This window comes from Panthera pardus, unplaced genomic scaffold, assembly GCF_024362965.1.
Source record: "Panthera pardus isolate Hobbes unplaced genomic scaffold, ASM2436296v1 HiC_scaffold_5, whole genome shotgun sequence".
Taxonomy (NCBI): domain Eukaryota; kingdom Metazoa; phylum Chordata; class Mammalia; order Carnivora; family Felidae; genus Panthera; species Panthera pardus.
In genome coordinates, this window is record NW_026526980.1 from 13008712 (window position 1) to 13124856 (window position 116145).

Below are 116145 nucleotides of genomic sequence, written 5' to 3' on the forward strand. Positions count from 1 at the left end.
GGACCTCTTAATGTTAAACTGGAGTTGAGCAGAAATATAACCTAGGTTCTCTCAAATCATTCTTGGGCTCCAGACAAGGAACTGGACCTCTGAACAAATAAACGGGTTACTAATAACTGTAACCAGGGAAAGACAAAGCTATGAGTGATGAAAGTTCCTTCCACATGGCATCCCTCCACTCCTGCATCAGATTCTTAATGATCAGGTGTCACCTGAAATCCTGTTAGACAGTTGTAGGCGTGAAGCCAGTTAGCTACAGACCAAAGAGACATAAGTTCGTCTATGCCTTGTAAATGTCTAAAGCACCACCAGCCCTTCTGAAATTTCAATGTGCGATTCTTGTAAAATGCAGATTCTGATTCAGTATGTAGATTCTGCATTTCTAACTCTAAATGGTGTTAATGTTGTTTTCCCCCAACCGTGCTACGATAGCACAGTACGAGACTGTAAGTTCCTGAAGGACAGGGGACCACGTCTCAATCTTTAGCATAGCCATGAAAGGTGACTTCATGAGTCATGAGTTAATACTCATTGAAGAGGGGTGAACTCTCTTCCCCTGGATAGTCACGGGACTCCTAGTATGCAGGTTTCAGCTCAGAAGTACCCCCAACACACAGCCCTGCTATTCAAAACATTTTAATTTTTCGCATACGAAAAGTGTAGTTAAATTTTTGTTTTCTACGTAGCCTCGGCCTAGAATATAAATTTCATGAAAGCAGAGACCTTAATTGTGAGGACTGCCTCGGTTTCAGGACTCAGCCCATTTGTATCCCCCGCCTGTTCTGGGAGTTAGAGCAGCAAGTTCATTGGACAAGACCTCTATTCTCAGAAAGCTAATGATCTAATGAGGACTTTACCAAGCAAGAGACAGTCACGTCCGGACTCGAAGCCCGTCTCTGCAAAAAAGCAAATAGATAACGGAAATCTCTCCGAAAGCGCCGGCCGAAAGAGAGCAGAAAAGCGCGGGAGCGCAAGAGCAAGGGTAAATCCAGAGGCCGCGGGTGGGATCCCGGGAAAGCGGGCTCTCTCATTGGACAATCCGGATCGGGAGAATCCAAAGTGCGGGGGGGGTTGTGATGGGATGTCGTAGACGTAGAGCAGGATTACAGAGTGGATATCCGGGCCAGGACTAGAACCCAAAAAGTGGTAACATAAGTAATCTTCTGATTATTTACTTACAAAATTATGCGTCTGCCTATCCTGCGTCTTAGAGTAATTGGACTGGCCCAACCTCCTCGGGGGAGCAGTAGAGTGCTGTCCGCATAGAGAGTCCTCTTACGTAGAAAGCGTGGGAAAAGAGTGTCGCGGGGGAAGCTGGGAAACTCCGTCGTCGGCCACCATCTTGCTTTCCTTTAACCGGCTGTGACCGTGGATTAGAGCAATCTTGAGCCATGAAGCTGCTAAGCAGAGCCGGGTCTTTTTCGGTGAGCACAGCCGGTGGGCTTGGGGAAAGGTTGGGGAGCAGTTTGTCAGCATGTCAGGTGATACGGGCCGGTGGTGCTTGGTTTGGAGTTTCGGGGCCTTGGGCTTCCGTCTGCCCTTCAGCCGAATTCTGCGGGCCAAGTGGGCTGCAAGCTGAGTGGGTCGCGCATTGGAGGCCCAGCTCGTGCTACGAGCAGAAGAGACCTAACGCCGGAAAACCTGAAAAGGAGAGGGAAAGAGCTTGAGAGTGGAGGTGAAGTGACTCCGTGGAGAGACCTCTGAAGGTCACTGCTGCACTTGGCGTGCGGGAGGAGACAGCGAGTCCTGGGGGGAAAGGAGGCCGGCGAGTACCTAGCCCTCCACCCTTACCCTGTCAGCCCCGGCCCCTGCTTCTTAGTGTATCACGGAGCATCAGTTTCCCCAACGGTTAAGTTTAGCTTATGAGTAAAATGTTAAGGAAGAAATAAGCAAATTGCCGTACAGTGCTTATCACTGTGCCTGAAACTTATTACGGTGCCCCAGCAGTATAACGTTTCTTGATGTTAGAGAATTCTAGGAGGGGCTCAGGGTCAGCCCTCGGGAGCCGCTTAAGACTTCTCATTCAACCCAGACAAAACAGAGCCGTCACTTGGGGAAGACTCCTCAAATGTCAGCGTGCTATCACTGTGGAGTGGAGGTTATCATCAGGGGAAGTGAGGAACACTTTTAAAAATCTCAGGTGGGCGGGGCCCCTGGGTGGCTCAGTCGGTTAAGCACCGAGTTTGGCTCAGGTCATGGTCTCGGTCGGTCCGTGAGTTGGAGCCCGGCGTAGGGCTCTGTGCGGACAGCTCAGAGCCTGGAGCCTGCTTCAGATTCTGTGTCTCTCCATCTCTCGGTCCCTGCCCTGCTCATGCTCTGTGTCTCTCTGTCTCTCAATAATAAATAAACGTTATAAAAAAAAAAAAACTGAGGCGGGCAAGGTTTGCTGCCAGGGAATACTTGGTAGTTTCTGCATACATTTTTGGTTATAATACCCTTTGGGGGAACGTACCTGGCATCTAGAGGCCAGAAGTGCTGCTAAATTCCTACAGTGCGCAAACACATTCCCCCACAACAAAAAATTAGCCCAAGATGCAGGTAGAATCTGGTTACTAGATAACCTAGTAACCTGCTAGAGAGTGGTGAAGAAGAACAGGGAATGGAGTTTCCCTGTGCCTAATGTTTAAATAGATATACTGTGGATATATAAAGGGCTGCCATTTAGACTACAATATCACCTAAATTACCCTTCCTGGCACACCTAGACAAACCAGTAATTAACAACTCTGAGAGCAGCCTAGTTAAACTAGCAAAACACCCCAAAATCTCCTCCATTCCATCCATCCCCACTTTCCAGTAGATGAAAGTACTCAAAGGTAACAGAACTGGAGAGGACTAATGTAAACAAATTGCAGTAAACTTGAAAACAATTAATGTTCCCAATTATATCACTTACTTTACAGAAGAATAAGTTTATACATATTTGGTTATTAATGTAATCTAGTAATTGCATGACAATTACGAGGATAATTCTTTGCAACTGATTTGAGTGGGACCAATTAAGGACGGTACATAATCATCAAAGCTGTTTCTTGAGGTAAAAGCACCTAAATCTCCCTTAACAGTGGAACTATAGATTATTCATACTTGAACAGCTATGAAAATCGAAAACCAAAATCACAAGTAGAATTAAACGTACCACACCCAGCAAACGAAATTGATAGTAAAACAAAGCTCATTGTAATTTATAATTAAAAAGTACTAATAACAAGTGAAAACTAGGAATCAACTTAGTACAGCACTGATGTTGAATATGTAACAGCCCTTCAGGATATCATAGAGGAGGGGCATTGCAGCCTCTGATGGGAGTCCTCAGGAAACTCCAGCAGTATGTGCATTTGGTTTTGGGATAACATCTCTGCTGATAACCTCAGGAACCTAAAGATGAATATTATAGCAGTGTATATCATTTGACAAAAAAAACAAAGTTATGCATTTTGGATCCATTATCCAGCATTTAAGAGGACCCTTTTACCTTTCCAGTGGCTGCATATAATAAACTGACAATCTGCTGTAGCTGAAGCTATTGTTAATTGCAGGATGGTCAAAATTTATATTAGGCGAAGAAATAAAACTCTTGGTTGTGTGGTCCTACAGTAGCACGCAAGACAGTGAAGATACTGTGGAAAATATCGGGGGCTTGGAGGAATTTTCCTTGGTATACTCTCTTTTTTAAAGGTTACTAAAATGATCATGGAGATGAAGTCACTTCCCTTGGGAAGTAGGCTAAAATGAGATTCTCTGAGCAGATAAGGAAAACAGTAATGCTGACATCAATAAAAGGGTATGGATGTGGCAGTCCCACACCTTTTCAAAAAAAATTCCAAAGCATTAGAGCCAGGAAGAACCACCTGAAGCTTTAATAGGATGTTTATAAGAAAAAAGATGGCTAAAAGGGAAAAGAAAATACAGTAGTTCTTTACATTTTAAAAAATGAGCATTGGGGTGCCTGGGTAGCTCATTCAGTTAAGCATCCAACTTCGGCTCCAGTCATCTCACAGCTAGTGGGTTCGAGCCCCGCATCAGGCTCTGTGCTGACAGTGCAGAGCCTGGAGCCTGCTTTGGATTCTGTGTCTCCCTCTATCTCTGCCCCTCCCCTGCTTATGCTCTGTTGCTCTCAAAAATAAATAAATGTGAAAAAAATTATTAAAAAAAAATGAGCACATAGGATTAGGTATTCCTTCAGGCTCTACACAAATAGAGATTTAAGAGACAGTAATACTAAGTTAATCAGCCAAATCCTCCCATGAAGTTATTTTATCACTGGACACCTGTTCCTTGGGCACACCAGAATATAGGACATTGTTCTTGAAAGAAATCTGGGTAACCTGTCTTTTTTTGTGTTTAGAGGTTTTATTCCCTGAAAGTTGCTCCCAAAGTGAAGACCACAGCTGCCCCTGCAGGAGTGCCTCCACTTCCTCAGGACCTTGAGGTTAGTCCCACTGAGTTGCTCACTGAAACCCATACATGCCTTACTGTCTTTGGTAATATGAAAACATTGATCACATCTTACTTTATTTTAAATACAGTTTACCAAGTTACCAAATGGCTTAGTGATTGCTTCTCTGGAAAACTATGCTCCTGCATCACGAATTGGTTTGTTCATTAAAGCAGGCAGTAGATATGAGGACTCCAACAACTTGGGAACCTCTCATTTGCTTCGTCTTGCATCCAGTTTGGTAAGCGTCTTTACTGCCTCACTTTGTTCAGAAATGCTATAGTATCATGGTCTTACAGAAAAGAAGTATAGTGGTAGCACCTGGGTGGCTCAGTTAATTAAGCATCCAACCCTTGATCTCAGCTCAGGTCTTCATCTCAGTTGTGAGTTCAAGCCCCACGTTGGGCTCTGTGCTAGGTGTGAAGCCTACTTAAAAAAATACATAAGTAAAACAAACAGAAAAGAAAAGAAACACTATAGTGTACTTTTGGCAAATTTTAAAAGGATCTGCTATTTAGGTAAAGTTCTTTTTGAGTCTAATGACAACCAGACATTAGATTGTGATACAGTGTGATGTTTGGCAGTAAAAAATTACTAAATACGGTTGTTGTTTCTTTTTCCAGACTACAAAAGGAGCTTCATCTTTCAAGATAACCCGTGGAATTGAAGCAGTTGGTGGTAAATTAAGGTATGTTAAAAATAAGTAATAAGAGGGGCGCCTGGTGGCTTGGTCAGTTAAGCGTCCGACTTCGGCTCAGGTCATGATCTCACGTTCCATGAGTTTGAGCCCCGCGTCAGGCTTTATGCTGACAGCTCAGAGCCTGGAGCCTGTTTCAGATTCTGTGTCTCCCTCTCTCTCTGCCCCTCCCCTGTTCATGCTCTGTCCGTCTCTGTCTCAAAAATAAATAAACGTTAAAAAATTTTTTTTAAATAAGTAATAAGAAACGATGAGAACACCAGAAAATACTCAACTGTAAGAGAACTTTTCTATCTTATCAAGGTGATTAAGGATTTGTGAAGACACAAGAAGAAGGCTAATCAATTTGACAACATCAAAATGTAAAACATCTTTATGACTTAAAGTAAAAATTCAAGTAACTGGCAGTAAATATTTGCAACATAAACACGGAAATTATTATTTGGAAAAATAAAGAACTACAAATTAGGAGAGGACAAGCAAAATAGGAAATGGATGGACAAAGGATAGGAACAGTCTATTCCCAGAGTAGGAACCCAGAAACACTGATCTTTACTTATAATCGACAGTGTCATGCCGTTACCTGTCAGATTTATAAAAGGTCTTGGCAGTGTTAAGAGGGAGAATCTCTTCTACAGTTAGTGGAATAAACTGATACAAGTACTTAGGAAAGAATCAACAAATATCTAGTAATACTGAAAATGAGCATATCTTACAGTCCAAGTTTTTAATCCACATGCACAAAGACTGGAAACAATCTAAATGCCATCTTCAGGGAAATGGATAAATAAAGTATAGTCTAGTGATATGATGGGACTAGTATACAGCAGTTAAGGAATGAACTAGATTATTCTAGTTAAATGTTTTGTGGAGAAACAACAGATATTTTTAAGGTATCATTTTAAAAACAATACATAGTGCTTACCATTGTGTTTGTCTCTAGAGTGGGAAAGAGGGAGTGAAAGCCAGAGAAGGGTACAAAGAGATCTTCAACTTTAATTGCCATTTTTTTTTAGTTAGGGTAAAATATACATAATTTACTGCTTTAAGTGTACAGGTCTTTGGCATGTAGTGGCTTTAGGAAACCATCACTACTATACATCTCCAGGTTGTTTTTTTTTGTTCCCCAACTGAAACGCTCTAGCTATTAAACACTAACTCTCCTTCTGTCTTTGGCCACCCCTTATAGTGACCATTCTATGTTGTATGGTTTAGAGTTCTCTAGGTTCCTCCTAAAAGCAGAATCATGATATTTGTTCTTTCTGATTTCTGATTTCACGTAGTTTAATGTCTTCAAGGTGCATCCATGTGTAACATGTCAAGATTTCCTTCCTTTAAAGACTTTTTAAAATATTTCAAGCTTTAGTTGACGAATATGTGTGCTTTTACACTTCAGAATAAGTTTTCCAAAGGAATTTGTTGATTTAACAAAGATATAAGGAAGCCTTATTCTTCTGATTTAGATAATTCATTGTAATTTATTTCTGATTCAGTGTGACTTCAACCAGGGAAAACATGGCCTACACTGTGGAATGTCTGCGAGATGATGTGTAAGTATCTGCATGTGCTGAGGACATCTGCTTTTAAAGAAATCCTAAGCTGCTCAGTTCTTATCCTTTTTAATGTGGCGTTATGACCTCTGGTTTTGGTCACAAACTATAGAACGCTATGCTTACCACAAGGCCTAAAACTTAATATAGAGAGCATTACGTTTATGTAGAATGGACTTTGGTTTTAAATTTTTGACCTGAAACTCTTACCTTGATGTCTTCTATAGTGATATTCTAATGGAGTTCCTGCTCAATGTCACCACAGCCCCAGAATTTCGTCGTTGGGAAGTAGCTGACCTTCAGTCTCAGCTAAGGATTGACAAAGCTGTGGCTTTTCAGAATCCACAGGCTCGTAAGTATATTTTCAGATCACATTCAGTTGCTTCTAAGATACTGGGTTTTTGAGGGAAAAAATTGCTGTTGAAATTTTCTTCTGCTTGAGTTTATAAATAACTTTTCCAAAAATTTGTCTAGTTTCTTAACTGTGTTCTTTTGTTTCTAAACATTTATGTTGTTGATTATTTTTCATCTTTGATGGTATGTAAATTAATCATAGAATCCCTGTTTTAGTATTTAGAACCCAGTGTTTTTTCAGTAGTTTGCTTACACCAGACCGAGCAACAGTTCGCAATTGGTGCTCCTATTATTGTTTAGCCAATTCACCTTTACTAGATGTTTCCAAAGGAAGCAACTTATTTTTTTTTTTTTTAACTTTTTTGGTGTTCGTATTTTGTGTTTATATGATAACTGTCGACAAGTGTGACTAGCAAAACAAATACGTAAACAAGCAGCACTGACTCTTGGAAGTCACACAGCTTCGGCAGGAGCAGAAGCGTGCGGGTGGACCACTCGGGTCTAAGCAGGTGACCGGCTGCAGGGGCTCAGCATGGCATGCGCTTCACTCAGAACGCAAGCCTGTCAGTGTCTGGAACGTATGAGAGCTTGGTTTATGTTAGCTAATACTATGTTGGTGATACTGTTTTACAAAGGAGTATAGTCTTCATTACTCTGGACCTCCACCAAAGAAATAGATGGCCTGTAAGTCATCTTTTCTACAATTTTCTATTTCTTCCCTGCTGTTAGTGAGGTTCCAGCCTTCATCCTTTCTATCTGAACAGTTATTGCTGTCTCCTGGCTGGTGTCTGCCCCCAGGTCTACATCTTCGTCCATCTCCCACATTGCCATCAAGCGATCCTTCATGAAAACCGTTTAAAGGCTTCTCAGTCTCTGTTGCATAAAGTTCAGACTCTTCAACTTAGCATGTGTGATAACTTTCACCATCTGACCCCTGCCTACCTCCATCGCTTTTTGTTGTATCTTCTTCCCCTCCCAACTGCATTTCCCCTTTGAATCTGTTATCCTACTGGATGCTTTTGTCTGTTTTCTCTGCCTGAAATGCCACTCCCTAATCATTCTCCTGGGAAACACCTACTCCTTATGTAAGACTCATCCTGGATTTTACTTCTGGTGCTCCTTCCTGATTCCCACTGCCCTTCCCTTGTGCCCCTGCTGCTTTTTTCACATCCTGCTGACATCAGCTTCATCATGCTTTCACAGTTTTTCCTCTCAACATTTTGAGGGCAGGCATTGTGTCTTACTCATGTCTCTATTTCCAGCACCTAACACAGTGCCTGGCATAGAGAAATTGCCCAAATAATGAGCAAATGAAAGGGACATACCTCGAAGACACTGACTGAAGCAGGAAAGCAAGAACAGTGCCAGTCACCAGTGAGGAGTGCAGTTTGACCTCCGAGAGCTAGTAAGATGACTTAACACTGGCACTTTCATACCTCTTTTTAACCTGACAACTCCTCATTACTTAGAGAGCCTTGGAGTAAAATTCAGGTAAATGACTTATCCAAGATCACATGGCATGTTGGTAGCAGAGCTATAACTCAATTCAGACTTGCTGAAACCCAGACCATTCATTATAGTTTCCAGACGATACCAGGTAGATGAGAGAAGTGATCAGGTGGACCCCGTGATGTAGAAGCTGCTTTCACATAATTTCTTGCTTTTCTCAGCACATTCAACTGGCAGAATTTTAAAATTCAAGCCTTAATCTTAACACTTGAATGCCATAAGGTGACCAAAATTGTAGTCTCATTGCTTTCCAGGTTCTGAAAATGTTGACTTTATTTGAATTGTATTTCCACAAGTGCTTCTTTACTTATTTTACAGGTGTCATTGAAAATTTGCATGCTGCAGCTTACCGAAATGCCTTGGCTAATTCCCTGTATTGCCCTGATTATAGGATTGGAAAAGTGACACCAGATGAGGTACTGATAAAACACATTACCTTTTACAGTGTGCTTCTTTTCACTACCATTTCAGGTTTGTTAATTTTTCTTTTCATCTTCAAATTTAAAAAATTCACCTCCTGGCTTTTTTTTTTTCCATCAGCTTGGCTTTTTAACTAAAATTCTATCTGAACAATTTTTACAGCTTTTAACTTAAAGTTTTGAATCACAAAAGGAATATATGAATTTCAGAAAAATCCAGAACAAGTAAAAAAGAAAACATTTCACATACCTAAGGTCACTGAATGTTAACTGCCTAGATATATTTTCCTCTAGACCTTTCTCTGTTTATATGTGTCTTTTTAAAGCAGTATTTAAATGTTAAATTTAGTAATCTTGTGACCAAAAGTCTTCTTTAACTCCTCTGAATAGGCAGATAGGAATGAACCCGTATCACTTCCCATCCCTCGTTAGCCTGCTTACTAGCTCATTCGCCTCCTCCAGCACACTGACCTCACTTTGCTGGCAGTACAGACTTGCCACATGTCACAGCCGTATGTATAACCTAAAACTTCACTTCTAAAATGTGAAACTGAAACCTTGAGTATCAAACCTGCAAGTGTAGATATGCATATATAATCTTAATTTCCTACTCCTTCCATCCCCCCCCAAATTTTTTTTATCAAAAGATATTAAGAGAAAAATTTGCAAAAGAAAGAGAATTGGGAACTATTAATATTCGCAAAGTATATGTAACTTGGAAATTAAGGTTTTATTCTTTCATTTCTGGTTAGCCACTAGAGCAAACTGAATTGTATATTCTATCCCTTTACTCTTTTATTTCCTGGTTAGAAAACCATCCACTTATCAATCAACAGTTTAATGCCTACCATTCATATGGCACTTTAAAAAAAAATTATAACTGATATGATCCAACTTAAATGCTAAGCATTTTTCATAAGACTGGCCGTCAGTGAGTTTTGAAATTTTTCAGAAGTCAATTTCACCCATGTGAAAATATATTATTAAGATAACTAAAAGAATATATAGAGCAAAACATCTACAAGAATGTCAACTGTAACATTGCTTATAATTGTGAAAAATAAGACACAAGTTAAATACCCAACTTTCTGGGACTGAATAACTCACTTAGTTATCTGTAGAATGGACTTATTCAGTCATCCAAAAATATTGATATGGAAAAATTCCATAGCATATTATCAAGTGAAGAAAAGACAATTTACAAATAGGGATATACCATAGGGTCCCAATTTTAGAAAATAAAGTGTGTGTGTGTGTGTGTGTGTGTGTGTGTCTGTGTGTCTGTCTGTCTGTCTGTCTGTCTGTCTCCTGGGCAAGATGTTAACCATGGTTATCTCAAAATTATTAGCATTTTTAATTGTGTCCTTCAAGGAAATTCTAAAGAAATTGGTGGTAGACTACCTTGAGCAATGGCAGCATTCAGTAGAAAAAAAATATATATATATGACTTTCCAGGGTGATTCCAGAAATTTAAGCACCATTGGCTTTAGGGCATAAATTGTGGTAACTTGATTCAGTCTCATTACCTTAGCCTAGTGATTCTTAACATTATGACCCATTCCCAGGGAACTTTTTTTAGCCAATTTCTTATACCCAGTATTTTTAATATCATAGATACACTCTGTGTTTATATATGTATACATATATATATTTGTATTCTATATATGAAAGGATTAAAATGTTTTTCTTGCCCCCAGGAGCCAATTTTCAGTCCCTTGGGAGCAATAGTGGGCCTTTTGAGAGTATGTTTTAGCCCTACTTTTGTATGTTAGGTCTCAATAATATAAACCAGTGATTCGCACATCTCACTGATCTCAGATCACCTGGGGATTCATTGGATGGACAGATGGTTGGTTGGTTTTAAATCAAGATTCTGATTCCACATTGAATCTAGTATATCAGTTTGTAGAGTGGGCCTAGGAATGGGGTGGGGGTCAGAGACAGTGACAGTGTTTGTTTTTGTTTTTTTTTTAAATTTTTTTTTTTCAACGTTTTTTATTTATTTTTGGGACAGAGAGAGACAGAGCATGAACGGGGGAGGGGCAGAGAGAGAGGGAGACACAGAATCGGAAACAGGCTCCAGGCTCCGAGCCATCAGCCCAGAGCCTGACGCGGGGCTCGAACTCACGGACCGCGAGATCGTGACCTGGCTGAAGTCGGACGCTTAACCGACTGCGCCACCCAGGCGCCCCTGTTTTTGTTTTTTAAGCTCCAGCTAATTTTGTTATCCAGGTTGGAAACCCTGATATAGACTGTAATCTCCTGACAAGGAACCCTTCAAAGATGGGTGTGAAGGATATAGGAGGGATATGGTGATATAACTGTTAGCCCTACGGTAGAATGTTCGTGGTACCTTATTACTGTCTATAAAGAGACAAAAGAAATCTGATGCACATCTGCTAAAATCATCTTATAATAAAAATCATAAACTTAGTCTCATTTTTTTTCAAGTTCAAGCCAGTGTGTGCTCTGATTTTTTCAGGCCTTTTTTAATTCCTTTTTTTCAGTACAGATTTATTGAGATATAATTCATGTACTGTATAGTTCACCTACTTAAAGTGCACAGTTCGGTGGTTTTCATTATGTTCATAGTTCTGTAACCATCATCACGTTAAGTTCTAGTTCTGAATTTCAGCAATAGTTTTAAAAATTAAATCCGTATTAAAAAAAATTAAATCTGTATAATTCACCACTAGGTAGTTCACTACAGCAGCCTTTAAGCCTGAGTTTTTATTTTCTCTTGCGCTGCAGTTTTAATTGTTAGTGTTTTGTATTTCTACCTATATAACCTCATAAATGTTTTTAACTTCCTCAGTTACATAACTATGTGCAGAACCATTTTACAAGTGCGAGAATGGCTTTGATCGGACTTGGTAAGTTGGGAATTGCTTGCAGGTCAGTTTGTTTCCTTAAGAACAGTAACTAATTGGGGCGCCTGGGTGGCTCAGTCGGTTGAGCGTCTGACTTCAGCTCAGGTCATGATCTCGTGGTTCGTGAGTTCCAGCCCTGCATCGGGCTTTGTGCTCATAGCTCGGACCCTGGAGCCTGCTTCAGATTCTGTGTCTCTCTTTCTATTTCTCCCCCACTCGCACTCTGCCTCTCTTTCTCAAAAATAAATAAATATTAAAAAAAAAATTTTTTTAAAAGAACAGTAACTAATTATGTGAGCACATGATTGAATGAAATTTGATAACTCAGTCCTCTGTTTATGTTTACAGTCCTCAAGCACTATGTGATGGGATTTTAATTCTCAGGTTGTTTTGTTTTAGAAAGCAGAATTCAACATTTATGTAAAAAAAATTACAGTATTTGAAAAATCTTTGACAAAGGACAAATGTCTCTGAGCAAAGAGCTTTAAAAGTATTTTTGTTTTGGTTTTTAAAGATGTATAATATAATTGATAATAGGCAAAGGGCACGAACAAACAAGTCATGGGGAAAATGTTTGTATATATGTGTATATGGCCAATTACTGTAAAAAAAATAGCCTCACTAGTAGTTAAAAGCTTCTAACCTGTGACATTGGCAAAAATTAAAAGATTGACACCACCCAGTATTAACCAAGGTATGGAGAAATAGGCACTCTTAAAAATTGTTGGTGGAAGCATAAACTGGTCCATTTTTGGAGGTCTCTTTAAATATATTAAAATTCTAAATGTTGACAGCTTTAGACCCAACAATTTTATTTTTAAGCATTTATCATACAAAAACAGTTGGTCAAGTTTACAAAACAGTTGCACAAGGATATTATTTGCAATATTGGGTTTTTTTGTTCATTTGTTTTATAAATAACACTTTAATAGAGGTATCATTCGCATACCATAAAATCCACCTTTTTAAAGCGTATGATTCCATGGGGTTTATTATATTCAGAGAGTACTATGACTATTAACACTGCATAATTTCAGAACATTGTCATTATCCCCAAGAGAGGCTATATTTATTAGCAGTCACTCCCCTGTTCTACCTCCTCGCCTTTGACAACTGCTAATCTACTTCCTGTCTCTGTAGAATTGACTTGTCTGGACATTTCATATAAATAAAATCTCATAATATGTAGCCTTTTGTAGCTGGCTTTTTTTCAGTTAACATAGTGTTCTCAAAGTCCATCCCTATTGTAATGTACCAATGTTCCATTCCCTCTTCTAGCTAAAAAATATTCTATTATCACTTTTTGTTCATCCATTCATCACTTGGACATTTGAGTTGTTTTCACCTTTTGGCTATTGTAAATATAAATATTCATGTATAAGTTTTTGTTATATGCCTGTTTTTAATTCTTTGGGGTATATTATTAGAAGTAAAATTGCCAAGACATATGGTAAGTGTTTAACCATCTGAGGAACTGCCAGACTGTTTTCTGTGGCAGTTGAACCATTTTAGTGTTTCCACCAACAAGTGCACAAGGGTTCCAATAACTACACTTTCTCACCAACACTTATTATTATCTGTCTTTTTGATTATGACCATCCTTGTGCGTGTAAAGTGGTGTCTCATTGTGGTTTTGGTTTGCATCTCCCTAATGACTAAGCACATTGAACATCTGTTTTTGTGCTTTTGGGCCATTTGTATATCTTCTTTGGGGAAATATATATTCAGGTCCTCTGCCCATTTTTTAGTTGGGCTGTTTGGTTTTTTTATCGTTGAGTTGTAAGAGTCTTTATTCTGGATACTAAATCCTTATCAGATATGTGATTTGCAAACATTCTTCCCCATTCTGTGGGTTCTTTTCACTCTCTTGAAAGTGTTCTTTGATGCACAATGCAATGTTGTTTTTAAAAAGTTTTTTTTTTAATGTTTATTCATTTTTGAGAGAGGGAGAAAGTGAACAGGGGAGGAGCAGAGAGAGAGGGAGACAGAATCAGAAGCAGCCTCCAGGCTCTGAGCTGTCAGCACAGAGCCCAACACGGGGCTCGAACTCACAAGCCAGGAGATCATGACCTGAGCTGAAGTTGGACGCCCAACCGACTGAGCCACACAGGCACCCCTGCAATATTGTTTTAATAGCCAACTATTGGAAACAGTCCATCAAAAAGGAATTGATTAAATAAATGGTGGTACATCCATAAAATGGAATTTTTTATAACCATTAAATGTTTGCTGTAAACCACTCACTTTGTAATCTAAATTACAAAAGACAAGTTAGAAATAATATGAATAGAGTAACACCATTTTAAAAAAAAAGGAAAATGATAATATTCATATATGTGTAGTAAAAAGTTCTAGATGAGTATATAGTAAAGTATAAGTGGCATCTCAGGGAGGGTAGCATTTTGGGAGCGTACTCTTGTTTTCTTTACTGTTTTTTTCTATAAAAACTTGTACAGTCATGTATTTAAAAGAGGTATTTTACAATTGTGTTTTAGAAATGATGGTTCTAGCTTGGTTTTGTTTCTGTTGAAATAGGTGTGAGTCATCCTGTTCTAAAGCAAGTTGCTGAACAGTTTCTCAACATGAGGGGTGGGCTTGGTTTACCTAGTACAAAGGCCAGATATCGTGGAGGTAAGTAAGCATTTTGTTCTGTTAGGACTAATTTATCAGAAGGATGTTCCACATCAGAATAGCATATTGGTGTGGGATAGGCCTGATTAGTTACCACCAAACAGACTCCGTGTGGAAGGAAGGGAATAGATTGGTTGGGTGTTGTGTATTAAACATGTTGTGTATGTGTGCGTGCGCGCTGTGGGGAGAGCAGAATGACATGCTAAGAGCACCAGGCCACAGGAAAGTTTAATTTCAGTGAGTTAATACTGTGTTGTAGAGAATACAGAATAAAACCTGTGGGAAACAAGCCCCTTTCTTCGTCACTCTCCTTACATGGCACCAGGTGAAATCCGAGAGCAGAACGGAGACAGCCTCGTCCATGCTGCCCTTGTAGCAGAAAGTGCTACAACAGGAAGTGCAGAAGCAAATGCATTTAGTGTTCTCCAGTATGTCCTTGGTGCTGGACCACACGTCAAGAGGGGCAGCAATGCTACCAGCTCTCTATACCAGGCCGTTGCCAAGGGAGTTCACCAGCCATTTGATGTGAGTCTGAATAGTCAGTATCTCTCCTTTTGTTTTTAAAGGGTCAGTGTGTATGATGTAGTCCTGTTAATCTGCTCTTCAAATAAAATCTTTGTAAAGTTGAAGAGATAGCCAGGCTTGAGTTTAGTTCCTTAGAGGATCTAACTAAAAACTTACTGTCTTTTCAATTATATTCTAGTGTAGAAAGAAGTAAATGCTTAAAAAGTGAGAGATTCACACTTCAGTTCCCTTTATTTTTTTTTAATGTTTATTTTTTGAGAGAGAGAGAGAGCGCGAGCGCACAGGGGAGGGGCAGAGACAGAGGGAGACACAGAATCCGAAGCAGGCTGCAGGCTCTGAGCAGTCAGCACAGAGCCCAATGGGGGACTCAAACTCACAGACCATGAGTTCATGACCCGAGCTGAATGAAGTCTGATGCTTAACCGACTGAGCCACCCCGGTGCCCCAGTTCTTTGAAGTTTTAGATATTAAACATTTTCCTAGATTCTAATTAGTCTTTCTTCTAGATTTTCTTCTGTCCCCTTGTGTTCTTATGGCTACTTTGTGAATTTCACTGCACTTTCCAACCAAAGGTACAACATATACACTAAGAAACAGTTTATGGACCCACCGCTCCAGATTGAGATTAAGTTAAAATAGAAAAATTATGACATTTAATTTTAACGAAAAGCCATGTTCCTCTCAAACACACCTTTTATAACAGTGAGGAAAGTGCTAAAGCTTTCAAAATAATGATACTTCAAATCAAGAGAATGTAAAATGTCAGCCAACAAACTGTTATGTAATGAGCACCCCTTGTTTGCCCAGTGCAATACCCCACATGACCTTCAACAAAAGCCTTTAAGAGGCAGTAAATGTACTGAATTTTAGGACTAAATATTGGTCGTGATTTTACAACAGTATATGGCACAAGTAGATAATCTTTGGCCATATGACACTTAAGAGTGGAATTAAAATCAGTGGTGTCAACACAAAATGAACCAACCTTTTAGAGTCCAAAAGTAGGAAAGAGTTTTATTGGAGCTCCAAGTTAGGACAGCTGCCCAGGAAACATGCTCTTCACAGGGAAGAAAGTGCTCCAGAGAATGAACAGTTTTTACAGGGTTATATACTTTTTACGTCCTTTGAAAGCTCTGAAGATTGTAGGTTCTCATTCAGGCAGGAATCACAATTTTACTGTAAAGAAACGCAGGAGTCTGAGCACTGATTGTTATCTCCTGGACAACATGGTTTTCCTTTAGGCTACTCATTCACAAAGTAGATATAAAGTGCGTGTGTGGTAGGCCATAAACCACGCTTTCGATTTGAACAAAGTTTATGATATGCAGTCCTGTTGACTCAGAAAGAAATCTAAAATGATTTCCCTGTATATCAGGCCTTCAGAGCGTTTTTCTCTCTTAAGTGATAGTTTTTAAACTTTTTTTTTTAATCCCATATAGTTCCCCAATTGCAATGCCCAACACAAAAATTTTCACTTTTAAAAAATTTTTTGAATGCCCCCTTGACATTGAAAGCCTTGGAATCTTCTGTACCAAGCCTTTGGTGTTCCCTGGAGCACAGTTTGAAAACCATTATCTTAAATTAGTTCTAAATTAAATTATAGCTGCTACTTTTTAAATTTCTTCTACATGTCATCTCTCCTCATTCATGGTCTATTCTGGGTTTTTTTTCTTCATACTTACTCTTCACCATTGAATGTTAATGATGCTTTTGGGTGGCTGGAGTTTAATTCTAATCCAGTGACATAATTTAACAGAAATTCCTACTTCAGCATTTGGCCAGAAATTTGGGGTATGAAGAAGATAGTCTCAAAATTGTAATTAAACTTCAGGTAATTAAAGAGCATTTCTTCTTGTGGTGCCTGAGTGGCTTAGTACTTTGGTGTCCGACTCTTGATTTTGGCTCAGGTCATGATCTCACAGTTTGTGGGTTTGAACCCAGTGTTTGAGCCTGTGCCATTTGTGTGAAGCCTGCTTGGGATTTTCTCTGCCCACCTCTCTGTCTGCCTTTCCCCCACTTGCACCCATGCTCTCTCTCTCTCAAAAATAAACTTTAAATTAAAAAAAAAAATCCTCTCTTCTTATGCTTTATATTGGCCAAGTCAGTGGTTCTCAAATTTTAACATACATAAGAGTCATCTGGAATTATTTTTAAAATGTGGCCTTCCAGATTGCATCTACAGGGATCTGGGTGAGTGAATCTGTTGTAGAAACCTGAAAGTCTTTTTTTTTTTTTTAATATGAAATTTATTGTCAAATTGGCTTCCATATAACACCCAGTGCTCATCCCAACAGATGCCCTCCTCAATGCCCATCACCCACTTTCCCCTCCCTCCTACCCCCCATCAACCCTCAGTTTATTCTCAGTTTTTAAGAGTCTCTTATGGTTTGGCTCCCTCCCTAACTTTTTTTTTCCCCTTCCCCTCCCCCATGGTCTTCTGTTAAGTTTCTCAGGATCCACATAAGAGTGAAACCATATGGTATCTGTCTTTCTCTGTATGACTTATTTCACTTAGCATAACACTGTCCAATTCCATCCACATTGCTACAAAAGGCCATATTTCATTCTTTCTCATTGCCAGGTAGTATTCCATTGTATTTATAAGCCACAACTTCTTTATCCATTCATCAGTTGATGGACATTTAGGCTCTTTCCATAATTTGGCTATTGTTGAAAGTGCTGCTATAAACTTTGGGGTACAAGTGCCCCTATGCATCAGCACTCCTGTATCCCTTGGGTAAATTCCTAGCAGTGCTATTGCTGGGTCATAGGGTAGATCTATTTTTAGGAACCTCCACACTATTTTCCAGAGCGGCTGCACCAGTTTGCATTCCCACCAACAGTGCAAGAGGGTTCCTGTTTCTCCACATCCTCACCAGCATCTATAGTCCCTGATTTGTTCATTTTAGCCACTGACTGCATGAGGTGATATCTCAGTGTTGTTTTGATTTGTATTTCCCTGATGAGGAGCGACGTTGAGCATCTTTTCATGTGCCTGTTGGCCATCTGGAGGTCTTCTTTAGAGAAGTGTCTATTCATGTTTTCTGCCCATTTCTTCACTGGATTATTTGTTTTTCAGGTGTAGAGTTTGGTGAGTTCTTTATAGATTTTGGATCCTAGCCCTTTGTCCAGTGTGTTATTTGCAAATATCTTTTCCCATTCTGTTGGTTGCCTTTTAGTTTTGTTGATTGTTTCCTTTGCTGTGCAGAAGCTTTTTATCTTCATGAGGTCCCAATAGTTCATTTTTCCTTTTAATCCCTTGCCTTTGGAGATGTGTCAAGTAAGAAATTGTTGCGGCTGAGATCAGAGAGGTTTTTTCCTTCTTTCTCCTCTAGGGTTTTGATGGTTTCCTGTCTCATATTCAGGTCCTTCATCCATTTTGAGTTTATTTTTGTGAATGGTGTAAGAAAGTGGTCTGGTTTCATTCTTCTGCATGTGGCTGTCCAATTCTCCCAGCACCATTTGTTAAAGAGACTGTCTTTTTTCCATTGGATATTCTTTCCTGCTTTGTCAAAGATGAGTTGGCCATACTTTTGTGGGTCCAATTCTGGAGTCTCTATTCCATTGGTCTGTGTGTCTGTTTTTGTGCCAATACTGTGCTGATTTGATGATTACAGCTTTATAGTGGAGGCTAAAGTCTGGGATTGTGATGCCTCCAGCTTTGGTCTTCTTCTTCATGATTACTTTGGCTATTCGGGGTCTTTGTGGTTCCATACAAATTTTAGGATTGCTTGTTCTAGCTTCGAGAAGAATGCTGGTGCATTTTTGATTGGGATTGGATTGAATGTTTAGATTGCTTTGGGTAGTATTGACATTTTAACAATATTTATTCTTCCAGTCCATGAGCACGGAATGTTTTTCCATTTCTTTGTATCTTCTTCAGTTTCCTTCCTAAGCTTTCTATATTTTTCAGCATACAGATCTTTTACATCTTTGGTTAGGTTTATTCCTAGGTATTTTATGCTGTTTGGTGCAATTGTGAATGGGATCAGTTTCTTTATTTGTCTTTCTGTTGCTCCATTATTAGTGTACAAGAATGCAACTGATTTCTCTACATTAATTTTGTACCCTGCGACTTTGCTGAATTCATGTGTCAGTTCTAGCAGACTTTTGGTGGAGTCTATCGGGTTTTCCATGTATAATATCATGTCATCTGCAAAAAGTGAAAGAAAGCTTGACTTCTTCATCTTTGCCAATTTTGATGCCTTTGATTTCCTTTTGTCATCTGATTGCTGATGCTAGAACTTCCAACACTATGTTAAACACCATGGTGAGAGTGGACATCCCTGTCGTGTTCCTCATCTCAGGGGGAAAGTTTTTCCCCATTGAGGAAGATATTAGCTGTGGGCTTTTCATAAATGGTTTTTATGATCTTTAAGTGTGTTCCTCCTATCCCAACTTTCTCAAGGGGTTTTATTAAGAACGGATGCTGAATTTTCTCAAATGCTTTTTCTGCATCGATTGACAGGATTGTATGGTTCTTTTCTTTTATTAATGTGATGTATCACATTGATTTGCCAATGTTGAACCAGCCCTGCATCCCAGGAATGAATCCCACGTGATCATGGTGAATAATTCTTTTTATGTGCTGTTGAATTCGATTTGCTAGTAGCTTATTGAGAATTTTTGCATCCATATTCATTAGGGATATTGGCCTATAGTTCTCTTTTTTTGCTGGGTCTCTGTCTGGTTTGGGAATCAAAGTACTGCTGGCTTCATAGAATGAGTCTTTCTATTTTTTGGAACAGCTTGAGAAGGATAGGTATTATCTCTGCTTTAAATGTCTGGTAGAATTCCCCAGGGAAGCCATCTGGTCCAGGACTCTTATTTGTTGGGAGATTTTTGATGATTGATTCAATTTCTTCGCTGGTTGTGGATCTGTTCAAGTTTTCTATTTCTTCCTGTTTGAGTTTTGGAAGTGTATGGGTGCTTAGGAATTTGTCCATTTCTTCCAGGTTGTCCAATTTGTTGGCATATAATTTTTCCTAGTATTCCCTGATAATTGCTTGTATTTCTGAGGGATTGGTTGTAATAATTCCTTTTTCATTCATGATTTTATCTATTTGGGTATTCTCCCTTTTCTTTTTGAGAAGCCTGGTTAGAGGTTTATCAATTTTGTTTATTTTTTCAAAAAACCAACTCTTGGTTTCATTGATCTGCTCTGCAGGTTTTTTTAGATTCTGTATTATCTATTTCTGCTCTGATCTTTATTATTTCTCTTCTTGTGCTGGGTTTGGGGTATCTTTGCTGTTCTGCTTCTATTTCCTTTAGGTGTGCTGTTGGATTTTGTATTTGGGATTTTTCTTGTTTCTTGAGATAGGCCTGGATTGCAATGTATTTTCCTCTCAGGACTGCCTTCGCTGCATCCCAAAGCGTTTGGTGTTGTATTTTCATTTTCATTTGTTTCCATATATTTTTTAATTTCTTCTCCAATTGCCTGGTTGACCATTGGTTCTTTACCAGGGTGTTCTTTAACCTCCATGCTTTTGGAGGTTTTCCAGACTGTTTCCTGTGGTTGACTTCAAGTTTCATAGCATTGTGGTCTGAAAGTGTGCATGGTATGATGTCAAGTCTTTTATACTTATTAAGGGCTGTTTTATGACCCAGTATGTGATCTATCTTGGAGAGTGTTCCATGTGCACTCAAGAAGAAAGTATATTCTGTTGCTTTGGGATGCAGAGTTCTAAATATATCTGTCAAGTTCATCTGATCCAATGTATCATTTAGGGCCCTTGTTTCTTTATTGATCCTGTGTCTAGATGATCTATCCATTGTTGTAAGTGGGGTATTAAAGTCCCCTGCAATTACCACATTCTTATCAATAAGGTTGCTTATGTTTGTGATTAATTGTTTTATATATTTGGGGGCTCCCGTATTCGGTGCATAGACATTTCTAATTGTTAGCTCTTCCTGATGGAAAGACCCAGTAATTATTATATAATGCCCTTCTTCATCTCTTGTTACAGCCTTAAATTTAAAATCTAGTTTGTTTGATATAAGTATCTACTCCAGCTTTCTTTTGACTTCCAGTAGCATGACAGATAATTCTCCATCCCCTCACTTTCAATCTGAAGGTGTCCTCAGGTCTAAAATGAGTCTCTTGTAGACAGCAAATAGATGGGTCTTGTTTTTTTATCCATTCTGATACCCTATGTCTTTTGGTTGGCACATTTAGTACATTTACATTCAGTGTTATTATTGAAAGATCGGGGTTTAGAGTCATTGTGATGTCTGTAGGTTTCATGCTTGTAGTGAGGTCTCTGGTACTTTGTGGTCCTTGCAACATTTCACTCACAGAATCCCCCTTAGGATCTCTTGTAGAGCTGGTTTAGTGATGATGAATTCCGTCAGTTTTTGTTTGTTTGGGAAAACCTTTATCTCTCCTTCTATTCTGAATGAAAGACTTGCTGGATAAAGGATTCTTGGCTGCATTTTTTTTTTTTCTATTCATCACATTGAAGATTTTCTGCCATTCCTTTCTGACCTGCCGAGTTTCAGTAGATAGGTCTGATACTACCCTTACGTGTCTGCCTTTGTAAGTTAGGGCTTTTGTGTCCCTAGCTGCTTTCAGAATTCTCTATTTATCCTTGTATTTTGCCAGTTTCACTATGATATGTCATGCGGAAGATCAATTCAAGTTACGTCTGAAGGGAGTTCTCTGTGCCTCTTGGATTTCAATGTCTGTTTCCTTCCCCAGATCAGGGAAGTTCTCAGCTATGATTTGTTCAAGTACACCTTCAGCCCCTTTCTCTTTTCTTCTTCTGGAATTCCTATGATACAGATAATTGTTCTGTTTAATTGCATCACTTAGTTCTCTAATTCTCCCCTCACACTCCTGGATTTTTTATCTCTTTTTCTCAGCTTCCTCTTTTTCCATAATTTTATCTTCTAATTCACCTATTCTCTCCTTTGCCTCCTCAGTCCGTGCTATGGCCGCCTCTGTTTTATTTTGCACCTCATATATAGCATTTTTTAGTTCCTCATAACTCTTTTTTAGTCCCTTGGTCTCTGTAGGAATAGATTCTCTGCTGTCCTGTATGCTTTTTTTCAAGCGCAGCGATTAATCTTATGACCATTATTCTAAATTCTTGTTCTGTTATATTGCTTAAATCGTTTTTGATCAATTCATTAGCTGTCGCTACTTCCTGGAGTTTCTTTTGAGGAGAATTCTTCTGTTTTGTCATTTTGGGTAGTCCCTGCGGTGGCTCCAAACTGCAGGGCACTTTCCCTGTGCTGTCCGGAGTAACTTGTGTTGGTGGCGGGGCCATAGTCAGACCAGATGTCTGCCCCCATTCCACCCCTGGGGCCACAGTGAGATCAGCGTGTACCTTATCTTCCCCTCTTCCAGGGGCAGGCCTCTCTGTGGAGTGGTGTGGTCCCTGTCTGGGCTGCTTGCACACTGCCAGGCTTCTGGTGCTGCTTTGATGGGATCTGGCCAAGGATGTATTAGGGTGGATCCGCAAGGTGTACAGGGGCGGGAGGGGCAGGCTTAGCTCTGCTGTCTGTGGCCCCCTGCGGGAGGGGCCCTGCAGCACCAGGAGGGAGGCAGGCCCATCAGAGGGATGGATACACAGAAGCACAACGTTGGGCATTTGCGCGGTGCAAGCAAGTTTGGTGACGTGAACTGGTTCCCTTTGGAATTTTGGCTGGGGGATGGGACAGGGAAATGGCGCTTGCCAGAGCCTTTGTTCCCCCACCAAGCTCTGTCCTTCCAGGGCTCAACAACTCTCCCTCCCAGTGTCTTCTCGCCATTCCCGTTCTCTGAGAGCAGAGCTGTTGACTTTTAACGTTCGAAATGTTAAGTCTCGCTGGCTGTCAGAACTCACGGAGTCCGGCCCCTCCGCTTTTGCAAGCCAGACTTCAGGGGCTCTGCCTTGCCCAATGGGCTGCCCCTCCACCGCCCCAGCTCCCTCCCACTAGTCCGTGTAGCACACACCGCCTCTCCACCCTTCCTACCCTCTTCCGTGGGCCACTTGTCTACACTTAGCTCCGGAGAGCCCCTTCTGCTAGTCTTCCGGCGGTTTTCTGGGTTATTTAGGCAGATGTGGGTGGAATCTAAGCAGTCAGCAGGACGCGGTGAGCCCAGTGTCCTCCTATGCTGCCATCTTCCTCTATCCTGAAAGTCTGTATTTTTAATAACAGCTCAGGTGATCCTTACGTAATTTGTCTGCATAAACACTGGGAAACACTATACTAAGCACTCTTGTTCACCTTAAGGAGCTTACCCCTCTGCTCAGAGTGCAGATAGCAATACCCCTGTTATCTAGAGGCTCAACTTGTGGCTACCTTGGACAGCTAAATAACATCCACTAAGCAAACATTTTCCCCCAGTCCTTTGACTTTAGTCTGTAGGAGAAGTGTAGGTGAATTGATGAAAAAGAAGTCACAATAGCAGAAGGAAGAAAGCAAGTTTGTCTAATGCCACAGCCCACAGTCTGTACCCCTCAGCCATACCGCATCTGTAATAATAATGTTCACACATGAATGTTTAACCTTTAATCATCAAAAGAAGGTTAGAAAGTACCCAGCAAAAAGTAAAGAAATAATCCATTTTAGAAAGATTTAAGTGAAAAAAGTTAAAACCATTATAGTTTTGAAAGAAGTAACCTGTATACAAAACACTGCAGTCATTAACAGAACTGGTTACATGAAATATTAATATATTTTGCTTATACTGTGAAGGTCCAAGTTTTTGTCTATTTGGGAAATTTTGCCCTGATTATCTGGTAAAAGGACATACAGTAAAATTTCATTATATTTCAGGTTTCCGCTTTTAATGCCAGTTACTCGGATTCTGGACTCTTTGGGATTTATACCATTTCACAGGCTGCTGCAGCTGGAGATGTAAGTTGCAGACTCACCAACTCTCACAAGTTTTTTTCTCCTCCATTAACATGTTTTTAGTAAAAATAGTGAGTGAGTGAATGCCATGACTTACCAGAGCTCCATATAGTGTAGTACCATTGAAGTGTGTCTGCAGTGGAAGGAACTTAAAAATGTATACTCGTGCTAGCAGGAAAGAGGGAAGAAGTGCCTCTTTCTTGGCTCTGTTTGGACAAATGACATTGAGTTGTCTCTTGGACATATGTATTGAGAACTCAGGTGAGGTCAAGGCCAAGATGTACATTTGGGAGTCCTCAGTATAGAGATTGTATTGAAGTGAGGGTTGTGTGTAAAAGACTGTAGGAAAAGAAAGCTGAAGCTCAAGTTTAGGGAAGTGCCACCAAGTAACTAAGGAAAATGGCCAAGAAAACAGGAAGAAAAAGAAGAGAACCTGGTATTTTTGGAGGCCAGAAAAGAGAGAATGATTAATATAATTTTCATCCACTGTGGGTTAACATCCATTTAGTTACCACAGGGAGCTCTAGTAGTTATAGCAAACTAGGACATCATTTGGCAATATTATCAGTTTTCACCAGACTGTTGGAAGTGAGCTAAAATTTATAGTGTTAGAGAATAAGTGAGAGGCATAGGCAAGTGGAGCTCAGACTTGCAGGGAAGTAAGTTGTAGTTTTGGAAGAGTTTACACACTGAAAGCAAAGAAAGATTGGAGCATATATAGGAGATAGGAAATTATAAATGGATCAGATCTGAAAAAGCAGGAGCAGATGGGATGTAGAGTACAAGTGGACATTTTAGCCTTGGACACAAAGACTGATGTTGGGAGAAGAGGATATCGAGAAGATGCAGAAGTTCATTCCTGATGAGGTAGGAGACGACATCATGTCTTATGAGAACGGAGAGGACGCCTGGGCACTCAGTCACTTAAGCGTCCGACTTTGGCTCAGGTCATGATCTCATGGCTCATGAGTTCGAGCCCCACGTCTCTCAGCACACAGCCCACTTTGTTTTTAAAAAAAAAAAAAAAAAAAAAAAATTTTTTTTTTTTTAATGTTTGTTTATTTTTGAGAGAGCGCGAGAGCGCACACACAGGCAGGAGAGGGGCAGAGAGAGAGGGAGACACAGAATCTGAAGCAGGCTCCAGGCTCTGAGCTGTCAGGACAGAGCCTCATGCAGGGCTGAAACCCATGAACCGTGAGATCATGACCTGAGCTGAAGTTGGCCGCTTAACTGACTGAGCCACCCAGACACCCCACACAGAGCCCACTTTGGATCCTCTGGCCCCTTTTCTGCTCGCTCGCTCTCAAAAATAAACATACATTAAAAAAAAAATTAAAAAGAATAAGGGAGGAGAGTTTAAAGAAAAGAATGAGATTTGGGACAAATGAATGGCTAGATGCATGGAATGGGCCTCAGTGGTCGTGTAGATGCCTCCTTGAGATAGGAGACCACAAATTCATACTGTAGTTACGCATTTCCCTTATTACACATATGTTGCATATTACAGTCACTTCATAATCTTTCTTCAGTAGTATTCCTAATGGAGAAATGGAGGAGGCAGGTAGTAGGGTTGATCCAAGATTGGGAGCCTGCAAAGGAGGCAGGTTAGAAGTCTGGGCAGATGGCAAGAGAGTGGGGCACACTGGCAAGAGTAACTGTGACAGAGAAGTGAAGCAAAAGGACCTCATAGATTGAAAGTGGACAAATCAGGGAACTAAAGATCTTGATAAAGTGAAAGAAAGGGATAGTGTGATTAAAGGCTTAGGCCATGGGACTTGTAACTGGGGATTTCACAGAGCAAATTTAGGTCATGTCCAAATGCTGGGCGTGGCTGTAGAAATGGATAGCTAAAACACAGGGGAAATGAAGGTCCTAGTGTAGGTGATTAGGGATAGGTCAGTAACCCAGAATGGTGCCAAGGTCAGGATGGAGAAAATCATGGGCCAGGTTTATGAACTTACCCAACAAATATTTGCCGAACATGCACTCACATCACTGGAACTTGATTCCTTCTTGACTCCAGCATCCCAGGCATGGACAGGCTTTACAGATCAGCTGTACATGGATTACTACTTTCTTCTTAGTGAATAGTAAGGAATAGCAGTATTAATTGCATGACACTTTTTTAATAAGAGTCTAGGGAAATTTGAAAGGTGTTTATTCTCTACAGGCAATTATAAATCTCTGTGTTTGCTTTTCCTGAACCACACTGGCATCCTCTGCACTCTGCCACTTTTTTAAGAAGCTTGGCTACTTGGCTATACTATAAATTGTACAAACAGCTGCTTTATGGAACACTAGAAGAATGAGGAACACATGGTTACAAGAATTCCAAATAGACACTGTGCTAGTTCCCTGGAACTAACGTTTCATCTTGTGTTTCTGCCTCAGTAGAGGAACATTTGATTGCTCAAGACACTTTGGCACTGATCAAAAATGACCAGCTTTTTCTTGTCTGTCCTAGGTTATCAAGGCTGCCTATAACCAAGTAAAAATGATTGCTCAAGGAAACCTTTCCGATACAGATGTCCTAGCTGCCAAGTAAGTTTCAATATTAAATGTGTGTTTTGTGTTTCAGTTATTTGAAAGTTGTATTTTTTTGAGTTATAACAATATTGTGACATGCACAAAAGAAATGAAAGGTAAAGTATTTAAAAGGAAAGGGAACAACCCACATCTACCACCCAAAGATGTAATTATTAACATTTTGCTTATTTTCTTGCCCATTTTTATACATTTTTAAACATAATTCTTATTATTGTATATATACTTATATAATAGCATGTTTATTGTAGAAATTTTAAAATAAGAAACAAAAACATTGAAAACAATCTCTCATTCTTTACCAGTGATTCCTCCTTTTTTTTTTTTAATTTTTTTTAATGTTTATTTATTATTGAGAGAGAGACAGAGCATGAGCATGGCAGAGGCAGAGAGAGGAGGAGACACAGAATCCGAAGCAGGCTTCAGGCTCTGAGCTGTCAGCACAGAGCCCGACGCAGGGCTCTAGCTCACAAACTGCGAGATCGACTGAGCCAAAGTCGGACGCTTAACCCACTGAGCCACCAAGGCCCCCCCCTCCTTTTCTTAACATTATAATGTTTTCATTCAGATTACTAAAAATGTGTTAGGGGCGCCTGGGTGGCTCAGTCGGTTAAGCGTCCGACTTCAGCTCAGGTCACGATCTTGCGGTCCGTGAGTTCGAGCCCCTCGTCGGGCTCTGGGCTGATGGCTCAGAGCCTGGAGCCTGCTTCCGATTCTGTGTCTCCCTCTCTCTCTGCCCTTCCCCCGTTCATGCTCTGTCTCTCTCTGTCTCAAAAATAAATAAAACCTTAAAAAAAAAATTTAAAAAAAAAAATGTGTTACAAACAGTATTAACTGGAGCATCAAAATATACTTGTTGGACATTTCCTACAGTTGGAAATTATAAACTATAAAAGATATCTTTGGGTTTGAAACATTTTTATTTCATATTACTTTCTTGGTATGGATTCCCAACTGGGTCGAGAGCTAAAAATACTATAACCGAAGTCTGTGTTAAAGTACATGTGTGTTTAAGTATTATTATTTGTATATTTCAAAGTCACAATGTAAAGAGGTCATACCCCTTTATAATCACACTATCAGTATATGAGAGTGCCTATTCTACCATAACCATTAGCAATTTTTTTTTTTTTTTACCTCTTTACTGATTTGATAGACCAGAAAATACAATAGTGCCCCCTTATCCGTGGTTTAGCTTTCCAGTTACCTGCAGTCAGCCACAATCTAGAACCAGATAATCCCCCTCCTGACTTATTGTCAGAAAATCACAAGTAGTTGAACATTATGTCACAATACCTACGGCACTCACCTCACTTCATCCCATCACACAGGCATTTTGTCATCTCACATCATCACAAGAAGAAAGGAGAGTACAGGACAATAAAATATTTTTAAATGAGAGGGACAGACCATATTCACATAACTTTTATTATAGCATATTGTTATAATTGTTCTCTTTTATTAGTAGTTACTGTTAATCCCTCAGTGTGCCTGATTTATAAATTAAGGGGCACCTGAGTGGCTCATTTGGTTAAGTGTATGACTCTTGGTTTTGGCTCAGGTCATGATCTCACAGTTCATGAGTTCGAGCCTCGCATCAGGCTCCACGCTAATAGCACAGAGACTACTTGGGATTGTCTTCTCTCTCTGCCCCTCCTCTACTCGCACTCTCTCAAAATAAACAAACTTTAAAAAAACACCTTCTAAAAAAATAAAAAATATACTTGTGTAAGTATAAGAAAAGCATAGGATGTGTAGGGTTTGGTACTGTGGTTTTAGGCATCCATTGGGGGTCTTGGAAAGTAATGCCCCACGGATAAAGGAGGATCTGATTAAAAGATGGAAATACCTGTCTCCTATTTGGTGATTTTTAAATTCCCATTGAAAGTGCCAGCAACACCCCTCAATATCTTCAGGGAGAGTCTCGAACAAATCAGCTTGTGTTTTCATACAGCAGTTTAAAACATTTATTTGATTCCACCCATTTAGGACAGTTCAAAATGGGACTCGTAAAACTCAAACTGTCTTCATGGTCATTTAATATGACCCACCAAGGAAGTATGACAGGGCAAATTACAACCCAGGAGGGAACAACTTCTCGGTCATTTCTGTTCCCATTAGTAGTAGTATTTCTGTTACACTGAGAACACTAAAAAATTGCATCTCTTGAATAAGTACAGTTTATTAAATATTACAAACATGGAACCAGGGATTGATTGATAGGATGCAATTCTACATGATTGTACTAGAAACAAAACACGATGAGAATAAACTGAAACACTGGATTTACTGAAGAAAAACTGATTTCAAATCTAATTTATTTCAGAAAATGTATTTCCTTAATGCCCCACAGTTTTTATAAGGTACAGCAACATGTAGAAAATGGAATTTCAGTTTTTAATGTCAATGTGTTTGTGTTCTGCCATTTTGATAGAGTTGATATTTTTCTTGTAAGGTTCTTAGTCTTTCTGTAGTGAGAGAGAGAAAGTAAGGCATTGCTGAAGGGACAAACTGATAATCTCTTGGTAAAGTTTATTGTAGCTAATTTTTTTTTTAAGTTTTTATTTAAACTCCAGTTAACATGCAGTATAATGTTAGTTTCAGGAGTATAATTTAGTGATTCAACGGGTGCCCTCCTTAATCCCCATCAACTGTTTCACCCATCCCCCTGCCCACTTCCCCTTCAGTAACCATCAGTTTGTTAATTTATTTTTATTTTTTTTAATGTTTGTTTATTTTTGAGAGACACAGTGTGAGTGGGGGAGAGAGAGAGGGAGACACAGACTCTGAAGCAGGCTCCAGGCTCTGAGCTGTCAGCACAGAGCCCGACATGGAGCTCGAACCCATGAAAACCGTGAGATCATGACCTGAGCTGAATGTTGGACACTTACTTAACCAACTGAGCCATCCAGGCACCCGTTAAAATCTTTATTTAAGCTGACATTGTGGTAAAACTGCTGCATTAAATTGTAATTATGTTTAAATGGTAGTCGTGTACAGAGTGCCAAAGGAGGATAGTTTGAGAGTTAAATTAAGTGTCTTAAGTGAACACCAGTTTCTTTGAGAGAATTATGAATTGGATTTTGTTTTATTTTGTATTGACGCTTTGTGCCCATATTTAAGCTGCAAGGACTGTAGGACCTATAATGACCTTTCCCACCTGCCTTCTCAATTATGCCCTACCCTGAGACAAATCTCAGTGTAGAAATGGTCCTGGGGGGCGGGGGGAAGATAGAGAATCAGCACACAGTATTCTGCTAAGTGAACAGCGTCTCAAGACCCCACATAGATATTCTCCCTTAATAGAAGTGCCTAAAATCATCACCAGAAAAGTATTAGGAGGCAAGAGTTACTTCACTAATCAAAACTTCACATTAAAATTAGTGTTGGGGCACCCGGGTGGCTCAGTCAGTCAAGTGTCTGACTTCAGCAAGTCATGATCTCGTGGTTGGTGAGTTTGAACCCTGCATTGAGCTCTGCACTGACCATGCGGAGTCTGCTTGGGATTCTGTCTCCCTCTCTCTCTGCTCCTCCCCCACTTGCACTCCTTTCTCTCTCAAAATAAACTTTTAAAAAATAAATAAAGTAGTCTTAATAGTCTTAATGAGGGGTGCCTGGCTGACTCACTCGGTGGAGCCTGCGACTCCAGATCTCAGGGTCATGAGTTTCAGCCCTACATTGGGCATGGAGTCTACTTTAAGAAATAAAATAGTCTTAATGAGATACAAGCTCTAGTCTCAAATCAAAAGGCAGTCGTTGGGTTTTCAGTATAATCTTATATTGACAGCTTTCTAAATAGTAATGTAAATAAAAACATAATTGATGAACTAAAGAAATGGAATGCAGCTGTTCAGCACTGTAAGATTTCAAAGCTGTTAATTTGTGTACTTACCAAAACATGTTTGAGTTTGAGTTTAAAATTGTCTCGCTCTTATAAGACTGGCTTCTGCTTAGTTACATATTTTTTACTGGACAGGAACAAGCTGAAAGCTGGCTACCTAATGTCAGTGGAGTCTTCTGAGGAGTTCCTGGATGAAGTCGGGTCCCAGGCTCTGGTTGCTGGTTCATACACACCACCAGCCACAGTCCTTCAGCAGATTGACTCCGTAGCAGACACAGATGTTGTAAATGTAAGCAAATGAAAACTTATGATTTAACATCAAACAATTTGACCTCGACCCAATTTCAGAAGGAATGCATAAGTTCCCTTGGGCTATATATGTCACTGTCCTGCTGTTTGGTGCCTGTCCACCTGGTGTGGAGGTAGGAGGGCTCATTACCATCACGTCTGTAAATGGCTCATCAACTTGGGGTGTATGTGTCTTCCTCATTCAACTAAATTACCAATAGGTTAAACCATTTTAAATTCTTAGAGGTCAAGAAGAGTTGAATTATTGGTAATTTCATGTGATTCAACCTAATAGTTGAGTTCGGTGTTTGTTCTCCTCTCAAGAAATAAAGTGTCGTGCCAATCCCGCACGATCCAGGATCTCAGGATTTTTGTTCATCTTCTCAGCAGGAGACATTCTGCTATTGCTTTTTGGTTTTTTTCCACATATATTATTGTGAGACTGAATTGTTTTAAGGGCCAGAACCGTATCTCATACCTTTTTGTACTCTCTACTATGCCTAACAAATACATGAACTACAGAACAAATCCACAATCAGTGGGTTTTCCCAGTTTTTTCCACATGAAAAATGTCGACTCCTCTTGCATTGTAGAGGTCTCCACCATCTTCTCCCCAACAGCTCCACCTTAATGTAGGGACAATGAGCATAGAAAAAAAAGAAACAGGGTATTTTAAGGTCGTAACTTTGACTTGATTTCACTTCGCCCCGAAGTTTATCATTCCATACCCTTCCAAATGGCTCTCCTTTACTATACTGTTGCTGTGGGAGTCCCAGCCCAGCTGCCTCTTCATGATCTCCCTGTGCCTGAGACAGCATGGGGGACTGCTACTCACGGTAGTACATCTGACCTCATCGGCCAGCCTTTTTGCTTCAAATAGTGGCATAAAGGAAACAGATAAAAGTTTGACTTTTATGTTGACAGTTGGTGTATTTTTATCGACTCAGACTATTTGCCATCGCAATACAGAAACAGTAAAGTACTGCCCTGCCTGAGGCTGACTCTGCCCTATTTTGCAATGTCAGTGAGGTTTTCCCTATCCCCCTTTTTACCAGCTACCCTCATGTCTGGAGCACCACACTTGCTCAGTCACATGTAATGAGGGAACATTCAAAGGGACAGCGGAGCTTTGCTTCCTACATTGTCACAAATTAAAATAACGTACCAGCCCTCTCCTGTAGTTAATCTCACAAGAGGCTAGTACAGAATTGCTGGCTCAGGATGCCCTGTCCATAAACTCTTGAAATAACAAAATAGATAAGTTTATCTACTGCATAATACATTTTCTTATTTCTGTTAATTTTTTCTGTCATTTGTTTGTTTGTTTACTTCAAGGCTGCAAAGAAGTTTGTTTCTGGCCGGAAGTCAATGGCAGCAAGTGGAAATCTGGGGCACACACCTTTCGTTGATGAGTTGTAAATTCTGAAACAGGAAAGAGCTGAACATTTTCTCAGCCCAGAGCAGCAAACACGTGAAAGTCAAAAATCTCTAATAAAACATATATCTTTTTTTTTCCCCCAATAAGGTGAAATGTCTTAAAGCATAAATAAATTGTTCCCAGCTGACTTAAAGTCAATGAAACATTCTGTTGAAATGTTTTTCTCATGTCTTGGCTATCAGTTAATCAAGTACTTATTATATGCTGAGGTCTTTGTTTTAGATGCTGCAAAGGAGAACAGGAATCTAAAAGTATAGAAGCTCAGAAACTAGTAAGATTATTATCGATGACTTAAAAAAATTTTTTTTTTAGTATTTTTTTTTTTCAACGTTTTTTATTTATTTTTGGGACAGAGAGAGACAGAGCATGAACGGGGGAGGGGCAGAGAGAGAGGGAGACACAGAATCGGAAACAGGCTCCAGGCTCCGAGCCATCAGCCCAGAGCCTGACGCGGGGCTCGAACTCACGGACCGCGAGATCGTGACCTGGCTGAAGTCGGATGCTTAACCGACTGCGCCACCCAGGCGCCCCTAGTGTTTATTTTTGAGACAATGCAAGAGACCGAGTGCAAGCAGCGGAGGGGTAGACAGAGGGAGACACAGAATCTGAAGCGGGCTGCAGGCTCTGAGCTGTCAGCCCAGAGCCCGATGCGGGGCTTGAACTCACGAACCATGAGATCATGACCTGAGCTGAAGTCGGACGCCTAACCGGCTGAGCCACTCAGGCACTCCTTTTATCGATGGCTTTTAAAGATAAAGCCAGTTTAAAAATCTGTCCTTTTGGGTCAAAACAATTAAATGGTCTGAGTTTTACCCCCTTTCTTTACTGCCTTTCTTGCAGTATAGTTATTTCTGAAAAATCTAAATTCCCTGTTAGTCATATCTTATATTCCCACTGCATCATTTTATGTCTGATTTATCTTCACTGTGTGACAGAGTTTTGTTTCTCATCTTTTCCCTCTTCCTCATCTGTTCCCATTCTGTTTCTTAGGGCTGAAGGGGGGGAGGGGGGGTGGAACTTTATGTGCACAACTAGCCAGAAAATATATCTCTTACTTATTTTAAGTAGGGCATTTGAAGTTTGCAAAACAAGAGAAGCTAATTGTCTAAGTAAAAATGTGGCACTTACCTTAAAAATTGAAATTCTCTCTATGTTCATACATTCTGGTCCTGGGTTCCTCTGCCGCATTTTGTAAAAGATGAGATGTTCTTCTCAGAAGGGAGTGTGTTAATGATGTTGCTATTTTGGGAATAAGGTGGTGAGGCCTGTCTGACCCCAGGGAAGTCTTTGGATTATCACATTGAAGAATGTCTCTGATGGCATCAGAATGCACTTGTGAAAGAATGGGTAAGTCTGCACATATTCCTCCTGTAAGTATAGCAAACCTGTGCATAGCAATGCACAAAAATTAGATGCTCATGTGATCACCAGTTTGCAGACTGCTGCCTAAGCAACTTTTGATACAGGTTGACCCCTGCCCTTTTCAACTTGGGCAAAGTCTTCTAGCCAAAATGCATCTGAGGTAGAGGAGGCTGTGGATGAGGAAGAGCTTTGGTTGTCTCGCTTCACCATTGTCCAGTATGGAGAAGGGGGCCTCACTTCTCTCTTGGGATCTCTGTGAATCACCACATCAGCATTAATGCCTTTTCCTACACTAATAGTATGGTTCTTCTTTTTGTAGCCATGCCATTCTCTGGAGATAGACATTGGTCTCCTTGCAGAGTGATGCTCACTGGACTTTGAATATTTATAATACTTAAGTTTTTTATCTGAAACTACATCTTCACCGTCATCACTGCTTGCCAAAGGGTCTTTTGCCTGCTCAGTTTTCTTTGTTGTGCTGAAATGAAAAAAAAAAAAAATAGTGAAAGACATGTATTCTTCATGTCTGCATATTCATTGTCCCCTAACAAGATGTCTTGTAACCTGCTTTGGTTCATCAAAGAAAGGATATAATTTAGCTTTAGCACTTTGTGTTATTGAAGTTTTTCTCTCCAAAACTGTCTTTAAATTTGTTTCCACTCCTAAATGTAAATCAGATTCTGCCTTAAGTTTTTTCACATCACTTTCAAAAGTTTGAAAATAACTTGAGTCAGACTACTGACCAGAATATTAGCAGGTTTTAAGGTGTGGGTTAATTTCATTCCAGAATGACAGGTCAACCTGGCCATCTCCTCCACAGAACTCTTCTCATGGGTCACATGGGGTCAGTAATAACAGTGTCTTACCGATTTCCAAGGTATTCAGGAACTAGTGGACCTCTAAGTACACTAGTTATCGGGAAATTTTTGAGCCTTCTTTTTTTCTCCTGAGAACCATCATTTGCCTCTCTTTTGGGTTTACAAATGTGTATTTATACAACACCCTCTACATCCAGATGTGTCTCATTCACTATTCCACTTCTCTGTTGCTGTCCAAAAGCTTTTAAAGATTTTTTTTGTTACCTGCCCCAACTATTGGCTTTCTTGAGAGGTTGTATGGAGGTTTTTAGCAGAGGAAAGCAGCTACTCATATACCCTTGACTGAAGAACCGGTCGTCTTCAACTGAGCATGCAGCTTCAGAAGGGATGCATGTGGAGGGGTGAGGGAGGAAGGGAACACCTGGTGATCAATGGAGTGACAGATGTTGCAGCCAGATCACCCTCACATCCCTGACTATTAGCTTTCTTGGTTGTTGAAACTTGGCCAATGCTTGCCTGCTATCATCTACAGTTCTCTTGAACTTTTCTAACATCTACATACCTGAGCCTGCCATTACTTTCCTGAACAAATGCTGTTACCTCCTCCCCCTCATCCTGGTGCTGTTGCCCAGCAAATCCGTTCTTAGATTTTAACATTCATTTAACAAAGATCTTTGTGATTATAGACCTTTGGTACATCTGTCCTGCTAAAAGGAAATATGAAGTTGTTTTCTTCGCCACCCCCCAATCTTTTAGACTTGGCTTGCATGATCACTAATATTCTTGCAGGTGTGACCGTTGTACTTGCTCCCAAAACTTCGAACAGCTTTTCCGAAAGTTTCTCTCTTATAATAAACAGTTAGTAACTGAGCCACTAGTCTTACTGTGTGATTTTCCTTCATCCTTGATTTAGTGCTGTGCAAGGAGGTTCAGAAGACCTCAGGACTAGAACAGGTTGCCTTCAGACATGCCTAGGACTTCCTGAACAGCACGTGAATGAAAACAAAATCCAGGTTCCTTTTTTTTTTTTTTTCCAGACTGCAAAGAATATCTTTTGTAACTCTGTATTAGGTAACTATAAAGGACAGGTAGTAGGGTCAGATTCTTATTAAACTGAAGTAAGATTATAAAGCCACAAACGAGCAGAAGTCAGAGTTAATCACAAACAGTTTTCTATCACTGGACCTGCCCAGAGCATTATGTGGAATATTTTCCAATGGGCACACAGTACCATTTACTCATGAAAAAGATCATACCAGCTTTGTGTAAGATGCCTTTTCTTTCCCTTTGTGCTCCTTCTCTGTCCTTTCCACATAAATTACTAAAGTGCCTTAGATATAAGCACTTTGTTTCAAATTAAGAAAGGGATTTAGAAAGTGGTTGGTATTGTTCTTAAGTCCTGTGGGCTTTAGTCTCATACTTGAGTTGTGCTATTTCTGTGTTTCCTCCTTATTTTTGAATGGTCGGTCTGTCGTTCTTAGATTTTAAAATTCTGTATCTCAAGCTCTGAACAATTAAAATGTGAACAACATAGTCGTTCTATAAATAAGTAATTAAGAACTCAGCCTTGAGAGCTGCACTCCCCAGTACAGGGCCCACTAGCTAGGTATGGCAGCTAAATTTGAATTGATTAAACTTGAATAAAACTTAAAATTCTTCAGTTGCAAATCCTCACATTTGAGGCTCTTAATAGCCACATGTAGCCCGTGGCTACCACATCAGAACAGATCAAGAACATTTACACCATTGCAGTAAGTTCTTGGATATTGTTGCTCTAGAGACAGATCTAGTCACTCTTAGTCCTGTGACCACTGGCAAGTTTACACACACCTCTCTTGGCCTCAGTTTTCTTATGTAACCATGATAATAAAAAGAATTAACCTGAGGATTAAATGGCATAATACTTGTAAAGCAGTGTCCACCACATAGTAAGCAATGAATAAGTGTTCACTGTTATCATTAATGATTTTTAACTGTCATGATTGGTTTGGTTATTGGGGGAAAAACTTGTCCCTAATTTGTGTCTGATCTAAGGGGACAGCTGGTACCCAGCTCTGGTCCACTGTCACCATGTGAGGACACAAGCCCATCTTCTAATTTTTTAGGAGAAACCAGAGATACAGATAATTTCCATGGAATCTTAGATATGTAAATTTGGCAACTAATGCAAATATTTTTTATTTAAAAATTTTGAAATATACAAAAAAATTAAAAAAAGAAACCTAGTTAAATGAAAAAACTTACAAACACTTTGCTAGCCCTTGGAAAAGCCCCTCCGTATCCTTCCTTCTCTCTACAGTCACTGCTCTTCCGGCTTTTTAAAATGCTGTGGGAGACTAGCAAAGCACATCTGTTGACCATATCAGTCCCTTGGACCAAAAGTTGGAATATCTGAAGTAATGTCTATCCAGTGTGGACCATTTTTTAGTCCTTAGTAAAGTTCCTAGCCAGCTTTCCCTGAGCCCATCCCAATAACCAAAGATACACAGCTGTAACAACTAGTGCTCAGAAATCTGTCAAATTAATAAGGACCACTCTTGCATCAGAGCACTGAACTTGTCACTGAAGGAGAAGGATCTCATGTTCTACATGTCTTCATGTTCTACACAACTTCCTCACATATCTGATCCTCAGAGGAGTCTCTGGTACTCCTGTGTTACAGATAAACAAGCTCTCAGAGATTAAGCGATTTGCCTGAGCTTCAAAGCTGGATTTTAATTTTCATTCACTCTGAATAAATGAGCCCTCAGCCACGTGAAAGTCCTGTGGTAGATTTAGCCTAACAACACAGACTTAGTCCTTGCCTTCAGTTTACGTTCTCCCAGGGCAACATAGTAAACAATAGATTGTACAGATTACTTCATTGAAATTAGGATAAATGCTGTGAAGGAGATACACAGGTTTCTCTGAAAGCATATGACAGATGGACCAGACAGTGTTTTAACACTTCCTAACTTGAAGGCCCCTTGGAAAAATTTTGCACCATGAGCCTTCAACAGTGAGTAATGACAGAGTCCTAGGCATGTTGTACACAGAGAAGGGCAAGTGTAAAGTCCGAGGCAAAGAAACATAAGACAAAGAAGCTGAGAGGCAAAGTGGACTAGAGAGGGAAGAGGACAGCAGTATGTGGTGAGGCTGTGGGATACAGACCCAGCCACATGCAGTAGCATAGACCAGTGTAAGGGTTTGGGCATTTATCCTGAGAACAGGAGGTCTAAAAAGATTTTCAGCAGGGAACACGTCACATTCAGATTTGCACTGTAAAAGGATTGTTCTGTGTAGCAAATGAATAGGGGAAGAGAGTAGACGGTGGCTCTGACTGGGGTGATGATAGTGGCCAGAGAGAGAGATGGACAAATGTGGGAGAGAGTCGGAAGATAAAATGACAAGTTTTGTGATTATATGGGGTGGAAACAAGGGAGATGGAGAAATCTAGCATAGCCTCTAAATTTCTGACTTGTTCAACTAGGCAAATGCTCCCCCAGTAAGATAGGACCACCCCAAGGAGATAAGCAGTTAGCTGGCTCTTGATCTTTAGGCATAACGAGTGTGAGGGGTTTGTGATACATCCAAATGAAGCCACCAAGTGGGAGAGAGAAAGGGTTTAAATATACAAGTTTGAAGATCGTACAATTTGAAAATCAGTCCTGTAGGGAGAGGGACGGAAACCACAGGCATCAGTGAGGGTGCCCAGGAAATTGAGAGAAGAAAGCCAAAGATTGAGCGCTGGGGAACTCCAAGGCTGAAGCCTGGGGAAGACGTTTCAACAGAAAAGGGGGTGGGAGTTGTACAGTGTCGAATGTTGCTCAGGAGCCACACACAGTGACGACTTGAGAAGAGTCTACTGGAATCAACCTGAGGGCTGTGAGTGGCCCTGCAAAGAGGCCTCTTGGACAAGTGAAGACAGCAAAGCCTGGACTGAGATTGGGGGAGAGCGCCTGGGAAATCATCTCCTGGGGAAATGGCCACATCTGATACAGCTCTTCACGCACGTTTGGAGCCAAAGGGATAGGACTGTGGCCGGCGGCAGGGAGAGGGCAGCAGAGTCAAGGTGGGGTTTGTAAAGAGGCAGAGGCCCCAAAAGCCTTACATGTTATTGAGAAGGATCCACAGAAAAGCTGAATGTGCAGGAGACAAATGAGGGCGTGGGATCCACAGCACGTTTGAGGCTGACTCTGGACAAAGGGACACATTGCAGGTAGATTTGGAGGCCGAGCTCCCATTAGATGGTTCTCTCTCTCTCTCTCTCTTTTTTTTTTTTTTTTTTTTTTTTTTTTTAGCTCCAGATTCAAGGCTCTTGCCTCTATCGATCTGCCTCACATTAGGTCCTACAGATTGTACTTCTCCAGGATTTAAAAACCCACTAAATTACTGCAGTGGTTTCACCAAGACCACGTGCTTCACAGGCTCTGGGGAACAGTAGCACAACAAAGTTTTCCTAAAATGAACGACTTACCGTATTACCGGGAATTTGGTCTCAGGGATTAAATCATATATTTCTTGCCATTCTTGGGGTATGTCAATAAAATCTCGGTAAATCTTGATTTGTAGCACTGTTCCTATGGTGATGTGTTGCAAAAGTTTTAAAAATTCTCGAAGAGTATATCCTAACACATTGGCATGGCCAACACTAATCAGAACATCACCTGAAGAAGGAAAGAAATTATCAGTAAAATTAAGATAATGGGTCATTGGGCTCATACCACTTCTGGCTGCACTGTGAGGTATTCCATTTTATGAGTTCAACCAGACTCCAGCCTTTATTTAATAAAAGTGACCAACTAGGTGACATGAGTGTCCTTCGCATAATGAATGCATGCAAGATGTTTCTTAATAGCGGTGTAGAAGATATTATATCATGTTTTTATGGTATTTCTTTAGTCCTTGGTGTGAAAGAGGCTAAAAATCGTTTATAATCTGAACCATCCTTTAGGATTCTAAAAATGTTTGTTTCGAGTAAAATGAATAGTCATTATTATTAAAAAAAAACCACTTACACTAAGTGAGTAAATGACCTACTTGCTATTGTACCTGCCTGGCAATTTCCAGTGCCCTCCACTCTATTAACATAAAGCCCTTCTGGGGCGCCTGGGTGGCTCAGTCGGTTAAGTGTCCAACTTCGGCTCAGGTCATGATCTTGCAGTTCGTGAGTTCAAGCCCCGCGTCAGGCTCTGTGCTGATGGCTCAGAGCCTGGAGCCTGTTTCAGATTCTGTGTCTCCCTCTCTCTCTGACCCTCCCCCGTTCATGCTCTGTCTCTCTCTGTCTCAAAAATAAATAAACTTTAAAAAAAAATTTAACATAAAGCCCTTCATTTTAATTTTCTGCCTCGTGCGGTATTAGTTGAGCAAGTAATTCTGCATGAAACAATGGACATTTAGCATGCTTTAATTAAGCTTAAGATGTGTATATAGAGAGTATGTTGGATAAAGGGATTTGAAAGCTAGACTGCCTACTTCAGGGCATTGCTGGACAGGAAGGGAAGTGTGATGGTCAACCATAGAGCTTCTGATCTCCTGGCAAGTGGGAAGAAAACCACATCTTGACAGCAAGTCCCTGGACCCCCTAAGTGCATATCTTTGTCCACCTCCCTGCCGCCAGCACCTAGGGCATGGACATGTAAACTAGATCCAGCCACTGGGCACTCCCACCTGGGTCACTGAACCTGGGCAGGAGATGCAGCTGGGTGATGGAAGCACCCGGTTTCCAGGGGTAGTTATATATGGCCCCGCGTTCTGTCATCATTTTCCAAGCCTGGTTCTCCAGCCTTTCTGGCAGTTCTGTTAGACTCAATGTTCTAAGTTCAGTGCCTTCACAGGCACTGTTTTCGATTGCTTGCAGTGAAGAATCCTGACTAATGCAAGGATATTCAGCAAGAGAGGAAGGAATACAAAGAAATTACTTCTTAAGGGCTCACATTAGGTAAAATCTTAGTCTTCAGATCTTACTAGAACTAACAGCCTGCCAAATGGTAATGGAGACTTTATCACTAACACTGGATAAAGGGACTCCAATCAAGTCCCAAAGGATGTGTTCATTTCTCTGTGCGTGAGAAGCTAGGGACCTCTCAGTTACCTTCATTCCCAGACAGCAGAAGCCTAACCTCCAAGGAGGAGAGAGGATGCAGTACCTTCTGTGATACTACACCCCACTGTGCTGTAGTTGGGAATTAATGCTGATCTCAAAGGAAGGCTCCAAGGACAAACTTTCATGGTGCTAGATCCTATCAGAAACTTCAGTTTAAAAAGAACTTAAGTTTAAAACTACTGAAGAAAATGAATACTTGGAAGGGTGAAGAAAAACCTGCTTTGGTCTTACAAAGTAGCTGATGATAAAACCAGCCTAGGATCTGCAGCTAACTTCAGAATGAAACAAGCTTCTCCCAGCCACCTGCAGAGTGTGCCATCTGAAACAGCTGTTCATCCTACAGAGGTTAATTACAATGGCAAAACAAAACCAAACACCTCACTGGATGAGTTTACGTGCCTGATGTTAAAAGGAACGTTTATAGCTGAAAGCTATGGCTTGGCATTCTGCTTAATTACGTTGTTGAAGGATGTTTTTTATCAAGAGGGCAGAAAATAAACAGCTTAATTCCCTGACCATCCTGACTGTAAACCAAAGGTGTCATTGTATGAATGTGATTACTCTGACAATAGATATTAACATTGCCCTTCATAAAGAAACATCAATCTGGTATTTATGAATACCAACCCCATTACACTTTTTTTTTTCTGTTTTAATGGGCTGTAGGAACCACATTATTATAAACCTTGTCTCGATTACCTATATTAAATCAACTTTGCAGCAGCCAAGCCACTACTGAAAAATAAATTTTTATTTATTTTTCTCCATCTCTCCCGACAAGGCTCTGAGTTCCACAAGCTCCAGGTGGCTAGAGACCACATCTGTTTGGCTTACCATTATGCCCTCCTGCCTAGCAGGACACCTGCACACAGTAGGCATTCAGGAAACGCTTATTGAATGAATGTGACCAGTATATGACTTGTATTTACCTTCAAAGCTATACTATTTCTTAAGACTCTAGATATCAGTGTATTTAAAGGCATATTGGCCAAAAGGAATTTAAATTCAGCCAGAATAAACAAACACTAAACTAAACTAGCAAATTCAATAGGAAATGAAACCCAATTTGAAACACCAGAAGAGAAAAATGTAAAACACGTGGATAAGAAATAATGGGGCTGGGAGGTAACAGGGTCGAAGAAATAGCAGGTCTGTGGGACTATCACCTCTGAAGATCTCATTCATTGTTAAAAGGACTGAATTCTGGTCTTTGAAACCAAGAACCTGAGGAGAACTGACTGACCCATCATGAAGAGATTTGGGACTCTGGACTCTCTCCGGTACTGAAATCCCACTTCCAGTCAAAAGTGTGGGCTCTCTAGACATGGGTTCAAGTCCCAGCTCTGCCCACCCACTTAGCTCTGTGTATTGACCAAGTTACTACACCTCCAACCCTCTACATTGTGTTATCGACCTTCCAGGAGTTTGTAAAGACTAAATTAGATAATAGATGTGGAAACACCTTGCACAATGCCAGTGACAAACATTTATTATTCATTTACTAATGCACAGACATAATATGTGCCAGCATTAAAGGTAAATCCTGGATTTAAAAGATGAATTCAAGACTGCCTCTGACCTCCAGGAGCCCACTAACCGTGGCCACACCATGAGGTTCTGTTTCCTGTGCATAAAAGCACACTCCTGTCCCACTCCAGCGAGTGTGTGCTCTGGTTATGAATCAGCTTCTGTTGCGTGACCCCAGAGAAACTGAGGAAAAGCTCCTGGGAAACTGTGCTGGACCTGTCTCCCTGGCGCTTTGTTCCCCAGCACCAAGCACTGCCATTTGGAGAGAATGTTTTGGATTATAAGGTGGGGGCAAACTTTCATAATGGCATCATTTATCTATTTACTTCTTTAATCCCCTGCTTCTAACACAAGCTGCGGTTAGAATCACCTGAGGAGCTTTTAAATCATGAACTGCCCTGTCCCCAGCCCCCTATCAATTGAATCAGAACCTCTGGGGAGATGGGGCCTAGGCATCTCAGTTTTAAAAGCTCCCAAGGTGATTCTAGGAAGTAGCATTATAAATCAGTAATTTAATCCACTGGGGCTCCTGTACCACAATCATTTTTTATTTAAAGAAAAAAAGAAAGAAAAGCCACAAGTCAGGAAACTCTCTAAGAACAGCCTAAGAGAAATGATTGCCAGTATTTCCATAGAACTGTCGTTTTCAAAGCACTTTCATAAAATTTATCTCTCCAAATCCTAGCAACCTCTGAGGAAGGTAGCTGTTATTCCAATTTAGACATGAGGTGACTGAGGCCTAGAAGGTTAAATGACTGCCCAAGGTCACAGAACTAGAAAGTGACAGAGCCTGGGCCTGACTGAATTCAGGCCCAGCTAAAACCAGATGATTCTTGTTTCTCACCACCTTACCATCCCATTGTGCCTCCCTGACTACTGAGCACAGCCCTAGAACTGGAGCAGACACTGGAAAACACATCTTGAACTGGATGGAAAATTCATTCTCCCAAAGACAAGAGAAGCAGGGCAGTGTTGATCAAAGGCCTTGGGCTCTGAAGTCTAACAGAGAGGGTTCAAATCCCTGATCCCTGGTGTGACAATGGGCAATTTACTAAATATCTGACTCCTTATCTATAAGGTGGTTTAATGCAGAATCTACCTCAGGATTGTCAGGAGGATGAAATGAGATCATGCTTCTAAACATTAACGATGATTAATACTGCCTACCTAGAAGAAGAAAAGTCCACAGAGAGGCATAAACTCTGGAATGACACCATCCCACTTGCCAGAGCGGGGTGAACCTAGACAAGGAACTCAATCTCTGTGCCTCAGTTTCCTCCCCTGTGAAAGGGGGATGACAATAGTTCCTACCTAGAGACTTACTGTAAGAATTCAGTGAAAAAATAAAACAGCAAGGGTTATTAAAGTGCTAGCAACCTGCTGGCCCACAGAAAGCTCTCAAACAATGTCATCATCATTATTATGGTTACACTAAAACCTATTAACCAGGGTCTCCCCAAGGGCAGATGGGGGCAGGGGGGAACCACAGTCACCTGGCTGGAGTTTTCCATCCGTGGCTGCAGCCCCCGTCCTGATGAGGTGGGTGATCTGGAGGTAGGGCCCATTCTGGATGATGATCAGGCCTAAGCCCAGGTTGCCCACAGTGAGTTTGGTCTGCTGAGTTTTGCTCAAGTTGTGTATGGATGACTTGACATTGAAGCCAACATTTTTGCCTAATATAAAGAGGGGGACATTTTTTAGTCCTTCGCCTGGACAGCAGCATGACAGTATCACTGGGGTTCTAAAGCCAGATCCCTGGGGCAGTTTCTCAACCTATTTATTTCTCAGTTTCCTCATCAGTAAAGTGAGGACAGTACGTGTCTAGCTTGGAGACTTGTTATGAGAATAAATGAGACAGAGGGCTTTGCACAGTGCCTGGCACCTGCTGAGTGCTTAATTAATGTCAGTTATTATGTATTCACTTGACAAATGTTTCTTGATGCAGGCAGTGTGCTAAGAAATAGTTTCTTGCCCTTATGGATCCTCCAGCTTAGTGGAAGAGACAGATACTAATCAGTCACATAAATAGATGTTGAATAACAAACTGTAACACATGCTATGAAGGAAAAATACAGAGAGCTCTGAGGAGGACTGCCAGGAGGCCAAGGTATCCTGCGGGAAAGGCAGTTCAGGCTTCATACAGAAGGCAAAATTTGAATCGAGGTCAAAAAGACCAACAGGAAATCTTGAGACAAAGGAGGGTGGGAGGGAGCAAACTGGATTGAGGCTGTAAGGAAAGAACAGAGATGCACTGGAGCACTCGTGAGGAGCAAAGTCACAGCCGACTGGCGTGGCCTCACAGGCTTACCTCGCTGGAAAAGCTTAGGAGCAGGTTAAGCGGGACCCTGTAACATTTGTAAAACAAACAAATGAACCCGGCTGGCTGCTGTGCGGGGCACAGACTGCGGGATCCAGAGTGGATGTGGGAAATCGAAATGTTACTGGAGTCACCCAAGCATGCCATGGCAATGTCAGTGGAAATGGTAGCGAAAGATCATTTGGGAGGAAAATCCGGGAAAATGGGTGGTGGTGGAAGGGTGCCAAAGTATGTTTTCTCCAGAACTGATTCTCACAAGAAAAGTTTCAAAGACTATGGAGTGATTTAAAACAAGTTACTTTCCTAAGAGGAAGCTTCTCAGAAGACTCATTTTCAGTACACAGGAAGTTTCTGGGGACATTTGTTTTCAGCAGCTCTTCCTGAAGGACAAGTGACAGGCCTTTGCGAAATCCATGTGACTGTGGTGTTTTGGGGGGGCCCAAGAGGCCTGCTGAGGGAGGGGTGCCCCCTGTCCCCCCACCCCCAGGTTCATGACCCTTCCCTGTAAGCAAGTGTCCTTGCTGTCTCCAACCTCACCTTCCCCCAAACCGCAGAGACTCTATAGAAAGTAAAGTAACCCAGTATAAAGAAGGTACCACATTCGGAGATTTTTCAGGATTCTGGGAGCCATTTGGAGCAGGTCAGACCCTCCTTCAGCCTCTAGCTCCTGAGCATACAGAGAAGTGGCATCTCAGGCAAGGTCTGAGTTCCAACCTCAGCTTGCTACTTCATTGTGCTTAGGATAAAATAATCTATACGAGACCCAGTCTCAAAAGACAGCAGGGTTAAGGGAAAGAAGGCAGACTCAAAAGACTCCATACCACACGATTCCACTTTTATGACACTCTCCGTGGAAAGGGCAAAACTATAGAAACAGATCAGGAGTGTCAGGCACTGAAGTGCAGGCTGGTGGCAAAGAGGAGCAAAGTAATTTGGGGATGGGGGAGGGAGCGTGTGTGGGAGGGAAACTTCCACATCTTGATGGTGGTGGTGGTTATATGTGAGTATTCATTGGTCAAAACTCAGAGCTATACACTAAAAATGGGCGGGGGGGGGGGGGGAGGCTCTTACTGTATGTAAATTATAGTTTGGTAAACAAATGATGGCGAGGGGCTAACTCCCAGGCCAAGAGGGTGACGTTCCCATTTTACAGGGGAGGCAAAGTAATGAAGGCTTTGTCTCCAGGGCGTCTCCCTCTCCCCACTCCCCAGTTACCTTTTTTGCTTTTATGGGCGGCCTTCTCCATGGCCCCAGGAGGGCAGACCGCTCAGGAGGGGCCTCCTGGAGCCCAAGCTGGAGTGGGTCCAACTCCCAACTGTTTCGAACCCGCGAGGAGGGGGCGCACAGCGGGCTGGCCGCCAGCGACGGGGGGACCCCGGGCGGCAAGGAGGTTTCCGGCGCTGCCCCTCGGGATGGCCGCCAGGGGGCAGACGTGGGGCACCCGTGGGGGTCACAAGGCCTCAGCGGACTTGGAAAAAGGAGTGAGTGAAAGTTTTGGCGGAGAACAAACTCGTTCAGGGAGCAGCACAGTGTCTGGCTCACAGTGGGTTCATCATCCATTCTTGGAAAACAACCGAAGTGGGGAGGATGGAGGAAGCACAGAGGCGGGTGTGGCAAAGCTGTGAAATTGTGGGGCCCAGGCAGACCCTAACTAGAAGCCCATATAAGATCACACAATCCCCTGCTGCACTCCCAGTAATGATATTTTTAAATATTGCTGCATCAATAATCCCAACTGTTTTGGAACTGCACTGTTTTCATCAATGTTTTGCATGAGAAGAGGGGCCAAGGGTGGCTCGGGGAAAAAAAAAAATGAGTCACGATTAGGAGAGGAATTAATTCTTCTTTTTTCCAAAATAATTCTTTCCTCCCACACACACATTCGCTCATAGGACAAATATTTACTGGAAGCCCGCTCTGTGGTTTGTGCTGATGCTGGGGACACAACAGTCGGCAAGACAAACAAGGGCCCTATCCTTTTGGAGCTTAGATTTAACGAGCAGATCAAGTGGATGATTTAAGAAAACTGTAAATTATCAAAAATATATTCTAGAAGAAACAGAAAGCAATGTGATGAGGTAGGTCCTGTCCTCATTCCCACTCCGATAAAACGGAGAAGCTATGCACCTTACATTCATGCCTTCAATAGTTATCAAGCACTTATTAGATGTCAGACACTGTGCAAAGATTTCCATGGTAAACCCAGTTTACCGGGCTGTTTCTGTGGCTCTACCCAGACAGTAAACCAGGGCAGATTTTCATTCAATAAATCCCACCTTGCAGAGGCTGAGACAAAGGGAAAGAACAGTCATCCATTTTCTTACTCTCAACCTCAAGGAGTCTCCAGCAGGTGGCTTCTTGTGATCGATCACCAGTTTCCTCCTCCAAACAGTCTGGCAAGGTGTCTATGCAGACACCAAATTAATTCTGTCATAAAATACATCCTTTTCCTCTGTTTTCCTATTAGTAGGGGGACAGTGAGAGTTTGTGGAACTAAAGCATGTCAGCATCGGAGGTTCAGGGAGGGGAGCCTATCGGCGCCTGGCACACAGGGTGTCCATCTGCCTTTCCTCCATCCCAGGCTGAAAACTCTCTTCAGGGCAGATGCCAAGATCACACCAATGGGTGGAACTGCAGGATACAAACGGTTGTGGATGCCATCCTGTGCTGCCCAGATCCCCCTTCGGGACTGAAGGATTTATTCCTGCTCCTCCACCCCACCCCTGCTTCTAGCTGAGCTCCCTGCCCAAGATTACACCTTCCCAGGGCAGCTAGCATCCAGTGACTGGTCACTGTGGGGTAAAAATCTGGCTCCCTCAGTCCAGCTCGAGCAACCCTGGAGGGCAATCCCAGCTCCAGAGCTCCTGTGGGGTCTACTGACGTCCTTCTGTGGCTGCACTGCCACCTGACTTCTCCCTTTGCCTAATGCTGCTTCCCCTTCCTCCCCTCATGGGCATGGCTTCCAAGAGCACTCCCCAATAAACTCCTTGCAGCTCAAGAGTGTTTCCTGGAAAGCCCACCCAACCTGCAGCAGCTAGCACCAGGGATGGTCTGCAAGAGTAGATGCCAAGATGGAATTTCGGAGTTGGGTGACCCCGCTGTCCAGGTGATAATGAGGACCCCATCCCCAGTAGAGGAGGTGTATACATCACCTTGGGCACAGGGAAGCACTAAGATTGTTCCATTTTTCACCAGAGAAAATTGAAACAGTTTGTCACCCACATGATCCACCTGAGTATCTCTTAGTGCTCCCTTGCCCTATTTTGACAGTGAACAGACAAAAAAAGCAGCCACAGCCCAAGAAATACATGGCAACAAGTGGCTCAGACTCCTCAGGGATGGAGGTCCGAACCACCCCACCACATAAGCCACCTAGACCACCAGAGGTGCTAGCAAAAGGTGAGAGGAATCTAGGATGGGCAGGAGAGGAGGGAGGTGATGAGCATGTCGCTTATGCCTGGAGATGAGCTGCAGCAACACGGGGAGCTGGGGTTTGTCCTGCTAACCTTCCTCTCATAAGATTCCCATGGGAAAAGATGCCCACCAGGGTCCTGCTTTCAGAACTGAAAAGAAGCAGGTGGATCTTCGTGCAGTGGGTGCACTGTGACAAATGTTGCCCTGTGCTTCCCAGTCCCCAGCTCCTGGGAAGGTTGTAGGTTCATGGATCTCAGCTGTTGGCCCTTTCAAGGAATTGTCTTTGGCTGAAGAGCAGCCATACCCAAGGTCATTCCTGAGGTAGCTCAACTCCAATGACTGGTCCATGTGGGGATATAAAGGCTTGGCCCCTTTTCCCCAACTCTGAGTGGCCACCCCAACTTCAGAGTTGCTCACGGGGTCTGCCAAAGCCTCCAATAACTGAATCACAGCCAAACTGCTCCCTCTGCCTTCCCTCCCCCCAGAGGAGTTGCTCCTTAGTGCACTCCCTAATAAAGACCACACGCTAATCCATAATCTCTGGTTGGAGTCAGCTCCAGTGGAACCCAATCTGTGAGACGAAAGGAGATTTGAGCCCAAGGCACAAACTGTTAACCTCTGGATTTAGCTCTTTGGTCTTATCTAATCCCAGAACCCCCAGGTGCATGTATATGGTGCAGCCACCAAACTCTTGGCCTTCATGGTGAACTTGACCCCCTGGGGAAGCAGTGTGTTCTTTATCCTGTCAGGCCAAAGATACTCCTTAAAGAGAAGAGTGATTATATAGTCCCCTCCACAGCTTTCACCAAGGTCCCATCTGGATTCAGCCTCTGTTGGGCCAAGGCCTACCATCCATCATGATAAAGCACACTGTGTTCACAGCCCCTTAACAGCCGCAGAATGGCTATTTATGACTTTAGGCTGCCAGCATAGATCCCTTCCGGGGGCCTTCTGGGTCCCCAAGGATTTTCTGCCTTAAGGATCCCTGTGGCTCATCTCTCTGAATGAAATAGCCCCAGCTGCTTTGTTTAAGGGAGAGTGAGGAGATGGGGAGCTTCTCCCACTGAAGCAAAATGTCTGACTTTCCCAAGTTCAAGTCAGTAGAAAGGAGGGGACTAGAATATAGTTCTGTATCCTTTTTGCTCCACCACACCACCTCTCATGAACCCTAGGGTTTGCCTCTACTAAAATCTAGACTGGGGGTGGGGGTGGGGGCTCAGTCAGTTAAGCATCTGACTTTGGCTCAGGTCATGATCTCATGGTTTGTGAATTTGAGCCCTGCAATGGGCTCTCTGCTGTCAGCACAGAGCCCACTTCGGATCCTCAGCCTCCCTCTCTCTCTGCCCCTACCACACTCATGTATGCATGTGCTCGCTCTCTCTCTCCCTCCTAAAAACAAAAACATTTAATAAAAAATAAAATAAAATGTAGACTGGGATATAGAGGAGAAGGGAACTGATCTGTCCTGTAGATCTCGGACAGATCCAGGACTCTGCAATACCAGGTATGTTGGAAGTAGAGAATGAGATATGGGACTAAAATCAGGATTAATGGAAAATATGTAATCAGAGTACTTAGTCCCTGCCCACCCCTCCCACCCCCATGCTGGGTGGTAAAGAAGGAATGGGAAGGTGACTTTCTGAAGTGACTTGTGGCCATTAATCTGGTAAAAATTTTCTCAATTTTTTTTTTTTAACTCCAAATTGGTTTTTTTTCTTTAAATTTAAATATAGTTGACATATTAGTTTTGGGTGTACAACATAGCAATTCAACATTCATAGATGTCATGAAATGATCACCACAGTAAGTCTAGTTACCATTATACAGCTTGTTTTTATCCTTTAATCTTAGATCCAGAACCTTTTGTAGAGGGGCAGAGGTAGGAGGGACTGGGAAGTGCTGCCCAGGTAGAAGGGGGAATTTACACTCGTATTTTTTAAACGCAATGATCAAGTGATCACCATACCACTCACAGGCAAACTGTTCCAACAGTTCACCTCAGGATTCTCATCAATGCCTAGTAGTGAACATCAGCGGACATTATTTGAGAATTCAGAACTATAAAGCTGGGAGTTTCTTCTATGCCTGGGCAATAGAAACTCTGGACGAGAAGCCAAGAATATGACTCCATCAAACTTCTCCAGTACTTTAAAAAAAAAAAAAAAAAAAAAAAGTGAAACCCTGCTGCAGTAATGTGATATGCATATCTGAGTCCCTGGAATATATCAATCAGCTTGTGCCTATTTCTGTGGCAGAGGAAAACTAAACGGTGTCATAATATTTAAAAAAAATCCTTCCCCCCAGGAGACCAATGTTTGGACAGGAAAGTCTATAGACTAGCAATTAAATCCCTCCTTACCCAATCTATGTGGTGACACTGATAACTCTGCAAGTTTCTGCAAGGCTGTTGGATTTGGTGGAATTTGAAACTTGCTGAGTTTTGGGAACATGTAGGCATTCCCAAAATAGAGACAGATGTCAACCTTCTACGTCTTTCTTGAGATGACCTATGTGGCATTTAAGGAGAAGATGACTGTCCCATCTCCTGTTTGCTGCGTGGGGGACTATCCAGGAAAGAAAGACCTGGATCCAAAGTTAAGGTTAATGGTGACTTGGTCCAAGAGTCAGTCACAAAAGAAAAAGCAACCTCCACTAGATAGTAAAATTATAGATGGAGAAATCATCTGTATTGCCAACAAACTATGCCAATGTCTTGTTTGTTTCTGTTTATCCATCCAAACTAAGTTTCTCCTCAGGCCTCAACTCAGTATATACTATCACCAAACACCTGGTTACTCAGGCCAAAACCTTAAGAGTCATTCCTGAGGCCTTTCTTTGTTTCAACTCCTCCCCCACGGTCAGTCGTTTTCCTTGCCTATAAAACACCCAAAGCTAGCCATTTTTTCCATCTTCACTATTCGCATCCTAGCTAAAGCTACATTTCTTTCTCTCCTGGAGTACTTTGCCTGTTAACTGGTATCCCTTTCATTCCTGTCCCCCTCCCCCCTCCCCCAACTACACTATCTTTACAGATTAAATAAGACCTTGTCAGTCTCCTGCTGAAAACCTCCTGTGCCTTTCGCTTGCACTTAGAACAAAATCCAGACCCTTTACCATGGCTCCCCAAACCCTACATCTGGTCTCCACCTACCTCTCTGTCTTTTCATACTACCGTCCAGCCAAACAGGCTATTCCACAGTTCCTTGAACAAGCCAACCTCTTCCTTGTCCCTTCCCCTAATCCTCTTTGCACTTGCTTCTCCCTCCGTCTGGAGTAGTCCTGCCCAAATCTTCACACGTTACGCGTTTACGATAGTGGTGGTCTCAGTGAACCTTCCCTGGCCATCCTAAGCATCACCACAGCCCTCCTCCTCCCCCGCCATCAGACCGACCCCCACTTAGTTCATAAAGCAACACCTGAAATGACCCATTTTTAAAGATAAATTTTTAACATGTTTGCCTCTTCCCCACCAGGATGTAAACTTCCGGAGATTAGGAACCTTGCCTCGCAAGTCCAGCCCAGTAACCCCACTAGGTGTCGACAGTTATTTCCTAAATGGGGCAGTCCCGGAGCTGAACGACGCGGAAGGGGCAATGCTAACACAAGGTGACAAGGGCTGTACGGGGCCCCGGGTCACTTGGCAGAGTCTCCCACCCATCAATCCAGTGTCCGTTTTGAAAGGCTAAAGACTGAGGGGCATTTTGTCACCAGTCATTAACAACGATAACATTATTATTGGCAAGAAAGCTCAAAGGCGGCGTGGCCTGCCGGTAGGCGCGGGGCAATGGGCCTGGGCCGGGTGCCAGTCCGGCTCCAGGGCAGCGAGACGTGAGGCCCAATAGAAGCCGGGGCAGCCGACCCGGGACGGTGGGGAGGGTCGGGGGCCGCGGGCCGGGGCTGCGAGGCGGGCGGCACAGCCGGGAGAACAGAGCAGGGACGCGACAGCCCGGGACCCGGTCTGGCCCCGACAGCGCCGAGGCTTCGCTTCCGGGTGAGGGGCGGGCGAGCCGAGCAGTTCCGGGGCGGGCGGCGGTTCCGGCTGTGCGGGCCGCGCCGCGGCTGCTGGTCCCGGGCGCGCGGAGGGCGCGAGTGGCGCGCGGGGGCCGAGGGGGCGCGAGGCGGCGGCGCGGGGACTCCGGGCCCCGGCGGCGGCCCATGGGGCGGGAGGCGTGAGGCCGCGGCCTGCCCGGGGCTCGGGGGGTGGGGGGAGCGGGGCGGGGAGATGGATAAACTGACCATCATCTCAGGATGTCTCTTTCTGGCCGCCGATATCTTCGCCATCGCCAGCATCGCCAACCCGGACTGGATCAACACCGGGGAGTCCGCGGGTGAGCGGCGGGCGCGCGGGGCCGGGCGGAGGATTGGCTGAGGGCTGAGGGAGGGGAGGGGAGACCCGGCCGAGGGGAAGACGGGGCCGGCGGCTGCGAGGAGGGGGGCGGCCTGAGGAGGGAGGGGGCGGAGAGGCGTCTGGGGCGGCGGGGCCGGGCGCCCCGGGGGCCGGAGGGGAGAGGGAATGGAGAGGAGGACGCGCGGGCGCGAGCGGGACCCCGGGGCTGAGGGGAGCGGCGGCCCGGGCTGAGCGAAAAGTGGCCGAAGGGCGAGGAGACCTGGGCTGGGCTGGCGGGTCCCGGACGGAGAAGGGAGGTGGCGGGGAGACGGTCGCCGGACCTGAGGGACCAAGGAGGAACGAGCTTCGTCCTGGATTGGGGGCGGGGGTAGGGGAGTCCGGGTGGGAGACGGGAAGAAACCGCTCTGGAGAAAACTGAGGCGCCTGGGCAGGAATTAGAAACGAGGCGGGGAGCCGGGGCTGGGAGCGAGGTAGCCCGTGGGGGCAGCGCGAGGACCACCAGAGAGCTGCGACGGGAGTCAGGTCCGGCCCCGGTCCCCCGAGGGAGGGAGCTGCGGCCGGGTGCCCGGTGGCCCGACCAGGCAGGGTTAATGTGCCGGAGGAGCTGGCGTGCTGCGTCCGGGTCCCCCTCCCCGAGCCCTCGCCCATCCCCTGCCCGCTCGGCTGTGTTTAAGACGCATGTGGCTTCCGATTTTCCCTTTGAAGTCTGTGTGGTTATAATTTTGCTTTATTTTAGGCCCGGGAGCTATAATAATACTAATAATAAACTTCATTTTATGGAGCATCTTTCATTCCAGCGCATCACAAAAACGCTTTAGAGATCTTAATAGTAGTTACAAAATTAAATAACACATTAGAGTTGCAGGCAGCCCAGCAGCAGCAGCAGCGGTGCCCGCTGGAACACCACCGAGCTGGAGGCAGCAGAGACAAGGTGGTGCCCTCCGGAGAGAAGTAGGCATCTTTCTGAAGGGGATCCCGGGTGCAGGATTTTTCTCAGCTTGGGCCGTCATCGCACATACGTACCTGTACACACTCACACTCACCCAGAGCTGTGAGACCAGCCCTGTAATTAACGTAGCAGCTGTCAGGAGAGCTGACTGGAATGAAGAAATGAGCCTGTTTTCTAACTGCTCGTTCAGTGCAGGTGAAGGGAATATAGGGGGGTTGGGACTGTCAGACTCCCTCCTGAATAATTTGTTATAAAAATGTATCACTGTGCTGTCAAAGTTACTTCTTAAGTATTACTTACGGGTCTGTATTTATCCTGCAGTATATTTAGCTCTTAAAAAAAAAGAAAGCTGTAGCTGGGACATTTGTTGCTCCCTCCTCCCTGCCTCCTCTCCTTCATCTAGATCTAGTAACACAAAATCATGCTGTCAGATTTACGGGTTATTAAAATAACACACTAAAAAATTCTCCTTTTCTTGCCTCTACAGTTCTAGCAGAGCTCTTAATGGTAAAACATGCCTGATGATTGTGATGTGACTGAGCTGTTAGCTAATGCTACTGTGGTAAATTCGCAATATATGAATGTATCAAAGCAGCACGTTCTACTCCTTATGTACAAGATGTTATACATCGATTATATCTCAGTTTTTTTAAACTTGTGAGGTGTGTAAGAAAGGATAGGATGGTTTGGAATTTGATGAAACTACATATGCTGTTTCTGAAAATGTTAGCAGTGTCAGTTTGTACAGTTATATGTGTGACATCCACTTCAGGACCTGTTTTTTTTTTTTTTTTTTTATCCTAATTATATGTGCAGTGACTCCGTTTATGAGGCTTTGGGGCTTTTTATACTTAGGGGCAAAGAGGTTTCACTGTTCTAGCAGAGAAGATGCTTTTTGCAATGTGCTTTTAGGTGAATCCCAATGTAAAAAATAGACTAAATGTCCATGGGAAAGATACACAGTTGGCCCTTGAACAACATGGGTTTGAGCTGCTCTGGTCCACTTATACGTGGACCTTTTTTTTTTTTTTTTTTTTTTTAAATAAATACAGTACTGTAAATATTTTGTCTTATGATTATCTTAACATTTTCTTTTCTCTAGCCTCCTTCATTCTAAGAATACAGTATATAATGCATATAACCTACAAAACATGTGTTGATCAGCTATTTATGCTATTGGCAAGGCTTCCTAGTCGACAGGCTATTAGTAGTTAAGTTTTGGGGGAGTAAAAAATTATGCATGGATTTTCAACTGTGCAGGATGGGAATAACTCCTTCATAACAGTAGACAAAGTCTTCAGCTGTGAGTTGCTGCAGAGATGATGGGAGGGACAGAAGTCCGCTGATCGAAGGAAGTAGAAAATGTTTGAAATAGGTAAATAATTGCAGAGAAAGCATGCCAACCAGTGACATAGTAGGATTGTCTAGCATTGTGGAAGCCTCACTGAGGTCAGTGGTGAAGAACATACAGTGCGGTCAGCCAACTGCCTTGTTGACCTCTGGTAGTGCTTGGCTGCTTTGATACCAGTCAGTGGTGAAAACCAATAGAACGTTTCCTTCGTGATTGGAGTTTGCCAGTGAAATGCAACAAAATCACAGAGGAACAAAGGTGTCTAACTATTAGCCAAAATGTCCCTGTAATGCTGGTTCATGGATTCTCAGCTGGATAAAAAGTAAAAGTTAATAAAGGAAACAGTTGATGGTATATGGTCAGTGGCATCGCGAACCCAACAGAATTGAAGGACTGACTGGGAGTGATTGATACAGCAAAGTGGAAGGGCAGGAAATTGTGGGCATGAGGTTCAGAGTGTCAGTGGGGATGTGTGGCTAAAACAGGTGGGAGAGGTGATCTTTCTCCTAACAGTTTCCCTTGCCATCTCACCCTTCAATTAAAAACTTTGTAGCTTGAAACGAGATAGTAGGAACGGTAGGAAATTTTTTCAAAATCATATCTAACCCCTGTTTATCACCTTAAATATATCAGACGGTAAGCCCCCCAGAACTTAAATGCGATGTTCTTTTGTCTACTCTTGAGCTCTTGCGTTGTGGTAAGATACACTTGAAGTTTGATAGAGAGTTTGTACACTCAATGTACACTTTTATTTGAGCAGACAGATCTACTCGAGATTTTTTTTTTTTAATCTAGACAGAATTCCACCTTCCAAATCAATGAAACATTTACAGGAAGTTCGAATAAGATTGCAGAGGTGACAGGACCAGTTTTATTCTAAGATCTGTACAGAAGTGACAGCCTAGCAGCAAAAGGTTATTGTGTTGATTTCCTCAGTGCATTAAATACAGCATATTTTGACTGTGATGTTTTTACTGCAGTTTTTTAAGTGAACAAAATATATTTTGAAAGTTGAATCCTAGAGCTAAAAGGTTCTGCAGATATAATTTGAAAACCACTGCCGTGAACTAGTACAGAAAGTTTCAGGATTCAAATCCAAGCTTCATCATTTACTAGCTCTTTGATTTGGGGCAAGTTACTTAGCCTCTCTTTACAGTTCTTCCTCTGTAAAATAGGGATATTATTAGCACCTGCCTCATTGGATTATTATGATGATTGATTTAATCCATGTAAAACATTTAGAAAATGCCTAACACAGTAAGTGCTCATTAAAGGTTAGATATTGTTGTATTGCTGTTCTCATTTATAATAACATGTTGATTTTTTGAAATTAAAGCTCAGAACTTGTTACTGTGAGAACTGACACATTTTCTTTATTGGGTGTTCTTGGGTATAAGCCAGTATCAAGAATAAAATGGCCAGGGGCACCTGGGTGGTTCAGTCGGTTAAGTGTCCGACTTCGGTTCACGTCATGATCTCACAGTTGGTGGGTTCAAGCCCGCGTTGCGCTCTGTGCTGACAGCTCAGCACCTGGAGCCTGCTTTGGATTCTGTGTCTCCCTCTGTGTCTCTGCCTGTCTGTCTGCCTCTCTCTCTCTCTCTCAAAAATAAACATTAAAAAAAAATTTTTTTTATAATAAAAATGTTAAAAAAAATTTAAAAAAAAATATGGCCAGGCTTATCACAAGTGAAATTCATCTTCTCTCTTGGCATTTTTGCATTACTCCTGTACTGTTCTTCTTCATTTAGTCTTTCATCACCATATTCTAGTTTCTCTACTCCTCAGTTTCTGCTTGAAGTACCACAGAAGGAAATGAAATAATCCAAAAACAATAAATAACTGAATAGGATAATTTCCTAAAATCTTGACTAATAAACTGTACTCTCATAAGTTTATGGGCCATGCTTCATACTGGCAGAATTGTTAGTTTGTTTTTATTGTATTGATGCAAATACAGAGAAAGTACATTCCTTCTTTTCTCGTCTGTATGTGGTAACATGTCCTGAGCTTGTTCTGATATCCTGTAGGTTCTGCAAAAACTTTTGAAGACCTAATGAAATAGGTATGAAGGAAGTACATGGGGGTGGGGGGGGGCACTTCAGTAAGGACCCTTAGTGTTTTCTGTTAATAAAAAATACTGAATGGCAGTTGAATATCATGAATTGCGTAATTCTGCTGTGCCACGATCAAATTTCTTCTGGTTACTGGAACTCATAGCAGTATCTTTCATTTTATATAGTGCTTTATAGGTTTTGAAGGAACTTAACATCCATGACTTGGTTTGATTTCTTAGGCTTTTTATATTTAGCCAATGTAGAATAGCCATTTCTACATCTTTTCCCACATGTCAATGCTTTGCACATGAGATTTGAGTTTCAGTGTTGATATTCCCTTCAAGAAAACCCTTCATTGAAGTATTACCTATATCTTACTTATGCATACCTTTTTTTACTTAACAAGATTAAAATTCTTTTTTTTTTTTTTAAATGTTATTCTTGAGAGTTAGAGAGCATGAGAAGGAGAGGGGCAGAGAGAGAGAGGGAGACACAAAATCTGAAGCAGGCTCCAGGCTCTGAGCTGTCAGCACAGAGCCCAACACAGGGCTTGAACTCACAAAATGCAAGATCATGACCTGAGCTGAAGTTGGATGTTCAACCGACTGAGCCACCCACGTGCCCCAACAAGATTAAAATTCTTAAGTGGCTGAAGTTCTTGCCAGATTACAGAAGAGGGAGATTTGGGTTTTAGTCTCAAAGTGATGTCCTTTGCTTTGTACAAGTCCCTTAACTTCACTGTCACTGTTTTCTCATCTCTAAAGAGACAAACTTTTTGGGAGGGGTGGGGGGAGTTTTATTATTGAGTTAATTCTAACAAGGTCAACAATTAAGCAAAGCTGCTTCTGATAAATAAAATGATCTCGGTGCTCCTGGGTGGCTCAGCTGGTTAAGCGTCTGATTCTTGATTTCGGCTCAGGTCATGATCTCACAGTTCACGGGTTGAAGCCCCACATAGGTCTCTGCACTGCCAGTGCTGAGCCTGCTTGGGATTCTCTCTCTCCTGTCTCTCTGCCCCTCCCCCTCTCATGTGTATGTTCTCTCTCTCTCTCGCTCTCGCTCTCAAACTAAAAAAGATGATCTAGAAAAAATGATCTAGAAATTCCTTTTTTGAGGCATCATCCTTTACAGCAAAGATTGTAGTGACCGTTTAGGGTTATACCATCCCAAATCATCCTAGATGAATTTTCTTAGTGTTCTTAACGAAGATTTCCAAATGTTTTCCAAAAGTCTCTTCCAGTACATAGAGGAATTCCTCCTTTATGTCTAATCAAAATTTCTTTTTATACAGTTGGTTATCACATTCACTTTGTAGTCTGTCAGAGTGTATTTATTCCTAAGATTTTCATTCTTTTTAAAATTGTTTAGAGTGTGTAAGGAGTCACAATAACCGACACACTCTTTCCTGCTTGTTATTCTGAACTGAGGGAAAGAAAGAATAATTAGGATCCATGATATTATTTTATTGCTGATAAAGAGAATATTGGAGAACATGGCTTTTATCTGTGGGCAAGCAACTTCCTCTTCTTACTGGATCTCACGATTGAACAAACTTAACCATCCAGTCCCAAACAGGACTGAGGCACCTGCCCTATAAGACTTCCAGCATGAAAGAACAGAGGAAATGAGGGCTCCTTATGGGCGACTTGCTCCCAAGGAAAAAAGTTGAACCACATATACCCAATTTTTTCATAACTGCCAGTCAAAGTCATTCCTCTGACCTGGGAAGGAATAAGTGAGGGGACACAGATAAGCTAAGAACATTATTCTAATAGCCTCCCCCCCCCCCCCCACACACACACACCCCATCCCTATCCAAGTGGGGGAGAAAACCACTTGAAACCTAGGAGACGGCTGACATTTTGTGAGGAAGAGATTTCTTTTCGCTCAAGTATAAAAACTGGCAGGTGCTTGGGGAAGTGAAAGACTTTGAAAGAGTATCATTTCCCATTCTGCTACCCACTACCCTCTCCACAGGAAATCCTGGAAACCTCAGATAAGGGACTGTGGTGCTTGACATCTCTCATGTTAGAGTTCAAGATCACAAGTAGATCCTGGCCTACAGATTTGAGTCGTTGGTTTAAAACATTAAAATTATAAGCTGCCCAGGGGCGCCTGGGTGGCGCAGTCGGTTAAGCGTCCGACTTCAGCCAGGTCACGATCTCGCGGTCTGTGAGTTCGAGCCCCGCGTCAGGCTCTGGGCTGATGGCTTGGAGCCTGGAGCCTGTTTCCGATTCTGTGTCTCCCTCTCTCTCTGCCCCTCCCCTGTTCATGCTCTGTCTCTCTCTGTCCCAAAAATAAATAAAAAACGTTGAAAAAAAAAATTTAAGAAAAATTATAAGCTGCCCAAGCAGATATTTATTAAACACCATTTATTAAATAATAAAAAATTATTAAACAATAAGCCCTCTCCCCTGAATGGTAACAATTTAAGTGATTACAGAGGTACTTTCGCATGAAGGAGCTTTGTAACATCAGTTTAAACAAAGCAGTCTGTCTAGAACTTCATTTTGGTAATCACTTTGTCCCTGACATAGTGAAGGACAGAATTTGGTTCTACCTAAGAGGGCAAAAATCTTGAAATTATGTTCTCCTTTAATTTAAAAAGCACTAACAATTTCTTCAATGGTCTTTTGAGTCTTTTGCCAGTACACTGCTTTAAAAAATTTTTTTTATTTAATTTTTTTTTTTGAAAATTTTAGAACATTTTCAGTACCCCAGAGAGAAACTCCCATCCCTTAGCCATGACCCCCCAACATCCTGTTCTTAGTCGAAGGGACCAATCTACTTTCTGTCTCTAAGGATTGGCCTGTTCTGGACATTTCATGTAAGTGGAATCATACAACATGTGGTCTTTTATGACTGGCTTATTTCACTTAGTGTAATGTTTTCAAGGTTCATCCATATTATAGTAAATGTTAGTACTTTAGTAATTAGTCTTTTTATTGCCAGATATATTTATCCATTATCTATTCATCAGTTAAATATTTGGGCCAGTAAATTTCTTTTACTTCAAACAGTAATACTTCTTCAAAATGGTAAAGTGGTACAAACATTTTTTTGGCTTTTTATCTTATTTTTAAAGTTTATTTATTTTGAGAAAGAGAGTTCATGCATGTGAACAAGGGAAGAGCAGAGAGAGACAGAGATTGGGAGGAAGAGAATCACAAGCAGGCTCTGCTCTGTCAGCGCAGAGCCTGACACAGGGCTCGATTTCACAAACTGTGAGATCATGACCTGAACTGAAATCAAGAGTGGAATACTTAAGCACCTGAGCCACCCAGGCATCCCTATTTGGTTTTTTAAAAAGTGACATTATTGGGGCACCTGGGTGGCTCAGTTGGCTGAGCATCTGACTTGGTCTCAGGTCATGATCTCGCAGTTCATGAGTTCAAGCCCTGCATCAGGCTCATTGCTGTCAGCACAGAGCCTGCTTCAGATCTTCTGTCCTCTCCCTGCCCCTCCCCCTGCTTGTGCTCGCTCTGTCTCAAAAATAAATGAACATTTTTAAGAAGCGACATTAAGGGCATCTTAGTGGCTCAGTCAGTTAAGCATCCAACTTCAGCTCAGGTCATGATCTCACAGTTCATGTGTTCAAGCCCCATATGGGGCTCTGTGCTAACAGCTCAGAGCCTGGACCCCTCTTCGGATTCTGTGTCTGTCTGTCTGTCTCTCTCTCTCTCTGTCCCTCCCCCACTTGTGTTCGTCTCTCAAAAATAATAACTATTGAAATTCTTTAAGTGACATTATCAGTATAAATAATACTTAGCAAATAATAACTTTGAGTAAAAATTCTAAGACCAGTCTTTTTTATAGTGTTCACAGGATGTACTTGAAGCTTGAAATCACTTATGTTGCTGTAAATTTTACAGTGTAGGCCAGTTTTCCAATAGAAGATTAAATTTCCTGAACAAAGCATTTATTTCGTTTACAACCTTGGTTCCAGAAGTCCTCTCTTTTTACCATTACCAACGGGGATATAGGCCCTTTGGGATGAAGGATATAGGCCAGTAGGCCTAAAAGTTGTGGAGAAGGGAAGTTTGGGACCAAGAACATGGACAGAAGCCATAAGTAAATGGAGATCACTAAAAGGAAGGAAATTGTGATAAAGAAATTACAGAGTGATGATGCTGTTGCATTTATTAGACTGACCAGACTTCTTAAATTCTGTCATTTGGCTGCTAGAGCCAAGGCTTTCAGAGCTGGCACAGTGTAGTCAGTATAGCAATCCTTCACTGTTCAGCAGAGTCTGACCTGGAGCAGGGATTGTTTAACCCCTTTCTTGACAAATACTAGGTTTATACTGGAGTTGCAACACAATAAACTTAAAATGGTCCTGTGGGATTTAGAGTCAGCCATATCTACATTTGATTCTTGGATTCCCTTTTTATGAGTTTTATGATCTGGGGCATGTAATTTGATTTCTCAGCTATAAAATAGGGACTGTATATTTATTTCAAATGATGGTTATGAGGAAATATAATATGGCATATAAGGAATCAGCACATGGTCTAGTACATAGCAAAATGCTCAAGTATTAATCATAATTATATAAAAAGTCATAACATTTGAATTTTTTAACATTTCTCTTTTTATTACCTATCTTATTTACTTAGAGCTTGCCTTGTTCTAAACAGAAACTTAAGGCAACATGGTGTGTCTGAATTTGAATATAACTGAAACCCAGCCGAACCCAATCTAGGAAGAGAGACTCTGAAGTCCGTGGTAGTGGTAATGTAAGCCACAAATATAAGTACAAAAAGCAAGGCCTGCATTGGGTTCATAGGTTTCTGGAACAGACTGAAGAAGAAAACAGATTTCTAAATGAAAGGCAGCCTAGCATAGTACAAAGGGCACACAGATTTTGGGGTCAAACCAAAACTGACATAGTCAAATCCCAGTCCTGCTATTTACTAGCTGTGTAATTTTAGACAAGTTGTAGTTGAGAGTTTTTATTAGTAAAAATTATATCATTCAGATTTGATTAATGCTTTTTTTCATCCCTTCTAATTGCTATGCACATTCAGACTCCAACTTTATGTTCTCCTATAGGTTAAAGGGTAACAACTGCAGTGTACTGTGAAAATCATTTAGTTCAGAAGTTGTTTTCTTAACTTTTTTTTTTAATGTTTTATTTTATTTTTGAGAGAGAGAGAGACAGAGTGAGCGGCGGTTGGGCAGAGAGAGAGAGAGACACAGAATCTGAAGCAGGCTCCAGGCTCCAGACTGTCAGCACAGAGCCTGATGCGGGGGCTCGAACCCACAAACCGTGAGATCATGACCTGAGGCAAAGTCGGACGCCACCCAGGTGCCCTCGGAAGTTATTTTTAAAGGAATATATCTAAGACCTAGTGGTCTGTAAACTTTACAGTTGAGTATAGAGTCAGTTAGCTTCACCTGAAAGGCTGGAAATATGTTTGAAATATATGAGATGGTTGTTTCTTTATAGAAACCTGACAAGTAGTATAACTGAGGATTTAGTTTTTGTTTATAGAATAAAATTTCTTCTAGTTGTTATTAGTTTCTGTAATGCAACTGTGAGTTTTTGTGTTTTTTCCATACTGCATTTTTTTTTTTTTTTTAATTTGAGAGCATGCACAAGCTGGGGAGAGGGGCCGAGGGAGCAAGAGAATCTTATGCAGGCTCCACACTCAGTGCAGAACCTGACGCGGGGCTCCATCCTACGACCCTGGGGTTATGACGCAAGCCGAAATCAGAGAGTGGGTCGCTCAACTGACCGAGCCACCCAGGCGCCCCCATACTTCATATTAATGTGTATGTAAGCAGTGGACCATATTACATAATCTTATAGGGGAAATTTAGTCACATAATGAAATATTGCTGTTTATGAAATTGTTATTGTTGAATTGTAAATAAGAGCTTAATCATGCAACTTGAATGGATAATGATTTACATAGTGAGTTTATTTTATACACCCTACATAACCCAGGAGATTAGATTGTACAGTGACAGCGGTGACAATATATAGGTATAAATTTCATAGTTACAGCCTTACCTGTCTATGATGATTTATGCAAACATGACATTCATATCTTTTTGGTTGTCAGAATGTTTTATTTTCAAGCTCTGGAGCTACACATTTTTTCCCGAGTTTTCTTTAGTTCTTTGGCCAACTAGCAGCTGGCTGCTAAAAAGTTGATTACATGCAACACCTGATCCAGTTGATAACAACTGATTGGATATGGTGGCTGCATTGTTTCATTCTTTGTTGGCTACAGACTGATGAAAAGTAATATTTAGCAAAGCTATTGCATTTCAACAAGAGAGGTTAAATAAGAGCCATGAAGGAACCTAAGGATCTTTGAATATCAGGTGCCTAAAAATAAGTATCTGGATCAAAGTCACTCTTCAAAAACACACCTATGCGAACATTACTATGTATTCTCTCATTAGCTGTAAATTACAGGGAGGAGAATCCTTACCAGATATGGCATGAGCAAGTAAAATGTGATGTTCCTTTGAGATTTATTGCTTTAGAGTTGACAAAATAGAGAAGCATATGGATTTGGGTGTTACAATCAATGATACATGTATTTATGAGTGTATACCAAAATCGTGTAATTTACTTATATGACGTTACAGTGTATGATTCCAGTTTTAAAGCAAAGAGACATTTGTTTGAACTGTATTTTTTTTTCTTAATTGGGAGGAAAAGGCTGCACTTTTTTTGTGTCTCTTTATACTAGCTTTGCTATAAATAAAAGGTCACATTTGGCATTTTGACACTTGGCTGTTGTATATATTGAGCAAAAAGGCAGCTGTTGACTTTTAATATAGATCTGTTCAACTAGGGACTATATACTATCATTAGAGATTAAACGGGTAAAGATAAATGCAGTTGGTTGGGTCAAGTAAGAAAACGGGAGAGCAAAATTTCACTAGGTCTCCCCTTTAGTGGTGTATTCACATTACACCCAGGAACATCATTGGGTCTACTTTCAGCTACTTCACCCAGGAACATCATTGGGTCTACTTTCAGCTGTAATAAAATAGAAGGTTTTTTTCAAAAACAGACCATCTTCAGATTAGTTTTGCTGACCAGCCCACTAACTTAAAAGCAAAGATTTCTAAGGCTATTTCATTTATGACTATTTCATTTTAAAAGTACCATTCATTTTAATAAAATAAATCTTTAATTTACTCTAAGTAGTCCTTAGATCTTCCCATAAATATTTCTTATACCACTGGACTTTATTCCAGACAGTCTCGCAACAAATGCTTATTGAAGTATGTATGGTCTGTAAGGAACTGTACTAAATATTCTGAGAGATTGCATTTAAGTAAATGAAAAAATATTTTATTCTCAAGAAACCTGTGCTCTCTTTGGAGAAATAAATTTATATACATAAGAAATAAGTGTCAAATATATGATGTAGCTACTTTCTGTCCAGGTGGTCGAGGAGGAGATGGCATTTGAGCTTAATAGATGATAACACTTAATGAATATTTAAATAATTATGAAAACTTGGGCAGTGCTTGTCCTTGAGGGTGAAATAGCGTGAGTAAAGGCAGGGAAATTTTTGTTCTAGTTCATTTCTGTACATTGCTGCTAAATTCATCTTCCTAAAAGATAAATGTAATAAGAATCACAAATACTTACATAGCATTTACTTTATGACAGATGCTTTTCTAGGCACTTTATATGTATTTACTAATTGAGTCCTCACAACATCCTTATATAGATGCTGTTATTAGCCCCACAGAGATACAGAAAAGTCATGTAACTTGCCCAGGGTCACAAAACTGATAGGTGGAAGAGCTGAGATTTGAACCCAGGAAGTCTAGCTGCAGAACCCTGGCTATTAACCACTTCATGTGCTCGTACCAGAAAACTTTCAGTGACTTTTCATCTTCCACAGCACAAAGGCATTCAAGTATCTTCACAATATGGCTGTAGTTTATGTTTCCAACCTTAGATCATACTTTTTTTTTTTCCTGCACGGATCTACATTCTAGCTCCTCTGTATTACTTTCTATTTCCTAAATATAATCTGTATTCTCATCTCTAAATCTTTGCTTGTGTTATCTATTCTCAGCCTGAAAGTTCCCTACTAACAGAGTATGATTTATGGATCTCTGTACCTTAAGTAGCAATCAGTCCAAGCTTGCATATGGCAAGAAAGAGGAGGTGTTACAGTTGACACTAAGATTTTGAACCTAGAGTAGGGACTAGAATTGGGAATTTTGGAGAGTGCGCTGATTTATCGGTAAAGGTGATGAGTTTGGTTTAGACATGTTATGTTTGAAGTGAGAGTAGAATATCCAAGCACAAAGGGACTAGAACTCAAGAGAAGGTAATATTTGGCATTCCTAATCTTACCTCATTTTTACAAGTATGACACTTACATTGTTACATAGATCACATTATTGTATAGTAGCTGACTATCCTCAGAATGCAGGCTTGTTTTTTTTCTTTTTTTTTTCTTTTTCTTTTTACCATTTATCAGTTGGTTTTCATTTTGGAAGTAAGGCCCAGCTACTATATAGTCATTCCCAACTTTGACAAAAAATGTCATAAGATGAAAGTTAATTTTTAGGTTGACTGGGTGGTTCCCTGGATCTATACAGGAGTTAGATTCCTAGGTTAGCCCATAAGACCATATTGTACCTAAAATATTTACTTCTGCAACAACAACAAAATTGTATAAAGCAGTACGGTTGCATTGTGAATAGCATTTTTAAAGAGATAAAAAGGGCTAAGAAAAGGAAGTTTATTTCTGTGATCCTTTAATTTGCCAGTTTGACTTTAAAGCTTATGACATTCCTTTAGTCAGTGGTATTGTCATAGCGTTGCGTGATGACAGATGGTAGCTGCACTTGTGGTGAGCACAGCATACTATATAGGCTTGCTGAATCAGTGTTGTGCACCTGAAACTACTGTAACATTTTGTGCCAACTGTACTTCAGTTAAAAACAAAAAAAAGCTTATGACACTCCTTCTATGTGATGTGGGTGTTTCACGGAGATTCTTTTTACATGTGTCAACAATATTTTATGTCATTTTTTGACTATCAGAGGAAGACGAGAGAATTTGCAGGAAATGTATGTTTAAGGGATTCCCTCAGGTGCAATAACCTGAGATAGAGTTAAATCAGTGGAGATAAGGAAGGTGTGTATGAGTACATGAAAGTACATGTGATATGTGGGGTGTGTTATGGTGGTGAGTGGACATGGGGGAGATGAGTTTGTAACGGGTAAGTGATCTCTGCCGTGGGGAAACAAGGTGCTACAGAAGAGATTGGATCCCGTGTTCCTCATTCAAGCCTGTGGAAAGGGCTGTTAGTCTGGCCTAGTGTGATTACCGGTTGTTTAGGGGGACCTATAATAGATAAAGGAGAAAAACAATATTTTATATGCCATTTAGGGTATCAGATGGTACAAAATAAGTCTTTTTTTTTTAACTTTATTTATTTTGAGAGAGAGAGTGCAAGCACGGGAGGGGCAGAGAGAGAGAGAGGGAGAGAAAGAATCCCAAGCAGGCCCCACACTGTCAGTGTAGAGCCCGACTCAGGGCTCAAACTCACGAACTGTGAGATCATGACCTGAGCCGAAATCAAGAGTCAGATGCTTAACCTATTGAGCCACCCAAGTGCCCCAAAATAAGTATTTTTTAAAAAATTTTTTAATGTTTATTATTTTTGAGAGAGAGAGAGAGACAGCAAGCAGGAGAGGGGCATGGGAGGGTGGCAGGGGGAGACACAGAATCGTAAACAGGCTCCAGGCTCTGAGCATCAGCACAGAGCCCGACACAGGGCTTGAACTTGAGAACAGCAAGATCATGACCTGAGCTGAAGTCAGCCACTTAACCGTCTAAGTGCCCGTCTGAGCCCCAGGCGCCCCTCCAAAATAAGTGCTTTTAACTTGAGTACCTCTGTTGAAACTTGGCTTCTAATTTAGGATTTGCTGTAGATGTTTTACTTGTGCTTGAAAAGTTACCTAATGTGGGGTGCCGGGGTGGCTCAGTGGGCTGAGCATCCACCTCTTGATTTTGGCTCAGGTCATGATCCCACAGTCATGGGATCAAGCCCCATGTCAGGCTCCACACTTAGTGTGGAGCCTGCTTAAGATTCTTTGTCTCTGTCTCTCTCTCTGTCTCTTTCTGTGCTCCTCTCCGCTGCTCGTGCTCTGTCTCTCTCTAAAATAAAAAATGTATTGGGGTGCCTGGGTGGCTCAGTTGGTTGTTGTGTCTGACTTCGGCTCAGGTCATGAACTCACAGTTCACGAGTTCAAGCCCCAGGTCGGGATCTGTGCTGACAGCTCAGAACCTGGAGCCTGCTTCGAATTCTGTCTCCCTCTCTCTTTGCCCCTACCCACTCATGCTTGCGCTCTTTCTCTCTCTCTCTCAAAAACATTTTAAACATTTAAAAAAAGTTTTTAAATTGTGTGTGTGTGTGTGTGTGTGTATTTTTGTTTGTTTGTTTTGGTTTTTTTTTAAAGAAGAAAAATTACCTAAATGCTTATTCTTTGGGGCACCTGGGTGACTCAGTCGATTAAGTGTCCGACTTCAGCTCAGGTCATGACTCGCCCTTCGTGGGTTCAAGCCCCACATCGGGCTCTGTGCTGACAGCTCAGAGCCTAAAGCCTGCTTCAGATTCTGTGTCTCCCTCTCTCTCTGCTCCTCCCCAACTCCTGCTCTGTGACTCTCAAAATTAAATAAACATTTAAACAAACAAATAAATAAATAAAATGCTTATTCTTTATTTTCACCAATTGAAAACTAGTTTGTGTTCCCCCTTCATCCTCATGAATCCTATCTCTTGATTTAAAATAAATCTGGGTATGTATGATACATTCTTAGAAGATTATTTTACTGGGGCACCTGAGTGGTTCAGTCAGTTAAGTGTCCAACTTTGACTCAGGTCATGATCTCATAGTTTGTAGGTTCGGGCCCCACGTGTGCTCTGTACTGACAGCTCAGAGCCTGGAGCCTGCTTTGGATTCTGTGTCTCCCTCTCTCTCTCTGCCCCTCCTCCCTTTGCACTCTGTCTCTCAAAAATGAATAAACATTTTTTTAAAAGTTATTAAGAAAATCATAGTGAAAATAGAGTGGGGATTGAGGAGCGCCTGGGTGACTCAGTCAGTTGAGCATCTGACTCTTGATTTGGGCTCTTTTGGCTGGTCATGATCTCAGTTCATGGGATCAAGCCCTGCTTGGGATTCTCTCCTTCTCTCTCTGCCCCTCTCCTGCTCACGTGGGCACTTTCACTTGTGCTCTCTCTTGCTCTCTCAAAATAAATAAACATTAAAATTGTTTTTTAAATGTTTATTTTTGAGAAAGAGAGAGGCAGAGTGCTAGCAGGGGAGGGGCAGAGAGAGGGGGAGACATAGAATCTGAATGAAGCAGGCTCCAGGCTCTCAGCTGTGAGCACAGAGCCCGACACGGGGCTCAAAACTCACCGACCATGAGATCATAACCTGAGCTGAAGTCAGTCGCCTGACTGAGCCACTCAGGTGGCCCAAAATAAATAAACATTAAAAAAAAAAAGGGAATAGGAATTGAAGTCAGAACTCAGTTCAAGGTCTGGCTCTGCCATTTACCAGCTGTGTGGCTTTGGACACACTGGCCTCTTTTTTTTTTTTTTTTGTTATTACTTGGCCTCTTTAAGCTTTAGTTGCCTCATCTATAAATGGGCATAATACCTCTTACTTTGCAAGGCGGCTGTAAGAATTAAAGTTAATATAGCTGAAACATCTACCACAGCAGAGGCATTTATAGTAGCTATTGTTATTGTTAAGCAACTAAATGGATTAATTTTTTATTACATTGGCTACATAGAATATAATGCAATTCATTATTTACCTATCATATAGTCACCAAAAGTAGTCTCATTTTTTTTTAAATTTAGGATATATGACTGTGTTAGACCTGGTTCCCGATTTGTTTTTAACATACACACTGTACTGTGCCCCTGATACTTATTTGGATTGCTACCTTCTTCCACTAAGAGAAAAGAGTACCAGGCAACCTATCCAAATGTGTATATGAAAGTGCTGTTCTACATATCAAAGGTAACATGTTTTTGGAGATTTCCCAGTAATGATGACAGATTATACTAAGCCATTAACATTCCGCCAACCTTTTACTCTAGCTAACATTTGCTGGGCAGGTTATGGATTGTAGTCTGGGTCCTAGGGTAGATTTCCCCCCACTGGCTAAGTATATAAAGCATGACCCTGACCTCATTAGTTGAAGTGAGCAACCAAGTTTAGATAAAAAGTTCTAAAAGTAAAGCATGAATGATGTCACGGATAGCCTATAAGGTCATTTGTTAAAGTTCTAATCATTTGCTTATTATGAAATATAAAATATATATATAACATAAACTATATTTTATTATCCTGAAGATAAAATAATTACTTTCAGAGTTTAATTTAAAATTTAAAAAATCATTCATGAATCACTTAAAAACCATAGCAATAAATCATATTTTAAACAGATGTATACAGTCATATATCAGCATTTTAGATAACCTGTAGGACTCCCGCTCTAAGATTTAGTGGGTTAGGATCAGAAGACAAACTCTTGTATGTTGAAGTGTCGCTGATCTAGGAATAGCTCCTGGCTTTAGAGGACTATTGCCTGTATCTACCTACCTACCTCCCAATAGGTAACTATCATCCAGTAACCATTTAGAATCCCACAATAGCTAGTAAGATGTCTGCTCTAAATAGACCACCCTCAGGGCTCCTGGGTGGCTCGGGTCATGATCGCTCTGTTCCTGGAATCTAGCCCCTCAACGGGCTCTGCACTGATAGTACAGAGCCTACTTGGGATTCTCTCTCTCCCTCTCTCTCTGTCCCTTCTCCACTCACTCTCTACCTGTCTCTCAAAATAAATAAATAAACTTTAAAAAATAAATAAATAGGGGCACCTGGGTGGCTCAGTCAGTTAAGCATCCAACTTCGGCTCAGGTCATGATCTTGCAGTTCATGAGTTTGAGCCCTGTATGGGGCTTTGTGCTGACAGCTCAGAGCCTGGAGCCTGCTTCAGAGTCTGTGTCTCCATCTCTCTTTGCCCCTTACCCCCCTGGCACTCTCTCTCTCTCTCTCCCAAAAACAAACATTAAAAATTTTTAAATAAACCACCCTCTATTTAAGATGTGATTATCCTTTATTGTGAATATCTTTATGGTTATTAGGGAGCTTGGATACATTATGGGGTTTCCTATTGTGCTATTTTTTTTTTTTTTTTTTTTTTGCTTTTTGCCTCTATAAGGTTTTGGCCAGTGCTTTTGTTCTCTGTATTAGCCTAGAGTCAACTAAAGTGTTGTATCCCTTATATATTCCCTCCTGTTGCCCTCTGCCCTCCCTCTTCAGGAGCTTGTTGTGGCAAATCCCCAACTTGACCATTCAAGCAGTCCATACCCAGATAAAAAAGTCTGGGGTGCAGATGTCATCAGCTCTTCCAGATGGTCAGGGAACTGGTGCAGTTCCCACTGACTTTTCTTAATATCCCACTTATATACCACACAGCCCCATTACTGTGCTCAGCTCCTGTTTCTCTGAGCATATGGCTTTCTTGAATTTTTTTAGGAGCACTTTTTAGAGGGCTATCTTTTGACTATATTGTTATAGGCTATAGAGGCATTTACTCCTTTTCTGTGAACCTGTTCTTTTATACATTCCAGAAATTCTTTTTTTTAATGTTTATTTTTGAGAGAGAGAGAGTGTGTGCACCAGTGGGGAGGGGCAGACAGAGAGCAGGACAGAGGATCTGAAGTGTGCTGTGACTGACAGCAGAGAGTCCTGCACGGGGCTCAAACCTCAAACCCACAAACGGTGAGATCACAGCTGGAGCCGAAGTCAGACGCTTAACTGAGCCACCCAGTTGCCCCAATTCCAGAAATTCTTTAGTAATTCTGCTTCGTTGTTGAATATTTGTCATTTTTCCCATGCTGTTAGATAATTTTTAAAAACATATATAGTACCTTGTCTTTTCAGTGGGATTTGGAGGAGAAAGGAGAGTAAATTGACTCATTTTACCTCTCAACAGTGTTTAATAAGTGTTCATTGAATGAGAGAAACCACTGGATGGCTAGTGCAGTTGAATTGGTCTAAATGTTTATAAATATTTATAAGAGATTTAGTCCATATTGGCTTATTATCTTTTAAATTTTTATTAGTAATGGGAAAATTATGATACAGTAATTTTTCTAAGGTCACATATTTTATGTAAGCCGCAAAAGGTTAAAATTCTGTAGTCCCTGTATGGTAGAAACATAGGTGTGATCAGTTAGAATGCAGGAGGCATCGTAGTTAAGTGGCTAACAGCACAGACTCTGGAGTCCGGGTTCACGTTCTATTTATGCCACTTCCTAGCAGCATGATCTTGGTAACATGCTTCAGAAGTCTGTTTGAAGATTCAGAGGTCTGTTGAAGATTAAAGTAATCATGTACATAAAACACTTAAAGTGCTTGGCACATAGTAATGTAAGCATCAACTAAAATTAGTGGGACTTTTTTTAAAATTTATTTATATATTTTGAGAGAAAGAGTGCGAGCTGGGAAGGGGCAGAGAGAGAGAAACAGAGGGAATCCCAAGTAGGCTCCATGCTGTCAGCACAGAACCTGATGCAGGGTTCGATCCCACGAACTGTGATATCATGACCTGAGCCAAAATCAAAAGTTGGATGCTTAATCCACCGAGCCACCCAGGTGCCCTAACGGAACTAACTTTTGAAGAGTCTTCACTGTAATCGTTGCAGTAGCCATAGGCAGCTATCTTAAACTTGATTATAAATGCTATGTTGTTTTAGCTTGTAGATGTAAATGTTACCATACTGCAGTATACAGTCTAGCCTATGGACAAATGGCCAAAATTTCTACCTCATATAATGAATAGTACCGCTACTGTAATGAAGTGGGAAGAGTACTCTGTTTGAACCATGCTTATGTTTTACGTATTCAAAAAATTAAGAATGATGGAAAGAAAACAAATCCTAATATCAAATACAGATTGAAACCAATGAGCCCTGCTATATCAAATTAATAATGTAACTCACCCACGAAGAAAGAAATAACCTTTGAACTTAGAATTCTGGCTGTGCTCCCTTAATGGGATATAGCCTAAGGACAAAAAGAACAAAGAGATACTGAATTTAGTATTCCCATGTTACTGATGAAGAAGCATATTCAAAGAGGGAAATGATTTGCCTGGCATCATCTAATTAGGTGGTAGAGCTGGATTCAAAAGCCTGTGCTCTGTTCATTATAACACACTGCTTTTTTTATGTTTATAATTTGCTGTTCAAATGAGTTCCTGTGCTCCCATCCTGCTTTCATCAGTACCTACCTTCCTTTCTTTTATTGGCTTCATCTGTAATTATTAGTCAGAACCACATTTTGAAGAGTTCCCTAGCCTCTTGAATCTCCTTTCTTTCAAGAATTTTGTTCCATGAGAGGTGCCCAGGTGGCTCAGTTGAGTGTCCCACATCTTGGTCTCAGCTCAAGTCATGATCTCACAGTTCCTGAGTTTGAGCCCCACTGTCAGTGCAGAGCCTGCTTGGGATTCTCCCTCCCCCTCTCTCTCTCTCTCCCTCCCTCCCTCCCTCCCTCCCTCTCTCTCTCTCTCCCTCCCTCTCTCCCTCCTTCCCTCCCCCTCCCCCATTCACGCTATCTCTCTCTCAAAATAAATAAAGTTAAAAAAAACCATTCTATGCAATCATGCCTACCTTTCTGAAATCTGCCTTCCTAAATTAAAGGGTATGTGATATTCCCACCCTTTGTTTATGAATTCTAAGATGACATAATGGATTTCCCTTTTGATTCTCATTCCTCTTCACCAGTAACTAGTTTCTTGAATTATAGTAGTGTCAAAGTCATGATTCTTTACAAATACTGTCTGTATTGATAACCAAGCCTGGAAGTTGTACATGAGAGAGCTGTACTCCTAAAAACATTAATCTGTTTGTAATTTAAGATATCACATGGTGATTTGGTGGTGAAACATGTAATGGGAGAGTGGTAAAGAATGCCGTTGTTGGACCCGCATTGTTTACATGAGAGATAGTAGAACAAGTATTATGGTTTTGTAATGATCCATTCATTAAGAAAGGCAAATACAAATAGCAATGAAACAAGGACATCATAACTGGCTGTTAAATGAACTCTCTGTCCTTTGAAAAGGGCATGATTAAGGGGGAAAATATGTAGATGTCTTGAGTACACAAGCTGCTATTTGAGATTTTGCTGAGTAGAAATGATGGGAGGAATCAAACTGTACAAAGATTTAGTTGAATCTCCCTTAAAGTACTTTGGATAGTACATCTCCAAACTTATTTTAAAAAAAAATTTTTTTAACATTTATTTATTTTTGAGACAGAGCATGAACGGGGGAGGGTCAGAGAAAGAGGGAGACACAGAATCTGAAACAGGCTCCAGGCTCTGAGCAGTCAGCACAGAGCCCGACGCGGGGCTCGAACTCACATACCGCGAGATCGTGACCTGAGCCGAAGTCGGACGCCCAACCGACTGAGCCACCCAGGCGCCCCTCCAAACTTATTTTTTAAATTGCAGCATTTGGAGAACCTCTTCTTGAATTAGCAAAATCAAAATGGAATTATCTTTTTAATTATTTTTTTAAATATTTATTTTTGTGAAAGAGTGAGCATAAGCAGCAAGGGGCACAGAGGATCCAAAGCAGGCCCATACTGTTGGCAGAGAGCCTGATGTGGGGCTTGAACTCACAAACCATGAGATCATGACCTGAGCTGAAGTCAGGTGCTTAACCAACTGAGCCACCCAGGTGACCCTGGAATTCTCTTTTTTAAATCGCTCCTGAACTCTCTTTAGTGTGTGACTTTAAAAACGTAATTTTATATAATACACCAGTGAAATTGTCCAGAAGATCAAGGACCAGAACTTTAATATAACTTTTTTTAAAAGTATGGTTGACAGAACAATTTGAAAACATGCTTTTTAAGCAGAATTAAGAATGTAAAATAGTGTTACAGTCTTTTATTAGATTAACTGAGTTTCTTAACACCTGGAGCAAATTATTTTAGTATTTCCTGTCCAAAATAGCTATTTGTGAGGAAATGTGCCACTTTGTGTCAACATTTTTGAGACCTCTCCATTGCTGTTTCTAAGGTTTTATTTCTCTGGACAAACACTTAAGAAAAATCAAACTGTTCTACAGAAATATTCCTAAGTAGTAAACTTTGAGCACAGCTGTCGAATCAGACCTGGTTCATGTTCCAACTGCAGCTTTTTCTAGCTGGCTCCTAGTCATTAAACCTGTTACTCAGTTTCCTCATTGGATTGTCTTGACAATTAAATGAGCATATGTAAAGCACTTAAGACTGTGATGGATACTAAGTGAGCACAACTATTATTTATCTTATCAACTCCAGAATTATGAGTGATGGGGAAAGAAAATTTATTATAAGCGCCTTTCATTTTAATGTCAAGGTTTTGAAGTAGAATTTAAGATAAAATTAGATTTTTCTGGACCCAAACACTTGAGATTCTGTTTGGGAAGTGAGAAAGAAAGCTACCAAATACCTACTCTGCCGTGGTGAGAAGGTTGCATTTCTAATTTGTTTCCTGCCCCCTAGCCCTTGCCTTCAGTTCCTCTGCCTCAGTATGAAAACTTCTGTATTTGGAGATTCTTGCCAGACTCAAACAACAGTGAACTATCTCCAGGAGTTTTATTACAGCTAGTTGACTATAGCCCTTTGGAAGAGCATCTGGATGCAGTTTCAATCTTTAAGGTCTATAATTTTTTAGGTCATTAAGTACCTATAGTTCTAAATTATTGGTTTCATTTCTTTTCCTACGTTGTGCCCGTCCATTTTAAGAGCTGTATGTCTTTCATCCAGAAAGTATAAAGTATGTAGTTGACATCAATAAATCATCATCATCAGTTAAACTACTGCAGTTTTCCTTACTTTCAAGTTCACAGAATATAATTATTCTACCAAACATATCCATGCATGTACATATATACCCATACATACAAATGAAATTTTCCTTTATGTGACTACTCAGTTGTATAAAGTAATAGGAGTTACGATATTTGTTTGATTATAATCATTTCAGCAATATCTTGGATAGGCTGCTGGACCCTGGAATTAAAAGAGAGGATTGTAACATCAGAAGCACATTAATTAGTGCTCTCTGAATATTTTAAGGATGTTTTAAACTTATTTCTAAAATAGCCGTTTCTTGGGGCACCTGGGTGGCTCAGTCCGTTAAGTGTCCAACTTCAGCTTAAGTCATGATTTCACAATTTGTGGGTTCGAGCCCCATGTCGGGCTCTGTGCTGACAGCTCGGAGCCTGGAGCCTGCTTGGGATTCTGTGTCTCCCTCTCTTGTTGCCCCTCCCCTGCTCATACTAAAATAGCCATTTCTTTTCTTAATTTACCTTTTATTATATTTAACCTCTTTCTTTTAGGAATTATATATAATCTACTGAGTCATATTTCCTTTAGTTTTCTCTTTCTAAAAATGTATTTTCCTAAAGATGATGTAAATTACATATTTCATGTTCTACATTTACACTCCACTTAGCATTCCCTCACTGCTCTATATGTGAATGAGTGCATATGATCAGAGCATTGTTTCCTTTACCATTTCTGCAGTGTTCATGTTTTTAAGTCCTAAAAGGCAAATTGTTTAATGTATATTCCTAGCATTTTAAATTCGAAAGTACACTTCAAGTTCGAAAGTACTCTTTCTCTAAGCACTTAGATAGTATGATTCATAACATGAAACAGGGTTGCCTCTTGTTCTTTCTTAATTGAGTTGACATTTATAGTCTTCTGGACTTATCTTTCTAGGGAGAAAATCTAACATACTCTAATGTCATATACATTATCATAGATCTTATTATGGTTTGAGAAAATTCTCTTTTATTCATTCTCCTTTCCTTTTTAAAGCTCCTTTCATTGTGTCACTAAAATGTGGTTTGGCAATCAGTTGACTTGGAACTTCAGACGGTTACATTTTCTGAACAGAAAATGCTGTTGCGTTCTTAACGGCTTTTCAGCAGCTATTTGGATATCTTGCAGAAATTTTTTTTTTTAAGTTTGTTTATTTATTTTGAGAGAGAGCGTGCATGCAGGGTAGGGACAGATAGAGAGAAAATCCCAAGCAGGCTCTGCACTGGGTGCAGAGCCGGATGCAGGGCTCAAACTCATGAATCATGAGATCATGACCTTGAGGCAAGACCAAGAGTCAAGAAGCTTCACTGACTCAGCCACCCAGGCACCCCTCTTGTAGAAATTGCTTAAAAAGGGAAAAATTTCTAAATTACCGGATTGTTGAACAACTTCAGACAAAAATTAATGATAGTCTAAAAACACTTTTCTTGGATTCCTCTCCCTATAAAGCTATGTTTCTTCACCCTACCCCCAGATTCTGAAAAGTTTTTAGCAAAATTGCTTATGAAGTTCATTTGTAAGTCAGAAGTAATCTAAACAAAGGGCATCACCATGTTATTTCCTACTCTTGATAGAATTTATACTATGTATTCTGCCTTCATCTTGATTCAGAACTGATAAGAATACACTGAGCCTTAGTACTCTCTTGGGTCTTATTTTCCAGACTTGCCTGTAGAAATGTTTTCACTGGGATTCAGAACCTATAATGCATTGCTGCAGGAAAGGTTTCAAATACAAAGTATTTGAAAAATCAAAACTATATTTTATGGTTAAGCACAAAGCTTAACCAGATAAGGCAGGTCACTATTTTTCTGTTTGAAACCTGTTTAGAGTGCCTGAACATTAAGTGCTTCATGCTTATTTCTAGGCAAATTATGCACCAATGCTTTTCTCTTTACAATTAATATTTCCAGTAGCTTAGAGCTTTTTTTCTTAAGTATTCTTTTGAGCTACAGATGATCACAGAAGTGATTCTGACTTAAAGTTAGTTTAGCCCACCGTTTGAAAAGCGTTTATCTTGGGGCGCCTGGGTGGCTCGCTCAGTTAAGTGTCAGACTCTTGGTTTCAGCTCAGGTTATGATCTCACAGTTGTGAGTTCGAGCCCCACATTGAGCTCCACGCTGATAGCACAGAGCCTGCCTGGAATTCTCTCTCCCTCTCTCTCTCTGCCTGTCTTCTGCTCTCTATCTCAAAATAAATAAACTTAAAAAAAGAAAAAAGAAAAGCATTTATCTTTTACCTACTCTGAGGCAAGATGCCATAAACAAAACCTCGTTTTAGTCGGAGCTACAGATAATTAAACAGTTAATTGGAATTCAGTAAGAAGAACCCTAAAATAGTAATAAGCACATGTTGCTGTGTGAGCACAGGTGGAATGCCTTTAATTCAGGCTTGGAAGGTTAGAAAGGACCACAGGGAGGAATGACATCTAAGCTGAGATCTAAAGAACAAATAGGGGTGTGCCTGCGTGGCTCAGTCTGCTAAGTCCGACTTCAGCTCAGGTCATGATCTCACAGTTTGTGAGTTTGAGCCCTGCATCGGGCTCTGCACTGACAGTTCAGAGCCTGGAGCCTGCTTTGGATTCTCTGTCTCTCTCTCTGTCTCTCTCTTTCTGTGTCCCTCCCCAACTTGTGTTCTCTTTCTCTCTCAAAAGTAAGTAAATAAACATAAAAAAAAAATTTTTTTTAATAAATAAAAATAAAGAACAAATAGGAATTGGCCAAAGAGGGGAAGGTTGTAAAAATGGTTCAGGTAGAAGGAAAAGCAAGTTTAAAGCCTCAGATATTAAAAAGAGAGAGAGAGAGAGAAGAGAAAAAAAAGAAAGTTATGTATAGGTTCGGAACCTGAAACCTGATAGTGCCTATAGTGCCTGATCACAGTAGTTTGAAGGTAAGAGCGGCATTAGATGCCTCTGGATGGGGAAACAAACAGACTAGATCATGAAGAGCTTATTTTTCCATCTCCCCCCCCCCAAAAAAAAAACAGCCTGCCCCTGTTTTTTAACAGATTTATTGGTATATAATTCACATGCAATACAGTCTATCCCTAAAGTGTACAGTTCACTTGCTTATAGTGTATTTCTAATGTTCAACAGCCATCACCATGGTCAATTTTAGAACATTTTCATCACTTCAGAAAGTAACCCTGTACCCCTTAGCCATCACCCCCGAACTGCCCAGCACTAAGGAACTAATAATCTACTTTCTCTGTATACTTATCTATTCTACAGGTTTCATATAAATGGAATCATATAATATTTAGTCTTTTGTGACTGGCCTCTTAGCTTAATGTTTTCAAGGTTCATGCTATAGCAACATATCAATACTTCACTTATTTTTATTGATAAATAATAATCCATTGTGTAGATAAGCTTTATTTTGTTCATCAATTAATGGACATTTGGGTTGTTTCTACCTTTTGTAACTCATGAATAATACTGTGAACATTCATGTACAGATTTTTGTGTGGACATATGTTTTCATTTCTCTTGCATTTCTAGGAGTGAAGTTGCTGGATCATATCTTCAGCTTTTTGTGGAATTGCCAGGCTGTCTTCTAACGTGGTTGCACCATTTTACATTCCCACCAGCAGTGTATGAGGATTCCAGTTTATCTGCATCCCCACCAACACTCATTATATCTGTTTTTCATAATAGCCATCCTAATGGATATGAGGTCATTTCTCATTGTGGCTTTGGTTTACATTTCCCTGATGACTAATAATGTTGAGTATCTTTCCTATGTTTTTGGCCATTTTGATATCTTCTTTGGAGAAATGTCTGGCTGATCCTCTGCCCATTTTTAAATTGAATTATTTGTCTTTCTATTATTAAGTTGTAAGAGAAATCATTTTCAGACATGATTTGCAAATATTTTCTCCCATACAGTCTTTTCACTTTCTTTATGGTATCATTTGATGTACAAAATTTTAAAAATCTGATGTCCAATTTATTATTTCCTTTTTTGTTTGTGCTTTTGGTATTGTATCTAGGAAATGATTCCCTAATCCAATGCAATGAAGATTTTTTCAGAAATTTTCTTCTAGGAGTTTTAGCTCTTCATTTAGATCTCTTGCCTATTTTGAGGTAATATTTGTATACGGTATGAAATAAAGGTCCAAATTCATTATTTTACATGTGAATATCCAGTTGTCCCACCACTACTTGTTGAAAAGACACGTCTTTCCCCATTAAATAGTCTTGACACCCTGGCTGAAAATCAATTGACCATAAATGTGAGGGTTTATTTTTGGATTCTCAATTCTGTTCCTTTGATCTATCTATATGTCTGTGGGAGGGAAAGCATTCTATACTTTTGTGATTAGGTCTCAGTCCTTTAGTGAACCTGTGCCCCTGTGTTGTGACCTTCACAAGTGTTTCTCAGCACCCCTCCTCCCCGCTGTTGGTTGAGACATGAAGGCTAAGAAAGGCTAGAATTGGCTATTTCTCTTTCTCCAGCTCTATTAGGCTCTGGTAAAACCCCAGTCAGGCTCTGGTGAAATAGTTTCTTTTGAGACCAAGCCTCATTGAGAACAGGATGCTCTTGGCTTATTTCAAAATAACTGTTTTCCCATTTTTCCTGCCAGAAGCATGAGGAAATTTTTCTCCTATCTTCACTGTGAGTGCCCGCTAGGGTTTCTATACGTAAAATTCACAAAAGTGTGGGAGGTCCCCTAAGACTGCTCCTCCCCTCCTTGGAATTTTTAACTCTCAAACTTGACCACGCTGAGCCTTGAAGAACTCGTCTGTTTACAGTTTAGGTTTTCCCACCCTGGTACTTGTTCCTCCCATGGAGGTTTCTTGGTTTCTGCTCCAATAAGTTGTGATTCTCTCTGTTTGCCCATTTGTCCCTCCAACTTTGGAGACAGTGGTTTGCCCTGTGTCCTCAGCTCTTTGATGGATCTAGGAAGAGTTGTTGATATTCAGTTCAGCATTTTTCTTGTTTTGTGGGCAAGAATAACAACTTCTTAGCTCCTTACATTGCTGGATCAGAAACTAGAAGTTCCCACTTATTTTGTTAGATTTATGCTTGGATATTTTATTCTTTTTGCTATGATTGTAAATGTATTACCATCTTAGTTTTCAGACTGTTCATCACTAGTGTGTAGAAATATGCTTAATTTTATATATTGATATCCTGCAACCTTTTAAAGGTCATTGATTCTAGTAGTGTTTTAGTGGGTTTATTTTTCCTGCCTAATTGCCTTGGTAGAACTTTTGGAACAGTGTTGAATACAAGTGACAAAAGCAGACATCCTTTTCTTATTCCTGATCTTAGCAGGGGGGAAGCATTGTCCATTTTTCTCCATTAAGTATGGTGGCTGTGAAGTTTTTGCATATACTATTTACCCAGTTGAGGAAGGTCACTTCCATTCCTAGTCACAATGGTAACATTTTTGCCAAACTGTAGTATAATGTCACAACTAGAGTATTAACATTGACTGCAGATCTTAGATTTCCCTGTTTTTACTTGTACTCACTTGTATTTATGTGTTAATAACTTCTATGCATTTTTATCACCTGTGTAGTTTTGTTTGTTCACTACCACAGTCAGGTTCACACATCCAAATTGTGCATGTCAATAGTTCATTTCTTTTTATTGCTGAGTAATATTCTGTGCTATAAATATACCAGAATATTTTTAACCATTCACCTGCTGAAGTACATCTGGGCTGATTCCAGTTTTTGGCTGTTTCAGATAAGCTGCTGTGAACGTCCATGTGCAGGTTTCTGTATGAACCTAAATTTTCATTTCTCTGGGATAAATACCCAAGGTGTAATTGCTGAGTCATATAGTAGTTGCTTGTTAAGTGTTTTAAGAAACAGCCAAAATGGGGCCACCTGGGTAGCTCCATCCATCCATTAAGCGTCCAACTCCTGATTTTGGCTCAGGTCACGATCTCATGGTTCGTGGGTTCGAGCCCCGCGTTGGGCTCCTCACTGACAGTGTGGAGCCTGCTTGGGATTCTCTCTCCCACTCTCTCTGTGCCTCCCCAACTCTTGCGTGCTGTCTCTCTCAAAATAAATAAATAAACTTAAAAAAATGCCAAAGTATTTTTTAACCTTTTAAGATATAGTAAGAATTTGAACTTGATTGTCAAACCAGAGAATACATTTAATGAACAGGTAAGTGTATGAATATGAAACTCATAAATCAGACATGGACTGAAGCTGCAGAGTAGTTAGCAGTGTATGATTGATTGTAGAAGCTGTGGGTGGGGGTGATGTTTCCTAACAGGAGCACAAGGAGTGGAGAACAGACTCTTGGACATAACCCTGAAGATCACCAACATTTTCAGGAGACTAAGGAAGAGCCTGACTTGAGGAAAGCCAAATGAAAAACTTGACATTGTAGAAGCTGTGGGGAGAAGAAGAAAGATGTAATCAGTGGTGTTACCAAAGAACAAGTAATATGAAATTGAAAAATACTTTGGTTTTAAAGAGTTTGTTGATAACCCTGGTGAGAGAAGTTTTAGTGAAGTGATATGATAGGAGCCTTATTCAAAGTGGCTTGAGAAGTGACTAGTAGTTGAAATAAGATAGCAATGGAGGTGGAAGATTGCCTGTGAAAGGGAGAGGAAGGTTAATTAACTAGAGAAGAATGTGGGATCCAGGGTGGGTCATTTTTAGATAAAAAACAAAGATTTCGGGGCGCCTGGGTGGCTTGGTCGGTTAAGCGTCTGACTTCGGCTCAGGTCATGATCTCACAGTCTGTGAGTTCGAGCCCCGCGTCAGCACAGAGCCCCGTGTCGGGCTCTGTGCTGACCGCTCAGAGCCTGGAGCCTGTTTCAGATTCTTTGTCTCCCTCTCTCTGACCCTCCCCCGTTCATGCTCTGTGTCTCTCTGTCTCAAAAATAAATAAACGTTAAAAAAAAAATAATAAATAAAAAAAAAAAAGATTTCTAGGTCATAATGAGGGCCTAGTTGGGCCTTTAGGGCTTTTTTTTTTTTTTTTTTTTTTAACAATCCCAGTCTTATGGTTCTATATTTTTTTCCAGCAGAGTTCACCAGCCTGGGTGGAGATATGGGAAGAGGGGAACCATTGTGTTGATCTAGGGTTCAAATTTGTCCAGATGACATAGAAGAAGGAGCCATCAAATGAACTAAGCTGAGTGGTCTAATATATAGACTTTGAAGTCGAACAGGTCTGTTTTCATCCTATCTTGAGCCCTTAGTAACTTGGGCAGATCACTTGAACCATCTCTAAGCTTCAGCTCTCTGATAATAATCATACGTAATCACGTCAGTGACCTAATCATAATCATACCTGGTTCTTTCAGTGAAGAGGATTAAATGAGACAGCTAAGTCCCTTAAAATATAGTTTGGTGCATAATAAATGTTAAATAAATAGCAGCTTTTATTATTACTTGTGGCCCAGTCCTGTCACAGATTAGCTGAATGACCTTCAAGCAAGTTTCTTTCCTTTTTATATGTAAAAAAAAAATTATAATACTTGTTGGGAGTATCAGTTGGTTATCTTTTGGAGGTAAAAAATACTAAGCATTCTGCCTGGCACATCCTTTTTACCACTTATGTTAGTTGAAGCAGAATCTGTAGGAGATTTTTAGAAAATTAAATTGGAAAGTTAGGTGGAAATTTTGACCTTTGCCTTATAATTAGTAGATAACTTTAAAAGTTCATGAGAACAGAGGGATAACATAAAAGTGGTGTTTTGGGAATATTAATTTATCAGTAGTACGATAGGATTTATGGTCTCAGCTAGTTACCACCTCTTTAGAGAGGCCTACCCTAACCACCGTGACAATCTAGGATAGTGCTTCCCCAACACCTTACCCTATATCTTTTTCCTCATGACATTTGTGACTATCTTCAGTTATATTAATTTACTTTTTTTCCCCTTTCTCCTACTACTAAAATATATGTTCTATGTGAAAAAGGATGTTTCTTACTGCTGTATTTCAGTGCCCAGAACAGTGGCTTAGCACACAAAAAGCATTCGTTCAGTAAATTCATGTAGAGCAAATGAATAAAATATAAGGAGGGACTGGAAGGAGAGCAACTACTGAAGAAATTATAACAATAATTTCGATATTAGAATATGAAAATCTGGACAGGGGTGATAACAAATGAAGGAAGGAACAAATAAAAAAATATATGTGATTTGTCTTACACAGTAGAAGGGACAAAAGGAGGCAAGCAACTAGATTCCAAGATTTCCAAACTGGGTGATTGAAGCAGTATCATTGAAAGTTTTTCATCTTTTATAAAAACCTTTTATGCCCGTTACTCAGAACAGTACCTAGCATATAGTGATGAGCAGTAAATCAAATATTTACTCATTTATTTATTCCTTCAAAAATGAATGAGAGAAAATAGAGGAAATCAGAAGGTTACATCTTAGAGGCACCTGGGTGGCTCAGTAAGTTAAGTGTCCCACTCTTGATTTCGACTCAGTTCATAATCTCACGGTTTGTGGGTTCAAGCCCCGCGGTGGGTTCTGTGCTGACAGCTCGGAGCCTGGAGCCTGCTTCGGATTCTGTGTCTCCCTCCCTCTCTCTCTGCCCCTCACCCGCTCACGCTCTGTCTCCCTTTCTCTCAAAAATAAATAAACATTAAAAAAATTTTTTTTAGTTTTCTTTTTTTTTAGGTGTGGCTATGTCAATTATATCTCAATAAAATTGAAAAAATATTTTAAAATAAACAGGAAGAGATGGTACAGGGAAGTTTTGGGATGATGCACTGAGCTTCAAGGAAGGCAAATGAGGTAGCTTCATTTGCATGACCTTGATTTTCTCCTGTAAGTGGGATGAAAGGTTATCTACTCACGGCAGGCATTAAAGAATTTGAGGAGTGTGGTAAGGTCGGAAACAGCCGCTGTGGGGGATGCCGCGGAGTGGACAAAGCAGGAACATGAGCAGTACTGAGCACTGTCTGGCTGCTGTCAAGCTAGGTGGCATGACTGGTGGATCCAGTCAGCCGTTACCTGACATTTTTCAAATTGAGAAATCGTCCTGAAAATGTGTTTCTTCTCTTGGGTATTTCTCATGATGCCATTATCTGCAAATTTACGCCTTTTTTGATGCTTTTAGCCTCACTTCATGGAATAATGAACTTCCTATGTTTACTATACAAGGTATAAAGTATCTAAAATTTATCTGACTTACAACTTAAAAGTTGCTAGAACAGTAACTAATTTATTAAGCACATCTATGTGCCAGGCATTGTTGTAACCTTCTTGCAAGAATAAATTCATTTAATAACTTCCCCAGATCCTGTGAGGTGGGAAGAAAGTGAGTCACAGAGATCAGTAACTTGCATGAGGTTACAGAGGTATGAGTGGCACAGCCCCAGGCCGACTTGTTCTGTATCTTACTATACTCCTAACCACTGGTCTGTGCCACTTTTCACAGCCCTTGTGTTAAGGATGCCTTTTCAAACAGCTTGGCAAGTTGTTTTGCATTATCTTGATGAGCTTATGTTTAATAGTAATACTTAGTTATAACTAAGCGAAGGGAAAGAACCCGCTCTTCTCTGTAGTCTCTTATGTACAATCGAGATTCTGACATGTTTCATAGTTAATTCAGAGTGTTAAGTTTGAGTATTTTAGAAAAATGAATATGTTTTCTGTTGTCACCTTACCAGAGTGAAAAAGGCATAAGAAGGGCAGTCCTTATAAATAAAATGTGTTGAGTTCTCTAATGTTGGCTGTGGGCCTTGGTGCATAGTAAAAATATTTGGAAACTGATAAAAATGATTAGTCACTGGATCCTGAAAATGTGTCTGCTTTTTACATTTCTTAAAAAGATTTCCTATGTTAAAAGGGTGGCAGTAAGTATAAAGACTTTAATTAGTGCTTAAAACTTTTTTTTGCAATAGGTATATTTCAAGTACTCAATACTAGTGGCCGTCATATTAGTGCAGGTCCAAGCTGCCCAAAGGATCATTTATTCATGGAGTAAAATTTTAAGTGTTCTTGGGTGAACCTGGGTGTCAGTAGTAACTCATTCTGATTTATTTAATTCCTTTGGGGGCCCTTGTGAAGAAAAGTTGAGTTAAGTTGAAACAGCTGCATCATCACCATGAGAGGCAGCTGAGGGATGTGGGATTAGAATACACGAGAGAGCTAAAAGGACACTTTAACCCCTATTGATGACTTTATTGCTCTATTTTTAAAGAACTCTGGCTGACATAAATCTTAAGACATATTTTCTTGTGGTAGTTATGTTCTATAAAAGTCAGAGTGAATGCTGGGTAAGTAAATACTGGGTCATTGCCCCCAGAGGAAATACAGGGTTAGGTTCCTAGGAGTCTCTGGTCACATTTTGTCAACCAGTCACTACATTACCTTCTTTTATGTGTGTTTCTATTTAAAGACACCTTATTTACTATATATTGTTGATTCAATGTTAATGAATTCTTGCTCTTAGGAACACTAGACAGCATGTCAGCTATATACCTGGGTCATTTTAAACAGCTAAGTCACCAAGAAAAAGCACAAGAATACAAAAATGTGGCATTAAGAGGGCACAGAAAGGATCCTTTTTTACTGTATGAGAGCTGAAATAAGGCAGAAAATTACCTAGTTTGACTTCAGATAGAACTGTGTGTTGGGTGTCAAAATTTTTGCCGTTCTGCACATGCATATTCTGTCCATGAACGACCACAAAAGTGCCACAGATATTTATTTAGGGTTTACAAATAAATTTTAGTGAGTGGGCATCTTTGAAGTATGGAATCTGCAAATAATGTGAGGATTGAGTGTCTGTGAATGCATTCTAAACTTTAAAACAAAAAGTAAAGATCTAGAACTTTCTTGCCCGTCTTTACCATTTCCACCCCCACTTCTTCTTTCCAGAAGTAACCAGTTTCCTATGCATTTACATGTATGTGCACCTACAGAATTAATATGTGTTTTTTAATAAATGGATCTCATGTTACATACTGTTCTATAGTTTGATGTTTTTTTTCTTCAGGATGTCTTGGAGATCTTTCCCCATCAGTAAACACAGAATTATCTCATTCTTCTTTAACATTCTATGATGTGTATGTACCATAATTTATTTAAACATTCCTCCATTCATAAATATATATATTTTTTACTATTATAAATAATGTGCAATGAACGTCTTTGCACCTGTTTCTTTGTCCATACATGCAGGGTTTTCTCTGGATTATATATGTGAAAATGAAATGGCTGAGCAGAAGGGTATATACACTTTAAATTTTGTTAGAAAGGCAGTTGTGTCCGTTGGATCCTCTGGGAAGTTGACATGGAGATGGAGTTAGAACTGCAAACAGTGCTCGAGGATTAGTGCTTGTCAAGAACAAGGGGGCGGAAGCTAAAGGACGGGGAAGCGGTCAGGTCCCAACACAGATCTGAGTCTCTGCCAACTCACTGGGGCCTTCAAGTAAGATTGCCTCTTAGAGGAGTAGTATCCTGATGGGAAGAATTAGCTAGGCCCTAGAACTCCCTCATGCACAGTTATTAACTAGGCATTCCTGGGAAGAAAGTGGACTGATCTTGAAAACTGAGGTGACTAAAAGCACTAACAGCTGGAGGCCAAGTGCACCCTTTGGAGCTAAACTGCAGGGTGTCTGCAAGGGAGATCTTAGCAGTTTACCAACATGGCCTCCACTGCAGTATGGTATAGTATAGCCTAGTGGATAGTAGCAGCGGCTAGAGCCAAACTCCCTAGCTTCAGCATCTTTGTGTAAGGTGTTACTCGACATCAGCTTCTTCATTTACAATATGGAGAAATAATAGTAGCTACGTCACAGTTATTGTAAAGAGATAAAACGAACTAGCATATCTTAAGCACTTAGAATAGTACTTGGGACCTGTTTGTACTCTATAAGCATTAACGGGTGTTGCTACTATTATTATTATTATTATTATTATTATTATTATTCCAAATTGCTTTCCCTAGAGGCTATACCAGTTTTTTCCCACCATCCCAACAATGTATGACATGGTATTCATTTCTCCGTACCTTTTCCAGTACTGGATAGTATAAGTCTTTCTAATTGTTGCCAATTTGATGAGCAAAAAATGGTATTTTGCCTTCATTTGCATTTCTTTATTATAAGATTGAACATCTTTTCATATTATTGGTCACTTATAGTTCATCTTCTGTTTGTATACATGAAGTTTTTAATTTTTTCTTATTGATTTCTAGTACCTATTCAAATATTCCAGATATTAAACTGTTAAATAGTTGTAAATATTTTCTTCCAATCTCACCTTATTTTTCAAGTTTATTTTCCAATATTGTTTATTGTTTCTTTTGTCATAAAGGAAAAAGTTTAGAATTTTGTATATCAATTTATGGGTTTAGAGTTTGAGGTTCTTACTTTGAAAGGACTTTCCTACTCCAAATGTAGTTTTTGTTTTTGTTTTCTATATTTTGCTTTGTGAAGCATCTTGAATTTATTTTTACCCATACTTTAAAATAATTAGCTTTATTTTCTTCCCAGCTATAGCCAGTTGCTCCAGTACTATTCATTGACTAGCACATTTTTTTGTCCTGATGTTTTGAAATGGCACTTTGACCATATTCTAAATTCTTAATATGTATTAGATGGGAAGATACAGACATTTTTAAAGGTTTTAGTATATGTTGCCAGAGTCCCCTGAGAAATACATTTAGAATTTTGTCTTATTGGAGAATGCTTTACTGCACTCCCTCAACCTATTTTTTTGTTTAGTTTTTGTATTTTTAGTTTTTGCCAAGTTAGTAGTCAAAAATAAAAATATTATTTTGATCTGCATTTCTTTGATTACTAGAAAGAGTGAACATTAAAATATTTATACTTTCAGTGTTCTCTATGCAATCGTCTATGAATTGTTTATTCATCTTCTTTGTCCATTTTTCAATTTTGGTGTTTGGTTTCATGTTGATTTGTAAGGCCTCATTATATAGAATATTAGTCTTTCATATGTATTGTACAAAGGCTATTGTTTACCTTTAAAATACAATCATGGTCTTTTTATTAATAGAGTCTGACTTTGCATATATAGATAGAAAGGTCTTCTCTATTTCTAAGACCAGACAGTCAACACGCATATTTTCTTTATTCTTTTTTTTTTTTTTTACTTCAGTGATTTTAATTTTTATATTCATCTGCCATCTTATTTTGGTGCATTAATTCATTTCTTCTTTTAAATTTTTTTAAATGTTTTATTTATTTTTGAGACAGAGCATGAGCAGGGGCGGGGAAGAGAGAGAGGCAGACACAGAATCCAAAGCAGGCTCCAAGCTCTGAGCTGTCAGCACAGAGCCTGACGTGGGGCTCGAACTCACAAACCGTGAGATCATGACCTGAGCCGAAGTCAAACGCTTAACCGACTGAGCCACCCAGGCTCCCCATTTCTTCTTTTCTAAATGGTAAATTGACTGTCCAAAACAGTTTACTAAATAATCCATTCTTTCCATTGATTTTTTTTCTTTAAGTTTTATTTAATTGTTTTGAGAGAGAGAGGGAGGGAGAGAAAAGACACAAGCAGGGAAGGGGCAGAGAGGGAGAGAGTCCCTCCGACTGAGCCAGCCAGTTGTCCCCTTTCCATTGATATCTAGTGCCATCTTATATATAGTTGGTCTGTTGAGGTGTGTTTGATTCTGTTTCATTGATTGATATTTCTGTTTTGTGGCTAGAGAGTTCACCTTGGAAAGCACTCTGTGGAAGTATTTTTTTCAAACACTGACTTTCATTTTGGAAGTAAAAAGGAAAACCCCTCTTAAGCTAGTGTAAGTGATATTAATCGCATTGGGTTTTGCTTCGGTGCCTTCTGTCAACATTCTGCCTTGTGATCTGTAAACAACATACTTCATTTGTTCTCTAGGACATAAGATAATGGTTGCTCTTAAGCTGTTACAAAGCTAGAAATAGAACTGTTCAAAAGAAGTATCAGCACCAGATACTTGGTTATTTAAAATATTAAGCCCAAAAGAAAATAGTTGTAGTGTTTAAGAAACATCATTCTTGCCAAATGTAATTGGATGTTCCCCTATAAGTCTGATCATCTCTATGATTAGAAGCAAGTATTGAAAACAAACCTATCTCTAGGGGCACCTGAGTTAGCTCAGCCAATTAAGCACCTGACTCTTGATTTCTGCTCAGGTCATGATCTCACAGTCCTGAGATTGAGCATCACGTCAGGCTCCATGCTGAGAGATTCTCTCTCCCTTCTCCCTCTGCCCCTATCTCCCTCCAGCTCTCTTTCTTTCTGTCTAAAGAGAGAGAGAGATGTCTATCTCTAGAGCAGGAGATTTCAAAATATCTAGGATCTCGTAGCTCAAATCATAGACATATGACTAATTTCTTTAATATTTAAAGAACTCTTACACATCAGTTGGGAAAAATCAACAACTCAGTTTTAAAAAGCAAAAGATATGACCAGCTAATTTCAGTAACATTTCTGCAAATGCCCCTTAAAGTTGTTCCACCTCTCACAGAGAACAGAAATTAAAACTATAGTGACATACCATTATTCATCTCATATTGGCAGAGATCAAAAAGTTTGGTAAATATTGTATTGATGAGGATGTGATGAAATAGGAATTAATTGTTGGTTGAGGGTAAGTTAATATAAAACTTCCCTAGAGGAAAATTTGGCAATATCTATCATTTTATATGCACGTACTGCTTAACCCAGAAATTTTATTTCTAGGAATTTATTCTACAGATATAGTTTCATGTGTGAAATGAATTTTGTGGCAAATACATAAGGCTGTTCGTTGCATTATGTTTTTTTCTGTTTGAAACTGAAAAAAAACTGGGGTCGCCTGGCTGGCTCATTCAGTGGAGCATGTGACTTTTGATCTTGGGCCCCTGTTGGGTATAAAGATTACTTAAAAATAAGGTCTTTTAAAAAAAGAAAAAAGAAGTAGAAAAATATTGGAGAAAAAAAGATTGGAAATAATCTAATAAGGAGAAATACTAGAAAGTCCCATCAGTAGAAAACTATATAAATGCAATATGGTATATCTGTATGCTAACATACTATGAAGCCATTTTAAGAGTGAGGCAGCTCTATGTATTCTAATGTATAAACTTCTCCATAACACACTATAAAGTGAAACAGCAAGATACAGGCACTGTCAGATGTTGGTAAGGATATAGAGTAACTGGAACACACATCCTGCTGGTAGGTAGATTTGGCCCAACCTCTTTTGAAAACAATTTGGTGTCTCATCTAGTAAATCTAAAGATAGCTGTGTTTTATACCCTAGTAGTTTTTTCTTGTTAACATATTCTAATTTTTTCCTTTTTTTTTTTTTTTTATTTTTTAAATGTTTATTTATTTTTGAGAGATAGAGACGGAGCACAAACAGGAGAAGAGCAGAGAGGGAGGGAGACACAGAATCCGAAGCAGGCTCCAGGCTCCGAGCTGTCAGCACAGAGCCCGACATGGGGCTCCAACTCACAAACCGTCAGATCATGACCTGAGCTGAAGCCGGACGTTCAACTGACTGAGCCACCCAGGCACCCCTCTTGTTAATATATCCTAGAGGAACTCTTGCTGTTTGCCCAAGAGACATAGTACCATTTATAATCATGAATACAGGGACTTCTGGGTAGCTCGGTCGGTTGGGCATCCAACTTCAGCTCAGGTTATGACCTCACGATTTGTGAGTTCAAGCCCTACATCGGGCTCACTGCTGTTGGCACAGAGCCAGCTTTGGATCCTCTGTTCCCCTCTCTCTGCCCCTCCCCCATTCACACTCTCTCATATAATCATGAACACAGAGCAAAGCAATGGCCCACTAGAAACTGGAGTAGAATAAAGTTTAGAATACTATGCAGCTATGCAAAGGAATGAATTACAGCCACACAACAATCTGAATGAATCTTAGTTGTGTTGAGTAAGAAAAGCAAGTCATGTAAGTGTACATATAAGAAGATTCTGTTTATATGAAGCTCAGAGACACAAAACTAAATATGTTTAGGGAAAAAATTGCAAAACTACAAGCAAGGAAATTAAGCACAAAATCAAGGAAAGTGACTACCTCAGGGGAGAGGAAAGAAATTAGGGAGCGCAACATAGGGGATTGAAAAAGTGATAATTGGTTTTTTGTTTGTTTCCTTAAAACTGGCATGTGTATATGGGTGCATGAGTGTTTGTGGATTTTTTTAGCCTTGTGTGTATTTCATAAATGTTCTTTATGTTTACTAATTATTTAATAATAATTTTTAGAAAGCAAGTTGTAGAACGCTATGTATGTTACCATGACCACATGGGCATTTTTAAGATAAAGAATGTGTGCGCACACGCACACACACACATATTTAATCATGCATTATTCTTATAAAGGTACACAAGAAAGTGTTAACCATGTTTGTTGCTTCAAGGGAAAGGAACTGGGTGGTTAGAGGCCAGTCACTAAAGAGAAATTTACTTACTGCTCTACATTATACCTTTTGTACATTTGTAGCAAATGTATGTAGTACATATTCAAAGTTTAGTTTAAATATAGGAAAAGGAAAAGAAAGTCATTTATCATTGGTGAGATAACTGGAGAAAGTCCAGTATCATTTCTGCTAATTGTTCCTTAAAGGTTAAATTCCATGGAATATTATATATTCATTACAAATAAATGATATTCGACTCTTAACCCAGATCTAAAAGCCTCACTCTCCTTCGTTCTCTTTGTATTGGTCAGTGGTGAATCTCTGAAGATTTCCTCAAGTTTTCTTAATCTCTTACTGAAACAGTGTCCTTTGTTAATTTTCTTTGTATCTCAACTCTTAGTAAGCAATATTTGCATTTATGTTAGAGCAATGCTGTGCAATTTGAATACATATATATCTCACCAAAACATTTATTTAGCCATGTGATAAGAAGCAAAAGTCAATCTTTGTTCCTCTACCTTGAGTATTTAGAAGAATCTACCAGTTGAACACTTTTCTTTTTTCTAAAGACTATTCACAAATATTTTTCCACATTTTTAGGGGAGTAATTTGGGTCTTAGTACATAATTAAAATTCTTTTTTTTTTAAATTTTTTAAGTTTATTTTATTTTGAGAGAGACAGAGACAGCATGAGTGGGAGGCATAAAGAGAGAAAGAGGCAGAGAATCCCAAGCAGGCTCCATACCATCAGCACAGAGACTGATGTGGGGCTCAAACCCACAAACTGTGAAATCATGACCAGAGCCAAAAGCAAGAGGCGGGCATTTAACCAACTGAGCCACCCAAGCACCCCCATAACTAAAATTCTTTAAATATGTCAAAGGCATTTGTCTTTAGTAAATGCTAAATCCATTCTTTCTTAAAGATGTTTTTTCCTTTTTTAATTTTTTCTACATATTTATTCATTTTTGAGAGAGAGAGATAGAGCATGAGCAGGGGAGGGGCACATTGAGAGGGAGACACAGAATTTGAAGCAGGCTGCAGGCTCCCAGCTCTGAGCTGTCAGCACAGAGCCCAATTGGGGGACTCAGACCCACGAACGGTGAGATCATGACCTGAGCCAAAGTCAGAAGCCCAACCCATTGAGCCACCCAGGCGCCCCTGTTTTTTCTCTTATGTTCATTATCTCTAGTATAAGTAATTAAACGTCTGTAAATGTAACCTGTATGTAGCTGAGTCTTATATTCACTTCCTACTACAAGATTCCAGGCTTCTGAAAACTCTTACCTTCTCCCAATTATTTCTCCAGGAGAACAAGTCTGGTTGGCCTCTGTGCAAAATCTTACTTTAGTGAAGTACCATTGGGTATATCCAGGCATTGATGGTATTTATACTGGGTAGCATGGCATCTATCCGTCACCTTAGCACCACTGCTTTTGCTGGATACTGCTGCATCCACCAGGCACCACTGTTTCCTGTCTGTTAAATGTTGATAGACTGGTATCCTCCAAATGACAGGGTATTGAAATTAGGTACGGTGTGTTCTCCTGAAATGGGAGATATACTTCCATTTTATGTTACATCTTGACCAGAGCCATCGCAGATAGTATTGCCACTTCCTCCAGTATCCTACAGACTTTTAATGGAACTGGCTCCCTTTTATCCCTCCCAACCCCCACAACAACCTTTGCATCCTTCTTGGGCTCAGATATAAATCCACTGGAGACAACTACAGTTGACACCATGCAGTATTCAGAATCACTCCTTGTCCAAAGATTAGTTGGCTGTATATGCATGGATTTATTTCTGGGCTCTCTCTTCTGCTCCATTATTATTCCCTGTGTCTGTTTTTATGTGAGTACTATACTGTTGATAACTATAGCTTTGCAGCATCGTTTGAAATCAGGAAGTGTGATGTGCTCCAGCTTTGTCCTTTCTCAAGATTGCTTTGGCCATTTAGAGTCTTTTGTGGTTTCATATGAATTTTAGGATTTTTTTTCCTATTTCTATAAAAATGCCATTAGAATTTTGGTAGGGATTACATTGAATCTGTAGATCAATCTAGGTAGTAGGGACATTTTAACAATATTTTCTCCCTAATAATCAGGGAAATCAAAACCACAGATATCACCTCAACGTATTAGGATAGCTATTATCAAAGACAAGATAACAAATGTTGGTGATGATGTGGAGAAAAGGGAACCCTTGTACATACTTGATGGGAGTGTAAATTGGTATAGCCACTATGGAAGACAGTATGGAGGTTCTTCAGAAAAGTAAAAGAGCTACCATATATGATCAAGCAATTTCACTTCTGAGTATGTATCTGAAGGAAACAAAATCATTTGAAGAAATGATTTGATATTTGAAGAAATACCTGCATTCCCATGTTTATTGTAACATTATTTACATAGCCAGAATATGAAAACAGTCTAAGAGTCCATCAGCAGATAAATGGATGCAGAAATATGGTATGTGTATAATGGAACATTATTCACCCATTAAAAAAGAAGGAAGGGTACCTGGGTGGCTCAGCCGGTTAAGCACCTGACTCTTGATTTCATCTCAGGCCATGATCTCACAGTTCATGGGATTGAGCCCAACTGCGGACTCTGCACTGACTGCATGGAACCTGGTTGGGATATTCTCGCTCTCCCTCAAAAATAAATAAACATTAAAAAAAAAAAAAAGGAAATTCTGGCATTTGTGACAAAATGGATAAAGCTGGAGGGCATTATACTAAATGAAGTAAGTCAGACAGAGAAAGACAAATACTTTATGGTGTCACTTGTATAAGAAATCTTAAAAAAAAAAAAAAAAAAAGTTGCCCTTCTAGAAACAGAGTAGAATGGTGGTTGCCAGGGAGTAGGGGGAATGAGGAGAAGCTGATTAGAAGTTACAGATTTTCACTTATCAGATGAGTAAGTTCCTAGGATCTAATGTACAGCATGGTGACTCTGTAATACTGTATTGTGTACTTGAAATTTGCTGAGAGAGTAGATCTTCAGCATTCTCACCAGAAAAAATTTGTGAGACATTGTCTTATATGTGATAATTGAATGTGTGAACCTACTTGAGATTGCCTAGAAAGAATGTGGAGACGTAAAAGGTGACTTGGGAATAAACTCGAAGAACTCCTTGATAATGTTTTGTGTATTTTTTTCTTGTTGGCAAGATTTGGTTTTATAAGAATTGTACTTTGTAATAATCTTGGTTGTATCAACTGAGGCTTACTGATGTGATATAGTAACCCTTTCCAGATCTGTTTGTCATCCCTTTATTATTCTTTGTATATTACCAGCTATTTACTTAGTGAATAGATTTTGCAATGAGTTGATCTTCGAAAAGTAATGCAATTGATATTTTCTAAGCATCCGGGTTAGGCAGTGAGTTTTGTTTAAATAAGGAATGAAGAGCTACTCTTACAGTGTATATTTGTCCTTGAAAGTGGTTGAGGTAGTAATGTCCTTTTTAGCTATCTATCCAGACGTGGTAAGGAAAATTGAGTACTCCTAAGCAGTGAGTTTATCTCATCTACTAAATGAGAGTTTTTTATTCTGATGTCTTACCTGATATAGTCTGATTGCCTAAATCTCAGTTTTGGATTGGAACTGTAGGGTACGCTCTCTCTTCTGCTAAGTAGTCATAGAAGGCAGGATAAGAGATTTGTAAGTTGGGCTCTGTAAAATTTAAAACATATGTCCTTCGAAAACCATTGTTAAGAAACTTTAAAGGCAAAAACAGAGAAAGAAATGAGAGAGAGAAAGAAAAGAAAAACTTTAAAGGCAAGGGGCACCTGACTAGATCAGTCGGTAGAGCTTGTAACTGTTGATCTCAAGGGGGTGAGTTTGAGCCCCAAGTTGGACATAGAGTTTACTTAAAAAAACTTCAGGGGCACCTGAAGTTGGTTAAGCATCCAACTCTTGATCTCAGGTCAGCTTAGGTCTTGATCTCTGGGTTGTGAAATAGTGAATTCCTCCTTCCTATAGCCTTTTGTTTTATTCAGGCCCTGAACGGATTGGATAATGCACACCATCACACATATCTACACAAAGACCTGTATGCAAATGTTTGTAGTTTGTAGCAGCTTTATTCATAATAGCAAACAGTATATGATTCTATTTATATGCAATTCTACAAGAGGCAAAACTGTAGTAATAGAAAGCAGAACTATGTTGGGAGCTTAGAGGAGGGGATCGGCTGCAAAGGATTATGAGGGAGGTTTTGTGTGTGTGTGTGTGTGTGTGTGTGTGTGTGTGTGCGCGCGTGCGCGCACAGAGGCTTAAAGGTTTTTTTTTTTTTTTAATATATGAAATTTATTGTCAAATTGGTTTCCATACAACACCCAGTGCTCGTCCCAAAATATGAGGGAGTTTTTTGTGGTGATCTTCTACGTCATGACTGAGATGGCTGTGCACAGTTGCCGAAACTCACTGAATTGTACACATAAAAGTGGCGGATTTTACTGTATCTGAAGTATACCTCAATAAACCTCAATTTAAACAATTGTGAAGAGTTATCAGGAACCCCTTAAGAAATAATTCATTTGTAAATTCAGGCATAGATCTAAAAAAGTGAAGTTTCTTGCTCAAAATTCCATGAATAATGTGTCTGTGGTTAGAGTACATATCTCCAGATTCCTAATCTCTCTAGGCTGCACAATTCTCTTGGCATTAGATCACATCCTGCTATCTATTGTTATAAAGGTAAAACTCAGGTTTTTCCTTCCTGTGTAGGCAAAACCCAGTTTGCCCCTACCATGTTTTTCTTTCCTGTGAGTCTCCTTTACTACTCACACAGCACACTTCACCTCGGACACTTCTGGTCGCCAAATGTGTGGAGGTTCCCCCCACACACAAAACACGCAACTAGTTCTCTGTGACACCAGCTGGGTGTCCTACAATTGTACTCAGTTCTGACACTATCCAAAGACAGTGTTGGACCTCACAGGTTAAGGGCTCACTCCCGCAAGACTGCCCCTCCCAACCTGCCTCCCAGACACGCACTTCAAATGCCAGTTGCCAACTCGGCTATCACCTGTGCTTCTCACCTGTGCTTCTCACCTGTGCTTGGCTATAAATTGGAGGTTCCAATGACCCCCTCCTTGGGTTCAGTTAGTTTGCTAGAGCGGCTCACAGAACTTAGGGAAACACTTTCACTTACCAGTTTATGGTAAAAAGATATGATAAAGGATATAGATGAACATAAGATGGAAGAGATGCATAGGGCAAGGAATGTGGGAAGGGCTGCGGAGCTTCCATGATCTCTCTGGGAATGCTCATCTCCCAGTACCAACCCGGAAGCTCTCCATACCCTGTACCTCTGAGATTTTATGGAGGCTTCATCTTGTAGACATGATTGATCACTAACTCCATTTTCATCTCTTTTCTCAGGAGAATGGGGGGCGGGACTGAAATTTACAAGCTTCTAGTCACTGCTTTGTGTTTCCCTTGACCAGGCCTCTTCCAGGAGTGCACCCCGCTGCCCCCCTCCCCAGTTGCCTCATTAGAAAAAAGACTCCCATCACCCAGGAAATTACAAAGGTTTCAGGAGACCTGTGTCAGGAACAAAGGCCAATATAAAAACGGGAGATGGTCCTGGTGTTCTTATCACTTTGGAAATTATAAGGATTTTAGGGGCTCAGAGGTAGAGACCAATATATATGTTCAGTGACCTCATAATTGTGCTTTTTCATTTTCTTTAAGTGTTCATCTTAACTCTCTGTATATATTATAACCTCTGGAAATACAAGGTTCATATCTGTGTTTCTCTTCACACTTCCCACATTGTATTGCACAGAGCATGTGCTCACTATTTGCTGAATTAATGAAAGCTTGGCCTAGTGCACCATGCCTCCCAGACTTGGACAGAAAAGTCAGGAATATCTCATGGTGTAGTTCCAGGCCTCACAAATTCAGCTGAGACTTTCTCTAATGTATGGTTTCCGTAGACCACCATGTCTTTGCTTAGGAGTTTACAGCTACCACAAATGTAAGCTAATTAATGGGGGATTGATGTTTTATTTATGTATTTCTGTGAAAGCTTAGGTAGTGAAACTGAGGGAGATACTACTTTACATTTTCAATCTGAAGCCAAATATAACTACATTGAGAACACAAACTCCTCTTAAAGCTTAAATAGAAGAGCAGCCGTCAGAATTGGAACTTTTGTCTTTTTCTAAAGCTCTCCACTCTTAAATCCATCCTCTTTTATAATTGAGGGACCATGCTAACAGCACAGAATAAACACAGAAAAATCATCTCTGTGTTAAACTCACTTTCTTTGCATTTTCAGGACTCTAAACTTTTTCAGCTGTGATTTGTTTTTAATAATTATGTAGATCAATAGATCTACATAAATTGAACACTTATTTATGATGTCTTCATCTTACACCCAAGAAAGCAAGGAACTGAAAGGTACTATGAGAGAACAATAAATTTAGAAGGAATGTGGAATCCCACAGATTGTTTCATTTCTTAAAGTATATACTTATAGTGAAATAGCAATATATCAATAATATTTAACATTTACCAACTTCTTACTCTGTATCAGGCATTTGTTCTGAGTGCTTTACACATATTCCCCCTTGTAAGCGATACAGCACTATGAAGTCATTTTGTTGTTTTCCTCATTAATAGTTGAGGAAACTGAGGCACACAGAGATTAAATAACTTGGCTAAAATCTCACGACCAGTAAGGGATGGGCCTGGAATCTCAATCCAGAGCCTGAATTCCAATCACTGTGATATGACGTCTCCTAGTTAGGTCAGTGGACAATATGATTAAATAGTTTAGAACTTGATTTAATATCAGAATTATTTTACTTATGTAAATTGAGGGAGTATAATTTATTAAATGATGTTGAATTATTTAATATTGAGATATCAACTAGTTGGAAAAAGAAGTTATTTTGACAGACCTGGAAGTCATACAATGGAACCTTTGCTATACCCTCAACAAAGTTATTTATTTATTGTGACGTACCCTACAAATTCCTTTCTAAGAAGGTGGTGGTGCACATTTTCTGTATTATGCAAATAAATAAGACAAATATCAGTGATATCAGTGTTTATTGTAATATTTGAGAGTAGAATTTAACCAAAAAGTTTGGGTCACCTGGGTGGCTCAATTGATTGAGCATCCGACTTCGGCTCAGTCATAATCTCACGGTTCATGGGTTCAAGCCCCATGTCCAGCTATCACATGGAGCCTGTATCAGATCTCTGTCTCCCTCTCTGTCTACCCCTCCCCCGCTTGCACACGCTCACAGCGCACGCGCTCTCTCTCTCTCTCTCTCTCTCTCTCTCTCACACACACACACACACACGTGTACACACACACACAAATTAAACATTAAAAAAACTTTTTTAAATAACCAAAACTTTCCTTGGCGATAGGATAAGGGCCTAAAGCAGGGAATCTTTTTGTTGAGACAAAGAAATTGGGATATATCTTTAAGGATGAGCTGGGACTGGCATATTCCTTGAACATTTATGAGAAATGTGGGTGTGGGAGTTACTCCTATGAACCGACAAAAATATCGTCTCCCACTTTGTATTGACCTCCTGTGAAGGTTCCTCTTAGACTCACTGTCATTGTGCTTACAAAGTTGTAATTAAGTCTGCTCTGATATAAATCTAAAGGTTTCTGATGGTATTTTTAGGAATACTATTCATTCTTTTCTTAGTGAATAGTGTTCAGGAAGTCAGCATCACATGGTAGGAATAGTTTAGGAGTGGTTAATTAAAAACCTGAGTTTCAGGGGCTCCTGGGTGGCTCAGTCGGTTGAGCGTCCGACTTCGGCTCAGGTCATGATCTTGCAGTTTGGGAGTTTGAGCCCCGCATCAGGCTCTGGGCTGACAGCTTGGAGCCTGGAGCCTGGTTCTGATTCTGTCTCCCTCTCTCTCTGCCCGTCTCCCGCTCATGCTCTCTCTCTCTGTCAAAAATAAATAAACATTTTTAAAAAAAAAACAAAAACCTGAGTTTCAGTTTTGGCACTGCTAGTCACTTTGTGTCCCTTGGACTTATCACTTCATTCCTCTGGGCCTCCGTATCCATCAAACTCTAACTTCAGGAGATTAGGATTCATGATCTCTGAGAGCCCTTCTAGTTCTAAATTCCCTAATTTTATGGCTCCTTTTGGCCAGGAATCTTGCATGATTGAGAGCCATTCTTGTCTGCTGTATTGCTTGTTTACTTCTTGATCATTGTCCACAGACTAACCTTTCTGTGATTGAAGGCTGTAGAGTTTTTAACGTTCAGCCCTTTGATTAAAATACTTTTGTAGGGGCGCCTGGGTGGCTCAGTCAGTTGAGCGTCTGGCTTAGGCTCAGGTCACGATCTCGCGGTCCGTGAGTTCGAGCCCCGCGTAGGGCTCTGTGCTGATGTCTCAGAGCCTGGAGACTGCTTCCGATTCTGTGTCTCCCTCTCTCTCTGCCCCTCCCCCGTTCATGCTCTGTCTCTCTCTGTCTCAAAAATAAATAAATGTTAAAAAAATATATATATATACAACATGTTGAGCTAGACAAGCATATTCTAAAAAAAAAAAAAAAAATACTTTTGTAAATATGGGGTGCCTGGGTGGAGTTATATATCTAACTTCGGCTTAGGTCATGATCTCATGGTTGGAACCCTGCCTCGGGCTTTCTGCTACCAGCGCAGAGCCCTCTTGGATCCTCTCTCTCCCTCTCTCAAAATGAATGAATGAATGAATGAATGAATGAATGAAACATTTAAAAAAAACTTTTGTAAATAATTCTGCAGCAGTTTTCTGCCCACAAAAACTATTTGGCCTACCAAATTTGTTTGATTGTATTCCCTTTACCAGTATAATCTCCCTTAAAGCAGTTCACTTCTACATGTAAAACATGGAGACTATTCATTAAGTGAAATGAATGTTAAACTTGTTTTGGGTTTGTTCTGCCACATCAGTCAGGAAGGAAACAATATGATCTGTTGCATTCCTCCATGGCAGTTTGTCATGATAGTCTAGTTGAAATGGAAGAGAAAATGTAAATGCGGTCATTTAAATCCCATTTTAGTTCTCTACCTGATTTACTTTCATTTCTTTGGCATTCTCTAGTTTCTTTTAGATCCAGAGCATGTGCTTAAAATCATAAGTGATTGAAAGATTTCACAGTGTGCAGTATATGTGCAGTTAGTACATTTTATTTACATTTAATATGTAACACTCTACACATTTTAGAATTTTAAAATATAAAATGAATGCATATTTTTTAAAGGACAGAATTGTATCAATGTACACTCAGATAAGACAGTGAAAAGTATGACGGTTCTCAACCCTACTCCACCCTCTAATCCTACTCAGAGTAGGCCACTCTTAGCCATGTGACAGATACCGTTCCACGTATTTTTTATACATTGTATAGACAATTTAAACATTGTGGTGGGCTTTTCTTTAATGACTTCATATTATGTTAAGAGCTTCAGTGATTGGGATTGTAATAGGACAGATTCTGGTACCATATTGTACTTGTCAGTAAGGCAGATTTTAAAATAGAGTTTAACTGCTAGTTTATGTTTAATGTATTTATAGGATTAGACTCAAGGCCGAGTTTATGGAGCAAGAGCTAATAGAATAAGTTACAATGAGAGAATGGCATAGGGTATGATATAGTTGATCTAAAATTTTTTTTTAATGTTTATTTTTGGGAGACAGAGTACAAGCAGAGAGAGAGGGAGACATAGAATCTGAAGCAGGCTCCAATCTCTGGGCTGTCAGCACAGAACCCAATGCAGGGCTCGAACCTATGAAGCACGGGATCATGACCTGGGTGGAAGTTGGATGCTTAACCGAATGAGCCACCCCAGTGCCCCGATTTAGTCGATTTCAAAATGAGATATGACCTCTGAACCACAGTCCTACTTACAAACAGCTGGTAACATATATATTTAAGTAGAGATAGAACAGCCAGTGGAGTTTAAGAGAAAAGAAAGTCAAACTAAAAAAGGAAGATTAATGACTGTTTTTTATTTATTTGCTACCCAACACAACATATTGTAATTTCATTCTGTTAGCAACACTTTCTCAATCCCAATGTTCCCAGCTTGCTACTCCTATAAAATCTGCCCCCAGAGTTTTTATTCAGCAGGTCTGAACTTGCCTTGTGCTTAATCTTCAACCTGAATGATATACTAAAGTAGTTGGGCAGGAGAGTGTTGTCCTGACTACTTTTTATGACTAGCAGCCATAGCAACCATCAGATGTCAGCCCTTTTATTTTGGAATATGAGTTTCATGAGTGCACTCTTGTGTTAAATTATTGTGTCTACTGCCCTGTGTGTGTATGTTTTAACTAAAACAAAAATACCTAATTTACTTCCCTGAAAAACAATCGCTATTCAGTGCTTACAGTTCCAGTTGTTTTACAAGTATTATCTCATCATCTTATTTATTTCTGACAGAAATCTAAATGTTAAGTCATATTAATTTGCTGCTGAAACAAGCTTAGGAAAGTTAAGGGATTTACCCAAGTGTGTCAAAGCAGAGATTCAGATTGTGACCTGTGGCTTTAACTTCTGTGATAGTGGAGTAGGGACTTCAGAAAATCTGCTCCTCGATAAATGCAGTGAAAACACTGGCAAAAATTCTCAGGTCAACTTTTTCAGAACTCTAGAATTTAACTATAGGCTTACAACAATCCGAGGAGCATTGATTTAAGAGAATCCCCTGAATCTTGGTAAGAAGAGCAAGCTTTGTGGCAGTTTAAATTGTGCTAATCACACCCCCCTCTCCCTGCTATGCAGTACCCTGGAAAGTCAATAGCCATGCAAGTTTGGTAGCCTGTAAACCAGGGGCTCAGCAACCACTTGAAATGGCCAGAGGGTCTGGTGCTCCTTAAAGCTCCATGCTCAGAGATTGATACTATGTAATGCCAGCTCTAGGAGAATCTCCTCAGGGCTTGCCTTTATTTGACCAGATTCAGAGCTCACTGCCCTACCCTCAGGGCACTTCTTGAAAACAATCAACAGCAGTTGTTTAAAGTTGCAGGTAGCTGAGGTGATACTATCTTTGACACTAACTAAAGGCTAATGAACAACATGAAGGAAAAACCAGGGAACAGGATGTCCAGAGAAGTCTTTGAGAAACTCCTAGGAATCTAGACTATATACGTATTTAGAGCTTCTCACATACACAGGAAAGACCTATGAAGACCTTAATTAATCTCTTGCCTCTAGCTAATCTTGAGGCTCCATGCTAGCATGAAAGGAATACTAAGGCAGAGTTGTAAATTGCCTGTTGGAGCTTTGAAAATGTTCCACAACAGACACAGTAGAGGCTGAAAGATACATTGATTTGAGGCATTTAAAGAAATCTAATTCCAACCACTAGTTGACTACTAAGCTAATGGAAAAGACTTCAGAGGCCACACACAACAATGAATCCAAACTTTACAGAACTATTCCAGGAAAGTCGGTAAACAAATAGTACCAACAGCAAACCCTAGGGGAGGGAGGATTTGATTTCTATAGTTGTCATATTGTAATATTTTTAATTTTCAGTTTTCAACTAAAAATTACAAGACATACAAACAGGGAAGTATGGCCTCTATACACAAGAAAAATAAAAGCAAAGAATGGACCCTGTCCCTGAGGAAGCTCACTAGACAAAAAGTTTAAATCAGCTGTTGTAAGTATATTCCAAAAAATAAAGGAACTCATGTATAAAGACTTAAAGTAAGAAAACAATGTCACGGGACGCCTGGGTGGCTCAGTCAGTTGAGCGTCTGACTTTGGCTCAGGTCATGATCTCACAGTTCATGAGTTCGAGCCCCACATCGGGCTCTGTGCTGACAGCTCAGGGCCTAGAGCTTATATATGCTTATCCTTATAATATGCTTCATACATATTATGTGTCTCCCTCTCTCTGCTCCTCCCCTGCTCACACTCTGTCTCTCTTTCAAAAATAAATATTTTTTAAAAACTAAAAAAAAAAAGTCTCAGAGAATATGTAACAAAAAGATGGAAATTATAAAAAGAAAACAGAAATTCTGGAGTTGAAAAGTACAATAACTGAAATGAAAAACTGGCAAATTTGCATCAGCAAATTTGAAGATGAGTCAGTTGAAATGATTTAATCCAAGAAGCAGAAGGAAAAAATAATAAAAAATGAACTGAGCAATTGAGAGACTAATGGGACATTATCAGGTCTTCCAGCATACACGTAATGGGAGTCCCAGAAAGAGAAGAAAGGAGGAGGCGGAAAGAATATGTGAAGAAATAATGGCTGACATCTCTCTAAATTTGATGAAAAATTTAAATCTGCACGTTGAAGAATCTCAGCGAATTCCAAGTAGGATAGACTCTAAGTAATCCAAACCCTGACACATCATAGTCAAAACCCAAAGACATCATGAAAACAGCAGGGGAAAAGTGAATATACAAGGGATCCTCAATACTATTAACACCTGACTTCTCTCCGAAACCATGTCATCTCACTGCTCTCTGTGGCCAGGTTGGCAAGCATTTACTGGACATGATTAGCTCTGACAGACTCTGTTGGGTTTGTGTGCCTCTCTGCTTTTCAAGGCCTGTGTGTCCGGTTTTCTGTGACACAGCTTTTCCTTGTAGGGATGACATGCCTTATAATGACCCTCTTTGTGACAACAGACATGCTCAGACTGGCTGTGCTAAATCATTTCAACAGTGTCTGGATCTATAGATATCGGAGAGTCAAAAGCCTCTTGAATTAAGATACCCCACGCAGCAGGGTAAAACTCATTATGACTTCCTTTTGCGTGTAGTGATACACAGGTGAGCTACTGAACTGCATGTGGGATGCTGTAGTTCCTGTTTGGTTTCCTTTTTCCTATTGTGTGCAAGTCTTTTATTTGGCTGGATTGGTTACCTAGGAGACAGCTGCAGGGTAAAGATGGATTGGCTGTTTGGGAAATAGAATTACAGGCCCCTTAAAGAAGCAAAGGACCTATTGGATAAAACAAAAATTAGTGAATGGCTGAGCTTGTGGTTAATTATTAATTAGTGTGCCTTAGGAAATCACATTGAGCAAGACAAGGTCTACAGAAGAACCTATTTAATCCTGCATGATTTTAACTTTAGCTTGTTTTTAATTCTTTCAAGCTCACCAAATGCTTATTAAGTCCTGCTTTGTGCCCACTGCTACAGGCCATTCCGGGGGGTTTCCAATGAAGTAGAAGGTTCAGTTCTCTCCTGAAAGGCCCATTTTCTGTTTGAGGTAAAAAAGAAGCTACCTTAAAATCAAGTGCATGATTGTGTGATACAGACTAAATGTGCCCAGAGAATTTGGAGGATGTAAAAGGTCTTGGCTAGTCAACATGAGAGGTGGATTTGAATCTACAAACAGGAGATAATTCTTTGAGGTAAAAGATGAAATTTAAAGACCTGGTGTGAGTTTGGGCACAACAGTACCTGAATTTACAAGATGTAATAGCAGCAGCACAGTTAACCTTTGCAGATCCCTCTCCCCAGACATTTTATGGAAAATATGTGACTATGATAGAAGTTATGTTGACCTAGAGTCTTACTCAAGAGAAAGAATTATAGCAGCAATGTCGACTCTTTGTACTAGCCCTCCTATAATTTATTTAAGGAAAGTCTATTTTCACTAAAAGTGTGACAGAGTATTGGTTTTTAGAATCTTTGACCATACAACAATGCTGGGCACATAGACATTCAATAAAATTTTTGTGAATTGATGTTCTTACATACAGCATATCTCAGCTAGCTTTAGCATTCTTTTCTTCCAGAAAGTAGCTGCTGAGTATTTGGTCTTGATGTGTGGTAGTAAGGACCTTTGTAAATATAGGAGTATAACTGCTTTTAAAACTGAACATGTGTCAGATTATTTCCATTTGGTTTGTAGCAGGGACAGCTCTCATTTTCATTGTCTTACTTGTTCTGTTTGTAGTCATTTGATGTGGTATGCCAGTCAGTAGAAGCAAGAGCAGTCCCCCTCAGAAAGCTTAACAATCTACAGGCACAGGAAGTTACATTGAATTTGAGCCCTAATGCTCTTTGCCATATCTATAAACGGGAGGTAAGAGGTAGCATAAGAATACTCAGAAATATTTTGAAGGAAAGACAGTTTAGTTACTGGACCTACCTACAATTTTAAATATTTGTCAGCAACAAGTAATTATCAAATGTAAATCTAAGTCCATTAGTTATATAGTGTTACCAATAAAACTTTCTTGGTATTTTAAATTAAGTTGTGAAGAAAGTTACTGCTGTAATCAGAATCCACATTATTGGATTTTGTCAGAGGATTTTTCATTGCCTGTTGTCTATTCTTAGAGCAATTACAGTTTTATAAATGGGATAGTGACTATAAAGGGTAATTTGTTAGAAGTCTTTTGCTGAATGATCAAGAGTAGTTTCCTGTTCATTCTTGAGCATTCTGTGAATCCCTTCTTTATTTCCAAAATTATAATAAAATGCTTTATCATAAGACAAGCTCTATCTACCTCAAGTTTTCTTTTCAACGAAACTTTTTACGGTTTCGATTTAAAAACAATTACGCAACTTCCTGGTACCTACTCACCCTATGCTCTCCCTTTTTCTGGTTCAAGCAATTTCAAGGTTAGCAATTAAGTGTCAAAAACTTTTAACTGATTTACTTCTCTTAGACCTACTAAGTCACTGAGCTCCAAGCAGCACCTAGAAAGGATAGTGTGTGGAATTATTATAAAGGTTTGCTCACTTTCTATTCCCCTCCCAACCCCCATATGTCTCCATTCTGCCGGAGACAATCCCAAATTATAATGCTGTTTACCTATGTGGAGATCACAAGATGGGCCTAATTATTGGATGATTTGACAGAAAAGGGTACAGCTTCTTTGAGTGCTCTTCTTCCACTCTACCAAAAGAGTTATAGTCAGAATTAGCATTGAGGGTACGGGGGACTACAACTCAGTTTTCAGAAAACTGATTTTTCGCTTCATTTTCTTTGAACACTTTGGTTTATTTCTAAAAATATATCAGTGGCAAAACACAGGTTGCAGGGGCGCCGGGTGGCTCAGTCAGTTGAGTGTCTGACTCTTGATTTCGTCTCCAGTTGGCTCAGGTTGTGACCCGGGGTCGTGGGATTGAGCCCCGAGTCAGACTCCACACTGAGCATGCAGCCTGCTTAATAGCCTGCCTCTCTCTCTCCCTCTGTCCTTCTCTCCCTCTCCCTCTCTCCCTCTCTCTCTCTCTCCCCCTCCATCTCTCTCTCTCTCCCCCTCCCTCCCTCCCCGCCTCCCTCCTCCCCCCCCCCTCTTGCCCCCCCTCCAGCAGCCCCATCCACCTACACGTGCATCTATATCCTCATGTCCAGCTCTGGTCTATCTTTCCCACCAAGGCAGCTTCCCATAATGTCTCTAGGAATTTTACTGACTGTCCTCAAAAAAGGCACTTGTTTGTGGCAAGTGCTATGATTTTGAGGTTAATGTGTTTTTGGTGGTGGTGGTGTTAATGTTTTTGCTCAAATTGAGAAAATAATTAAGACCAAAAAAAGATGCAGAAATCTATTATGTTTTCAGTAGTTACAGGAATTTATTTTCTTGTGTTTTAGACAACAGTTTTCCCATTTGTAGATGCTCTTAAAGGGAGAAACAAGAAGTTTTCACTCAAAAGTAACATTTTAATTGTCCTTCTTAATGAGGAAGAGAATAAAATAAATACTTTTGCCTTCCATATCTAGGTTTCTATAAATCAGTTCACCCTAAATTTGATAGAGGGGTTCCTTGGGTTTGACATAAGAACATGTTTATGTAAAAATAGCACGTGATGTTTTACAAAAATCACTTTCATGTTATTTAAATGAGAGAGGGGGCCTTTGAAAAGTTTCCATTAATGCCTTTGCTCCTCTGCTGAAGCATGCTGGTAATGGTTTAGCAATCTGAATAATTGTATGTTGTACAAATTGTTGAACTTACCAAATGGGGGAGGACCTACCAGTTTTCCCAACTTTTTCTTGAACTTAATGGAAAGGTATTTATATTATAATATTCTTAGGCTTTTTAACTTTAATAAAATATGTTCTAATATTTAATCCATTATTTAATTTTATCTCTATATTATGATTAGATATTTCAAGTTTGCCTTCATTTTCCTGAAAAGTGTTTTTCTCCATCCAAAATCAGATAATGTACATTGGGTCTTGGATCTGAGAGTAGAAAAGTTCCACTTCTTTCTGCTAGTATGTAAGTTCAACAAGAGCAGGAGCCTCATCTTTCTTGTTTGTTGTTACTTCGCTAGAGCCCAGAACATTGCCTGACACAAGTACTCCGAAAAGTACTTGTTCAATGAGTGACTGAAAGAACTGCCTCTTGTGGTTTTGTGATTTTTTTTTTTTAAGTTCATTTTGTATGTTAAGTATGACTACGTTGTGAATTGCAGAATGCTGAATAATAAGACTCGGTGAAATAAATGCCTGAGCGATCCACACAGAAATAAGATGACTCAAGGGGTGTTGGTGGGGAATATTCCCTGGAATGACAAACCCACTCAAGTGTTCCCACCTTTTTGCATCTCCCCAGGAGCACTCACTGTGGGCCTTGTGCGACAGTGTCAGACAATCCATGGACGAGACCGGACGTGCATCCCACCTCGGCTTCCCCCAGAGTGGGTCACCACACTGTTTTTTATCATCATGGGAATCATTTCATTGACTGTCACATGTGGTTTGCTGGTGGCTTCCCACTGGCGAAGAGAAGCTACAAAATATGCTCGATGGATAGCCTTCACTGGAAGTAAGTAACCTGTGCTCACCAAATTTGTCTAGAAGGCGCGCACTCTGGTAGTTTAATGAAGATAATCCAGAATCAGTAATAAGGACTCCGTAATCATCAAAGAGCACCCCCAGTCTGGCCATCATATAGACTCTGCGCAGCCCCGTCAGTTCTTCAGGATTCTCACCACAAGACCAAGACGTCCGAAACCTTAATTCTTTGTATAAAATGCTATCTTAATGAATTTTATTTTTGCTCACATTGTAACATAAGTGTTCCAGGTCTGTGGCTCAGAGCTACCCCTAGCCCAAGTCTTTTACTCTTCTTAAAGGTATTGGCATCCTCTACCAAATAAAGATAAATCTAGAAGAGAATATACAGAAGTATAAATTAGATTAAGGTGGTGATTTACTTTTCAGTATCATTAATTTGAGTTTCTGCTATGAGTTGTTGTGGGACCATTGAAAAATCAACACATATGGTTGTTTGATAATTATTCATCAACATTTCTTACTCCATTAAGCTATGTCCCATGGTATGATATATATTATACATTCTCTTGTACTTTGCAAGATTGCTTTAATTTCCCAACACATCACTGGCTTTTCCCAAATTAAAAGCAGCAAAAATGCACAAAGGAAAGATATCTCTGTAATTTTGCCTTCTTGTTTCTTTCTCTGTAAAGTAATTTTGTTCCCCTTCCCCCAGAGGGAGAGGACATTTGTCAACGTCTGGAAACATTTTTGATTGTCACAGTGAAGGGGATCCTACTGATATCTTGATAAGAGGCCAGGGATAGGGTAAAACATCCTACAAATGTGAGGGACACTCCCCACAACAAAGACTTATCTGGCCCAAAATGGCAATGGAAATGTATTTATATTGTAATATTCTTAGGCTTTTTAACTTTAATAAAAGTTAAAGTTATATAAAGAACAGGATAACTAACGGTACTTATGCCAAATACCATGGGGTTTAACATCTAATTCAATGCCTTATAATTATCTCAGGTTTGCATAAGCTTTAAAAAATGAATATTATAATACAGCTTACTTTCACTTGATATTTTCATTTAGAACTTGTATGGTAGGGGTAAAACACAATCCCATGTCTCCCCATTAGTGTTAGATTAGAACTCATTTTATCCTTAAAGACCCTAACATAGGAACATTAGTTCATGAGTCTCCATTTCTCCCCATCTCTCTGTGAAACGCTTTAATGTGTATGTTTCTGGCTCTGTTTTATTTTTGTCTACATATCTCCCTTAGTTTTAAAACTTAGATCAAGTTGCCTTTGACTAAAAAAGTCTTCCTTCTTATTAAGAAATGTGAAACAAGTTGAGGACCTGTTTGAGGTCAAACAGACCTCCTGAGACCATTCTTTTCTGTATAGTAGGGTCCACAGGCAGTTGTAGAGACAGTGCTGCTAAATTAAAGGGTATTGATGAAGAATTTAAAGAGAATTGTTACTCACAGATACAATTACTTATCAGGTAGAATTCATTCTTTAAGAAGTAAAATAAAATCAAAGAAGGAGTATTTAGTTTATGGATTTTTAACTTTTAAAAAGAATATGTGCATATGGTACATAATTCAAAGCCTAAGAAAGGGTCACTAGGTGAAAAGTAAGTCTTACTTGTGGCTCCATCACCTAGCTACTCAATACCTCTTTGCTGGAAGCAACCATTGTTACCAGTTTCTGGGATTGCCTACCAGAGGTGCCCTGTGGATAGAAACGTATATGTATATGTGTGAATGTTCTATAAATAATATTCTGTTTATACTGTTCTGTACCTTGGTTTTTCAGCTCAACAATATCTCCTAGTTAACGTCATCTAAGCCAGCACAAAGCTGCATTACTCTTGTGTGCTTCCTTCAACAGGTTGTTTTTGTTAACAGAGCTAGTCTGCTGGGGTGGCAGTCTTGAGAGAGATTGAGCTCCCCCTGGTGTTTCCACTCAGCCTTTGAAAATGTACTTTATCTCTATTTTATATATTTCTATTCCACTTAAATTACAGTTTTGGTCAGAATGTCAGGGTAACATTTTCTGATAGGTTTACACAGTGGGGAACTGTCAGAGGAGAGCCGCATGTGATGCAGCTTGCCTCTGAGAGCAAGGGTAACAAAGATGTGTGTTTTTCTTCAAGTCTGACCCCTTATCCTTTCCTCTGCCACTGTAATTTACATTCTCATCTCCCAATACACCCAATATCTAGCTCTCACCACCAAGAAATCTGTGCCATGGAAGATTTGAAGCTATTGTCTTTACAGGCTTATTTAGAACCCAAAATTTAATTGTCAAAAGTTGATAGGTATTATCAGCATTAATAATTTTTTTTTAAGTTTATTTATTTTGGGGGAGAGATTGAGAGAGAGAGAGGCAAAGATGGAGGGAGAATCCCAAGCAGGCCCCATGCTGTCAACTCAAAGCCTGACGCAGGGCTTGAACTCACGAAACTGAGATCGTGACCTGAGCCAAAATCAAGAGCCAAACACTTAACCAACTGAGCCACCCAGGCACCCCCACATTAATAATATTTTAAGATCTAAAGTAACTTCACAGGTCCCAATAGCTTAAAAGAAAACTCATCCTGGGGCACCCGGGTGTCTCAGTCAGTTGAGCATCCGACTTTGGCTCAGGTCATGATCTCACAGTTCGTGGGTTCAAGCCCCACATCGGGCTCTGTGCTGACAGCTCAGAGCCTGGAGCCTGCTTCGAATTCTGTGTCTCCCCCTCTCTCTGCCCCTCCCTTGCTCATGTTCTGTCTCTCTCTCAAATATAAATAAATGTTAAAAGTTAAAAGAAAAAAGAAAAGAAAACTCATCCACCTACATTAAATCTTCCCAGAAGTATAGAGAACCTAATTCTTTGGATTAAAAACCAAGATTAGATGGAATAGTTTATTGCTTCCTTAACATCTCATTAAGCTTTTTGTAACTAACTTAGAAAATATTTAACTATTGTAAAATATTAAACTCTAAATATAGTCATTAAATGATTACTCCATTGTAAAAGATAGCTTTTATTTTATAGTAGAAAATAGAAAAGGATAAGAATGAAGTTGGCACATTAACAGAATGAACAATTGTAATATCTGTGTATCTCTAAAGCACTTCTAAATTATTCGTTTCTTGAGATTAGATTAGTCAACATTAAGAAACAAGTTGTTTTTAAAACAACAACTTTATCCCATTGTTATTCTATTAGTTTGTGTATACATATGTAGATTGTGATTTCGTTTTACTTACCAAACCATATTAAGGCAGAAGAACCATTAGAAATTGGTGACAGATGACACTGATAACTGGCATTGACAGTACTAATAGTCTTTCCTGCTGACTATACAACAGAAAGGCCAGAAAACCTAATACTTGACTCTTTCACTTGTCCTGTAGTAGGCATCTGAAAGAATACAAATTCACTTATGTAACATTATTTGGTGTGGTTCATTGGCCCAAAAAGAAATAGTCTCTATGTCTGTCTATATAATATAAAATAATCCACCTAAGTGGTGCAAAGCAAACAGAATGCTGAAGTGTTCCTTAAACTAGTGTATTAATTAAGAAAATGTTACTTCTTAATACCTTGGATATTACCCTAGAGGTATTTCTTCCAGGAAAAGATTCCTAATTGGTTTTTTAAGGACTCACCTATTAAATTTGTTGATTGCTTAACACAGAAATAATTTAGGACAAGTGTTGGCTGGTATGTTTATCCAGGACTCTGTATTCCTGATACAGAAAAAAGTTATGTTTAACTTGGAAAAAGTTTCTCATTTGGTTAATGATGGAGAGCTTCAAACCCTTCACATGCAGTGAGTATAGTAACCTATGTTCACATTACACTGAAAAAAATGTTTCTGCCTCCAAAGAAATTTGAATGACTGTGAATATTTGACTAATGTGCTTTCAAAAAGCATAAAATATTTCCTTGAAAAAGCTAGCCTATCAATAGGTAATTTGTGTTCGCTAAGAAGAGTGTTTCTTTGGTAGCCCAGGGGAGCAAGCTGTTTGCTGAAATAGAGGGCTGTGGAACTCTACCCAGATACTGGGTTTTCTGATACCTTTCTAGAAACATTTTAGCAACTAATATACAGTATTTCATTGTGTTTGTATACAAAACTCAAAGAGTGTCCTCCTGTCCCACTTTAACCTCTGTGTACTCAGAAACCTGAGAGAGATTTTATTTTTTTCTAATATTGTCCATAATGAGAGATAATGAGAGAGTTTGCTAATCATCTCAGAAGGCTGAGATTCTTTCCACTACATGATTTTAAATCATTAAGATAAATGGTACTATATTTGTGTGTACCTTTTCTCCACTTCTAATACCGAGAGGAGCTGAGAATTAACAGGATAGTAACTATGATGATCATAATATGCAACATTTATTCAGCACATACTGTCAACCTGGCACCATGCCAGGGACTTGACATTGTTTTGTTTATCCTTCTGGTATTTACCCCATTTTTAAAAGGAAACCAGAAGCCTAAGATTGCTAAGCTATAAATAGTGGAGCCAGAACATAGCCCCTATCTGATTGTAGTCAGAGCCCTTAATCACTACATTAAACGGTCAAGTATAGTTTATGCAAACACCTGAAACTAATGTAACACTGTATGTTAAATATACTGAAATTAAGATTTTTTTAAATTAAAGTTAAAAAAAGAATAGTCTACGTAAGCACTTAGTAGGTTTGGAGGCCTTTCTTAATGCTGATATTCAAAATCATCCTAACACTTATATAAAAGGCTTTTACTGTATTTAATTGTTAGGCTTTGTGGATATTATGTGATATATAGCATATGTAAATCTTTTGACAAGTGCGCCGTGTTTTAACAGGTTTGACCACGTTATCAACCCATAACCCTTCTTCTTTTAAACTTCCTTTGTGCCAAATTTTCATTGTTTTCTTCATCACCAAACCATGTTACTAATGTTGTGTTTTGGTTTGTTTTACAGTGATCCTTTTCTGTATGGCTGCCCTAATATTTCCAATAGGATTTTACATCAATGAAGTCGGAGGTCAACCTTATAAATTACCCAACAACACAGTAGTTGGGTCATCATACGTACTTTTTGTCTTATCAATTTTCTTTACTATAGTAGGACTTCTATTTGCTGGCAAAGTTTGTTTACCAGGCTGATGAATGTCTAATTTGCTCAACTCTTTTATTATTTTTAATTTTATTTTATTTTTTTATTTTTGGAGGGGAGAGGACAAAGGCAAGGCATCTGAGCAGTCCTCTCATAGGAAGATGCTTAGATGAAACTGATGCCGAAAAGGAAAAAAAAAATGCTTTGATTTGTTCTCACTATGCACTTTGGATTTAAAAACAAAACAAACAAACAAACAAACAAATAAGGAGAGCCTTTTCCATAACCAAATACAGACAATATTGACTAAATCTCCTGAGCATATTCAGGCAGTCAGGTCTGCACTGTGATAGCAACGTAGTGAAGGAGAATGCTTTATAATGAAAAGCATGTGGCCCTTTGTGACTCTGTTGTTCCGTTTTTAATGTCTAACGATTAATTGAGGAAAAAAAACAAACTCTGAGTATTTATGAATCATGGTGGACCAGAGGCTTACAAGAGAAGTTCACGTGGGGCTGGCCTCACCTCCTAAGAAATTAGTATTCACAGCTTCCTTGTAATGGTATGAGCCTTTGGTGCCAGAATGATTTGCTGTTGCATTACTACACCAAGAAGCCAATAGATCAAAACTTGTTTGCTAAAATGTATGTAAAATTCCTGAAATTCCCTATTCTCTGTGTACAAAACAAAACAAAACAAAAAAATCAAACACTAAGAAACATGTTGGGGGTGGGTGGGTGGGGAAAATATTCCTTATATTTATATAAATATATATATAATATATATATTTTGCTGATGCAGTATACAGTGTGTATATATGTGTGTGTGTGTGTGTATGTGTGTGTAAATTTATATACACACACATGCAAACCGTTCCTGGAAGAGAACTCTGAATGCTTTGCTAGCAAAACACTGTGGTGTGCAAACCTAGAACTCAATAGAAAAAAAAGCCATTTATCTGAAGGCTGCGTAGTGGAGAGAGTCTTCAGTTTACCTCATTCTTTGTAGCAGCCCTTGATTTTAACAGGTTTTTGTAATAGGTACAAATAATCCCATACCTTTCTAGGTCCAATTTTAAGTTAAGCTAAAATTCTTTGTAGGGTTAATTTATTTGTATATGATTGTAGAAGGTAAGATCATGTAAAATGTTATAATTTGGGGAATCTTGACACTATTTAAATTATTGGCAACTGTTGTCTGTTGTACAAAGGCTCTCTTTTTCTACTGGCTTAGTCTGTTACACGAATAATGCATTTTCTGTGTTCAAGCACACAACTTTACATAAATACAAAGTTCACTGCTAATGTCAGTTCATAATATTTTGGCTATCTACAACACTAACTTCACTCTGCTATAAAAGTGAAATTTGTGTTCATCTGTATGCATTATTAACACATCTCCTTTACCAAAAACCTGAGCAATACAATGTTTTCTTTATATGCTATATGCCTTTGTTTGCTAGAAGCTAACATTTTTGTATTTCCTTTAAAGGGCTGTACTAAACCCACAGCTTTACGTTTTCTCCTAGAAGCATTGCCACTAACCCTTGAATCCATAATAGTTTTAAAATACAGTATTTCTCTTCTCCACGTTTCCATGCTTTCATATCAGTGCTTAGTTGTTATTCCAGGTGAACACTATGACGATCTCCTGTTTGAGATGTGGGGCAGGAGGTTCTTTCTTGGCAATGGAGCTGAGTTTTTCTTCTTTTTAGTGAAACGGCAACCCAGATGTCCCTATCCAGTAGAGTTAGAGTCCCGTGTAGTCCATGCTTCACACAAACAGAAATGAATGCACTGTTTTTTCAAAAGAGCTCAATTATAAATTATAAGATGATTACTTCCGAGATGTGGCTGCCTCTTCAGATATTCAAAGAAGAAAATGGAGGAGCCTGACGTGTTTCACACTGGCTTGTTTGACATTCATATATCTTACTGTTAACTCAGCAGTATTTTATTGTGAAAGAAAACCCCAGTGTTCAGCTCACTCAGGAGTCAGAAGAGGTGAACCACCACTCTGGTGCATTCCTTGAGTATTCTGGGGGAATGTCACACCTTTCCTTCCCAGGGTTAAAGAAACGTCTTGGGAAATGACTGAAGGAGACCATTCTTCCCCAAGTATTATCATGTCTAGTTAATTCTGAGAAAACCACTGGATGTGTTCTATGGACATTTGGGATTACACTTCCCACTGTGATTTGATTGGTCCTCAGTCAAATGGATCACTTTGAAGAGAAGTTTTGGTTGTCACCATTAATACCACTGAGATAAAGTGTTAGCAAAGTATGGTTCAAATTAATTTATGATATGATTAAGAGCTTTTCTCTTCCAAAAGATGAATTTTATTGTAAATAGTTTCTCAAAATATTTTTAACTGGATCACAAGCATGGGGAGAGAAAGTTTCTCAGCTGCTAAGAATTTCCCCACTGTTTACTTCTTTCACTTACAGTGGTATTGCATATAAGATTACAAAATGTAAGGTTTTATTTGTATCTATTACCCAAACCATTAAATGTCTTTAATTTCCTCATTGTCTTGGAGGTCCAGTGCACAAAGGGCTGATAGGGGAACCCTCCCTCTAACCAGTCAGCACTCTAACCCAGGATTGAGATTGTCCCATCAAGTAGTATGTGAAGTCAAATCTTTGTACTCTTCCAGACCAAACAATGAAATGGATTCATTCATTTAAAATTCTATAAATTCTGTAAGTGAAAAGATAGACAACTGTCAGCAGTTGCTTTTTAAAAAGATCACTATAATAAGTACTACATAGTACGATATTAATTTATAGCAGGAAATCATATCTTGTAAACTGTATATAAAACACTGTTTTATGGTGCAATCATTTGTCAAACTTTTGTCTGTTACATTGTTTTTAGAGTGTGCGCATTCTTCTCAGACCTAAGAACATCACTGTAAAATCTGCTGAAAACTGTTTATAGGTTTTATTTGCACAAGACTTAATTAGTTTGAAATTTTTGGAAGCTCCTATTGAACATGCCTAAGCATCTGTAAACATGAAAAATCTTGGATTCATTAAAAGCAAACATTTCAGTATGATTTTTCCCAAAGGTAATCCATGTTCTATGTTGTTAATGTGTGTACGTAACTTTTCTGACTCTTATACTTCTTATCCTATTTTCTCTTCCATTTGTTTTGTTTTTGAAGAATGGCTCCTCTTTTTTTTTTTTTTTTTTTTTTTAATGTTCTAAATGACCAAAACACTTCATTGGTTTTTACCCTTCTGCCTAAAGCTTTGATATCCCTGCTTGATGTTCTGTGAATTCACTGTTTAATCTCTTAAGTAAAATAATAAACAGTCCTGGTGACATACAATCTATTGATTTAGAGGAAAGGCCCTGAAAAAGTATTGGAAACTAACTTTAGATATACTCTTAGCTATCATTTCGCATCGTGGGCTTCATGGGAAGAACATGTTGCATTTATTTTGTCTTTATTAAAAGACTACTAGCCACAAGTTACTCTGATTGTAGTAACTGTTTTATCAACCTGCTTTGATCTTCTTTTAAAAATTAAATTTACATTCACAATTCAAAACAGTAAGCTGTCTTTCAGAACTAATTTTTGAAGGATAAAAATATATGAAGGAAAAACATGGCCTGTGTAGGTTGCATTCCCTACACAGGACTTAACTAGTTGTATCACCTCAAGAGATTTTAGAGTTTGTGATCAAGGTCTGTATATTACCCCAAATTTTATTAAGAATTGTTTTCTAATTGGTTATAACATTTTTCAATTAATAATTTCAAAACAAATTGTTAATACAAACTGTATAAAATGAACATAATTTTCTTCACTTGTATTTTTGTTATTGAGCAAGTTTATCAAAATAAATTGTCTACTAAAGAAACTAAAAAGGCTTCTATTGCTTTGAAATAAGCTTTGATTTTAAGATTTTACTTCAGAAGTTGAATTCTTACAGAGGTTTTACCTA

At 40.0% G+C, this 116145-nt stretch overlaps 3 protein-coding genes across 5 annotated transcripts; 2 read left to right on the forward strand and 1 right to left on the reverse strand.

Annotated features, from left to right (window-relative positions):
* The first annotated feature begins 1292 nt into the window (after positions 1-1292).
* On the forward strand, positions 1293-32105 carry LOC109255573 (cytochrome b-c1 complex subunit 2, mitochondrial). The gene is made up of 14 exons (XM_019430405.1): positions 1293-1424; positions 4349-4432; positions 4530-4679; positions 5062-5126; positions 6629-6685; positions 6913-7037; positions 8867-8964; positions 11783-11840; positions 14373-14468; positions 14794-14993; positions 23757-23837; positions 26299-26375; positions 30355-30508; positions 31843-32105. The coding sequence occupies exons 1-14, from the start codon at positions 1392-1394 to the stop codon at positions 31924-31926; spliced, it is 1362 nt and encodes a 453-aa protein (XP_019285950.1). The 5' UTR covers positions 1293-1391; the 3' UTR covers positions 31927-32105.
* Positions 28680-45411, reverse strand: PDZD9 (PDZ domain containing 9). 3 transcript variants are annotated; one of them, XR_002075300.2, is made up of 6 exons: positions 45270-45411; positions 43231-43410; positions 38582-38771; positions 33074-33785; positions 30271-31133; positions 28680-28846 (listed from the first exon to the last, which is right to left on the reverse strand). XR_002075300.2 is itself a non-coding variant. In XM_019430406.2 (4 exons), the coding sequence occupies exons 1-4, from the start codon at positions 45298-45300 to the stop codon at positions 33392-33394; spliced, it is 795 nt and encodes a 264-aa protein (XP_019285951.2). In that variant the 5' UTR covers positions 45301-45411; the 3' UTR covers positions 32984-33391. The 3 variants fall into 3 exon arrangements, 1 of the variants encoding a protein (XP_019285951.2); XR_002075301.2 differs by lacking the exon at positions 45270-45411 and adding an exon at positions 39775-39980 and having other exon boundaries at positions 43231-43339; XM_019430406.2 differs by lacking the exons at positions 28680-28846; positions 30271-31133 and having other exon boundaries at positions 32984-33785.
* Positions 45412-51525: 6114 nt separating this feature from the next.
* Positions 51526-115266, forward strand: MOSMO (modulator of smoothened). Its single transcript, XM_053894526.1, has 3 exons — positions 51526-51796; positions 106903-107115; positions 112056-115266. The coding sequence occupies exons 1-3, from the start codon at positions 51691-51693 to the stop codon at positions 112238-112240; spliced, it is 504 nt and encodes a 167-aa protein (XP_053750501.1). The 5' UTR covers positions 51526-51690; the 3' UTR covers positions 112241-115266.
* Positions 115267-116145: the final 879 nt, after the last annotated feature.

What these genes read in the sequence shown, in the direction of transcription:
- MOSMO (XM_053894526.1), top strand. Translation starts at nt 51,691, where the DNA reads ATGGATAAACTGACCATCATCTCAGGATGTCTCTTTCTGGCCGCCGAT. An exon ending in CAACACCGGGGAGTCCGCGG is followed by an intron (nt 51,797 to 106,902) that starts GTGAGCGGCGGG and finishes GCATCTCCCCAG; the next exon opens with GAGCACTCACTGTGGGCCTT. An exon ending in ATGGATAGCCTTCACTGGAA is followed by an intron (nt 107,116 to 112,055) that starts GTAAGTAACCTG and finishes TTTGTTTTACAG; the next exon opens with TGATCCTTTTCTGTATGGCT.
- PDZD9 (XM_019430406.2), bottom strand. Translation starts at nt 45,300, where the DNA reads ATGGAGAAGGCCGCCCATAAAAGCAAAAAAG. An exon ending in CGCCCATAAAAGCAAAAAAG is followed by an intron (nt 43,411 to 45,269) that starts GTAACTGGGGAG and finishes TCTTTATATTAG; the next exon opens with GCAAAAATGTTGGCTTCAAT. An exon ending in ACCAAATTCCCGGTAATACG is followed by an intron (nt 33,786 to 38,581) that starts GTAAGTCGTTCA and finishes TTTTCATTTCAG; the next exon opens with CACAACAAAGAAAACTGAGC.
- LOC109255573 (XM_019430405.1), top strand. Translation starts at nt 1,392, where the DNA reads ATGAAGCTGCTAAGCAGAGCCGGGTCTTTTTCG. An exon ending in TTTTCAGAATCCACAGGCTC is followed by an intron (nt 7,038 to 8,866) that starts GTAAGTATATTT and finishes CTTATTTTACAG; the next exon opens with GTGTCATTGAAAATTTGCAT. An exon ending in CAGACACAGATGTTGTAAAT is followed by an intron (nt 30,509 to 31,842) that starts GTAAGCAAATGA and finishes GTTTACTTCAAG; the next exon opens with GCTGCAAAGAAGTTTGTTTC.